This window comes from Phragmites australis, chromosome 24 (genome assembly GCF_958298935.1).
Source record: "Phragmites australis chromosome 24, lpPhrAust1.1, whole genome shotgun sequence".
NCBI lineage: Eukaryota > Viridiplantae > Streptophyta > Magnoliopsida > Poales > Poaceae > Phragmites > Phragmites australis.
Genome location: NC_084944.1, coordinates 7,764,705 through 7,904,370, shown reverse-complemented (window position 1 = coordinate 7,904,370; position 139,666 = coordinate 7,764,705). Strand labels below are relative to the sequence as shown.

At 46.4% G+C, this 139,666-nt stretch overlaps 13 protein-coding genes, 1 non-coding gene and 1 pseudogene across 21 annotated transcripts; 9 read left to right on the top strand and 6 right to left on the bottom strand.

Annotated features, from left to right (window-relative positions):
• Positions 1–7,209: 7,209 nt before the first annotated feature.
• LOC133907730 (beta-glucuronosyltransferase GlcAT14A-like) lies at positions 7,210–10,144 on the top strand. The gene is made up of 4 exons (XM_062349809.1): positions 7,210–7,998; positions 8,085–8,160; positions 8,306–8,433; positions 9,399–10,144. Exons 1-4 carry the CDS (start codon positions 7,440–7,442, stop codon positions 9,914–9,916), a joined length of 1,281 nt encoding a protein of 426 aa, XP_062205793.1. The 5' UTR covers positions 7,210–7,439; the 3' UTR covers positions 9,917–10,144.
• A 12,860-nt stretch (positions 10,145–23,004) lies between these two features.
• LOC133907037 (soluble starch synthase 2-1, chloroplastic/amyloplastic-like) lies at positions 23,005–42,509 on the top strand. 5 transcript variants are annotated; one of them, XM_062349026.1, is made up of 10 exons: positions 23,005–23,290; positions 23,380–23,489; positions 28,822–29,052; positions 31,402–31,873; positions 33,610–33,674; positions 34,628–34,705; positions 36,535–36,645; positions 36,778–36,822; positions 37,179–37,352; positions 41,086–42,509. In XM_062349026.1, the coding sequence occupies exons 1-10, from the start codon at positions 23,122–23,124 to the stop codon at positions 42,040–42,042; spliced, it is 2,412 nt and encodes an 803-aa protein (XP_062205010.1). In that variant the 5' UTR covers positions 23,005–23,121; the 3' UTR covers positions 42,043–42,509. The 5 variants fall into 5 exon arrangements, with proteins under 5 accessions (XP_062205010.1, XP_062205009.1, XP_062205013.1 ...); XM_062349025.1 differs by having other exon boundaries at positions 36,760–36,822; XM_062349029.1 differs by having other exon boundaries at positions 23,147–23,280; positions 36,760–36,822.
• Positions 42,510–42,724: 215 nt separating this feature from the next.
• On the bottom strand, positions 42,725–44,055 carry LOC133907153 (uncharacterized; annotated as a pseudogene).
• A 14,665-nt stretch (positions 44,056–58,720) lies between these two features.
• On the top strand, positions 58,721–59,989 carry LOC133907926 (inactive protein RESTRICTED TEV MOVEMENT 2-like). The gene is made up of 2 exons (XM_062350051.1): positions 58,721–59,178; positions 59,282–59,989. The coding sequence occupies exons 1-2, from the start codon at positions 59,079–59,081 to the stop codon at positions 59,839–59,841; spliced, it is 660 nt and encodes a 219-aa protein (XP_062206035.1). The 5' UTR covers positions 58,721–59,078; the 3' UTR covers positions 59,842–59,989.
• Positions 59,990–65,829: 5,840 nt separating this feature from the next.
• On the bottom strand, positions 65,830–65,968 carry LOC133908110 (small nucleolar RNA Z247). The gene has a single exon (XR_009908082.1). It is a non-coding gene; the product is annotated as a small nucleolar RNA Z247 (small nucleolar RNA).
• Positions 65,969–69,454: 3,486 nt separating this feature from the next.
• On the top strand, positions 69,455–70,213 carry LOC133908063 (18.5 kDa class I heat shock protein-like). Its single transcript, XM_062350187.1, has 2 exons — positions 69,455–69,583; positions 69,687–70,213. Exons 1-2 carry the CDS (start codon positions 69,484–69,486, stop codon positions 70,142–70,144), a joined length of 558 nt encoding a protein of 185 aa, XP_062206171.1. The 5' UTR covers positions 69,455–69,483; the 3' UTR covers positions 70,145–70,213.
• A 1,788-nt stretch (positions 70,214–72,001) lies between these two features.
• Positions 72,002–73,223, top strand: LOC133907577 (SKP1-like protein 5). The gene is made up of 2 exons (XM_062349644.1): positions 72,002–72,621; positions 72,775–73,223. The coding sequence occupies exons 1-2, from the start codon at positions 72,064–72,066 to the stop codon at positions 72,949–72,951; spliced, it is 735 nt and encodes a 244-aa protein (XP_062205628.1). The 5' UTR covers positions 72,002–72,063; the 3' UTR covers positions 72,952–73,223.
• A 413-nt stretch (positions 73,224–73,636) lies between these two features.
• Positions 73,637–76,290, bottom strand: LOC133907674 (uncharacterized). Of its 2 annotated transcripts, none has more exons than XM_062349743.1 (3): positions 75,834–76,290; positions 74,695–75,162; positions 73,637–74,597 (listed from the first exon to the last, which is right to left on the bottom strand). In XM_062349743.1, exons 1-3 carry the CDS (start codon positions 76,110–76,112, stop codon positions 73,893–73,895), a joined length of 1,452 nt encoding a protein of 483 aa, XP_062205727.1. In that variant the 5' UTR covers positions 76,113–76,290; the 3' UTR covers positions 73,637–73,892. The 2 variants fall into 2 exon arrangements, with proteins under 2 accessions (XP_062205727.1, XP_062205728.1); XM_062349744.1 differs by having other exon boundaries at positions 73,637–74,588.
• Positions 76,291–79,880: 3,590 nt separating this feature from the next.
• LOC133906937 (F-box protein At4g35930-like) lies at positions 79,881–83,477 on the top strand. Of its 3 annotated transcripts, none has more exons than XM_062348903.1 (5): positions 79,881–80,188; positions 81,591–82,006; positions 82,087–82,161; positions 82,730–82,839; positions 82,923–83,477. In XM_062348903.1, exons 2-5 carry the CDS (start codon positions 81,668–81,670, stop codon positions 83,194–83,196), a joined length of 798 nt encoding a protein of 265 aa, XP_062204887.1. In that variant the 5' UTR covers positions 79,881–80,188; positions 81,591–81,667; the 3' UTR covers positions 83,197–83,477. The 3 variants fall into 3 exon arrangements, with proteins under 3 accessions (XP_062204887.1, XP_062204884.1, XP_062204885.1); XM_062348900.1 differs by having other exon boundaries at positions 79,883–80,188; positions 82,920–83,475; XM_062348901.1 differs by lacking the exon at positions 79,881–80,188 and adding an exon at positions 80,348–80,479 and having other exon boundaries at positions 82,920–83,477.
• Positions 83,478–88,032: 4,555 nt separating this feature from the next.
• LOC133907552 (uncharacterized) lies at positions 88,033–89,307 on the top strand. Its single transcript, XM_062349614.1, has 3 exons — positions 88,033–88,239; positions 88,367–88,421; positions 89,032–89,307. The coding sequence occupies exons 1-3, from the start codon at positions 88,130–88,132 to the stop codon at positions 89,134–89,136; spliced, it is 270 nt and encodes an 89-aa protein (XP_062205598.1). The 5' UTR covers positions 88,033–88,129; the 3' UTR covers positions 89,137–89,307.
• A 1,337-nt stretch (positions 89,308–90,644) lies between these two features.
• On the top strand, positions 90,645–91,469 carry LOC133907948 (E3 ubiquitin-protein ligase RHA2A-like). Its single transcript, XM_062350080.1, has one exon. It carries the CDS (start codon positions 90,722–90,724, stop codon positions 91,109–91,111), a length of 390 nt encoding a protein of 129 aa, XP_062206064.1. The 5' UTR covers positions 90,645–90,721; the 3' UTR covers positions 91,112–91,469.
• Positions 91,470–93,253: 1,784 nt separating this feature from the next.
• On the bottom strand, positions 93,254–95,389 carry LOC133907152 (la-related protein 1B-like). The gene is made up of 5 exons (XM_062349191.1): positions 94,558–95,389; positions 94,236–94,467; positions 94,021–94,111; positions 93,831–93,902; positions 93,254–93,370 (listed from the first exon to the last, which is right to left on the bottom strand). The coding sequence occupies exons 1-5, from the start codon at positions 95,387–95,389 to the stop codon at positions 93,254–93,256; spliced, it is 1,344 nt and encodes a 447-aa protein (XP_062205175.1).
• A 4,622-nt stretch (positions 95,390–100,011) lies between these two features.
• Positions 100,012–101,085, bottom strand: LOC133907495 (expansin-A31-like). The gene has a single exon (XM_062349547.1). The coding sequence runs from the start codon at positions 101,020–101,022 to the stop codon at positions 100,273–100,275; it is 750 nt and encodes a 249-aa protein (XP_062205531.1). The 5' UTR covers positions 101,023–101,085; the 3' UTR covers positions 100,012–100,272.
• Positions 101,086–127,782: 26,697 nt separating this feature from the next.
• Positions 127,783–130,020, top strand: LOC133907482 (expansin-A31-like). Its single transcript, XM_062349533.1, has 2 exons — positions 127,783–128,039; positions 128,166–130,020. Exons 1-2 carry the CDS (start codon positions 127,793–127,795, stop codon positions 128,792–128,794), a joined length of 876 nt encoding a protein of 291 aa, XP_062205517.1. The 5' UTR covers positions 127,783–127,792; the 3' UTR covers positions 128,795–130,020.
• Positions 130,021–130,965: 945 nt separating this feature from the next.
• Positions 130,966–132,262, bottom strand: LOC133907471 (expansin-A28-like). The gene is made up of 3 exons (XM_062349525.1): positions 132,023–132,262; positions 131,578–131,896; positions 130,966–131,405 (listed from the first exon to the last, which is right to left on the bottom strand). The coding sequence occupies exons 1-3, from the start codon at positions 132,141–132,143 to the stop codon at positions 131,093–131,095; spliced, it is 753 nt and encodes a 250-aa protein (XP_062205509.1). The 5' UTR covers positions 132,144–132,262; the 3' UTR covers positions 130,966–131,092.
• Between the last annotated feature and the right edge of the window lie 7,404 nt (positions 132,263–139,666).

Sequence of the window (139,666 nt, the reverse complement as noted above, 5' to 3'; positions counted from 1 at the left end):
CTAGTCTTGCAAAATTCATGACAACCATGTATTACGCTTATCAGTGCATGAAAATCTTGGAACTCATCATCATCCGGGGTTGTCCCAAAGAAAATTCTCTGTCGATACCACGATCATAACACCTCAAGGCGCAAACCTAGAAACTCGGGGGCTCGGCTTCACGACTAGTATAGAGCCCATGAAACAGCGCCTACTCTATGCCCGAAATAATAAGAGTCACTACTTATCGGCTTAATCTAGTCTGTGTTATTTAGGTTTAAGATAATAGGTCTACATAGTTCTTGGGTCATCAGGAGTTTTGTGTAAGTTCTAAATGTAAGTCTAAGAATGCTTTCTTGTAATAATAAAGATCATATTGCCTATGAAGTCGATCAATTTTCTTTCTTTCTTTTTTTGCCTTACTTGTCTTTTCACGCATCTTCATCTTCGACAAACGAGGTAAGTCGCTACTCGGGTCTTTCATACCAAACACGCACCTAGGGCGGTGAAAAGCTTGTCTCGACCCAAGGGTAATATAAGTTCCTTTTGCTTCAAATATGTTTTTTTTACTATTTGGACTACCTACCCATAATCTCTACTTTTGAGTACATAGTCGAAGGCTTAATAAGTATTAGGCGCTGAAAATCAAAAACAACATATTTTGTACCTTTTGAAAGAAGATTACCACGAGAAGAGAAGAGTCGTTGCATTATGAACTCGGGGTTACGAAAAGGCTGCCAATCGGGTTCCACAAGTGACTAGGGGCTACGACGCCTCCCAATCAAGCGAACTGAAGGACAGTCATAATAAGCACTCTGACTTGTGATCAACGTGTCCTGAACTAATCAAAGGAAAAGGCCATTAAGAAACCCGCAATATGCTATCAAAAGAGTCCGGCACGAAGTACTCCCATCAAGCATGAAAAATGTTTGAGTTCCCAACTAAAACTAACAAAATCTACCAAGTGTTTTTACAAACTACATGGTAAAAATAAAGAACTACAAAGAGGGTAAAAAGTCCATCGCGTCCATGAAGGCCTTGGCTATCTCGGTTGCCTCCTCAACCTTGTCGGCCAACGACTCTTCCGACTCATTCCCGAAACCTTCCAGGAGGACATTTGTGTTGAGCTCCGGTTCGTGGCTCTTCAGGACGGCTAGTGCATAGGCGAGTGCTAGTTCCACACTCTGTCGGGGCTAGCTTGAAAGGTATTCAGTGACCACCCCTTGGAACCCACCGAATGGGCAAGCTTGGTGGCCCGTAGAGTGAGCTCTGGAGCATCCTCTCCACCGGGAGCCTCTGTCTGGATCCCAATCCCGGCAAGCACTTCCTGGAAGATGTTGAGCACGACAACAAGCTATTGGCGGACAGCTGACATATGGGCCTCTTCCTGGGTGATGGCTTCTTGGGCCGTGGAGAGTTTTGCAAGGCGACATGTTAGGAAGACAAAATGGATGAGCAACATGTTAGGATACTAGAAGCTCACCCTTGATTTGGTCCTCCAGCACAGCGTCCTCCTTCTATTTAGCGGGTATCACTTGAGAGAGCTGGTGGTGTAGCTCGATAGCCTCCTTCTCGAGCTTAGCCACTTGGATGGTGGCCTTCTCAATATTGCAACGGGTCTTGTTCAAGCGATGCATGACAAACTTCAAAAAATGATAAGGTCAGGATCAGTCATTTCACAAATTAGATTAATAACCTGCAGGAAAGATGAATTCAAACCACGCATTCCATCAAACATAAGAAATTAATCCTTAGTATACCTGAGTCATTTCTTGATTAGCGAAGGCTTCACCAGGACCAGGAGGGGCATTAGTCTCTTGCTCCCCGACACTAGCGGAGCTAAGGGAACATCACCTGATGAGCTCACTAGAACTACCGCCTTCTCGTATTCCTAGGACAAAGGCTAAAGCATGCCCAAAAAAATTAAGAACAAGAACGACTACAAGGGATGTGGGTAAATATTCAGCTTACAAAGGTCGGGGCCGATGTAGAAGACATTGGGTTGGCGGAAGCAGAAGGAGCAGGAACAGTTTGCATCAGTGGCCTAACACCGCCCGATGCCGAATCTACTCCCGCGAAGTCATCACCCTCCAACACCATGTCGCTGCTGAAGGAGGTGATCTGTAGCATGCTGCTGCCACTCTCACTCGGACCCCTGCTCCCCGTGATAAGAACATCATTTGGGTCTGTAGCCGGTGCCCCTGCATTCTCGGCCTCCGAATCAGGTCCTCCACGTACAGGAAGTTGTCCAAGCCCGTGATAGCTGTCACTACAAGTATGACTACTCGAAAAAAAACAAGAATTGAGAAGGGTTGTGGCACTTACCAATATGATTCTTGCCCAAGCTTCAGAGTCCATTTCCACGATAGGAGTCAGGACGTTCTTGCAGCTAGAAGAGGGGATGTCCTCAAGAAGAACCTTGAACCTCTTGTCGGTAGCCTCCAGTAAATACACTATGAGAAGAAGCAACATACAATGAGAATAGATCTTGCAGATCCTTTACATCTGACTAGTCGGGATCAGGAAGTACCTATCTTACCATTTCGGGCCAGATCCAATCCAACTAGAAATTGCCAAGCCCTGGTAATCCTTGACTTCAGATGACTAAGGCGGCGCTTGATGAAGTCCCTGGCAATATCATAGCCATCAGATTCCTCTCCTTCAAGTACAGGACCTGCCCGATAAGGTTCCAACAAATGGTGGTCATCACTGGCCCCTCTAACCAGGCGAGCCTCGACGGCGATGATAAGCCCCAGTAAGGAAGCCCCTTCAGGCCAGGTTGGCAATAGAACCATTTCTTGTGCCAACCCGACCAGGAGGACTTGGCGGCAAAGTTAATTTACTCCGTCGACTTGCCTTCTTGGAGCCAAAATCCGCATCGCCAACGACCTTGTTCTGGAGCCTCTACAAGGCATAGAAGTACTGAAAGAGGTCGAGGGATGGGTGGAAGCCAAGAAACACCTCGCTTAGATGCAGGAAGACGCTAAGCGTGATAATGGAGTTGGGATTGCGGTGGTTCAGTAGAAAGAAAGCACCTCGAGGAAGAAATTGGAAGGAGGGAAGCTGAAGCCAGAATGTAAGAAGTCAAGGAAGACCACCGAGCTGTGAGTGTTCGGTCTCGAGATTGTCTACCCCACCGTCGGCGTGTAGGGGATCAGAACCCAGGGAGGAATCACCTCATTGCTCTCGGCCTTCTCCAGAACCTCCTCTGTGATCTCGGATTCCTGCCACTCCGGGATCACACTCGCCATCTCGTTGGCGAAGGAGCTCTATTTCCCGATCTTCTTGTTGCCCATGGCGGCAGAGAGATTGAGGGAAGAGGGTTTTCGGGGGTTTTTGGAGCAAGGGCACAAGAAGAACGATGAGTGTGATGGAAAGCAATCGATGACGGAAGAATGGACGTTGAAGTAGGTTCTCCCTTTGCCTTTATGCAGGGCGGGGCTCCTGAAAACGGTGGTTCAGCTGACAACGTGACACGACTCAAGGCCATCATCTCCCTCTTTATCGTCACATCGAATTTAATACCTGGTGCACGCATGGCAGTTGGCGCCATACCTCGAGCAGTTTCGCTCCTCGTGCTGCTACAGTAATCATAGTACTATGTCAGGAAAAGATTCTCACCACTACCCGAAATCTCCATTGCGACATTTTAATTTTCAAAATTCACCAGCGATGAACTTTTTTCCTTTCAAATGGCAAAGCTAATAGAAAACCTACTCGAATGAAAACACCTTATCAAGAACTCTCTCGACAACTTGGAGGCGTTCAGGATCCCGAGTAGAAAATAAAAGAAAAATCGGTGAGGTCCTAATCGATGACATGGTCAGACAAAATTTTTATCTTTGTTGGCTATATACTTAATCCGCCAAGACTCATTTCACGTACTGATGGGGGCTTGACGTTGAATAATAGATAATTACCATATCCAAGCACCCTAGAGTTTACCGTAACTAGGAAGGTTTATCTCCAAGAATAGAAGGCGGAGTCCAGATGACGTACGACACCTCATATATATACGAAGCCAAAGGGCCTTGCGGAGGACGAGCCCAAACAAGTTGGGGACAAGCGATACGAAGTCATTAGAAGCTAATATAAGCCAACAGAAGCCGGTGAGGAAGTCATCGACTAGATTTAGATCTATTTAGGCTAACTACATACCCTTGTAACAGGATCAGGTTAATATAAAATAAACAGAACGTAAAGTTAGGTACGAACCTATCTAAAAACCCATATGTGTTACTTTGTGATTCGTCTATTTTGAATATCACTTATTTTTTCGATAAGCTCGTTAGATCGACAGTTCACCAATTATGGATAAACCTTCTTAATTCGTAGGGAAAAAAGAGAACCTATGTATTCCCCTTGCATTATATTCTTAAGTGAAGCGAAAAAAAAGCCAGACCAACACACGTACTCTCATCGACAAGGCAAAAGGTTTTGCACTAGATCAACTGCAATGGACAGCTTGAGGAGTGCAGTGTGCAGCTTTCAGGTCCGACCATATCATTCAGATCGGATGTTGTCCAGTGAGATCTCGGTTAGCCCCCACGCCCTTATCAGATGTTGTCGCTCCACACGTCCACTTCGTTTCGGCTCCCATTCTCTCCAAAAAAACCTGCTTCCGAACGACCACCGTTCAGTCCCATGTCCACATCGATGTATATGCACATGTACACGAGCCCCTTCTTGTTGAAACTACTATTGTCTCGAGATGAAGCTAAGATCCTGTTTGTTTCAGCTTCGGATTCTGGTTTTCAGCTTTTATAATCCGAAGCTGAAACAAACAGGCAGCTTTTGGTTATAGCTTTTTAAAATCTGTTGGTTGGATTGTGAGAATCTGAGAAGCTGGTTTTCCTCAACTTTTGATAGATTATGAAAGTCCATTTTACTAAACTGTCCATTAAATTTTTTTTAGAATCTACAATCTAAAAGCTTTTTACAATCCAGCTTTTCACAATCCAGCTTTTAACAATCCAGCTTTTATAAGTTGCTTTTCAGAATCTCTAGCTGAAACAAACAGGCCCTAAGACAAAAGCTCACCTGACCCAACTGCAGTGCAAGAGTGCACGGCACACCATATGACGAAATCAGATTGGCACGTCACATGAATTTCGTTGGTGCTTAAAAAAGAGCTGGTTGTGTGTGGATTTCTGCTAGGTCCCGTTTTGAGGCACTTGAATTTCGTACTAGTTCTCAAGTAAATACTAGTTCTACTCTCAAGAGATAGCATTGCATCTATTCCGGTCCATTTCGACAGTACCAAAGCCGCAGGCCTCCTTTGTAACAAAGGAAAATCAAAGGAATTTTGTAGGATTAGGATCCTATAGGAAAAGCCCCAACGTGCTCATTTGGAACAAAGGAATGCACCTTATAAAATTCCTATGGAATGCCTCAATTCATATGAATTTTGGAGGAAATCTAACATGAGGTCCAACCTAATGGAAACTTTACTTTGTGTATTGTTCTCTTCAAATTCTTGTGTTTTTCATGTGTTACATCCAAATAGTTCATTGCAAAATTTACTGCACTATGAATTCCTATAGGATTGCGAGTGTCAAACAACTTTAATCCTACGTTTTACCTATTTTTACATTTTGATAATCCTTCATTCCAAGAGTCCCTTAGCGTTCATATGGTCGGCAGCTAGGGACGGGTCTCCTTGGAGGTATTATCTCCGTTTACAAATAACTGTCACTTTTGATTTTACTATTCAACATTTGAATTCATTTTTTCCGCAAATATTTGTTCAAGTAGATAAAAATAAGCTTAAATCTTTGTTTATAACAAATCTAATGATACTTTTCCCGCTTTACTGAGCTAATTTTTTAACAAAAATGACAATTATCTATAAATGGAGGGAGTAAAAAGTTAAAAAAAAAAAACAAGCGAAGCAGACAGCATCCTGTGCGAAACGTCATCGGCAACAGACTCGCGCACTGGAACCTCACCATTGTCCAATGATCACGAGTGCTGAATAAAATAGCAAGGAGAAAAGTCAGTTCAGACATCTCTCACCTTATCATCATGCATGTGAAAAAGTGAAGCCCGATCCAGCCCATCAGATCAAAGTAGCCAGCCACACATGTGGATACGCACACGTTCTTTTCACAGTTTCACTCCACCCCTCCTCCGTTCCTATCCTACTTGTAGTTGTACACATGCATAGATCCTTTTTTTTAAAAATCATTTTAAGTACACTTAACATATATCTATTCACGCTTTCTAAATTTTAGAGGCTGAAATTTAAGTAGCGAGGATAAAACGGTGACGACCACTATGTATACCATGACTGATGAGGTTTAAGACTCGAAGAGAGGATTTTTGAGGTCACCGTTATGCTTCTTAAGTTTAGAGGGATGCTAATAAAATAGACGGGTCCCATAGAGTAGGCGGTTGTGGGTGACGAAAGATGATCAGTGGGCCAGTGTTGGGCTAGGGAAGACGAGGATGTCAGGCTAGGTCGATGATGGCAGAGACAAATACAGGTGAGCGACGCAAGGGAGCTAAATGCCAAGGCGGATGTTATAGAAAAAAGATCCACCATTATATTCGAATCTGACGGTACGAGAATGTTGATAAAAAAATTCAAAAACAAACATCTGATCATTAGCATCCATCATATTCATTAGGTTAGCTCCAATGGATTCCCTTCGGGGACCAAAATCCTGTCGTGAAGGGATTTTCGTTCCCTTCAGCGTTCCAACGATTTCCCTTTACGGTTCTCTTCACGACGGGATTCTCAGGGTTATTTCCTTCAGGACGGGATTCTCTCTTCTTTCCCTTCGCGATTCTTCTTTCCCTTCCGATTCTCCTCGAAGTGAAGTTATTGGAGATGAGAGAAAATAAAGGGAATAGAAATAGGAAAGAGAATTAGAAAAGGAATGAAATGCAGAGAATATAGTTGAGAATGGTCTTAATTGTTGTACACGATAACGGTGTTGTTACTCTTAAATGAAAGAGCAGTGCTCAAGTTCATGTCAAAAAAATATAAAACAGTTGTTGGGGAAAAAAAGTACGATACGGTGGACATGAACATAACAGTGAAAGGAGGAGCAGAGCTTACACCGACGAGGACAAGATTGTGTCTCCAATTTTTCCCGGCTCTCGTTTTGCTGCCATCCTCCTCCCCATTTCACCTCCGGGCCCACCCGTCACTCACCCACCACCGTCCCGACAGCGACCTCACTCCCACTCCCCCAGCGGCCTAGCCTTTACTTATCCCGAATGCTCCAACCAATCACAGGCCACTGAGCTCTCTCTCTCTCCATCCCTCTTCCAGCTCCAGAATCCGGCGTTCACAGGCAGATCTCACGATAGCAGTCGCCGTTGATTGATTCAAGCTAGACTGCAAGATTAAGATAGATCGACAGGTGCAGAGAGAGAGAGAGAGAGAGAGAGAGAGAGAGAGAGAGAGGGTTGCTCAGCTTGATTGGTAGGTGGAGAGAGAGGTTGATGCGTGCATGGTGATGAGGGTGCGGGTTATGGGGATGAGCAGCAGCCGGGAGCTAGTGGTCTCGGCAGTCTTCACGGCGCTCCTCGTCGCCTCCATCCTCCTCCTCCCGTCCCTCCTCCTCACGGGCGGCAGGCTGTCTCCCGGGTCCAAGAACTGGCCCTTCTTGGCTGCATCCTCGGGCGGTGCTGCAGGCGCCGGCGAGGAGCAGTCCCCGCGGTACCCTGTCTCCTTCGCGTACCTCATCTCGGCCTCCTCGGGCGACGCGTACCGCGCCGCACGGCTGCTGGCGGCGCTGTACCACCCGGCGAACAGCTACCTGCTGCACCTGGACCGGGAGGCCCCGGCCGAGGAGCACCGGCGGCTGGCGGAGCTGGTGTCCGGGCGCGGCGTGTACGCGCGGGCCGGGAACGTGTGGATCGTCGGCAGGCCCAACCTGGTGACCTACCGCGGCGCCACGATGCTGTCCACCACGCTGCACGCCGTGGCCGTGCTGCTCCGGCTGCGCCGCCGCTGGGACTGGTTCGTCAACCTCAGCGCCTCCGACTACCCCCTCGTCACCCAGGACGGTAATGTTAATCTTTTTTAAAAATGTGATTATTAGGTGATTATGCTTGCTGTTAATGTAGAAATCTTTTGGGATTTTCGCTTGCAGACTTGATGGAGGCGTTCTCCGGTCTGCCCAGGGATCTCAACTTCATACAGCACACCAGCCACCTGGGCTGGAAGATGTAAGAACTCGGCTGCTCTGTTAGGATTGCAATGATCATCAATTCATCAATTCGATCGGAAAGTTCACGTGCTTAGCTATTTTCTACAAATTTCTTGCGAAATGGAAGCGTTTAACAGAGTATTAAAATCATGCTAGCTCTGCAGAAAGAAGCGGGCGCGGCCGGTGATCCTGGACACGGCGCTGTACGAGGCCGGCGCGTCGGAGCTCATCCGGCCGGCGAACGTCACCACCAACCTGAGGAGACTTCCCACGGCCTTCAAACTCTTCACAGGTGCGTGCCAACTTCCACACTGTTCCAAAAACCAATTCAGCTCGATTTGCCGTAAAACTCCTGCAATTGGCGAGCCCCCTGCTCCTGCGAGAATCGAACTGTTTTCTGCAAAATTCCTGCGTTCCAAACTGGCCTTAAAACTGCTGCCAGGTACAATACTAAGCGTGCTAGCGACCGATTAGGACAGCGATTTTTTAGTCAAACGTCTGTTGATCGGACGGTACGGCTCCGTACTCTCCGCCGCCTCTGTGTGTCACACGGATGGTGCCGCTGCCGCTGCCGTTGCCGGTGCACTAGCTGGTGGTTGGTCTGAGAGACTTCACTTGCCGTCGAAGTCACAGGAGACGTCACGTATACGGAGAGGCCGACCAGTACATGTGGGCGTGAACCTCTGTGATCAGTACCGACGAACTTTTCCAAAATAAAATAAAATAATCTCATCTAAATGGCATCTTGTCAATGGAGCAGGTGGCGTTGCACCATTCGCGTACGAACCTTGGCTTAATCGCGGTTAATAAGTCTCCCAGATCTGAACCAGTGGTGATCATGGTTAGTTTATGCTTTCGTACTCGCAAAGCCAGTCAGACCATGAGACCAACCGATGTGCTGAGGCATCGGCAATGGAAAAGCCAAGCTGCTTCGATCTTGGTTTCTTTTGCCAGCGCTTGCTTCCAAGAAACGGCAGGAATGCCGACATCCAATCTTGCCTGACCTGTTTTTTCAGTAGGAATTTCAGATAAGTTGCACTGGTCCTCGCAGAATTCATACTAAAACTTTACAGAGAAAAGTTGCCGGAATTTAGAATTTTTCGCGTAAGTCTAATGCGAAGATGCGCATATTTCCATGTATTCTCGGGAAAGAAAAAACAGTTATTTGCATACGTGTATGTATGATTCCGATTTCCATGAACTTGAGATGGACTTGCCTGCAAAGCTGATGTGGAATGGATGGATGGCTGAACGCAGGGTCGGCATGGACAATGCTGTCGCGCTCCTTCGCCGAGTACGTGACCATGGGCTGGGACAACCTGCCCCGGACGCTGCTGCTCTACCACGCCAACATCATCTCCTCGCCGGAGTTCTACTTCCAGACGGTGGCCTGCAACTCGCGGCGGTTCCGCAACGCCACCGTGAACCACGACCTGCACTTCATCAAGTGGGACAACCCGCCCAAGCAGCACCCGCTGTACTTGACCTCCAGGGACCTCCGGCGGATGGTGCTGAGCGGGGCGCCCTTCGCCAGGAAGTTCAGGGAGGGCGACCCAGTCCTGGACCGGATCGACCGGGAGATCCTGCGGCGGCGAGAGCCGGGCCAGTTCAGCTACGGCGGGTGGTGCTCCGAAGGGGAGGTGGCGCTGTGCTCCAACCCGCAGGAGCCCAGCAGGAAGGTGTTGATCAAGGCCGGCGCCGGGTCGAGGAGGCTCAAGGCGTTGCTGAGCAAGATGCTGTCTGCAAGAAATTTCAAGAAACAGCAGTGTAGGTGAGGGTATAGTCTAATTCTGATCAAACATGTCATGTACAGAAAGAACAGACATGAAGTCAAGGCAATTTTGGTTGAGAGGAGTCTGAAATAGAGAGACAGTGCAATCTTACAGAATAAGGATTTATACCAATTATGGGCTAATCAGGTCATTTATAATTATGTTTGACAGAATCAACATTCAGCTTGTGTACTAATCCCTCATGTTATAAATACATGTCGTTTTGGATAAGACATAGTTTCTAATGTATATTTTTCATCACTATTTTCTATTATAATATTTTTATAAAATCCATGGAATTTATAATATTATGAAAATATTTTTCGACAAATCTACATATATGATTTTAAGATTTTCAAACTAAATACTTTTAAGCTATTATTAGTTAAAGTTTTAAAAGTTTAACTAAATATTTTTTTAAACGACATGTATTTATGACCGAAGAGAGTATACTCCTTTTTCTCATCTTTTTATAGCTCTATTACTGGTATCGACAAATTAGCTTCATGACAGTATCCACAAGTAAAATTGAACTGGTTGATGGAATTCTGGGTGCCCACTTGTCTATACAAGTCAGAAAACATGGAAACTGGTTGATGGAAACTCTTGGTCTCTTGCAATAACACTTACAGTTGTACTTTATGATGAAAATAATACATCAATTTGTATTATTTTTTTCTGGTTAGTGCTTCTATCCTCTTCCAACGACTAAATTTCGAGCCACAAGAAACAAGACATTTGGAAGGAGCAATCTGAGAATAAGAAATCTATTCTGCAAAACTACAATAATTGCGGATTTGTATGGTCAAAAGCTTTGGCCTTTGGGCAGGTACATCACATCAGTTGATATGACAACCTTGCTACACCCAATCTTTGTTGTGCAGAAGTTATTAACCTCGGCTTTTAACCTCTTATTCTGTATAAATTCTTTCATCCAAATTGGGTTGGCGCATACGGTACAACTACCAAAGAAATAGTATCAAGAATTATAGTAATACAGAGCATGAATTTCGTTTTCGTTACCATGAAGCAATCATTGAGAAGCATAAACACAACATGATGTCAACATCTACAGCGCATCGATGATGCGCCAAAAAAAGCTCGCTAATGACAAGCAACGAAGAAAACGCGTGTCGTAGTTGATTTGGCACAGGTAAATCTCTTTTCCAATCTCTGCCTTTGGAGCAAAAGGGACGGACCACCTAGCTACCGACAATTTTCTTCCGAAAGAGAGAACCTCATCGATCGAGAAACCATTAGCTGCTAAGAAATGAAGTGCAATCCATTCTGATGTTCATGTTCTCACTAGTGCGTGGAATTCGCTGTGCCACTAAACCCATTCTTGTACTGAACGCGTAAATCCTTCTGGAGTGCGGTTAACTACGATGGATCGCCTCCTAAATTTGTTTGGGGAAATTTATTTGGACGCGAGGAAGCCGCACGGGAATGGGGAGCACGACGCCAGGAGGGGGAGCGTGGGAGGATGGAGGCGGCGCAGAAGTCGCGGGGCGCGGAGGACGGAAGCGTGCCTGATCTAGCGGCGGCGGCGGAGTGAGAGAGAAACGGGAGTGGAAAAAAAGTTATGGAGATCTAGAGAGCGATGCGAATGGTGACAGCCTTATCCTCACGTCGCTTTCGTTAATTTTGCATCTACGGTTATAGATGGCGTGCGTGGCAGAGCGCAAGATTCGAAATTTTGATTTTATTATTTATTTATTATTAAATACTCTATCTGTCTTAAAATATACGACACATTAAGATTTTAAAAAATCTTTAAAAATATACTTTAATCATTAATTTATTTTACAATATATTATCAATTGCTACAAAATTAATATAATATTAAAAGATATATAGAATACGGATATATTGATATAACTTTTATACATTAAAATATGTGTTTTATTTGATTAATTGTTAGTTAAAATTTACAAAGTTTAATTTTTCTAAATACTAATATGTCTTATATTTTGAGACGGAGGGAGTAATGTAGCTAGACTCACTATAATATTTAATTAAAAATTATGAATTTAGCTACTTATTAATCGTATTTGATATGTATTTTTTATTTAATCTAGATTGTTAGACATACCTAACAATAGATGGCTTATATTTTTCAATTAGCGTGATAATTTTATGATATTTAGAAAGAACCGAGCTCTTTTTAACCTTAAATAATAATATAATATAGATCACATAAAAGTCAGCCGCTACTATTCCTCACCGGCGACGTGGTTGGCAGGATCCAACCCGACCAATATCTTCCCAGCTCGAATCTCGCCGCCGATAGATCTCTTGTAGCCCTAATCGGGAGCGTCACCGGAGCAAACGGGCGCCGTCGTCAGCCGACCAAACGGCGGCGCCGCTCGCTGGAGCGCCGTCTGGCGACTGGAGGGGCACGCCATGACGCAGCCGCGCTTCGTCCCCCGCGCGCTTCGGCCGAGTTATCTCAGTGTTCGAGTCTCCCAAACGGACGAGCTCGTCGTCGCCGCCGCCATCCGGCGCTACGCCGCTACGGGTCAAGTCTCGCGGAAGCGGTTGAACGGCTCGACAATGCCGGGGCGCCTATATGGCAAATACGACGCAACCGAAGGCCTCCGATGCAAATGTACACCTCCCGAGCTGTCTGTTGAAATAACCACATCCGTAAGAACCAAATCCAACGGCGAATGTTCGTTCAAAGAAATATTTTTGTTCGTTCAAATCCAACGGCGAAATAACAGTACCAGACATGTTGTTTGTAATTTAATTTTCCTCATACCAAATGAATCAGAATTCAGAAACGTATGGTAACAATTTCTGCAACAGATAGTGAAACTATCAAATCTCAGAAGAGACTGTAAGCAAAAAGAAAGGAAAACTGAGGTTCTTGCCATCGCTTTAATTATCGTTTTAGTTTTTTTCATCGCTTTTGTAATTAATTCGGTTCGTACCATGTCACCGATTCAGTCCAACTAGTGTTATGAACCTAATATGTTTTGAAACTAGTGGCATGATTCTAAATATTACAGAAGTGATGGTAAATATCGAAACTGCAATTGATGCAATGGCAAAACCCCAAATTTTCCAAAAAGAAACGACATCCTATGCAATTGCAAACTGCACTGCTATCTTTGTGCTTACACTGTTATACATGTGTCTATCTATCTTCAGACTTCAGACTCTTCTGTTCCTCGTTCAGACCTGTTGGGATCAGGCACCCCCAACCATCTATAACAGGTGCTCAGTCACAATGCGGTGTCGTTTCACTGAGATCCGAGGCCTCAAACGTTCTGACATACAATGGAAGTGTAAGATTTGTGAAAGGTAGTTTGCCAGAGGCAGCACCAATTGATCGAAAATCAAGACAGCTCCGCCGAATGTTGATCTACGCAGGCGATATGCTTCCGGCCATAGAAGAAATATATGAGCGCACCAGCGGGAGAGTTATAAATGGCGTATGCTACGCTGCCTAAACCTGAGAGTAAATTCAGTGAAAACACGGCAACCCTCTCAAGAGTCAGAGAGGCTAAGTTCACTGAAACTCTGAACCCAAGAGGCCAAGAACCTCGAGGCTGGTGATCTTGCCTTTCAGTACAGCTGTGGCCTAAGTTATTTGTAAGTGGGATATCAAGTATTTGATCCAGTAGTACAAAATGATGTGATTACAAATTCTCACGTTGTTCACAAAGGAATAGCAAGATCTGTACCAGGAATTGCCAATTTGATATCAATGCAATTATGCAACACTTTACGAGGCCCTCAATTGCAAGAGATGCAGCAGCAGTCAGTTAACCACTAGATTATTTTTTAAGGGGGGAAACAAAAGTAGTATTTCAACAGCGAGTAAAATGAAACGAAATGCAATTGCATTGGCAACTCTACTACTAGCCCAGGTTAGAATGGAGCGAGTACCGATCGCGATGAGGTGGGGAACGGACAGCGTCTTCGCGAGGCGCTGGCCGCCGCCGGCTTCCGCCGCACCAGGCACTGCAAATCCGGCCAAGAGGGGCCTCCCATGCCTGGTCGTCCAAGCACAACGAGCGGAGCTGAATCCAAGTGAATCGGAGCGGTGGGAAGAAGCGAGATGGAGAAAAGTTTTTTTTTAATTAAACAGTAGGATCGTCTCTGCTGGTTATATATTAAAATTAAGAAAAAAAAAGTTCAAAGAAAAATTACAAGCCAAAGATAAAAATAAAAAAAAAATTCTAAACATGTTATTCTAAATATGCAAATCCTTGAGACATTAAATCAGCTTTGGTGCCCTTTGTCCTATAGGTAACCATAGCAAATTCTTTTTTTTATAAAAAAGCAGATTTATATATTAAGTACCATAGGCAGCTACAGTACAATAGCAGGATAAGGTCCCAGCGGACAAATAAATACATGGTGTGAACACAACCATTGAAGACAGTCGAAAAGTAAGAGAAGAACATATAGCCGATGTTGTCGATAGGGGCGCTGGATCTTGACGTCGAAAGGTGGTGGAGGATGAGATGCTCTAACTTCATCGCTTGTCACTGAAGTATGGGGTTAAACTTACACGTCAGTGACGAAGTTACGATAACATTGAAATCAGAGGATCCCGATACAATAGAAAAAGCCCATAACAAAAATATCACATAGAGTCTTCTTCATGCCCTCTGATAGTACAGCTGGCGCTCCCCCACAGCTCTCTGATCAGCCTAGACATTCGAGGATTAGTAGCGATGAGCCGTAGATATTGATTCCGCTTCACGGGCTCATGCTCGTGGCCACATGCCTGCCTTCATCAGATCTGGGGATCGACAAATTAGCGAAGACATTGCCACTACTGTGCGTACTGTCTCTCAGGAAATCGACAGCTTGAAGCACCTTGCATTCATACCAATATTGGAAACGAAGCTTTGCCATCAACCTTGCCCTGACCAAGCTTGGGGATCGGACAGCAACATCACAGAACTTGAATCGACAAACAAACACATGGATGTGTCAACCCCTGTAGAGCTTGTGTTCGTTCTCTCTCTCATGAAATACAAGCCACCGCAGGCAGCAGTGGGAAGAAAATTTTGTGAGGTCGGATCTTTCACGTAGACCTCATCCGCGCCGCGACACATACCCGACGCGTGCGCACCGTGCAATCGAGCGTGCACGGCGCGAATGGAGGTCTCACCGAGGTCCTTCCGGACCTCGCAGAAGTTTCTTCCGCAGCAGTGGGCTTGTACAAACAAACACTCGTGTTCGTCTCCAACCGTGCTCGCCTCTGCTGTCTCGTGCACGCGTCGAGTCGTCTGCATTTTCGGCATATTGTCGTCAAGTCGGGCCATCACGCTAATATGTGTCGCCGCCATCGCGCTGGCGTGTGTCGCCGCCGTCGCGCTAGTGTGCGCGCGCTGCCGTTGTGCGGATGCACGTGCGCTGCTGGCGTGCGGGTGTGCGTCACCGCCGGCGTGCGACGTCACCTGTGATGATGTGTCGCCGCCACGTTGATTTGTGCACGCGTGCCTGTGTGCCGTCGGGTGAGTTGGCTAGCCGGTGTGCGTGTGTGCTGTCGTATGTCTTGACCGGCGCGCATGTGCGCCGGTTTGGTGTTCCGACCAGCTGTACGTGTGTTATCTCTTTGTGCCGCCGTGAAGTTACTTGATCGATGACCGCATGTGTGTCTGTTTCTGGTCTTCGATCTACGGTTGCTCCCTGTCTCTGTGGTTGAGCGCTAGTTGTTGAGTGATGCTGCCTATTATGCCAGTTAAGACTGTCTGATTGATGCTAGGTATCTCAGGGGCTTGTTGTTGTTTTGCCATATTGCCCGGTTCGTGGTTCTGGTATTGACACTGTAAGAATGTTGAGTTCTCATTGTTACTGGTTGGTAATGTGTTCCTTCTCGGCGGTGATATACTATTGCTGGATGATAGCCCGGTTACTTATGCCTATGTTGTCTGTCGGGTAATAGTGGCATTGCAATGTTATGTGAGGTGGCTCTTCTATGATTGAGCTTTCCAGGTGCCTGTTGAGTGGCCGGTTTAATTCTCTTTGAGTTGTGGTATGTGGGAGACCATCAGTACCTCGACTATCACAGCGTGCTTAATCTGAGGTCGTGCTTAATCTGAGGTCGTGTGTGGGAGTCAGACGTAATTAATCGGCGAGCTTCGCAAAATCTCGGGAACCAGAAGACATGATTGCCATGATTAGTTAGTTACACGTGTGCGTGTGTGGCACATGTGATGTGATGTAACGAAGCTGTTAGCGCTCGGACGTCCGATCCATCCGACGCTCCAACGGTCCGTTGCAACATTAAAAAAAAACGACTGCAACATCAAAAGTCAATATTTGCATATTGAAAAGTATGCACCAAAATAGCTCGTTGTATGCATCCGATTTCAAAGAAAATTCTCACCGTAACATCACTTCATATTGCACGTAATATTTTCATACAAAACCTATGTGGTGTAAAATTAGGTGTAACATACGAAAATAACTATGGCAATATATTTCTATAACATCAGAAATATTAAATTTGAACGTCTGAAACACTGGAGATACGAAAATATAGGAATTAGCTCGAATGGATAATTTTTTCGAGTCCAGATCTGTACGCAAGAGATTCTAGGATATAATATACAAAAATAACTATGGTAATAAATTTACATAATGTCTAAAACATTAAATTTAAATGTTTCAAACATTGAAGATGCGAAAATATAGGAATTAACTTGAATGAATAATTTTTCGGATCCAAGTATATGGGCCGGCCCCATCAAAGTTTCTGATGCATCCGGATGGCTGGGCCACAGCATTACCGATCATGTAATCATGAAAACTTGTACTTTATGAATTCGAAAGAATGAATAAAGATCAATATTGTTGTAAGATGTAATCATTTGGACTTATTTAGTTGTAATATCTATATTTTTGATTTTGTGTTTTAACCATACGAACTATATTTATGTAGTAATCTTATGCAAATAGTGGTTCTTACAATATAAAGTCATAGTTTATTAGTGTAACAAAAAAAACATGACAAGAAATAATTTCTTGTACAAATCAGGAGTCGACTAGGGGTAAAAAGGATAATTCTAACGTAATATTCTCTATCAGGAATCAGAAGTCAGTCACCTTAACAAACAATTTTACAGACATAATCAATTTCACAAGGAAATCAGGTTGAGGAGCTCTACCAAAGAGGCCTTAGTTTCTTAAAATTTCGTCGTAATTTTGGTCGTGAGTTTCAAATATTTTGAAGGTGAACGAAATATCTAATTCTGAAATTTTCTTCTATTGGTATGTGAGACCCACATAGCATATGACAAAAAATAATAGAAATTTTGCGAATTTTGATCTTTTCGTCGATGAACGAAAAAATTTATAAAAAGACATTCAAATTCTTGGTTGTGAGTGAATGGAGCGATTTTTTAACTTGGTTTTTGCCTTTTGGGGTTTTCTCTTTTTTTTATTGTTGTTTTTATTTGAACTGCCGTGAAGTTTGTTTTCTGCCATGCTTTGGTTGTCTTACATGATCTAACGCTAGGTCATGCAAATGTGGATCACAATCACAAAGCGCACATGTTCAAATTCAAATCGAGTGATGAGATTAGTTGCAATAGTTTTTTCAGGTAGTTGGAAATTCTATTGATCAATTAGCGACGGAATTACGGTCATGGTTATGTACCCATAGCCCAAAAAGATCGTCGTGCTATGTGTTTGGCTGATTCATCCTCCATTCTATTTTGGTCACTTTTCACCTAGATTGCTCAGACTTTTTTTGTAAGAGCTTGCATGAATTCTTTTGAATCATAGACGGTTATCGTGTGTATGGATCGGCTGACGGAACTTTGGAGCGCAGAAATGAAGTTTGCGCACTCAAATTCTAGCACGACCAGCCCTCCTGAAATTAGTTGTAATGATAGCAGTAGCATGTGGAAGAATATGTATACGTTTTAGTTTTTTTTTTTTTTTGAGCCATGTATACGTTTTAGATTGTTCGGTTGAGCGATTGCATGATTGGTGGTTTCGTACAACTACCTTCTTTTGGCTTTGAAGGTAGTATAGGGTAATAAGGTCCGTTTGTTTTTATTATAATTTTAATTTTAAAATTAAAATCGAAACTAAACAAATTGATTCTACAATCTAGATTTTACAATCTAAAGATAGATTATGTCATAATTCATAATCCAGTAAAAGACTGTTTATCCACCTTTGTCATTACAAACATAATATTTCGCTTTTTTTTTTCTCCATTCGCTCTTTCCCTGCTTCTCCGCGTGTACGACTCGGCCCGAGGCAGCAACTACATGAGCTTCTCCGTTGGTGCTGATGCGCGCCATTGGATCTTGCCATCGATGCCGACGCTGGGCTACCGGCACTGCGTAGACCGACGCAGAGGGGTGGTGGTGCGTGTGGTCCTGTGTTGGGCTCCAATCAGTTGACACCAGAGGCTACGAGGTATGAGGCGAGGCGGGAGCCATTGGTGGCCACTGCTCTATTTCTCCTCCTTCCCTCTCTCTCTCTTGCTTTGCTCCGTTCTTAGAATCATCTCATCTCGCAAGGGAGGAGGAAGAGGAAGAGGAGATCGATGCCGCCATGATGCAGCAGTAGGAGTGGGTTTAATCGGATTTTGGATTTGTTATGCAGTTATGCAGCTGGTGGACAAGGATCCGAAGAAGGCGATGTTCTAAGTGGCCATCAACGCCAATGACCACGATCAAGTTGAACCGTGCCGAGGACATGGCCATCGTGATGAAGCAGTAGTACTGTGCCGAGGAGACCTGTTGCGCAGGAGTCGATGGCGAAAGCAGAGAGACTCTAGAAGGGGAGGGAGAGTCCATAGGGGTGGGGGAGAGGGGAGAGATTCTAATAATCCGGTGTTGTTTGTTTTAGATTATATAATCCAGATTCTAACAATCCAGATTCTAAATTATGAGAATCAAAATATAGATGACTGAAATCACAATAAAAAACAAATATGCCTAAAAAAGAAGGTAGTTATCGAAGACTAGAAATTCGACAATGCAATATTTGTATGGGGTAGGGATCATATGGCTGTTAATATTGTGAGGAACTATACAAATTGTATTCAGATTAATTATTAGGATGATCATTAATAATCACGGCTAACAAAGATTAACTAGAATCCAATTCCACTAGCCTCAGTATGTGTTTTATATTTAAGATCAGAACACACACTTTTGAACAAGCTTCATCACATCAAGGTATAATAAAGAGCGAGTAATATAAATATATTACAAGTCCTTAAGTTATTATAAGTCCAAAAATTTACAGAACAACGAACGCTAAAAGAACAAAATACAACAGTTTCATCTTCTAACTGATTAAAGTTAATACGCAGCATAATAAAGTTTATAAAAAGTAAAAGATAGGTGACGCTATTTACCCTGGGGCACCACCCAACACAATATGAGTAGCCCAGACTACTCTTGCGCGTCAACAACATCGGTGGGTATGAAATAACCGCACACTACTTCTTTCTCACATATAAAACTCAATAAAAATAAGATGAGTACGAAGGTACTCGCATGACTTATTTTATATTGGGTACATATAATAACCCGACTTCACTGATTATGTATTTAGAGATGCATAGTAAGGAATCAGGCACAAGTTTAAATGCATTTATTCGCAAAAACCATTTGTTGACTCAAGAGTATGAGCATTTACACATCTTAACAACTCATACCCTCCTATTATGAGATCATAACCATAACATATCTATCACCAGATCATACTCCTCTCAACATAACCAACAAAAATCACTTCTCAACATACCACATATATCCTAAACATCAGAACTCTACGATTGATGCAGATAAACATAGCATATTTATAACCGAAAGCACGGTAATTTAATTAATTTTACAACCTGAACTACCTACTTGCGCAAGCCTCTATGGCACCGGGGTTACAATGAGTGTGTCCTGGACACCTCCGGCTCCCCACTACCTTGCTTCTTCCTATTCTTTTTCTCTTACATTTCATAAGGCCACAAGTCAAACGTTAGCATGGCGTATGATAATCGGCTCATTCGTACATTTATTGAATATATGAAAGTACAAAAAATACTTAAGCCAATGGCAAACAATGGTCTGTGCTCACTCGATCTCAACGGTCTATGACATTCGGGTTTCTCTGCCGACCTACCCCTAGCACCACGCACATTTCATCTTATCCTCACCAACTCATTCATCCCAACATCGTTTGCATTGAGAACTATATTTAAGTCATATAGCTCGTGAACGATGATCGAATTCTACCAATGACAAATGCATTGTTAAGCATCTCAGATAAGTTTTAAGTCAGACATCAATATTATTATACCCGGGTTATAAAAATAGGGATCATCAATAATTGAAGGTATGAGCAATGCATCAATATATGTTCTACCCATAAATCCCAACATTGACACGCTAACATGCACAACATACATAAACCCATAATTTATCAAATTAGATACCATAAGATCTAGAGTAAAAGTTAAAATATGCTTAGATGCTTGTCTGGTTGCTCTGGCACTTTGCTCACGTACAGTTTCAGTTCATTGTCGACGTCAACCACTTGAACCATCAACACATCACTTTCTAAACAACTTTAGAATGCATCGAATGAACATACGAACGAACAGAAATATACACTTATGATGCATGATCGTGAATGAGATGAAACTAGTTTGATTGGTGCGCCACGACGCGCCTGTTTTTATTTTGCTGTATAGAGCACGATAAAAAAAGACTAAAAAAATTAGGTTCACAAATTTTGTACATTTCAATATTTATTTATGAAATTATTAATGTTAAACACATTCAATTAATTATAGAGAAAACAATAGTATTTTTATGCATGCACATAGTTTTAACATGTAGGTGAAAGTAGTACTAACCTAAAAAAAATTATTTCATATTTTTTTGAGTTTTAGATATTTTTCTTTGCATTTTAGATTTTTTTAGCCGATTTATTAATGTAACTAATATTCATTTCGATATTTTTCTAGAATTTCTGAAAAAGGAAATTACATATGTATATGTATATATATACACATATATATACGTATACATATATACATATACGTATATATATACATATACATACCCAGGGCCCACTGCTACAGTGGATACATTAGCCAGGGCCCTGAGAGCTCGCGGATTCCGCCACGTTAGTAGATAGTATTGATGCGCCATGTTATAAAGGTATTTGCAAAAGAACGTGTAAGCGATTGGGTTAACAAAAGTTTGAACTTCACATGGGACAACATAAGATCACGGGGTACTAAGTAACTGGCGATTAGAATGTGGGGATTGAACAGAGAAAAAATGGTAATAAGTAGGCCTGACGATTAGACATGACTCATGGCGATTAGATCGTGGGTCTGGCGGTCAGACCGCCCAAGTGGCAGCCTGACTCCTGAATATGGAGGCTGACTTGAGTCTAACCGGCCAAGTCTCATCCTAGCAGTCAGGACTGGCCTTAGCGGCGGTCAGACCATTGGGCCTAGCCAATGACACCTCAACGAGATTGACGGAGAAGGCTCTGGCAATGCCTTTGATCATGAAGGGTACCAAAACACTCTACAAAATTAGAAAATTATTTATTAGATGATTTGTGCAACATGTACAGGGCCAAACTCGAGGACCTCATAGATGAAGTCTATGGCTAGGGTAGATCTTGGGTCTAAGCAAAATAGGGACCGGTTGGAGCTCGAGAATGATGAGAAAATGATAGGGGAAATCTCATCTCGGCGTGGGGAAGCTTTCTAGGGGTTTGGCCAACTACGAGAAAGCTTTGATTCGAAGATCGGGCTCTAAGGTGGTGATTGGCCTCGATGTGGAAGAAGTTGTGTGAAAGCATATCCGACGAAGAAGATGACGGGAAGGAGCTTAAGGAAGCCTTTGGTGAGCTCGGGGAAGTCCTCTTCGTTGATCTTCGGTCGTCGAGGTTGTCGAGGTGGTCTCCTATCTGCCTCGTGTTTCTACATTATGGTGGTTAGATCGCGGGCAAGGCTCACATGCTAAAAGCCTTCGTTTTTTCCCTGTTTCTTTCTTTTCTTTTTCTTCTCCTTCCTAAATGGCTTTAGGGTCTTTCTGACTATTTCTAACAATTTGCACACATAAATATAGATGGTAGAAATACGTAGGACCGATTATGTAATGTTTTTGAAACGTGTTTAAATACTTAAAACAAAACCAATAACATGAAGCATAATGTCATGATGCGTATGCATGCTTAATGACTAGATTAGGGTTTTGAGATATGACAGCTATCATCTGTTAGATCAAAAGAGAAAGACATACAATATAGATATGTTCAGACCTCTCAGAGGATAATAACTCTATATATTATTTGTTAATATATGATGTCTAAATCTAAACCCTATCAAGCCTGGGGAGTTTGTGTGACAAGGTTAGCCAACAAATCACTTCAAAATACATGAATTCAAACTCTCGTTTTGTTGTTCACGGTGGTTATAACTTGTATGACTGATTTGAGATTATAAGCTGTGATAGGGAAGGTTTGCATGCTATAGGGATGTAATGAGTAGTCATAGGTCACTATTTAATTTTTTTTCCCAGTTTGAGTAGGTGTAACTACATCTTTAGTTTAAATGAGTGAGTTTTTAGTTGAAAAAAAAATATAAAACTTGCATCTGTAACAGAATGGCATCTTCGGATTGAGTTGTAGTTCATATGTAATCGAGTACCATTTTAGCAAGTCGCCGTAAGATTGAAAATGAAGCGTGAAAGTATCAATACCACGGAAGTTGGTGATAGTAAGATACAACCGAATCCATATTTCACAGAAAATTTGCTAGAAATATGAAAAAAAAAATCAAGTTCAGCCAAGACGAATTTATTCTTTATATGGGCACCGGTGCCGGCAAATCGGTGCAGAAGTAACGTGACAGTGAACAGGACACAGTGCCAGTACGGCAGTGCCGCTGTCAGCTGCGTATTGGAGTTGAGGTCGTGCGAGGCGCAGGCAAAACCGCGTGCCGTGGCGTCTCGGCGCTCGCGAAACCGGGGCGGTTCGCCCCTGCATGGCCGCCACGCGCGCACACGTCCCCGTCCCCGGCCCCCTCCGTTCTCATCCAAACCCATCCACCTCCACCACGCGCAGCTCCATCCACTTCACAGGCCAGGCACACTATAAAGCGCGCCGACGGCGGCCGGAAATCTTCCGAACCAGCCAGGCTAGGCGAAAAGCATTGGCCCAGTAAAAGGAAGTGACCGACCGGGGGAGCCGGAACGATGAAGGTGTTGGTGGCGGTGGACGACAGCGACGGCAGCCGCCACGCTCTGGCCTGGGTGCTCGACCACCTCTTCCCGGCAGCCGGTCAGCAGGAGCAGCCTCGGCCCGCGCTGGTGCTGGTCCACGCCCAGGAGCCGCTCCGGCACATCATGTACCCGGTCGGGCCAGGTGATCGAGCTGATCAGCTCGCCACGCGGCATAACTGTGTTCGTGTTTCTTTGACGTGTGCGTCTAAACTTGTCCGTGCGGCGGCGCAGGGTCGGCGGTGTACGGCGCGCCGTCGATGATGGAGTCGGTGCGGGCGGCGCAGGTGGAGAACGCGCGCAACCTGCTCGACAGGGCCAAGCGGATCTGCCAACAACGACGGGTAATCGACAATTATTACTACTTCTAAGCACGAGTTCAGCAAGCGTTGGCCATGCCCTGCACCTTTTTTTTTGCGCGGGAGAGGTGATGGAGCACCAGCCGTGGCTGCATTTTTGCATCGTGTGCAGGTGAGCGCGGAGGGGGTGGTGGTGGAGGGGGAGCCGAGGGAGGCGCTGTGCCGCGCCGCCGCGGACATGGGCGCTGGGCTGCTCGTCGTTGGCAGCCGCGGCCTCGGCGCCATCAAAAGGTGCGTGTCGGTGTCTACACTACACAGTGAACGTGTCGCTTTTATCCACACAAGTACTGAAGTACAGGAGCACGTACGGTCGCTTATTTGTGTTCGCAGGGCGTTCCTGGGGAGCGTGAGCGATTACTGCATCCACCACGCGAGCTGCCCGATCATGGTGGTCAAGCCTCCTTGCGGTGGCGGCGGCGACGACGACCGTGCCCACCGGACGACGAGCAGCTGATCGCTGGTCCTGCAAAGAAGGGGGGAGGGGACAGTGGAGTGTCGTGTAGTGCTCCATCTGCTACTTGTTCAGTTCGTCGTTCTGTCGACCGTGTCTGCTCTTTGCAGAATTGTGTTTCGCCCTGTTGATGCTTGATCGATGGATCGAGGGATCAAAATCCTACTAGTACGTGAGCAGCGAACCTCCGTCTGACTAAAGTTGCCGCATTCATTTCCGTGGGTGTTGATCATCGGATATTCGGATCCCTACTACTGGTATTGGGAGAGAGCATTTCCCCCTGTCTAGTCATTTTTTAAATTCACCTGTGTATATAAATTGACAAATGTTTTCCTAAAATAAAGAAACTGAAATATTTCGAAAGATGCAGCAAGACGTGACTGCTCGAAACAGGGGGTTGCCCTGCCCTAAGGCCAACTCCAGCTGATCTCAAAATGTACCGACAGAAAAGAGGATCATAGCTGCTTCAGCAGCTACCACATGTAGTAGTACAGTGATGCTACTTACTCCATATTTGAGGGATGATACTCTATTTTTAGACGAAATCCAAAATTAGACAATATACGCGACCGTATTTATCGAAATAGACAACATGTTAGCGTATTTACAATTTTAGCATCCGTATTCGGCACACCGTGTGTCGAATATGGCACTGTAGCTCATATTCGGCACACGGTGTGCCGAAAATGACACTGTAGCACAATTTTCGGCACACCGTGTGCCGAAAATGAACTGTAGCACAGTATTTCGGCACACGGTGTGCCGAATATGGACTGTAGCACCGTATTTTGGCACACCGTGTGCCGAAATAAGGTGCTACAGTCCATTTTCGGCACACCACACTCCGAAAATGAACAGTACCGCGCGTGAACAGTAACAGCAGTGCGTTTGAATTTCGCTTTTCCTCTTTTTCAAAACGGTGGTCTTCTGTTACTCCAAAAATGTTAAAACTTTTTTACATATTCCATAATCTATGTGCAACCCATTTTAGTTGGATTCACCGAAAAATCCTTTGTATATTCAAAACTAAAATTCTTCAAAAAATACTACTTTTATAACTTGTAATAATTTTTAGTGTCTCAAATAAATTCCCAAAAATTTAGAAAAATTTACTAATATTCTTATTATGTGATGGACTAATTTCCAAAATTATTTTTAGCCCTATTTTATATGATGAAAAAGTGAGTTCTTTTGTAATGCTTCATTTATATGTATTTTTATCATTTCATGTAAATAAAGCATTACAAAGTAACTCATTTTTTCATCATATAAACTAGAGCTGAAAATAATTTTAGAAATTAGATCATCACATAATAAGAATATTAGTGAATTTTTCTAGATTTTTGGGAGTTTATTTGAGACACTAAAAATTATTACAAGTTATAAAAGTAGTCTTTTTTGAATAATTTTAGTTTTAAATATACAAAGGATTTTTCGGTGAATCCAATTAAAATGGGTTGCACATGGATTATGGAATATGTAAAAAAAGTTTTAACATTTTTGGAGTAACAGAAGACCACCGTTTTGAAAAAGAGGAAAAACGAAATTCAAACGCACTGTTGTTACTGTTCACGCACGGTACTGTTCATTTTCGGAGTATGGTGGGCCGAAAATGTACTGTAGCACAGTATTTCGGCACACCGTGTGCCGAAATACTGTGCTACAGTCCATTTTCGGCACACCGTATACCGAAATACTGTGCTACAGTCCATTTTCCGCACACGGAGTGCCGAAAATTGTGCTACAGTGCCATTTTCGGCACACTGTGTGCCGAATATGAGCTACAGTGCCATATTCGACACACGGTGTGCCGAATACAGATGCTAAAATTGTAAATACGCTAACATGTTGTCTATTTCGGTAAATACGGTCACGTATATTGTCTAATTTTGGATTTTTGCCTCTATTTTTGAGTTACCTCTCTCCTCCTCTTATCACTGTTTATAGAGACCTGACATGTAGACTCAGAGGAGTATAAGAGTAATAAAAGATAAAAAAATAAGTAGCTGTTAGAGATGTAAAAAATAGGAGATACTATAATAATGTTAAATGATGCTGTAATAGTATTATAAGGAATAAATTTTTAGAGTGTTCGTTGGAGATAACCTAAGACACGGATGATTTAGCCGTGTCATATCTTTCAGCTTCAATCGTATTTTGAATTTGTAAGTTAAAATAAAATGATTTAAGTTTTATTTTAATCTAAAATAAAAATAAGATTGTTTATCTAAATAATTTAGTGTATCCATATCTCCACCTTTATGCTTACAAATTTTTAAAGTTAGAAACACATAACTCTAAGATTTCTTAAACCGAAACTTTACTAAACCACTATTATAGAATAACAATTTACTGTTTATTCTAAACTATTAGAATCGATAGTAGATAACCAACAGTGATAGTTGAATTACTATTACTGTTAACTGTTGTCCATAGAAATATTAATATTTTTTAAAAATAAAAAATAAATAAATGAGTCGGCTCGAAATCAAACCGACTTAGCTGCTGCCACCGCGTGCCGGCGTGCTCCGCCGCCGCTGCTTGGTCTTGTTCCGTCCTGCAAAAAAACATTCCCTCTTGGTGGTCCTGTCTCGGCGTGGCGGCAGAAGGTCAGACACGCCTTCTTGTACTGCGCCCGTGGGAGAGCACTCTGCTCGGAGAAGGCACACCCGAAAGGAACAAGGCAGAGATGTACAGATCAAGCACAATGCAGCACGAATCTACACAACGAAAAATTGCAAGCTAAGTGGTTGCTTCATAGCTGATGGCCTGAGGTTGCCTCCCATGACCTCATGCCATACAGAAACACCAAGGGAGAAGAGGAGATCGTTTAGTAGATTGAACATCTCACATATGCGAATGGCTGAAACACCTGAAAGCCTGTAGGTGAAGTGAGGAGCTTACCACAGGGAAGGCGACGGAGAGAGGCCCCGTCTCGGCGGTCCTGTCTCGGCCACCACGCTGCTCACCGCCGTGGACCTCGCCGCACACACTGCCCCGCACGAACCCGCTGCGTAGATGTCTGGCAACGAACTTGCCGACAGGGAAGTCATGGTCGAGCATGATGGTCTGTAGGTACTCGTCAAAGATCTTGGCCACCTTCTCCATGACGGCACTCATCCGTCGCAACTCATCAGATGAACTCCTAGAGTGGCGATAGCGGCGACGCACACTTGGGCGGGGCGGAGACGACCTTGGAGGTGGTCGAGCAGCAGGGCGACTTGTACCGGAGGTCACCGGCCTTGTAAGCTTCGCTCAATTTGGGGGGAGGGTAAAGATGCCCAATTAGGCCGGTCCGAGGCACGGTACTATAGACACGATCCAGGCACGAGGGTAGATGGGTCAGGCCGGCATGACACGGTTAGCCAGGTCGAACCTGGGCTGACACCTTGGCATGACACGACCTGGTTTAGGTGGGCCAGCACGGGCACGACCCAGGCACGGGCATGTCCCACCCCGCCCCGCATCGGCTGCCCGCACCTGCGCCGCCTCGCCCCACACCGGCTCGTCGCGCCGCTCACCTCCGCCCCCGCCGCCCGCCCCCGCGCTGCCTCGTCTCGGTCGCTCACCGGCCCCGCCTCTCCTTGCTGCCCGCCCTTGCGCTGCCTCATCGCCCCGCCCCGTCGCTCGGCCCCACCGCCCAGCGACCCGGCATGGCCCGTTGTGCCGTAATCGTGCCCGAATTAGCTCGGCACGATACTGTGCTTCATGGGCCATGCCGTGGGCCAAAGACGCTGCACAGCACGGCCTGTTACAGTATCTGAGCCTATCGGGCCGTGCCTAGCCAAGTCCGTGCCGGACCGACATGAATGGTCAGCGAAGGTAAGTATATTCCTACCTTGATCAAAACTCAGAAGTGTTTCTTGTATATCTTACTACTGTAAAATTTTCTTAATTAGTATGTGATTATATATATATATTGATTTTGTCGATATTCAAATTTCGTATCTTCGATCTTTAAAAAATATTATTTAAGTGTGTTTATATGGTATGGGTGTAAACGTATATACACGTGTTGAACTAGAAGTTTTTAAAAAACGATAACAACCCAAGAATTATGCGTCCTAAGATAAGATGATTATACATGTATAATCGCCACTCGTGTTTGCTTTGGAAAGTGTGAGTAGTTCCCGTCCACAGCATAGTCTAAGAAAGCGAATCGAAATGGCTCGCGGAAAAGGGGAGGACGCAGGCCACACGGTGGCGGTTGTCTTCCACCTCGGCCTCAGCACCTGCCACACGGAAGAAAAAGACGCTCCAGAAAAAGGGTGAGGGGGCGACGGCCGCCTTCTCCTTCCTCCGCGTCCCCCGCCCGCCCACCTCACGCCCAGACTTCCGGATCAGCAGCGGCAGTGGCAGCAGCACACTAGTGTCTAGTGCTATAGTAGCAGTGGAGCGAAAGGAAGCGACCGACCGAGCGCGCGCCCTCCAATGGCGGCCGCCCCCTCCTCCCTCCTCGCCCCGCCTCCCGCCGCGGCGCCGGGGACCGCGGCGGCCTCCTGCTGCCGCTGCCGGCGCAGGGGCGTCGCCCTCCTCCGCCCGGTGGCTCGCGCCTCCCGCCGTCGCAGCAGGCCGGCGACCCGCCCGGTGAGCCTCCCCCCCGGAATCGGCTTTCTGCTTCGCTTGAAATGCGCGGCGGTTCAGTGATCTGGTCTCTCGAGTCAGCAGCGAAGTCGCTCCCAGCCTCCCAACCGGCGCCCCCGCGCCGCGGCCTGGGTGAATCTGTTCGCTGTGTGGGGACTTCGGACTTGGTGTGGTGGCAAATCAGCGGCGCATAGCGGATTTTGAGTGAACTCTTGGGTGCATATGTCTCCGTGTTGTTTTGATGCGAATGCGCTGATATGGTGACTCCTTTTGTGTTTCAAGGTGAGGTTCTGCGTGAATGTTGGTTCTGGGTGGCCCGTGGTGCTCATGGGATCGATCCACAGGGGGTCGGCCAGGGGTATAAGCGCCGCTGGGGTGGGTGCCGACGCTGCGGGTCAAGTCGGTCAGGATGACGACGACGAGGATGTAGCTCGTATCACCAATGAGGCGCTTCGTGCCACCATCCGGAAGAGCAAAGAAGTGCTGGCAAGGCACAGGAGTATACTCAAGCAGGTATGGTTTCCGTGCTTTGTTCCTGGAATCAAATGCATGCTCGATGCATATAGTTTTCGAGGATACGTGTTTGTTTGAATCTCAGTCTTGTCGCGCTGATAACGACTGAAAGTACAAAGTTGTAATATACATTTTGTCAATCGAAAAGTCTAATGCATCACATGGCCTGTGGGCTGTATTCTCCCTTTTTATATAGATGGTTTTAGGTATGGGTACTGTCGGAGGGTTAATTCCTGTCGTCGGGATCCTGAGTGACCACTTTTTAAAGATTCGGCTGGGGGATGATCCTGAAAAAGTTTGCTGGAGAAATAAATGGATATGAATGCGATGGCTGACGGGGTGGAATGATCTAGTGCGGAGCGAAGTAAATGCACTGGGGTTTAGACAGGTTCGGGCCGCACGGAGGCATAACACCCTACTCCTGTGTGGATGCTATAAATGTCCTGAGAATGTCTCTCAGGAATGTGCTAGTTACAAGAATGTCTGTCTATCCTAGAGCCTGGGGCTCCTTGTTCTTCGGTTTCTATGCTCGTACGAAGGTGTTCTTCGATCTGTGTGTATCTGTTAGCTTTGGGTGCTCTTGGACTTCTCGATCTTCTCTACTTCCTTAACTTCTTCAACCGTGCAGAGCTTGCTGGGCTTTTTCAGTTTGAGTGCTTCAACTTGTCTTTGTCCGTGCTGCCGGCCGCTTTAAATACCCGCCGGCAGTAGCGTGCCCCGAATGGGAGGGCACGAGTTCCAAGGCACCATAAATGGAAAGGACGTCATCATAGCCTCTGTGCGAAGTGACGGGAGTTGAAAACGTGCCCCGCGCCAGGTCATCAGTCGTCATGATGGCGCTGGCAACAAGCGCCTTGGAGGGGGCCCACCGGGCAGCCACAGAGCGGCCCGGCGTGCCCGCTCTGTCTTGTTCGCCTGCCATAGCAGCGCGGCAGATGGAACGCCTCGGGCCTTGCGACGTTATCCCAAGGCGCGCCGGATGGCACGGGATGGGACCCGTGCATTTAATGTCCCCACGCCCTTTTGCCAGAATATGGCAGGAACTGACACCAAGCGTGACGGGAGCAGTTGGAGGTGACAGGCCACACGCGCTCTTAAATGCGGCCTCAGGCCTTTCACCGGCTGACACCTCATCGCTGGACCCCTGTGGGGGCCACTGACGGAGGGGCTTCCTGGCTCGTCGGGGAACCGAGTGCTCGGGGATCACCTCCCCGAGCATTCTCTCCCGAGAACCCCCTTCCTTGGTCCTGGGGGAACTGAGTGCTCGGGGGCCACTGTTCACCTCCCCGAGCACTCTCTCCCGAGCATGCTTGTACGGATCCTCGGGGAACCGAGTGCTCGGGGGCCGCGGCTCGCAGTCCCGAGCACTCTCTCCCGGAACTTCCTTCAGTGGGTCCTCGGGGTACTCGGGTGCCCGGGAGGCCATTGCTCGCGGCCCCAGGCAAACCCCTTCCGGTACTTGGTTCTCCTGGTCGTCGGGGGACTTGTGTGCTCGGGGGTCACCGTTTACCTCCCCGAGCACTTTCTTCCCGGAACTTTAATCTTCGCAGATCATCGGGGAACCCGGGTACTCGGGCCCCGAGCGTCCTCTCCCGGGACTTAGTCTTTTTTACCTTGCAGGTGACCCCGCAGGATGGCGCCACGTAGCGGATTGCTGACCTGGCCTCGGGATTCGGGGACCCCTGGTTCCTGATTCACCGACAAATACGGACCCAAATTATTTAAGGGTGGTTTCCTGTTAGCCAGTAGCCATCGGGTCAACTATGAGGCTTCTCGTTTTTACAGAAGAATGATAGACATCCAAGCTGTGTCAGACTATTAGACCTTGCAGTTTTGAACTAATAACCTTTTCATGTTCTACATCACATTTTAAGCCTCAGCACATTTGCGTTGTGTGTTTATGCCGGTAAAAGGTTTGTGCACAGGTTTGAGGTTTCTATTCTGAGGAACAAGGTGGTGTTGTTGGTAATGGGGGCTCTGTTACCAATGGTGTGCTTTGTGCCCCCCTTACATAGAAGCAAATAAATATTGATGAGGGTCTAGTGCAGAGGGCTCCCCTTTTAATATGTTGTTGCCCAAATCTTGCAAGTTTCTTAATACATATTGATTACGCTCAAACAATTTTGGAATGGACTTACACTGCAATTCCTTTGCCATGTTGGCCCATTAGTTATTCCTATTGAATTAGTTGTTTATTTTGAAATATGTTTGCTGGAACAATATGCAATTCACCTTTACAATTTATGCATTTTACTGGATTACTATTTGGAATGGTGCAGCTTATGCTTCAGTTGTATTGCTTATTGAGCTATGATGGTTTGAATTATGATATGTGGGTAACTTATTCAGATATCGGAAAAGAAGAAGCTCATCTCCGCTATAGCGGACAGTTCCATTCATAATGAGCAAGAGCCACTCAGTGGTCAGAGTGATAGTACCTTTACACACCTGAATGCAGTTTCAGAGGGTGAAGAGATTGGCTATGGCCGTCAGACTTTCCTTGATAGGCATGCTCAGCAATCTAAATTTGACACAGTTTATGGAGAATCCATCTATGATCAGAATGAATACTATGAAAGTTTAGATGGCGATGATGCTGAATTCAGTGAATCATTTGGCGAGGTCAACTATGAGCATTATCAGTATCAGTATGACAGTTTTCCTAGAGCTGCTCACAGTGTATATGAACCAGAAGATGCTCACAGCGAAAAGGAGCAGCCAGTTAATGAGGGAGCAAATAACAATTCATCTGCTTCAGGCGGCGTCGATGTTATGAATGTCATATTGGTAGCTGCAGAGTGTGCACCTTGGTCCAAAACAGGCAAGAACCAAATGATTTTTTTTTTGGGGGGGTGGGGGGGGGGGGTGGGGGGTGGTTTGGATTCCTCGCGCGTGTGTTTTGATACATCTCATTGACACAGAACTGTAGTGATAGCTAAGAAAAGAAAGTGCAGTACAGCCTCACAAGCTGACACTTTTTAAAAGGGATAATTAGGTCAATAATGTTGCAATTAGTCAAAATAAAAATAAATAACATGGCAATGAACCTTAGCTGCTGAATAACTTCTCAAAGGTTGGCAATTTGGGAAAATAACGATCTCAAGGAATATCACATTTATCAAAATGGCACAATTGCCCTTCCTTCTCTAGCTTAGGCTAGACTAGTAGGGCAGTGGAATCCATCTATAATCTTCTACTGACCAGACGGAACTAGGCACCTTTTGCCTGTTTCTGCTAATTTTCTCAAGAAATTTTCCTTCACATTTGGCTTATTGAGTTAGCTTGAAGAAGCAACACATGCTACAACTTACACGTTGGATCTTTGCGCAGCCTATAAAGTGTGATACCCATATTGCCAGCACTTCAATACAAAGGCATTGCTTATTTTTCATACACAATATCTATTGCATGTTGAATTATTTATCCACAACTTGATGCATGTACACCAACAAGTTGTCAGAGCTGACCCTACTATGTATGATTTTAACTTTCTGTAAATTTAGCACCCAATATCCATTTTGTTTGTATTTTTGCACCACTTGCAGTATGAATTAGTGAAAACCTAGTAAAATTTGGTGCTATGAGTTTACAAAGGAGGTTTGCTACCCTCTCTGTCGTTTAATATAAGTCGTTTTGAAATTTTTACAGTTCTGAATTCTAATGCATGCCTTTTACAATTGTTTTAAGGAACATATGCTGGTAAAAAAACATCATGAAAAAGTATATTTCCGAGAAATAGCATCACTTTCATGTGGCCAACCTATATAATCTTACACATGTTAGAGGTCAATGTTTCAAAATTGTGCCCACATGGATCCCATGCAACCTATATTTAGTGACGGAAGGGGTATTAGTTTACGAACCCAAATGTAGTATGTTATAAAACACGTTATGGAAAACCATTACACTCCTAGTATTGCCTCATTCTTGAGTTATGTTCCATCCCGGGCCATAACTAGGTCACGTACTTCCGCTGCTGAGTGCTTATGCATGCTTACTGCTGCTATCGTTCAAAATTCAGAAGTGAATCACAAGTTAAATGGTTTACATCATTGCCATTTCATGATTGAATCTTGCATTTGATGTGTCAGGGATGATTGCACTTTGCACGTTCCACTGAAAAATTTGGGTGATCTATTCAGTTTAAGAAAGGTGGGATTGCTTGTCAGCGGGTTGCAGAATCTATGTTCTGACTTGTGGGGTCGAATACAACTGAACTGACTGATCTTTTAATATTTGTCTACTTAATGTGCTTGGAACTAAAGGCTTTGCTGTTGCTGTACCTGTCTACTTTAATGACGTCATCTTGTCCCTGATGTTTTAATGTAAATATCTACAAGTAAAGAACCTTTTTTTTTGCAAAAGGGTGTGGGTTTAGTGACCCCCTAGTGCCCACTGATTTTAGTGATGTATAACTTGTCAACCATGATCCACCAAATTATAGATATCATGAGTTGGTTGTTATTTTTATTGTACACATTATTTTTACCCCGAATGCACATCATTTTCATCCCTTGCTTACTCAGGGCATAATAGCCTTGTTCTAATTTCCTGCAGGTGGGCTCGGAGATGTTGCTGGAGCTTTGCCCAAGGCTTTGGCCAGGAGAGGTCATCGTGTCATGGTGTGCTTTCTATGGGCTATCTTATCTCAGTGTTTTTGGATAGCGATTTAACTAAGTTCCTAATAGTTGGAAGTGCTGCAAGTCAACATGGGAGATAAACATATGGCAGTAAACTCCATAAAATCACTTATTCATCCAGTAGGTGACCGTAAAATTGTAAGGTTACATAGTTCAATTGAATGGGACTGACAATAGAGCTTGCGGGTACCATGACATATGTGGCCACTATAAAACCTGAGTGAATGGGTAAATCATAAGTAACCACTTGTGGCAGTTATTTGCTCTATAGCCTCCTGATATAGGGTGGGTCTCTACAAAAGACTAAGATGTATTAAAGATATGTTCAGCATAACTCATATGCTATTGGACTGGAATATTTCAGCTAGGTGCACAGCACAACTTTTTGGAAAATGACTGCAGCTCAAGTGACCTGCATGTTCTGGCCCTTCAGTATAGGGCCAGTTCGCGGCTGTTGTACTCTGCTGCCTGCACTGTGCAACCTAGTTAGTTACGGGAGTCTCTAACTAATTCTATTAACTTTTCGCTGTATTGACCCTGTAAAAAGATACTTTCACTTAACTGTTATATCCAAGAGTAGAAAGAAGTGCTTTTGAAAAGTCACTGCAATGCAAATAGGGATCATAGTAAATTGTCTCAAAAGAGAATATGCAATGTAAATCTTGATTAGTGCCTGGTATGGAAATAACTCATGTAGTACATTCCAAAGCAAACTCGTGCCCTTATTTTGAGAGAACTCAAGCACTCTTCATTTGGGAAATAAGTGTGCGATAGCTGAAATTGAGAAAGGCATGATACGAGCATTTCTTAGGTAGTATGGGATAATAGGTTATGTTTCTGAGTCTTTAGTTCACAATATAAACTAAATTTTCAATGGCCACATTTGCGGAAGTAATTGAATACTAAATATATCATTGTTTCTTATATTTTTGCAGGTAGTAGTTCCAAAATATGGTGACTATGCAGAACCACAAGAGATAGGAGAACCAAGGAGGTACCAAGTTGCAGGGCAGGTATTTTTCCTCTGTTATGTTATATTGGCCTATATGGGAGGAGCCTATAAAGAGAGACTTAAAGGAATGAAATATCCCCAAAGAACTATCCACGGATAGAAATGTGTGGAAGTTGTTGTAATATGTGCGATATAATGAGCATATATATACATATTCCAATAAACAAATAACACAAGCAAAAGGAAACACATGACAAATACATGAATATGAGAGATATGACTGTCATACCATGAGCACAGAAAATATTAATCATGTATTCAAAACTGAACTGAACTTGATGTGGTATTAAAATGGCTCTCAGAGGATTCTTGTCAGCTGGCTTCAGATCATTAAAGATCTGCTCCCACACTGACCTATTAACCATATCACAAATTAAACTAGAATATGAGATCACACCTAGATAACAATCTTGATATGCAATTCTCTGAATTCTACAAACTCCTAGACAGAATTACAAAAAGTATTATAACTGAAAACCAGAATTCAGCACTTAGGCAACTCTCTGTTCTGACAAGACAGAAGTTCAGAACACTAGCACCTCCCTGCGCAAGTGACAGAATGGAGTACACAAGCAGCTCCAAGCAACAAATTGCAAAGCAATCTTCACAAACGTGCTGAACACAGAGACAGTTACCACTCAAGTCCAGGTGTACAAGCAAATAGGCAGTGACAGACAACTTAAATCAGAATCGGCTAACAGGAGATCAATGTTCACATAAGCAAACTGAAAATCCTATCACTGCCTATGCCAATTGCAAACAGAGAACCAAGGTTGTATCTATTGTACTCAACATCCTAGTTCAATTTCAATGAAATTAATCATCACTGAGCAAGTATACCAGGCATCCAACAGTTCAGATCAGAGGGAGAAGAAAAGCTCACAGTGAGATATGTTGGAACGAGCTGGTGAGTGAGGCAAGGCACGGCTCAGTTGCCGCAGTCCCAGAAATCCAACCACCCGCCGTTGCCGTCGGAGGGAGGGATGACGGAGATACAATACCTCGACCGCACGGCCACTGCAGTGCGGGCGAGCCTCGGCAGCGCAGCTCCGGCTACCAACAAGTCACCTTCCCAGTGCCGCAAGAGCTCCGGCCGAATCACAGTTGGAGCCCGAGCTCCAAACCGCCAAAGCTCAAATCACAGAGGGAAGAGAGGGGAATGAGAAAATGTGAGATGCCCAAGTTTTTCTCTGTACCGAATCAACTCACAGCTGGAGTAGAAAAAAGGGAAGGCCAGCAGCACCCTCACGGCGCAGAGGGGCCATGCCCTCTGAACCCTACGTGCTCACCTTCCCATCGGGCTGCTCCATGTGCATCAAACGGCCAGCACACGCTTGGTCGACGCCCAGCTCAGCCCTGAGCTGCGAGATGCCCGGAGAGGTAGTTGCTGCCGCCGCCATGCCCTCTCCCTTGAAGGGGATTTTTCTACTTTGCTTCACCCTGTCAGCCGGCACCCCTTAGGGCACACCAGACAAGGGCCTGAGCCCAAATCAATAAGAAGGCCCAACTGCTAATGAAATTCAGCCCAGAGAAGCAATTATCACATTAAAAATTTCTAGAGAATATACAACAGAAGTTAGCAATGCATGTATCAGAACCATAACTCATGCTTCAGTCTCCTTGTATCGTTATTATTTTTATTTTTTACTATTACTAGTACCTTTATTATCATTATTGTTTTCTTATCATCTTTTTACTTGGATCTTGTGGGTTTCATCTCTAGCCTACCTCAACTTGCTTGGGACAAAGATTTTGTTGTTGTTGTTGTTGTATGTTATATTGGCCCAACATATGAGCTATAGCTCTTGAGAAAATGCTTTGTTTGGACAGGATATGGAGGTCAAGTATTATCATGCATACATAGATGGTGTGGATTTTGTTTTCATTGACAATCCGATCTTCGACCATGTTGAGAGTGAAATTTATGGTGGAAACCGCACAGTAAGTAATTAACTATCTTCATTTGCTGATACGAAAAGCTGAGATGAGATTTATATTATCTAGCAGTCAGTTTCTTGCCTTTTTGGGTTGTTTATTATTATTAACACTAAGCAGATTAACTTTTATCTGCAGGATATATTGAAACGAATGGTTTTGTTGTGCAAAGCGGCTGTAGAGGTAATCTCTCTTAGTTATTACATTTATAATTCCAAATCAACATCTAAGATGTCTAGTTCCACAGTCAACAGTCTGCTGCAATAGAATAGGAACTATATAGTTGGTACTTGGGAGTTTATAAGTTGATCGTCCTCTTTCTGATTTAATTTATCTTTTCACTAGCCCTTCAGATGTATCCAATTTTTTATGTCTAAAACAAGATATGTTACCTTTATCATTTGACCTGTCTGAATGCCCTTTTTAGAGATACAGATTTTTTTCAGTTGAATTATTGCTTACATAGCTGGCCTTTATTTAACCTTGTTATTTCTCTATCATTGTCTTCTGCAATATGCTTATAGCAAACATCGTTTTAGGTTCAATGGTACGTTCCATGTGGTGGTTTCTGCTATGGTGATGGAAATCTTGTGTTCATTGCAAATGATTGGCATACTGCACTGCTTCCTGTTTATTTGAAGGCATACTACCGCGACAATGGTTTTATGACATATGCCCGTTCTGTTCTTGTGATACACAATATAGCACATCAGGTAAGATTGTTTTTCATTAATATTACCTTTCGTGCTCTATATATTTTTTTGCCTGACTTATTACTGATTTGATGTTTTTTAATACATGGATTTTCCTTCTAGCAGTTAATGGAAAATTATTACTATTACTAGTACCTTTTTTCCCCTATTTATTGATGGATCTTGTTGGGTTTCATCTCTAGCTTGCCCGACTTGATTGGGACTAAAAAGTTTTGTTGTTGTTGTAGTTAATGGAAAATTATATAATCCATTCTAGGGATGACACAGGTAGTAGTGACCCATGCCTGTACCTGCCAGGCAATTTTGGCCCATGTGCACGCCTGTGATCTACTACCGGCGGATACCTTTGCCCATGCCCTTACCTGTGGGCATGCCCTTTCGACTGTCAAATATTCTCTTAAAAGAGCGCACATTCAGAAGGAAGAAATTTAACAGTTTTACATTTGCACACATGACAACTATGATGTAAAGCACCCAGTTTAGTCAGTTACATGAGCACAGATAGTAAAGTATCAATAAATAGAAGTGGCCAGAATCATATTAAACAAGAATCCAAGTTACGAACAAGAAGTTACAAAGAGAAGGCCAACAAGATCTAGAAAATTAAGTACCCGGAAAATTATTCTAAAATCTGAACCTACAAACAGCACTAATTATGTATCAACGCCCCTACCAGCTGCCATTCCTTGTGACAACTACACATTTGATGCACTCTCAGGTTGGAAAGAAGAAATCTAGAATATGGCAGGCATCTTTGATCTGGGGCTTCGCTGATCGAGAGGCCTCAAAGTGTAGGAGCTTCTTTGATCGGTATGGCTTCTTTGATTTTGGCCTGGAGCCCAGAGGGTAGCATTGAGTGGCCGGAAGGCAGCAGGTAGAGGCAACCAATGAAGACGCCAAGGTGAGTGAATGGCTGGAGCCAGGAGGGTGGGTATTCTCCTTTCATGGATGTGTGTGTAGTAAGGTCGAGAGAGGGAAAATGGGGAACAATGCGTGAGCAATGAGTTTTGTTGCCTACTGGATTAGGGTTTGTGTATATTGGGTTGGCTCCACATGTCAGGGTAATACATGGGTGAATGGGTGAGGGGCATTAGTGAGGGTGGAACTCCCATGTTTGCCTGTCAGGCGGGACTTTCTGGTCATGAATGTGCCCACGGGTAGAAAAACAAGAACATACCTGTTAAGATTGTATGGATTGACAAATGAAGCCGAAGGAAGAATAGAGATATCACTGCTGCAAGACGACAAGCAGTGAGACAATATTGTGATGACGATGAAAGGGGCCATTGGTCATGATGTGTAGCAAAACGGCCACGAAAGGACTAAGAAGGCCAGATCGCATCAACGATAACGATGATGGGATTAGCTAAATCGACGGGACTCAGCTAACCACAAAACAAAAGAAACAATTGGCCGACTGACAGAATTTGTGTACACGCACGGCTAAGACGAACGGGAAGATTATATGTGTGGACTTGAATGGACAGACACGACGAAAAACATGCAATCTGAACATGGTGGAAGACACAACTCTAATATGAGACCTTGAAATTAACGGGCAGTAGTAGATGGAATCACCAACAGCAACATGCAACCTCTAAGCAACAAGCAAGGCACCAAAAGTAGCATATTTGGATGGATAGACACAACGGAAGATCCTTCATGCAGAGCCTAGCCGACCTTGAAGTTGAGGTTGAAGAGCGGAGAAGATGGGCGATGATGTGCAGCAAAGAGCCAATGGAAAGCGGTGAGGGACGGGGTGCTCCTGGCAGCATGGAGGGACGGGTCGCTCCGCTCTTCCTCCACTATCGACGCGAGATAGGCCAGCGGTGGTAGGGAGCTGGTGAAGATCCGGAAGGCTGTTGCACGACGACCAGATGTTTGGTGGTATGGAGGCGTGTGAAGATGGGCGGACGACAGATGCGACGAGCCGTGGCGGCGCGATGGGACCACTACAGCGGGGCCATGATGGCTGCTGGACGGAAGAGGCGAAGGGTGGAGACGGATCTCGCCAGATCCTCCCTGAAGTTGGGGTCGCGCACGCGGGGGCATCAACAGAGGAGCGTCAATGACGACGTGAGGAGGGCCGCCTAGCGGCGCGACGGGGACGAGGCGGCCGCAATAGTTGTGACAGGGACGGGGCAGCCGCAGCAGTCGCGATAGGGACGGGGCGGCAGGAGATCTGCCACCACGATGGCTGGAGATCCGACGGGTGCGACAGATAGCGGGCGCGTTTGCGGACACAATGGAGATTCGCGACGGGAACGAATAGGCAGGTGCGGCCACAATGGCGAAAGCGATCGTGACGGTGAAGAGAGCGGACGAGCGTAGATCCTCTGCAGCAAGTGGACAAACCGTGCGAATCTTCCACGACGGGCGGACGGCGGGTCGCAGGTCCTCCATCTCCTCCGCGACGGGCAGACGAGAAGATGAATCCGGAGGGAGAAGATGAATTAGCGGTGCAGCAAGCTGGATCCACAACAGGCGGACACGAAGGCGACCGATGACGGCCCGCGATGGTGACCAGATTCTGTCGCAGAGGCGACAAGGAAGAAGGGCACAAACACGTAGATCTGGTCGCGAGGTGCTTCCGTGCCCGATCGAAAGGGAAGGGAGATGGATGCATGGCAACCATGGATGGATCTTGCAACTGCTGGACGTGGACCAAAGCATGACAAAGGACGGATCAGGTTAATGAAGAAGTTGGAGGGTGACCACGGACGGCGGAAGAACAACAACTAATGGTGACAGGGTGATGGAGAATAGGATGGATCGTGGGTGGATTAGATCGAGATATAACCTAACCTAACCCTAACCAGGCTCTGATGCCATGTTAATAAAATTGTATAGATTGACAAATGAAGGATGGATACAATGAGGCCCAATGGACACTATATATAGAGGTGTAGGAGGGAAATCCTAGACTAGGAGATGACTCTTAACTATTATACCCTTAACAATACCCACCTCCAGTATTTACCCACGGGCAATCGGGTAAATGGGCAAAACTTGATATCCCTAGATTCCATTCTACATAATGAATCTAGTGAGGTAAACAATCACATGGTGCACCTTTGTCCTCAAGGGAATACATCATGAGTGTTGTAACATACTTCTAGGGCTTCATATGAAATGTTTAAGTGGACTTTATTTGTACATAGGTAAACCGTATGAGTTGATCATTAAGAGCCTCTTGATGCATCATAACCCATTCAACATCATGGTATATATTAGTATGCAAACAATGGACATGAAGATTAACACGGTCTCAGATAGGAATGCTAGGAAATAGGTAGTGCCTTGCATATTCGCAGTTTTTCACTAAAAAATAATGGAATATACTAGAATGCTTGACTGAAATATGGTTACAGCTACAGAAAAATGTGCACAACAAACCTTCTAGGGATCCAGAAAAAATGTAGTTTTGACAGAAGAATTCAAAAGTATTGGCTGGTTCATGTTGTTGCCATTAAGATATTATTCCAAACAAGTTCTATTTTGGGGCCCTCTGTAGTACTATAATCCCATATCTGGATACTGACTCAACGATCTACACAGTAGTTCATATATTGAGATCCCATTGCATTTGTGTTGACGTTATTATTCTCTAAATATTTTATCCATCCAGATAATACATTTTCCATTCAGATTATTTTGGTTATATTATCTATTCAGATTACTTCTCTCGATATACTATCCATTCAGATGAGTTAATTTCAATTTCTCTTTCCAGGGTCGTGGCCCGATAGATGACTTCGGTTACCTGGATTTGCCAGGTCATTGCATGGATCAGTTCAAACTTTATGACCCATTTGGAGGTGATCATCTAAACATTTTTGCAGCTGGTATTAAAGCTGCTGACCGTTTGCTTACAGTTAGCCATGGTTATGCATGGGAGGTCAAAACACCTGAAGGTGGTTGGGGCCTTCATAGTATCATTTATGAAAGCGATTGGAAATTCCAGGGTATTGTAAATGGTATTGACACAACTGATTGGAATCCTTGGCATGATGTCCACCTACAGTCTGATGGATACACCAATTATTCTCTAGAAACCGTTCAAACAGGTAAAGCACAATGTAAGGAAGCATTGCAGAAAGAGCTTGGCCTCCCAGTTCGTGGTGATGTTCCTGTCATTGCTTTTATTGGACGGTTAGACCATCAGAAAGGTGTTGACCTGATAGCAGAAGCTATGCCATGGATTGCTGGCCAAGATGTACAATTAATTATGCTGGGTACCGGAAGGCAAGACCTTGAAGATACATTGAGGAGGCTTGAGAGCCAGCACTATGACAGGGTTAGGGGCTGGGTCGGGTTTTCTGTCAGGCTGGCACATCGTATGACTGCAGGGGCTGATATACTATTGATGCCATCAAGGTTTGAGCCATGCGGGTTGAACCAGCTATATGCCATGATGTATGGGACTGTCCCAGTTGTTCATGCGGTTGGAGGTCTCCGAGACACGGTCGAACAGTATAATCCCTATGAGGAGGTTGGACTTGGTTGGACTTTTGAAAAGGCAGAGGCAAACAAAATGATCGATGCACTAGGGCACTGCTTGAACACGTACAGAAATTACAGGAGCAGTTGGGAGGGCATCCAAAGGAGAGGGATGATGCAAGATCTAAGTTGGGACAATGCTGCCAAACTCTATGAGGAAGTTCTTGTTGCTGCCAAGTACCAGTGGTGACTGCTGAGCAGTCAAAGAAACTGTTCATGGTTGTCGTTCACTGAGAAAGAAAAGCTTTCCTCTCTTATGAGTCACTGCTTTAAATCTCTTGGTGTGTCACGCAGCTGTCTGCTTGCCTCAAATCCCAAAATTTTCACCTTGGTGAAAACTGGATGACCACAATGTTCATGTCAGATCCTAGATCGCGGCCAACATGGCAAATTCTGAGCTTGCATCCTAGACAAACACAATGGAAGTGATTTTTCCTGGAAAGAGGTAAACGGCAGAGAGAAGATTCAGTGGCAGCATCATGCATTTTTGAAGTGGCTTCTAGTTCATTTGTTTTACTGGGTGAGCTCAGTTAAATGCTTTAGTACAGCAGAATAGTAGATGGCAGAGAAAAATGTTGCTTCATTTCCTGAATAGTTTTGTTGTATTTCTAATTAGGTTATTGAATAGCAGATAGTAGAGAAAATGCTTTACTATTACTCGATCCTTTGATTTTTCGTGCATATCCTGTAGATGATTAGTGTTTCCCCAAGTTGTCCAGATGAGATGAAACAAAACATCTGCAGGTTCTGGAGAATAAGTGTAAGAGAACTTCTGAAATCCATGAACTTGTCATTGAAGCTGAGGGCTTACAATACAATAATATGTTTTCGAAGCGAGGACTTTTGTGAGGCAGTGATACAATTCAAACTTCAAAGTTAAGGTCCTTTCTAATTTTTGCTGGTTCACATCCAGGCGGATCTTCTTGCTATAGCCGTACAAGGTGGTCGAGAACTCGAGATTAGACAAGGTTTGGTAGCTAGGTATCAGAAAGGTGTAGATTTGTATCAGAATGATAGAGGTCCCCATCTTATCCTCTCGGCTGGTTATGCATATAATCTTTCCTCGGAGAGATCAGCCTCGCCGGCGAGGTAACAGAGCGGCCTGACGAACCACGTCGTCATCAGCTTCTTCGCCATGTGCTGGGTCAGGTCTATGCGGTAGTCCAGCGACCACGCGCCGGAGTTGGAGTCGTCGAGCCTCCAGATCTCGAACGTGCTGTCCACGTCGTCACGGTGACGGAGGTTACGCACCATGCAGCGGCACCCGTCGACCTCGGCGGCGAGGACGGGCCTCTCGGCGTGGTGCACCTTATGGTGGGGAAATTTTCACATATACATGCCTATATATATATGATTTGTCAAAATTGTTTATTTGCGTTGGTGAAAAAATCATAATATAGATAAGAAAAATAAAAAATGAATGAGTATATTAAATAAGAGGGATGTGCACAAAGCCATACGGTTTTGCATTTCCCTGAACCACATGTAGCCTGGCTTCCGAGGATTCACGGTGAACGGGTTGGAGTCATCGAGGTAGCATCTGCGGACGTCGTCCCTCGCGAACGGCGGGAATGGCGGAAGGATTTGCTGGCGAGCGAGAAGGAGAGGACGCCGTGATGCTTTGAGAAGGGGTAGCTGCCGAGTGCCCAGTGAAGGCAAGCCGTTCACTATGACCGGGTCCATGTTTTGTACGCGGAAGGAGTTGGGCATGCTCGAGCTTTCCTCGCCGGCCGGCGCCCTCTAGCCGGCGGGGTCGCCGACGGTGAGCACCTCGCAACGTATCGTCCGTTGCTCCGTGGGTGTGGCGATCACGACCACCTTGTATTCACCGTTGGGCTCGTGGAAACCGATCCCCGCGCTGCTCCGGAAGTAGGGGCACCCTGTGAGGCACGGCGGGAGGTGCAGGAGGCCGCTGGTGGAAGGGTTGCACATGGAGTAGGTGGGCGTGCACTGCCAGCCAAAGAGGACGAGGCCGCGACAGGGCTTGGGGCCGATGATCCTCGGGCACTCGTTGAAGGGCACGTCGCAGCCTGCAAACAGGATCCAGCTGTGCGGCGGCGCCATCGGGGCGAAGGCGAACTCGGTGGGCCGCTTCGCCGCCGCTAGCCCGTGGTGGATTTGAACAAAGCCGGGCGAGGAGATGAGGCGGTCCTACGAGCGGCAGACGCAGCGGAATTTCGGGAGAGAATTGGATGGCAGGTGCAGCAGCGTTGTCTGGCAAGACTCGATCGGACTAAATTGACCGGAGAGATCCCATTGACAATATATATCAGCCATGCGTGTTGCATACGTAGTGTAGTCTACCTCTTGATGGCAGAGCAACTTGCTCCTGCTTTGGCGTCGCGCACACCATTGGAACTTCCACACCCTCTGGTGCGTTGCCTGCTGCGCCCACCACCGTTCTTACCGCCTTGCTCGTGCTTCTTCATACGCGCAAGCCACTCTTCTTCGGTGAGAAAAAGTCGCTCGCCCCCCTCATCGCTGCTCCCGGGCCACTATCGCTGCTTGACGGCCCTCAGACGCCTAGTGACTTCCTCCACTGAAAGTGTGTTGAGAGCCAACAGGGTCTCAATGGAGATAGCTACTTGCGATAATCTATCCGGGACCACATGCAAAAGCTTCCTGACAATCTCACCATCAATGATGTCATCATCAAGAACACGAAGATTGTTGGTGAGGCTGGTGATGTGCATGGAGAAATCACCGACTGACTCGCCTTCCTTGAAAGCGATCTTGCCAAATTCTCGATGGAGCTTCTGTGCATTGGCTTCTTGCACGCGCTGCATGCCAACACACATGGTCTTCACTGCCTCCCAAGTCACTTTTGTTGTATCTTTGATTGCCAGCATCGACAGCATCTCTTGAGGCACCGCCCAAAGAATGGCAGATAGTGCTAGCCAATCTTCGCGAAAATAACCGTTGTTGGGCTCAATCACTTACTAGAACCCTTGTGCATGGAGATTCACCCATATCACTAAGGACCACTCTTGATAGTTGGTACTAGTGAGCATCGGGTACACAATGGTGTCAAATGCCTCCCTCACGACCCGCAACACCACCAAGTCATGACCACCTTCATCGCAATGTAACGGACGACACAGAGGAGATGATGACACACGGCAGCTGCGGTGTGGAGGTGTCTGGGATTACACACCTGTTGGAGGCCACCGTGACATTGCAATGTTCCTTAGATTGGCAATCTGGCTTCGATACTAATTGTTGGGGATCACTCAATTGGATCGCCGGATCACTCAGCTCTCAGCGCTAAAATCGCTCACAGAAGTCTAAAGAAAGTCTGGCTATTGTCAGCAACACGAGCTACAATACTACTCTGTTTAGACTTGGTGCTGCAATGTTGCAGCGTTTTCCTTGGATCTTTATTGCTTAAATAGGAATTAAAATACAGGACCACGACCTCCTGATTGACCACTTTGTGCACCATGATACCGTTTTTCAGTCGTGCCATCCCACAACCTGGAATCGTGCTGCACTAACTCTAACAACCTAACTGGAGGGGAGCAAGTGGTGCAGAAAGCTAGGACATAGGCCAGTAGTAGGCCAGAGGTGGAGGCAGGTACTGCGGAGGGAGCTATGGATATGGTGCTGGGGAAGTGGCCATCATCTGGACTGACCCTCGGGGAGCATTAGTGGAAGGAACTGAGCCTTGAGGAGAGCTAGCAGCTGAAGATCCCATTGAGGAAGAACTAGACCACTACCACTTGATGATAGAATCTGGGTTCCTCTTACAAACAGCTCATGTGCCCCTCCTTGCCGCACATACGGCACGTCCCAGAAAAATCACACTCTGAGGAATGATGGGGTTTCAACACTTGAAGCAAATCAGACCCTGTCTTGGAACCAGATGCATAAATGAGTTTCCTACAGGGCGTTGGGTCAGGAAAGATTGAGTTCCCGGCTGCTTGGGCTTGATTGAGATTGTTGGGATTGCTAATTTGGCCTAAACTTCTTAAAAGGAGGTCGCTGAGAAGACTCTCCTCCCTCATGGGGACCCCTTTTGTAGTCGCCACTTGGGGTGCTCATACTCCCAGTATGTCTTCCTACTCTGCAGTAAGCTGAATTTCTAGCTATATTCCTCTAGCCTCCTCAACTGTAGTCAGATAAGTATTGGACGAATTTCTTCCCATCACCTCTCGATAGCGTGCATTAAGTCCTCTAAATAACTTCCTTGTCTTTTCACGCTCATCACATGCCACACTGGGCACGAAACGAACAATATTGCCGAATTCCCGCTCATATTCATCCACTATCTTGCTCCCTTGCTGGATGTGATTCAACGCATCATTCATCCTATCTCGGAAAGTGAATGGATAGTACTTGGCCATAAACTACTGTAAAAAGATCTCCCAAGTGATGTCACCCCAAGCAAGTATCCATGCCGTAAGTACTCCATCCCACCATATGTCTATCTAACTAGACAGCTAGTGTGGTATGAACTCAACCTTCTCCTCGGCATTATCTGACACCCATTCATAACCTTCTCCATCTTGCGCAGCTGTCGGAGGATTAACTTCTGTCGCAGGGATCCCGAGAGACCCCTTTTTAGAGATTGGCCGAGGGGATGATTCTGAATAAGTTCGTCGGAGGAATAAATGGGAATGAATGCAACGGCCGGTGGTGGGGGATGTCGACCTAGTGCAAGAAGGAGTAAATGCACCGGAATTTAGACAGGTTCGGGCCGCACGGGGGCGTAATACCCTACTCCTGTATGAATGCAATAATTGTCCTGAGGAAGTCCCTCAAGGATGTTGGCCTAACTAAGAGCTTGAGGCTCCTTGTTCTTCGGTTGGAACTATGCTCAACCTAGCTCACAGTGTCTCTTGTTCTTCCTTGTTGTGCCTTGTGCGTGGTGTTGTTCTACGTATCCTCTGGCTCTGGATCTCTTTTTTCGATCGCTTCCATTGGTTCGTCCCCTCCTCTGTGCGGCCGGCTGTTTTAAGTACCTGCCGGCCGAGACATGCCCCGAACGGGAAGGAGGGGGCACAAGTTTCAAGACGCCATGACTGGGAAATACGTCATCATTTCTTCTGGGTGAAGTGACCGGGGGTGGAAAATGCGTCGCACGCCCGGTCACCTGTCACCATTAACGCCCTGGCAACTGGCGCCGTGGAGAGGGCCCACTAGGCAGCCGCAGAGCAACCCGGCGTGCCCGCCCTGTCTTGTTCCTCTGCCACAGCAGGGCGGCAGACGGGACGCCTTGATCCTCGCGATGTTATCCCAAGGCAAGCCGGATGATGCGGGACGGGACCCGTGCAATTAATGACCCACGCCTCTCTGCCAAAGCATGGCAGGAACTGACACTGCGGCGGGAGCAGTTGGATGTGTCAGGCCTCGCACGCTCATTAAATATGGCCTCGGACCTCTGACTGGTGGACACCTCATCGACAGGCCCCTCGGGGGCCTTTCTGAGTCATCGGGGTACCGAGTGCTCGGGGGTACTATTCATGTCCCCGAGCACTTTCTCCCGAGAATGTCTATCCTTGTTCTCGGGGTGTCGGGTGCTCAGGGATACTGTTCACCTCCCCTAGCACTCTTTCCCGAGCACTCTTGCATGGACCTTCGAGGAACCGGGTGCTCGGGGGCTGCCACGTGCAGCCCCGAGCACTCTCTCCCGAGCACTCTTTGTACGAATCCTCGGGGAACCGAGTGCTCGAGGGCCGTCACTCGCATCCCCGAGCACTCCCTCCCGAAACTCAACTCTTCTGATCATCGGGGGACTAGGGTGCTCGGGGGTGACTAGACGCCTCCCCGAGCACTTTCTTCCCGGTACTTAGACTCCGTGGATCATCGGGGAACTGGGATGCCCGGGAACCACTGACTATGGCCCCAAGCACCTTCTCCTGGGACTTGAGCTTTTCTCATCCTTCAGGAGAGACCTCGCGGGATGGTGCCATGTGGCGGATGGCTGGCTCGGCCTTGGGATTCGGGGACCCCCGGTTCCTGATACACCGACAGCAGCCAATTGGCAGCATCAGTCGGCGTTCCCGACCCATAAACGATGTCCAATCACATGGAGATCCATCTTGGGTACGTCATCCTCTAAACTGCAGGGAGCACTAGGGTAGCGCCAACAACTGCAGCTCCAGCAACGGAGTGATCTGCAAGAACCTCTCTTCCCTGATTTCCTTCCACCACCTGTTCCGGTTCCCTAACTTGGCATGTACGATGGCCAGTGCGACCCCAACCATAGCTAGCATTGCGGCCACCACGAGCACCTCCACGGCATCTCATTCTCGGAGGCATAGCTCTAATCAACCTAATGTTAACAAGATCCCAATCAACATAAAGTTATCTTATCCTAAAGGAACACACAAGAGAAACGTAGGATTCCGAACAGAAACGTAGATGCAAAGCATGCCCATGCAAACCCATCCTACTATGCACAGTGTGTCAAGTTTTAACTTGGTTGAGCCTATATCAAGTTTTAATAATAATTTGCCTAAGCTAACCAGTAACAACTTCCAAAGATCTATTATCGACTCTGATACCAACTGTAACGCCCCAGATTTCTACAAACCCAGATTGCTACTAACTCCCATCTAAAAACCTAACAACTCGGAAAATTAATAGAAATTTCGGCAAAGTTTCCCCTGAAACTCCTGCTTCTCAGCACAAGCAAAAACTACACAAACATCACCGCCATGATATTCATAAACGGAAACTAAGCATAACAATCTAAAACTAGGATTCAATACAACTCAAGGACACGATACATATACCAAAACAACCACAAGCTGCCTAACTGACCAAGTTAAACAATTATAGTGCTAAAGTGTTATGGAGACAACTATGAAGTAACTTAAGTGTGATCACTTGCCACCACGTGGTGCTAATTCCCCTTCTGAGCATGCCGCGATCAGTGGGTACCTAAAAACCAAATGAACCACAAGAGTGAGGAAAAACACTCAGCAAATACAGTGTGGAACCAGAAGAATAGACACATCAACAGCGTCAATGAAGAATAAGAAATAGTAAAATTTTCCTTTTCCTGAAAACAGTAATAAGACAATGGTCCCGTTGGAGAAGGATCGATATGAATTTCCTTTTTTCTTGAAAATCAACAATAAGACTTTAGTTCCATCTAAGTGAAGGTTTATCTAGCTCCTAAATGTGGTTTTGGTAATAATAACAATATCTATGGACTAACAATTGTGTTGATAATTGTTAGTAGGTTGTTTCATAGGTGATGTATGAAAGAATTGACATGGATTCGTTGAGAAATGCCATGTAACCAAGATAGATGTATCAAGATGAATGAGCTCTAAGTGATGCTCATGAGATGAAGGAGAAGCTCAAGAAGATTAACGATAAGCGTTAAGGCTAAGTCACTTGTGAAGATTAAGTGACTAAAGGTATGATATTATCAATTGAGTTTTATGGACTAACACATGTGCCATGTGCTTGAGAGTGGGTGGGGTTAGGTTCCATATGAAGATTGACAATAAAGAATGAAGGCCAAGTCACTTGTGGAGATTAAGTGACTTAAGGTATAAAGTTGTCAATTTGGTTTTATGGACTAACACATGTGCTTTGTGTTTGAGAGAGAGAGTTGGGGTTAGGTTCCATGATAAGACATGAGTTGAATTGAGATATTCAATATGCCAAGTTGGTAGAGTAAGATCAAGAAAAGCTTAGTGGATAACTTATACGGTTGATGCTTGTGGTTCATGTGTTGGTGGTGAGCCAAATGAAGATGATATAAAAAGAGAAGTCCTCCACACTTGGTGCATGGGAAACAACCAAGTGAACTTCATTAAGCTTCCGAAGATCGAGTGAAGATCAAGATGGAAGCGAGGATGATCGTCGTCATCAAAAGAAGAGGAGTTGATGATGAGCCTTGAAGAGTTATGAGAAGCGTCGGAGCTTGGATGATGTGTTCGTCAAGTCCGATTGGATTGCTCAAGGCAAAGGTATAACAAGAATTGGTTTTCTAGTTTTGCTGGTCTCAAGGAGTTTGGTGGGAGACCGGATTACAGGATCGATAACCGTACTATCAAGAGGGGCTACCGAAAGCGTTGCTCGATTGTTGTATCGAGTGCTCAAACCATGTGCTTAGTACAAGATGGATTTGTGTTGAGGGTTCGCTTTACAAGTCTGGGGTATCTAAATGGTGTTTTAGATTTAACCATTTTTGTTGTCGGCCTTAGTGGCTAAAAGTGGTTGTAGCCAATCCTTAATGGTGCTTGTCATGTTTCATGTGGTACATAGTTTAATCTTGGGGAATTAAGCTTTGTACAGTGGGTGGAAGTGTTTGAATCGGCTTTTGGAGTGTTCCTTGTTTTTATCTAATATGGTTGAGATCATGAATTCAGTTGGGATATGTATCCCTCTGAATAAGCTTTCCATAGAGTCTAAAATCACCGAAATTGGTCATTGGAGTTAAAAGTTATCGTCATTTTTCTAAGTGTGAGCTGTCAGCTGTGCTGATCAGACGTTCCAATCCCAAAATCGGAAGTTCCGATCTATCGGAAAGTATGATTTCCAGAAACTTGGTGTTCTCGGGTTTGGATGGTTTTTTAATCGGAAGTTCCGATCTGGGTATCGGAAGTTCTGATGTCAGTCGGAAAGTCCAAATTTTTAGAAATCTGGTACTCTCGGGTTCTTATGGTTTTTAATCGAAAGTTTTGATCTAGTGATTGGAAGTTTTGATGTGTGGTTTTTAGTAGATCTGGGAGTGAGTTTTGCCTGGATTCAACCGTTGGGATACTTGGGATCGGATGTTCTGATCGGGGTATCGGAATATTCGATCTATGCAGTTTGAGTCCAACAGCTAGTTTTTTAGAGTGGGGTATAAATACTCTTTGCCTCCTTGCGTTGTGGCAGAGCTTTGGAAGTGGTTTTGCTGTCTTTGTGGTGCTTGTGAGAGGTGTTAGAACTTGGTGTTCCACCTTTGAGTGCTCCCTTCTCCTCTATCAAGAATTTATGAAAATCAAGCTTTTGTGGCTTAATGAGGATAGAGTGAGGTGTGTGGAGCTTGGGTTGGTCGCATGTGTCATATTAGTTGTGTGTGTTTGAGCACATGGTATTGATCGTACGTGAGTTCGGGAGTTTGTTACTCTTGGAGACCATCGTCTCTTAGATAACTCGGTGGTGGATTGCTCGTGATCTCCTCAAGTGAAGATTGTGAGGAGGCCCAGAAATGGTTACGAAACTCACCATCTTCGGAGTGGGGAAAGAGTTGGCCATAGTGGAGGTGAATAGTGCATGTGTGCAACCTCATGAGGAAAATAATTCAGAAGACCCGGCTCAAGTGTGATCGAGCTTCCTCAACAAAGACATAGGATATCGGTGAATATCCGAACTTCGGTAACAAATCATTTGTCTCCATATTTACTTACTCTTATGCATTATATTGATATCTATGCTTGTATGCTTATTTGTATGTGCATTGAGTTAATTTCATGATATTCAAATCTGTTATTTTGCATTCATTGGAAATTTTGATGAATAGTATTAGAACATACGATGACCAGCAAAATCGGAACATTCGATGAACAGGATCGGAACATTTGATGAACAGTAATTTCAAAATTTTCAATTAAAGTTTTGTTGCATATCTTGCTAGATTTGAATAATCTTTGCCATACCCTATGATTGTAACATTCACATTTATTTAGCGTGATTGTGAATTAATTGAGCCTAGCATATTTAGGTTTTCACTTGTGAAAAATCTGTTAGTTTATTTCCGCTGCAAGTTTAGGCTAAATTACAAAATGGGGCCAACTTTTATAAAATCACCTATTCACCCCCTCTAGGCGACATCATTGTCCTTTCACTAATACGGACATATGTGAATTTCCTTTGCATTCACCGGTAAAACCGAGTAAGTGGAGCCATTACTCACTTACAGGAATTGAACATAAGATCCAAATTGCACAGCTGGTATCACTGGGACATAAATGATATGTAAAGGAACAACAGAAAACTTGAAACTAGAATCTTGACATAAACATAATTCATGAAACTAGAATCGAAGGAACTCAGAAAAATACAAACATTAGATAAGCACAACTAAAAGAAATCAATAAAACATCCAACGAGCAAATTGTGCCAAAGCACGGGTTCGTCATACACTTGCTTTAATCGTGATGAGAAGCCGGCTTCACACCGTTAGCACTGGCACTTTCAAAACTTGAGGAACAATATCGTACTCAGAGGTTGTCCCAAAGTGATCACGTGACTAAACATTGGATGTCTGGTCTAAACTACTCTCTCTAGCCGAACCCTAAAATCCCCCATTCCGACTTTTTTTGAGAACTCGACCAAGGTTCTGAGTTGCTCGTTGTTTGAGTCATAACTTTTATTCTACCTAACCGATGATGACGACGGCACAAAGAAGGTCACGATATTAGGGTTAGGGTTAGGGCGGCCTGGGCCTAGGGGTTGGATGAGTCAGGCCCGAGGCTCTTTTTAGTTGGTTCCTTTTTTTTACTAAACTGACGGTCTAGATTTATTAGGCTCGCTACGGATTCAAGGGCATCCAAACGGGATGTTTGAATAGTAAAATAGATTCATTTCGACGAGATCTACGCATCCGCGGTCTCTGATCGTCCATCCAAGCTATGTATAAAAATCCACTTTTGCGCCCATTTAGTATATCACGGGATCAACGACTTTTCTTTCATAATTTTCGTATTACACTCTTCACATTACATTTCCTAAAAACTCAGGGGTATTACACGATCTTCCTTGCCAGAGCGACATAATGGTTTGGAATCTCTGGCGTCACGACTGCGCTCACCTTTGCGCAAGATTCAGGGCAGTCTAACGAGGCCTCCGCCTTCTGAACCTCCTGCACGGAGAAGCCTGCTTCTAGCGCATTGCGCAAGAAACTGCCCGAGGACAGAGATTGGGCTCCGCCATCAGAGCTGTCATCATCTGAATCAGTGTCGCCGAAAAGGGCCCAGAACCGAGAACCAGAGGTACCGCTACGGTGACCATGCAGAGGGTCAGGATTTGTAGATTGCGCTGTCAGCAAGCCAAGTTCAACAACGGCTAAGTCTCCAACGGAACTGCGTCAACAACTGCCGCGTGCTTCTCGCGCGCCCGCCGCGCACGCCCGTCGCGCCCCCGCAATGCGCGCTCGCCCGCACACTCGCTCGCCTGCGCGTGCGCGCTCCGTGCGTCCACGATCCGCATAGTGCGCCCAGCGCATGGCCTAATGGCCTTGTAATCTATATATGTAGAACACCATTGATCAATACAATTGATCGGTTGTTCTATTCTCATGTTCCACTCTTACATGGTATCAGAGTCCAAGTTCATCAATCCTTTCTCCTCTGCTTCCGCTCCCATGGCGCACTCTCCCGACGCCTCCTCTGACGATGGAAGCCCCATCGAGCCTGCCTCCTCTGCTGTGCTCCAGGGCGTCTCCATCCGCTCGCACGTCCCCGTCACCCTCGACGACGGCGAGGCCAACTACGGCCAATGGCGCAGCTTCTTCAACTCTGCGCTGGTTCTCTTCGGCGTGGAGGCGCACGTTCGCTCGCCGACGCCATCCGATGAGCGCGACGGCGAATGGTGCAAAGTCGACGCCTGCGTCGTCAACTGGATCTCCACCACCGTCACCAAGGCCGTGTTCGACATGGTGCGACGGCCCAGCCCCACGGCGTACTCTCTTTGGCGAGCTATCGAGGACTACTTCCTCGACAACGAACTGCAGCGTGCAGTCTATCTCGAGGCCGAGCTCCGGTCGACGCAGCAGGGCGATCTCACCGTCAACGAGTACTGCACCAAACTCAAGCGCCTCGCCGACCAGCTCGCTGACATCGGACATCCCGTCTCCGAGACGAGCCACGTGCTCAACCTCCTCCGTGGGCTCAATCCCAAGTACCGCTACGCCAAGCCCGTCATCACCTCCAAGTTCCCGCCGCACACGTTCATGAGTGCGCGCTCCTTCCTCCTTCTGGAAGAATTGAGCCTGCAGCACGACAGCAACGTCGAGGCTGGGCAGGCCCTCGCCGCGTCCCATGGTGCTCGGTCGTCCGGCTCCAGCGCCCCCAACCCCTCCTCGGCTTCCTCCGACGGCTCCTCCTCCAACGCACCGCGCCAGAACCGGAACACCAACAACCGCTCCAACAAACGGCGCGGCCGCGGCGGCGGCGGCGGCGGCAACAACGGTGGCCAGCAACTGCGCGCTCCTACTCCCTGGGCGGCGGGGTACAACCCCTGGCAGGGTATGGTCCAGGCGTGGACCATGCCCTTCCATGCCCCGGGCGCCGGCGTGCTCGGTCCACGGCCCCCGTTCCAGGCACAGCAGGCGATGAACGCCAACCATCTCTCTTCGACAGGCACCTCGGCGTCGCCCTTCAACAACAACGCCGCGCTCTACGCCGCCCTGCAAGGCGCTGGCGTCCCATCTCCTCCGAGCGCGTCCGACTGGTTCCTTGATACCGGGGCTACATCCCACATGTCGTCCTCACCTGGTAACATGCCTGCCTCCTCCCTTCATCCTTCTTCCTCCATCATCACCATCGGCAACGGCACCCGTATGCCTGTCACGCACCGTGCCGACACCTCCCTCCCCACCTCCACATCTCCCCTTTATTTGAACGGCGTCCTGATTTCCCCCTCACTGATTAAAAATTTAATCTCCGTTCGCCGTCTTACACGCGATAACAATGTCTCTGTCGAATTTGACCCGGCTGGTTTTTCCATTAAGGATCTTCGAACCAAGGAGGAGAGGCTCCGATGTGAGAGCAGCGACGATCTCTACCCTCTGCGGCTCCCTCATCATCAAGCCTTCGCCGCCACTTCTGAAGTCTCCTTATGGCATCAACGGCTCGGGCATCCCGGACATCCTGTGCTTTCCCAAATTTTACAGAATTTTTCCTTTCAATGTAATCAGGCAGATGCTCATTCTTGCTCCTCATGTCGTTTGGGCAAGCATACGCGTCTCCCCTTTGGTCAGTCACAAACTCTTAGCTTTTTCCCTTTTCAATTGGTTCATTCGGATGTCTGGACTGCTCCTGTGTTTAGCAATTCTGGCTACAAATACTATGTCGTCTTTCTTGATGATTTTACTCATTATCTATGGACCTTCCCTCTACGAAATAAGTCTGATGTGCTTGCCACCATTCGTGACTTCCTCGCTTACATTCAGACGCAATTTCATTTACCTATGCTCGCTTTGCAAACGGATAATGGCCGCGAGTATGACTCTGCCGCCCTCCGTCTCCTCTTCGCCACACATGGCATCCAGCTTCACCTCTCCTGCCCATATACCTCACAGCAAAACGGCAACGCTGAGCGAGTCCTTCGGACTCTTAACGATTGTCTTCGTACTTTGCTAATTCACAGTGCAGCACCCTTGGCGTTCTGGGCGGAGGCGCTCGCCACGGCGACCTATCTCGTCAACAGACGGCCGTGTCGTGCCACTGGTACCACGACGCCGTTCGAGCTACTGTTCGGGGTCGCGCCGTCGTACACCGAGCTTCGCGTCTTCGGCAGCCGGTGCTACCCCAACATCACCGCCACGGCCAGCCACAAGCTCGCGCCGCGGTCGACGCCGTGCATCTTCCTCGGCTACCCCAGCGACCACCGCGGCTACCGGTGCTTCGACGCCACGACGCGGTGAGTCATCACGTCGCGGCACGTCCTCTTCGACGAGGCCTACTTCCCGTTCCGCGACGGCGTCCCCACGTCTACTGCACCCCGTGCACCTGCGGCGCCGCCCGACGTCTTCCCTTCAACCACGCTCCGTCACCGCACCCCACTCACCGCGCCACGACAAGACTCACCGTCGACACCGCGACTCGCCTCCGATCTACCTCCGCATCCGAAACGTGCGCGCACCGTGCGCCACGCTGGACCGGAGCCTCCTCCGACCCATCTACACGATGCGGTGGGTGTGCCGGATCCCTCGGCAGGTGTGGTCTCCCAGCCGCACGACGGGGCCCGAGCCTCGACGCACGACGCGCCCACTGGCTCCACGTCTGCGGCATCCTCGACCGGCCCCGTGAACCACCCCATGGTCACACGAGCCAAGGCGGGTGTGCACAAGCCGAACCCCAGGTATGCTTTGGCGGCTGCAGCTGTCTCACCGGTTCCTCGCAGCGTTCGTGCCGCCCTCGCCGATCCACACTGGCACGACGCCATGCGCAAGGAGTACGACGCTCTGCTCGCGAACAGAACGTGGACTCTCGTTCCACGGCCGCCGGGCGCCTCGGTCATCTCCGGCAAGTGGGTGTTCAAGCACAAACTCAACCCTGATGGCACGCTCGAGCGCTACAAGGCTCGGTGGGTCGTCCGCGGCTTCCATCAGCGTCCGGGCATCGACTTCGGCGAGACGTTTTCGCCGGTGGTCAAGCCGGCAACGATCCAGACTGTGCTGACACTTGTGGCGACACATGGCTGGCCTGCTCATCAGCTCGACGTCTCCAATGCCTTCCTTCACGGCGATATCAAGGAGCGCGTCTACTGTCAGCAACCCACCGGCTTCGTCGACGCCGACAACCCGGACGCCGTCTGCCTCCTGTCTCGCTCGCTCTACGGCCTCCGGCAAGCACCACGTGCGTGGTTCGAGCGATTCGTCAGCCACGCCAAGTCCCTGGGCTTCAAGCAATCCCAGGCGGACTCCTCGCTATTTGTCTTCAACAGTGATGGTGCTACGGCGTACCTCCTCCTCTACGTCGACGACATGATCCTGTCCGCGTCCTCGACGAAGCTGCTGCACCACTTCATCGGCCGCCTCCGCGACGCCTTTGCTGTCAAGGACATGGGGCCACTCGCGTACTTCCTCGGCATTGATGTTCGGCGCAATCGCGGTGGTTTCTTCCTGTCCCAGACGCAGTACGTCGACGAGTTGCTGGAACCCGCCGGGATGGCGCAGTGCAATCCAGTGGCTACCCCGGCCGACACCAAGCCGAAGGCTTCAGCCACCGAGGGCCAGCTCATCAGCGACGCCACCACCTACAGAAGTCTAGCCAGCGTGCTCCAATACCTGGCGATCACGCGCCCCGACATCGCCTACGCCGTGCAGCAGGTCTGCTTGCACATGCACGCGCCGCGCGACATCCACCTCTCGATGCTGAAGCGCATACTACGGTATGTCAAGGGGACTCGACATCTTGGCCTTCAGCTCCGCGCCGTGGACTCGCCAGTCATCACGGCGTACAGCGACGCCGATTGGGCCGGGTGTCCGGACACCAGGCGGTCCACCTCCGGTTTCTGCGTCTTCTTCGGCGGATCGTTGGTCTCTTGGTCCTCCAAAAGGCAAACGACGGTGTTGCGCTCGAGCGCGGAGGCTGAGTACCGGGCCATTGCAAATGCTGTGGCCGAATGCTCCTGGCTTCGTCATCTCCTCGGCGAGCTTCACTGCAAGGTACCGACGGCCACGGTTGCTTTCTGCGACAACATCTCATCCGTGTACATGTCGCGCAATCCCGTTCATCACCGCCGCACCAAGCACATAGAGCTGGATATTCATTTCGTCCGGGAGAAGGTGGCCATTGGAGAGCTGCGTGTCACTCATGTGCCAAGCGCGCGACAGCTCACCGACGTCTTCACCAAGGGCTTGCCGTCGGCGTTGTTCTTCAACTTTCGGGACAGTCTCTCCGTCATGGCACCCGACGTCGTGACTGCGGGGGGGTGTCAGCAAGCCAAGTTCAACAACGGCTAAGTCTCCAACGGAACTGCGTCAACAACTGCCGCGCGCCCGCCGCGCACTCCCGTCGCGCCCCCGCAATGCGCGCTCGCCCGCACACTCGCTCGCCTGCGCGTGCGCGCTCCGTGCGTCCACGATCCGCATAGTGCGCCCAGCGCATGGCCTAATGGCCTTGTAATCTATATATGTAGAACACCATTGATCAATACAATTGATCGGTTGTTCTATTCTCATGTTCCACTCTTACATGCGCAAAGCCAGTAAGCACTGGAGTCCAACCTTCGTCCGCCTCTCTGGCCGCAGGATCCCTTGCCAACTCTCTCGACCTATCGCCGCCACTCGGGGAGCCATGTTCAAGCATCAACGCCGGCGTCCATCCATCGTCCTCTCCTACCACCCCGGACCCCTGGTTACTGATCAGCTGCCTCTGCAAGTCCGGCGAGACAGCCGGTTTCGAATTGGCGAACAGGATCTCAGTCTCAGACACCTTCCGCAGACACCTTCCAGATCACTACTCCTTTCCACCTCCGGCAATCGTAATGGCTTTCTCCGGCGAGGTACCGGCGCTAGGGTGAACCGCCGTCCTCTCATCGCCCCAAGGCCTCCATGGAGGTTTTCCCCTACGGGCTATCTGACAACGGTTGCTGTCGTGAGGGTGACGACGGTCGCCGACGGCGGAGTACTCAACTACTATAGATCACCATATATACGCTAGTCTATCAGTACCGGTTTAATAGTAACCGATACTATTGACGTATCAGTGCCGGTGCTATAGATAAACTCTTCGGATATCTTCCGGTGGAAGTGGTCGCCGCGGAGTACTCCCTCACAGCTCAATCAGCGTACCAATCCTTCTTCATCGGTCAGTCGTCGATCCTGGAGCCAAGAAACTTTGGATGGTGCGCGCCGAACAAATGTCATTTTTACGCTTGGCTTGTTCTCATGGGTCGCTGCTGGACATCGGAACGCCTTCAGCCCAAATCATGGCAATTGTGCCGGCCCTCTATTCCCAATTACCATAGGCGCTGCACCATCTACTTCTGGGACGTTTCTATGGTCGTGAGAGGTTCCTTGGTCGTCTTTGGTGGTCATCCTGGTGGCATGGCGCGTCCGGAACGCTCGGATCTTCAGAGCCACCCAACTTTATCCGATGGCGTTGGTTCTGAAGATATGTGAGGAGGCAGAACTCTTTGCGAGCGGGCTTACTCGTGTTGCCAGTCGATCAACAGTAGCGAGGAGGCAGAACTGTGGAAACATGCAGGGAAGCGCATGATCCTGGGGAAGACGTGTTCCAGGTCGAGGGACAAGGTATCCACTATTCGCCCATCGGAGTCACCAAACTCCACCTGCAAAATTACCTCGGCGTCAAGGGATTCCTCCTCTCGGCCAGCACTGCTCCTGATCATCTCCTAGCGTGCAGATTGTATATATGATATCTAGTCCTCGATCTGGTATACCACCCAATCAATCGATTTTACCGTGCATTCTCGTTGATCAGGCTCCCTGCCAAGCTGAGCTCCAGTCAAATTTCGTTGATCCGTTCGTTTGTTCGTGGATATATCCATTTGAACTCTGAATCGGGAAGCAGCGGCGGCGGCTGATCCATGGATCGCAACGACCGTGTGTACGAGGACTTCCTACCTCCGCACAGCATGGTCCGTGAGCCGGCGGCGCACACCCTCTCCGTCGACCTCTGCGCCGGAGGCAAGCACGCATACATGATTTCATATCCTTGCTCGCGGTTACTTGCACTGATTCTTGTGAAATTTCTGCCAATTTTCTTCCTTCCGTTGTCCTATGGGTGCAGGGTACAAGAAGGAGCACATCAGGGTGCAGGTGGTCCGCAGCCACAGGCGGTTGATCGTGCGCGGGGAGCGCCCCGTCGCAGGCAACCGCTGGAGTCGCTTCTGCCACGAGGTCCGGCTCCCCAACGGCTGCGACACCAAGGGCATCCAAGCGCGGTTCGAGAACGGCGTCGTCCGCGTCACCATTCCTCGCCTGGCGCCGGTACCGGTCGCGGTCAACGCCGGCGCCCAGCAGGAGCCGACGGCCGCTGCCGTTGCCTCCGGCGTTGAAGACTGGAAAGACGGAGCGGCGCAGCAAGACGGCGATCGTGCTGCACGTGCTGGAGGAGGGGAGGAAAAGGAGGAGACGGTGCAGAGGCAAGACGCGGGGCAGCGCGCGAGCTACACGAAAGATGGCGGCCGCGAGAGCGCCGGCGTCGGAGGAGAGGTCACGGCTGCCTCGCCGTCGCACCGTGGCTACGGCTTCGTCCAGGACCGGAGGCAGATGGCCACCACCATGCTCGGCGTGGTGCTCGTCTTGATCAGCCTTGGCATCTACGTTAAGTACAGCCTCTGGCCATGAACTGAGCATGCATGGCATGTAAAAGTATCAGATATATTTTGTAGAAGCGTTGTCACCTCATCTCGAGGCCGCGTATGTTTATTAATAGAGCCAGCTAAATCACCGGAAGATTACAAGGAATCATGTAAGCCATGCGTAACTGGTTGTTGCCAAAAACATCGGATTACAAGAATCCTATTCTATCTCTAATTGTTCAAACAAACCAATACTTTCTATACATAAAAAAACAACTGAGATACGCATGATGCACATGATTAGTACAATCCCCATGATCTAAACTTCCTTGTTGACAGCTCCCCTCAATCACAACTTCCTCAAGTTGAGATTGTGTCTGAATTCTTCAAGTTGTCTTACTGAGAGAGGTTTGGTGAATCCATCTGCAACCTGATCACCTATAGGTACATATCTGATGTCCAATAATTTTGACTTACTTTTTCTCTGATAAACTGATAATCTACTTCAATATGTTTAGTTCGCGCATGAAAGATATCAAATCCCTAATTTCTTCCCCCTTCTCTCCCTCCTCTCTCTCTCTCTCCTTCTCTCTTCTCTCTCTCCCCGTGACCCGCCGTCCCATCGCCGCGCGCAGCGCCGCTCGCCGTCCCGTCGCCACCGGCAGACCTCGCGCCCCGTGCCCGAGCCTCGCGCCCCGCGCCGTGCCTCGCGCCCCGCGCCGCTCCGAGCCCCGAGCCTCCTCGACCCGCGCGCTGCTCCCGCCCCGCCGGCCACTATATATAGCGGTGAACAGTGTCTTCTTCCCCATCTCTTGCTCACTCTCTCACGCCATCTCTCTCTCTCTCTCTCCCGAGCTCCCCGTGCCGCCGCCGCCCTCGCTCCGAGAGCCCCGCCGCCGGTGAGCTCCCCTCCCTTCCTCTCTCTCTCTCTCTTTTCCCTTCCCCGAAGCGTACCTGGTCGCCGTTTCCCGGTCGCCGGCCTCCGCTGTCCGTCGTCCGGCCGCCGCTGCCTCTCCGGCCGAAGCCGCCCTCTCTCCGGCCGCCCCCGCCCCCGGCAGGTGCCCTGCCGCCGCCCTCCGCCGGCACGGCCGCCGCCGCCGGCGCCCCGTCGCCGGCCTCCGCCGGCCCCCGCGCCAGCTCCGCCGTCGCCCCTCTCTCTCCCTCCCTTCCGTTCTCTCTCTGTCAGCCGAGCCAGCCGCCCCTCTCTCTCTCTGCTCAGCTCTCTCTCTTTTATACCCTCTCTCCCTATGCAGCTGACAGGTGGGCCCGGTTCCCTGAGCCAAGCCGAGCCGGCTGTTGAGCCCACCGACACCGAGCCGAGCCGCGAGCCGAAAACCCGAGCCGAGCCGAGCCGAGCCGAAAACCCGAGCCGAGCCGATCCCCGAGCCGAGCCGCGAGCCTGAGCCGAGTCCAGTCCGAGCCGACTCAGCCGAATATTCCGAGAATATTCTCCCCTTTTCTTTTTCTGAATTTTTCTCCCGGCAAACCTTCCGAAGCCCGTTTCTCCTCCGTCCTAACTCCGTTTTCATCGATTCTTCCACCGATATTCATCTAAATTCGAGATCTATCCAATCATGTCAATTTCATAATTTTTTGTAAGTTGTTTGGTCATTATTTTAATTGATTGTTTGTTTATGCCTTTGTCGTTGTTGCGGCTATTAGAGGAAGGAGCATTCGAGGACGACCCCGAGGACCCGGAATTTGAAGGAGCAGGCGAGGACTTCAACGAAGGCAAGTCCTACAACCGTTGACCATGTTGATCCTATGTTTTTAAACACAACCCGTAGAGCCATTGATTCAAATAATAGGAGTATGCATGTTTAGATTAATAGCTATGATTCTTAAAGAAATGCTAGAATAGTTATAACCCAGCTTGTTTATCCCATGCCTTGTCATTGTTACCATTACTTCGTTGAAACCCTAGAAGATTCCCAACATCAACTATAATGATTGTTTGGAAGATTGCTTGTTTACTAGTATGCTTAGGATTGCCTTGCTCAAAAGAAAGAACTAGATTATTTACATATGATGATCATGCTTTACAAAATGAATGGTGTGAGCTTGGTGCTTTGTGCGTGTAAAACTTGTGTTCTTGGGAAAACTTTAGAGTAGTGTTGACGAGGGTGAGTAAGGTGCCCCACAAAGGTGGTAGCCACCTTGGAGCAAGGTTCGCCTTTGTGGTGTTCTTGCTGGGAGACTCTTACCTCGGTCATATAAGGACCGGTTCGCTGTGACATCTCACCTAGTATCCTCTCGTACAACCACATGGCCTGTATGGGCAGGACTTGACCTAACCCCTCTAACTTAGTGCGGTACCCACCCGGAGGCCGGTAGTGGCAATGGGGACCAGGAGAAGACTTGGGTAGTGTGTAGCCCAAGGTCCGGCTGGTGATATTGTTGAGGCTAAGTCAAGCCTTGGGATTGCTAAGTGATCTTTCCCGTAATTCTTCTAAAGCCCCTGGTATCTTAGTGCCCCATGGGTGGATATTGTGGCTTCGTTGAGAGGTCGTTATGTCTCGTTATGACGGCTTCACCAGTTGCTAAGGTGGGAGCCCGTGCATATCTTGTGGGTAAAGTGTACAACCTCTGCAGAGTGTTAAACCTATCCGGATAGCCGTGTTCTCGGTCAAGGACATGCTATGGTTTGGTCACAATGATTAGCTTTTTGGCGTGAGTAACTCCTTGGCGTGTGAGTGGGCTGTGTGCCCGTGTTTTCTAAAAGAATGGTTTTGGGCTTTGTGCCCTAAGCCTCCTGGACTGTGTGTCCGCTGGCAAAGTCTTGTGGGAACTGGCGGGACGGGTGTATCTCCCCCAGGGCCGTCAACCCCCATAAGCCCAACTTATGTATTTCTCTTGAAAGTGTTTTTATTAAAAGTTAGTCCTTGCAAAAGGAACCCTGCATCAATAAAAACTAGCTTTCCGCAAAAACTAAAAGACTCTACAGCCTTATCCTTGAACTACCCTTAAGCATCTAACTTCTCCCCTTGAGGTAGGACTTGCTGAGTACCTTATGTACTCATACTTGCTAATTGTGGATCCAGATGATCCAGAGCCCGACTTCGCCGAAGAAGGAGCTGAAGACTAGAGAAGCCGGTTTCGTCCGCACTCAAGCTGCCTGTAGGGCTTGGGTCGCTTTTGTGTATTTCCGCTGTGTTCTGAGAGTTTGTAAGATTATGCCTTCGGGCTTCTTTTGTAATGAACTCTGTATTGTGCTTTATTATCATATTTATCCGATGTATGACTATGATGTCTACTTCTGTTGGAGTTCGTGCGTACCAGCTACTGATCCAGGGACTGGTATGAGCTACACGAGGTGACCCCAAAGGAGGGGTCCGACAAAAGACCGGATTTGCTGAGAGATAGGTAGCACTGATATTATCACACCATAACTTGGCAGCAGGAGGACTTTTGACGCCTAGCTCATTGAGCAAGGTTTGTATCCACATCACTTCAGCTGTGGCATTGGCTACTGCTTTATACTCTGCTTCAGTGCTGGATCTTAAAAGTGTTGCTTGTTTTTGTGCACTCCAAGATACTAGATTTGTTTCTAAGAACACAACAAAACCTCCAGTTGACCTTCTATCATCAGAATAGCTTGCCCAATCTGCATCAGAGAAAGCACTGACAAGCATAGATGACGATTTATAGATGTGTAAACCGATACCCAAGGTGTGTTTTAAATATTTCAAAATTCTCTTAGCAGTTGTCCAGTGTAACATGGTTGGAGAATGCAAATATTGACATACCATGTTAACCGGGAATGAAATATCAAGTCTCGTCAAAGTTAAATATTGTAAAGCACCAACAATACTTCTATAACTTGTAGAATCTTCAGGACCAAACATAATCTCTCCTTGTGTGGAAAGTTTTTCAGATGTCGACATAGGTGTATTCACTGGTTTGCAATTCAACATATTTGCTCTTTTAAGTATATCAGTAGCATATTTCTCCCGTGTCAAGAGAATACCTTCTTGTGTCCTTTGGACCTCAATACCCAGAAAATAGTGGAGATCGCCTAAGTCCTTGAGGGCAAACTCCATCTTAAGATTTTGAAGAAGAGCTGCAGTTGCATCTGTAGAGGATCTTGTAACAATTATACCATCAACATAGATAAGCATGAATATAGTGATGTTTTCTTTACTATAATAAAACAAAGAAGTGTCTGCCTAGGACGAAAGCCAAGGTCTTGTAATTTTTCATTGAGTCTAGAATAACAGGCTCTTGATGCTTGCTTCAACCCATATAGAGATTTATCCAGCTTGCATACATAATCCAACTTTGTCTTGCTTTCATACCCTGGTGGTTGCCTCATGAACACATTTTCCTCTAGAACACCATGTAAAAACGCGTTCTTCGCATTCAACTGATGAAAATTCCATGCTCTGAAGAGAGAAATAGATAAAACAAGTCTGATAGTGGCTATTTTCACTACATGATTAAAGGTATCTTCATAGTCAATGCATATCTTTGTTTAAAGCCCTTTGCAATCAATCCAGCTTTATATCCATCTATTGTTCCATCAGCTCTTTTTTTAATTTTATAAACCCATTTACAATCAATTAAATTCATGCCTGGTTTGGGAGGTACTAAGTGCCAGGTTTTGTTTTTCATGAGTGCTAAATATTCAACATCCATTGCATTCTTCCAATTTTCATTGTCCAAGGCTTCTTGTAAATTATGTGGTTCACCAGATGAGGTAATAAATTCATACATAATCCTACCATTAGTGAATACCTTGGGTTTGATAATTCCTCGTTGCAACCTGGTCACCAGTCGGTGTTGCACATCAGATGTTAGAGAATCACCAGTCGCATATGATCCGATGGAGTCAGGTGTTGCTAGGTGTACCACAAGATGCATTTCGATGCCTGGAGACATGTGGCTGAGCACATTTTGTAGAGATGCTGGCGCAGGCGAGTTCTCCTCGGTAGAGGCGCTTTCAGACGGAGCCTGGGCAGGAGATTCTACCTCAAACTCCTGCACAGCAGAGCTGTCGGCTAGACTGACCGGAACAACGCCATGCATGAAGTCAATAGCACCATGCATAGTCACGTCTTTAGTGCTAGCGCTAGCTTCTTGCAATGAATTTTCTTCTGCAAAATTTTCCATCTGTAGTTGTCAATGAAATTAACATAATATTTATTTCTCCTTATAGACTCGGGTGCAGGATCCCATACATCAGAAAAGACTAGTTCCAAAGGAAAATGTGAAACACTAGTTGATTTGGAATAAGGTAACTGATAACTCTTTGGCTGTTGGCATGCATCACAAACTGTTTTTTTATTGGACTTGAAGGAACAAGGGAGATTATTCATATTGACGACTTGTTGAACGACTAGAAGAGCTAGATGACCTAGTCGGCTATGCCACTCCGATAGGGATGGCTTGGTGACACACCATGCTTGTTTATTTGAGCCAACAAGAGAGGATGAGAGCGGGTATAGGCCACCCTCACATCTTCCTCGATGAAGAACCTTCTTCATTACCTGGTCCTTAATAAGAAATAATTTGGATGAAATTCAAGAAAGGCTTGATTATCGGTGGCAAGGTGATGAACTGAAACAAGATTCTTTTGGGCTTTTGGAATGTGTAAGACATTGTTAAGATAAAGATCATGATGTGGAGTATGAACAATAGTGTGACTAATGTGTTAAATGCCCATATCTGCACCGCTAGCAGTGTGGATCTAATCACCACCGTTGAACTTATCATGAACGGCAAGCTTCTCTAGATCACTGGTAATATGATCAGTGGCGCCCGTATCGGTATACCAATTTGTGTTCACTCCATAGGTTGTGATGGCAGTAGCAGCAATCCTCTTCTCCGGGACATAATCTTCGTCAAAACGGTGCTAACAGTCAACAGCTATGTGGCCCGGTTTGTCACACAACTGACAATGTGGGTGATTGTCGCCCTTCCCTAAATTGCCACCGCCACGGCCGCCGCGACCACGGTAGAAACCTCCATGACCTCGTGCAGCTAAATTGGCCGAGCTTTGGGAGTGCATGCCCCCCTTGAAGGAGATCCATTCTATTTTCAAACGTTAGCAACTGAGCATATAGTTCACTAACCGAGATGGGTTCCACTCGTCCCAAGATGGTTGACACGAGTGGATTGTAGTCAATGTCGAGACCGTTAAGGATGTAGGAGACGAGTTCTTCATCGTCGAGTGGCTTTCCTGATGCAGCCATCTCATCAGTGTAGCCTTTAATCTTGCCGAAGTACTCAGGAACAGTCATTGTACCCTTCTGAGAAGTAGCGAGAGCCATGCGGGTATTGACCCCTCGTGCACAAATCTGTGAGGCAAACATATCTTCTATTGCCTTCCAGACTTGAGATGCCTTCGTCATCGAGGCAACGTGAGTGAGCACCTCTCGCGATAGAGAGGAGAAAAGATAGCCAAGAACTTGTTGGTCCAAGGCTACCCACTTGATGTACTCAGGATTAGCTTCTTATACATTCTTGTTGCCAGATTTGGTGACCACCATCTCAGGAGGAACAATGGCGATTCCATCCAAGAACCCAATCAGCTGTGCACCACCCAGAGCCGGAAGCACCTTGGCCTTCCAGAGCATGTAATTGGTTAACCTCTCCGTCACCGGATGACCAAGAGACAAACTCAATGTCAGCGCAGCGGAGGAGGAGGAGGACGCGTTGTTCACCATAGATGCATTTTTTTTAGAGGTTGGATCTTGATACCATGTGAAAGTATTAGATGTATTTTGTAGAAGCATTGTCACCTCGTCTCGAGGCCGCATATGTTTATTAATAGAGCCGACTAAACCATCGGAAGATTACAGGGAATCACGTACGCCATGCATATCTGGTTGTTGCCAAAACATCGGATTGCAAGAATCATATTCTTTCTCTAATTGTTAAAACAAACCAATACATTCTATACATAGTATATGGCAACAACCGAGATACGCATGATGTACATGATTGAGTACAATCTCCATGATCTAAATTTCCTTGTTAACATGGCATTGATTCCTCATCAGGTTAGTGATGACTGTAAAGCCTCATGAATGCTAGGTATGTATCTAAGAATCTACCAACCACATGCATGGAGGATTTGATGTAATGATATGTGTGAAATATTGAGTGGAGAAAATGATTTCCTTTGTGATTTCCTCCTTAAATCAAACTTGCCAACATGAACTTGACAAAGCTTTTATAAATCAGAATGTCTAATCTTCAGTCCACTAAGATCACTAAAGATCTCATCGACGGCTTTCACTCACTGTGAGAGGCCTTCAAGGCTAGGGTTACGGGGTTAGCTTTGGGTGGTTTCCTCATGCCCATGGGCATATAGGGAGGTCGGGGAGGCAAAGGACCAGCGGTGGGCGATGGTATGGCAGTGTGGTGAGATGGCGACGCCGTCAGAGCAACCGATGGCAGGAGGGCGTGGGTGGGGTAGGCAGCGGTGGGCACCTGTGAATTCGGTGGTGCGAGCCGCTGGAGACATGGGAGGTGAGGCGGTGCGGGGAGGCAATCTGATGAGCTGTGTCAATGAGAGAGAAAGTTAGACCGAGAGTTCAAGGTGGAAGATGATGTGCTGGCCGTTGATTGTTGATCCGATGGCTAAAAGTGATCGATTGAGTTTCCTTTTAATTTCAGTCGCCTGATGTCCAACCATTCCCTTTTGCATTCTCTAGTTCAGATTTCTAAGGGGTTCAGACATCACCCCCTCAAAAGGATCAAGGGTGATGTCAGAGTTTTTTCACGATTGCTTAATTTGGCACAAAATGTTCAAAGGCTCAAAGTTGTTTCCATAGTTCTCCTATCAATCAATATGTACTAGCTAAGTGTTCATGCATTGCAACAAAAATACAAATATTAGATGTGATAGCATCAAGCACAAATTTAAGGTATGTAGATGTAGATACGCTATGTGAGCATCGCCGAATGAATACGTCAAGAGCAATGTCGTAGTTTGATTTCAGATGGTATCCGAAAAATAAGGACAAGATTATCCGCTCGTTTCCCTCCTACTTTATTTATTTATTTTAGTAAAATGAGTCTCATATCTATAACCTGGATAGCAAAAGTGGGTAAATTATTCAAATTTATTTATTTATTTTAGTAAAATGAGTCTCGTATCTATAACCAGTAATGAGGCGGAAAGACTGACGAGGATGGATAGCAAAAGTAGGTAAATTATTCGAATTTAGGAGTTTTTATTAGATAGAAGTAGAGTAAGACAAGAGGTTTCACGAGAACTAGCTCGTATTTTATATAGTAGAGATTATAACCCCAAGTTTTCTTCAAGAACACAAAAAGAGAGTTACATATCTTTGCATTATATTACGAGGTCCGCTAGGCATAACTTCTTGCCGTCGTTGCTGCCTCACCTTCTAGACCACGCCCTTTCAACATCAGCTTACCCTCTTCCCTATCTCTGGCTGAATTTGACACCCCATTGCCTTCAACTACCTCCTATGATCTGGATTTGTGTCTTCTTCCTCGAAGCCATTGTTGCCATCCACCTTTTCATTGCCAATGGCCTTGCTACTTCTCGCGGATGAGGTTGCGCCACCTCCATTGCATGTCGCCAACTATATGGATGGGGTAGTCTATTTATCAATTGCTTGAAGTGCTAGATAAGTTCAAGATTCGTGCCAGTTACTAACCCTGAGTGTTATTCTCTTTCATATCAGTCACACCATTCATTTTCCCAAAGTAATCCTAACCGCCTACTCCTCTAGCGCCGGCCAAGCAGAATGAACCTCCAAATGCAATTGCCACCTCTATCGTGGTTGCCAGCGCCATACCTTCCCCCGCTTACCTTTTTCCTGGTCTCTATGGTTGATCATCTTTGTTGGATCTGCCATTCTATTGTTTATGACTACCTTCCTCCAATTCAAATATATGCCTTGTTTCTCAAACCACTGAGCAAGTACCACTCAAGCCTAAGGTGACACCATTGTCACCATCGTGGCCACTGCTTCCTTCATTGCCATGCACTCTCGGCCTTCGGCCCCACCCTCTAAGGTTAAGGATTCATTTGACAAGATGATCATGACCATGACCGGCGCATGAGTGTCAACGCAAGGTCCAAAGGTGGAAATCGACTTCATGTAGTAAAATTTTAGGTGATGAAGCTCTAGTAAACCTATACAACAATTTTGTATTTACATTCTCATCATCTTCTCCACTATAAATTGATACTAATTAATGTTTCCCCACAAAAATTTACATGTGTAAGTAATAACTGTTGGGCTTTCTTGGGTTTCAGACTGTTCATGATCCGGCCTAGGTCAGGCCCGGCCCAAAGCCCACCTTGGTCCGAGTTTAACCTAAGCATGTCTTATAGCATCCTTTTAGAATCTTTTGTCCCCTACTCCCAAACTTCTCTTTTCATCGATAAACAACTGAACATTGTAACAGCGAAGGCATGCATCAACGCATCAGCTTCCAGGTCAAGCAAAATCCGAGTGCACAGAAGACAGAAGCAAGGCAAGACCCCTAGCTACCAGCAGGCCACATCGATCAGCATGCTGGCTGGGTCAGGAATCCTTTGCCTTGCTTCATCTTCTTCCCTGGTAGGCCGCAGGCAAATCTTACATCTCACGTCCCATTTTTTTACTAGCCCCAAGCCCGGCTACTACATAACCGAGCTGCCCTGCACGGCTCGTTTCTCATCCAAGCGAGCGAGCTGGAGCACAGAGAAATCGAGCAGGGAGGAATGGACGCGGCGCGCCGGCCTCGCTTCCTGGCGGAGATCGACCCGCACAGCGAGTGGGTGCGCGGGCGCGAGTTCGACGCGCTCATCGTCGACGTCGCAGGTACGGGCACGAGCCATTCTGGCTGTAAAATGGCGTGCGTTTTTTTTTTACTAGCTGAGCCGTTGGTTCACGGGTGGCGAACGTCCGTGCGCCATCGACGCAGGGTTCAGCAAGGAGCAGCTGAAGGTGCTGGTGGAGCGGTCGGGGAGACTCAAGGTCAGCGGCGAGCGCGCTGTCGACGAGAGCGGCAGGCAGTGGTGCCACTTCCTCAAGAGCTTCGACCTCCCCGCCGGCTGCGACGCGGCCGCGGTCAGGGTCCAGCTCGACAAGGGCACGCTCTACGTCCAGGTGCCGCGCCCCGGAGCCACCGGCGGTGGGGGAAGCGAGCAGCACCCGGCGGAGATGTACGACGACGCGTTGCGGGGAGAAGAGATCGGCGACGGCGGCTGGACCGGCCGCGGGGCGGCGGCACGGCGAGACGAGCACCCGGTGGGGCGTCTCGCCAGGGGCCTGAGCAGGCACCGGCAGGTCGTACTGAACGTCGTACTCGCCGTCGTCCTCCTCTGGCTCGTCGCGTTCGCCAACAACACGCCCAGCGGCGGGCACGCCAAGAACGACTGAGCCACACAAACGCCTGCGCATACACGGGTATACATGAGAGTACAGAACAAAAAGTCTATCAATAAAATGTCACAGGAATCCACAGCAATATAAGCTACTGATGTGTAGGTTCAAAAAGAAAAAGATAGGAACAAGACGTTGCATGCTGCAGATTTCATCAGTGAATGCAATCTACTATCTCCCAGATGGACGGTGATATGTTCTCCTGTTACGCTATCTTTTCTTTTACACGCCTGAAATTTAGAAGATGTGATCAAACGACAGGTTGGCGGCAGTCACTACTGTAAATGATGTGTATACCGAGTGCCTACGTGTATGCCGAGTGTATTATATTGGGCACTCGACAAACAACCACCTACGTCGAGTGCCCGACTAACGCACTCGGGAAACAACTAAGCACTCGGTAAATACCTCAAAAAACACTCGGCAAACAATAGCACTCGGCAAAATAGAGAAAAAACACTCGGCAAATTCGGGCACTCGGCAAACAACGCGCCACGTGTCCCTCCGTTCGGCGGCTGACGGCGAGTCGCCCCTTTGCCGAGTGTCGTCTAACGGACACTCGGCAAACATAAATGTTTGCCGAGTGCCCGATATGAAGCACTCGGCAAAAGATTTTTTTTCTTTGTTTTCTTTTTGGTTTCCTTTTGTTCTCTTTTACACTCGGTAAACCGGACACGTGTCGCAAGGTTGTTCAATCTGGTATTTTGGATGCCAGTTTGCCGAGTGTGCTCCAATACACTCGGCAAAGAGTGGCACGTGTCGTCAAACTGTGCTATTTGGGCGCTATTCTGTGCTCACTTTGCCGAGTACCCTCCAATACACTCGGCAAACGTGACGTGATTTGCCGAGTATATTCCACGGACACTCGGCAAAGTGTCCTCGTGTTTGCCGAGTGTATTCCTGAGACACTCGGCAAAGAGGCCGTTAAGGCCTTGGCACCGTTAGGTCACTTTTTTTTACCGAGTTTCGTATTTGGCTCTCGGCAAATATGTTTGCCGAGTGCGCGATATAAAACACTCAGCAAACAGTGGTTTGCCGGCACTGTGTATGCCGACAGTGGTATGCCGAGTGTTACACTCGGCAAACACGTTGCCGAAAGTCTCGAAATCCGGTAGTGAGTAGGGTTAGGGCTATAGGGTTAGCGACGACAACTTTTCGGTGGGTGGTAAACTTAGAGGGAGGTCGGTGGGCGGCAGGTCAGCCCGACGAAGGAGGTAGACGCGGACACAGTCGGAGGAGCGAGACGGCGAAGGACCATCGGATGGGCCAGTGCTAGGGTAGGGAGCCAAGTTAACGGTCCCAACGGAGCCGAGTTAGTGTGGCGGGGCGGCGAGTGCGAATTCAGAGGGGACACCACCGGGGATGAAAGGAGGCAAGCGGGGCAAGGGAGCGTGTCGTGGAGAGAGAAGGGAGGTGGGGTAATGGCATGAGGAACGTGAGGAAGATAAAGCACAACAGATGATATGAGGAGAAAGAAATAGGACCCACTATTTGATGAAAATGGAATAGCTCAACTAGCCTACTGTAAAAAAAAATTCTCATTATCAAGCGTCTGAAAAATAACATCGATCTTTTTATATACAAAATCATAAAATTTAATACAAATGCATGTTTGCACACTAGTTCTGACGTGGTTGTACCACTTTGTTAAATTACATGTTAATTGCTGTTTACGAAAGGAATTGGTAGTTTGGAGCACAATCTAAAAGCAAACAGAGCCCGAGCCACACCGGTCAATCAAAAACCTGCTCGGTCACCACCCGCGCGCACCCGACCCGATCCGACCGGACCGAGTCGGAACCGAACTGTCTCAAACCGCCCGAGCCATAAACCCCTCCCGTTCCCCTTCTTCCTCCCACGAATCGCCGTCACGACGAAACCCCCCAAATCACACGCCGAAAACCCCACCCCAATACATGGCTTCCGCCGCCGCCGACGACGACAAGCGTCCCATGTCCCCGGAGGAAGAGCCCACGGATGCCACCGCTGCCGCGGAGACGAAGCCGTCGTCCGCTTCAGAGCCTGAGGTCGGGGATGAGGAGAAGAAGCGGGAGCAGGCCCAAGGGGGGGAAGGTGCCGAGGGCGACGGCGACGGCGACGGGGAGCTGGTGCTGGTGACCGAGTGCGGCACGGAGCTGCGCCTCTCGCGGTGCGCGGCTCGGATGTCGTCTATGCTGCTCGGCATGATGGAGGGCGGCTGCGCGGGGGGCCGCATCGCCATCCCGGGCGTCCACGCCGGCATCCTCCGGATGGTGGCGGCGTACTGCGAGAAGCACGCGCCGCACTACGACCCCGTAGCCGCCGATGCAAGGGACCGCGACCCTTTCCCGCCCTTCACTATCGACCTGACGCCGGCCACCCACCGCATCAAGCCCGTCACCGAGCCCGACCCCGACCCGCACGGCCTCAAGGCGTGGGATCAGGAGTTCATCAGCGCCGGCGTCGACAACTCCACCCTCTTCGCGATCATCATCGTAAGCAACCGAACCGATGCTTTCTTGCCTGCTTCTTTTTCTTCCTCCTCCTGGAGGAAGAGCGTTCGTCGATCGGGGTAGCACTACTCGAGAAACTCGAAATCGATATGCGTGGCTTGTGGATTCTGAATCTGCGCACTTATGCGTGTGCAGGCTGCAAACTACATGGGCATCGAGGACCTGATCGACCTGGGCTGCACGGTCGTGGCGGACAAGATGAGGGGGAAGACACCCGAGGAGATCCGCGACGCCTTCGAGATCGAGAACGACTACACGCCGGAGCAGGAGGCTGAGGTCAGGAAGGCGAACGCCTGGGCATTCGAGGATTGAATCGCCCGTCCTATCGCTTACCTCGGTTCACTCCGCTGTTCTTGGTGGGCGGGTCTCAGTACAAATTGTCACCCTCAGTTCGGCGTCAAGTAGGCAGATCGTTTGTTAGATATATGAGTTGGTGAAAAGGCCGAATAACACTGCAAATTTTGGTGTGAATTGTGGATGGTTGCCTGGATGATTTATTGGTTTTTCAACCGGTTCTTATCTGCAGGAACTGGTATGGTACATTACATGTTCAAATCGGGAGCACTGACCATGTTAACTGCAAATCGTGTTCATTTACATTTTTTTGTTTGTGTTTGTGTGCTAGCTTATCCTTGCCTTCGCCTGCCTCTTTGCTGTGAACTGCGAGTCGTGAATCTGCCATGTCATGTTGCTTGATCAGTGTTTGATACAATTTCTTTGCCCACGGCCTACCTCGTTTGTTCAGGGGCCTGCCTTTTGAGTATTTGGACGAGGGAGATTTTTCAGTTTTAGTTGCAAATAATACATGACGGTTTGCTGATTGGGCTGCGGCTGCTGTGATTCTGTGTTTGGCGCCAAAAAGAAAGATGATTTCTTGCCATGTAGAACAAGTAACATCTGGATTCAGGGGGTTTTGTGCGACAATGTTTAGATTTTAATTATCTTCTGCCTTATCAGTTTGCAGAAATTTTTTGGTGTTCTTGATGTTTACCTGCAAGCTGGTTTCACCAGCAGTTGCTGTTCCGCGGATTTATCTGAACCTAGTTATTGGCTTTGAATAAAATCCCGGTAACCGTTTATACATAAAAAAGGACAAGCACCATTAACCTTAGACAAAATCACACAAAAGCAATGAAGTTACATGAAACAGCTCGACACAATTTGCTAAATGCAATGAAAGCTATCAAGGCTGTCAGTCAAAATGCTTATTCCAAGCAACAAACCCAGAAACCACACCGCTGCAAGGATGAAGATCACATGAACCAGGACGACCGCAGAAGCAGCGCCGGCGTCCACTTGCCTCCCTCCATGGCATACACGAGGCCCGGCTGCAGCCTCGCGCCCTTGCCAAGATCAAAGTTGAGGAACCCTTCCAGGTGCTGGCTGTGCCCCTCTCCTTCCGCCGTGCCGCCCATCCTCACACCCCACCCGAGCTTGCTCTCCGGGGTGTCGGACAAGGAGAAGCCGCAGCGCACCGGTCTATTTCTGGACCTCTCCATCTGAAACCAGCCTTCCGCCTTGATAGTTTCATACAGCTCGCAGTCCACCATCACCGCGATCGAAGGGGCTGAAGCACCACCCTGCCCCGACCCCGTCGGTTGGCGAGGAGCACTCGGGTCCGAATGTGCTCCTGGACCCGGTGCAGCGGGTTTTACTGGAATCATGCTTCCAATTGGAAGAGAAAGGATTCCAAGATAGTTGAACCGGGACGACGACGTGCAGGCCTGCCAAAGCCCTGATACGCGGAGCTTCACATCCTTGGCTGGTTCGCAGGACACTTTACCAAATGTTGTCGTGCGGGTAGCACCCCCATGCTCACCGTCTTGTGCTCCTGAACCGAAGAGTAGCTGGGCGAAGGAGGCGGTGAATTTGGATCCTTTGATTCTCAAACCAGCAGCGCAGTTGTGATGTTCAGAAAACAAAGGTGGCCCGTCGAAAGAGGCTTGGCTCTGCAGATTCTGACAACAATTTCACCAGTAAGTTACATGGTTATTCTTTGTCCAATCAATGGAACAGCGGTACCAATACTTCCAACTAAAGTCATCGACACATTACCCGAATCATTCTTGAATCATGCAAGAAGTTGTTGCATTGGGCTCCCAACGGAACTAGGATCATTGATAGCCGTTTGTTGATCCGGGCGCAGTACTGCAATCTAGTCAGCTCAACTGGTCTCCCAGTTGCCTCTCCGAGATGACCACCTGCTTCAAGCCTGGTTGAGAGCTCTGCTGCAATGGTGTCCTTGCCCCTGGTCTTCGACTCGAAGATGAACCTTGAGCTGAGGCCCGTCCGGTACCCTGCCTTGTCGAGGACCACTTTCGCTTCCTTGAATTTGTCGCCATCGACAAGAAACATTGCCCCGACCGCATCAAGTGCTATTTTCACCTGGATAGGGAAATCTGGGAACTGAAATCCCTTGCCATTTTTGTATAAAGAAACGATGCGTTCGATTTGTTCATGTTTATCCTTAAGCTTCATGACATCAGAAAACGTTTCACGTTGCAAGCGCTTCATGATATCAGCCTGCGGTCAAGAATATTAGTGAGCCAATTCTGTACAAAGAAACACAGATCACAGTGATCAAACGGACAATACATGGTTCCAATTCGACGCAAGAAACAATCATTATCCATGGTTCCAATTCCATGCAAAAAGATACATAGGTTCTTAAACAAAACTCTAAAATTATCTTGTTCTTAAACCGTCAAGAAAAGAATTAAGGACAAACCAATGTGCAAAACTGAGATAACTTTAGAATTTGATAGTGTTGGCATGAAGAGCCGAATTTCGATAACTATGTAGAGCCAATTAGCAAAGAGTAGCAAAACATGCAAACTTTCCGTTGCACCAGTTCTCTCTAAAAGCAAGAGCTTGATAAAATTCAATTTGACATGCCTAGTGTTGCGGAAATTTTGTAGCGCAAATCGGTTCTGCTTGACAAAAGTTTTACCTTGACAGTTTTATGGATTGCGATAGTGAACGGAGAAGGGGCTATTTTGCATCTGAAATGCGCACAAACCAAAAGCACAACCACGGATGCCGAAATGCAGACATATGAAGCAATTAGGGGGATGAGCATCTGAGGGAGTAGTGCTAATCATTCATTAATCACCAAGATTAATTTCTCATGTCATGATTCTGGTATCTGGACAACCGGGGCATTGATTCCTAAGGAAAGGGGGTCGAGAGCTTACAGGGCGGTGATGCTGCTGCTGCTGCTGCTGCTGCTGCTGGTGAGGGTGAAGTTGATGGTGCTGTAGAGGAGGGCGCCGGTGGCCGTTGTTACCCCGGAACGCGGCACGGATGAGCGCCTCGCCGGACTTGAGCAGGCCGCGGACGTTGTCGGCGAGAGTGGGGCTCGGCCTGGGCCTGGCCTCCGGCATCGACGGAGGCGCGGGCGCCGGCTCCGGCGGCGGAAGCAGCAGAGGCGGCTGCGACGCAGGGTTGGAGGACGAGGACGACGAAGAGGCCATGGCGCGCACAGCGGTGGCTCGCTTGCCGTCGCCGCTGCCGTGAAAAAAAAAAGGTGACAAGTGGAGAGCCGCTCCAGGAGAAGAAACCAAGCGGCGCGTCAGGGCGTGCTTTGCTCCTTGCTAATTCGAGCAAGGCGCGAAGCTAAGCTTGTGGAAGCTGGCGCAGCTGCTTCCCGCCCTTTTCCCTTTCCTTCACGGGCCCTTATTCCCGTCTGCCTTTCCCTTTTTGTGCCTTTTCCTTTTCCTTTTTCCTTTACCTATTTGGTTCCTTCCCCTCACCTTGCGACCGTCTGGCTCCAACCGACAGACAATGGGCCGCGGAATAAAAGCAAGTTCTTTTTTCTTCGAGCTACGGAGAAGGAAACAAAAATTCCAGTAGTACCTGCGAAACGTCTTATCACGATATCGTTGAGATTTATATTAAAATAAATAAGTTAAAAAATTATAAAATATATGAGAGAATAAATAAGTATTAGATAAAAGGAATGGAAAGTCTGATAGATTGTGTATGTACACCCATGCGAATTTACCATTCTCCCGAGGAAAATCACGTTCAGCCTTGTGTTCATAGCATCCATTGTTTTTTCGCCTACCTGCTAATATGTACGCACACCTTCGCGTTCCTGGAGAAACAGAACAGAACAATCCCAGCTGCGCAGAGCAAGAGCAAACAGTCTTATGAACGAAGTGCCTTGTCCAACATCCGTGGCAATAAAATGATCGACTACGCTTCCAAGGCGTGGCTCCCGTTCCGAGCTTCCAACTGGTCATGTTTGAGCTGCTTGAGTTCGGCGGCCGGCGACGACGAGGTAGGTGATGCACGCGGAACTGCAGCTAGATTTCACGGCCGAGCTGGGGTTTGGGAGAAGGGTCGTCGCTCGCGAAGCTCTCTCGATCGCGTCGTCGATCTCGGGCGATCCGACGCCTTCGCCGACCGGCGGCTGCCCGGACTGGTGATCTGGTCGGCTCTCAGCCGACGGGCCGAAGGAGAAAGCGGAGATGCACCGTTACAAGTGTAGGGCGGGAAGCTGGTCGATAGCCATGTGTACGCAACATGCATGCGTATGTAGCAACGTTAGTGTGATGTATGTTGTGCGTATCTACCTTGTATATTTTTAAAAGGAATCTACATAGGCATCAATATAGTAGAAGAGATTTGGCAGGGTTAGCCCCGTGATTTTTACTCTGATTTGAGGGTTTTCCACAGAAAATCAGGTGTCCGTTTGGTTGACATGGTTGCTACTGCTTATACCCTATATACACGTGATGCATATGTTTCCATTAATGAATAAGTGATGTTCTTGGGCTGATTTCAGATTGTGCTAAAATTGTGGTTGCGTCTACTGAACTAACAAGCAAGCTTTGTTAGTGTGGTAATCCCAACAATATTTGAACTAGTCACTAAAAGACCTGCAACTATTGCTTTCTGTAAAAAAAGAACAAAAACTGCTATTAATAAGTCAAGTAAGAAAGCCTTGTAAGAAGCATCTGCACATTCTCATCACGTGGCATGATCAATAGCACCTTCGATTAAAGGGCTAAAGCCACAACTTCACCTTTAATTAAAGCTTGCGAGTACTCCATATTTCCACAACTGCATTATCAAATTGAGCCGTACAAATGCCAATGCAATCTGATTAGTATTGTCAAATTTTGGTGTTTTCCCTAAATTTCGAATTTGTAAATTGGAGACAAATTTGAAGGGAAATTGGAAAAGGGAAAAAAAGAAAAAAAAAAGGAAGGCCTTGGGGCCTGCCAGCTAGCTGGGCCACTTCGAGTCCCATATGGACCGAGCAGCCCAGCCAGCTCGGCTTGGCTTCTTCCTCTTGACTGTTGTCGTCCTGACGAAGAGGACAGACGAGCAGCGGGGTGAGGGGGCAATGGCGGCCGAACGGCCCTTGAAGCTCCGGCCGATTGCCGACTCCTCTGCTCGTCGGCTGTTGGCGCAGGCCTCCCTGGTTTGTGCCCGGCTTCGGGTGGGGCTCGGGCATCTGTGCGCCGGTTCTGGCCTTGCCTTGGCTGCTCCGCTTGATTGGTGGTGCTGCTCGGTGGCCCCTTGTTCTTGTGCTACCGCGAGGGCCTCTGTGGTACTTGCAGGTGGCTCTGCTCGTCTCTGAGCGTGTGGCGACCGCGGTGACTGCGTTCTTGTTCCAGTGCGCATCTTTGTGTGCGTACTGGTGTTCGGCGACATCAACTCGAGTTCTTTGCTTTTTGGGTGTGATTCTATGCTTTTTGGGATAGGTGTTTGCTCGATGATGATGATAAGGCAGGCGAAAGTGCGACAATCTAGATCACTTCTAGCGTGGTAGCTTTGCTTTATTGCTGTTGCGATCAGTTAATTGCCCTGATTATTGCTCTCTACTTGTGATTAGCATATCACCCTGTTTAGGCTTGAAGGATTTTGCTGGTAATCTAGGCTTTAACTGTAGTGCTAAATCCCTAAAATTTGATACAATGAATGTCACACTCTAGTCCAGGACTTTTAGAGCCAGATGACGCTGGAAGGACCTTGATTCGGTAACCCGCACTGAGGGCATTATATTTGTAATAAACATCTTGAGCAATGTTGTTAACTTCATTCCACTTATGTTGTCGATTACCCTATGTAGATTTGTTCTGGATATGAGCAGCTTAATCAATTTAATTATTGCAATTGAAATGCTTATGTCCATGCATGTGCTAATGGTAATTATATTTATCTCATGAGTTATGATTGTGAAATTATTATAATCGGGAAACTGCTCAATATGCATTTCAACACAGTAATTAGCTCAACGCGAACATAAGCTTCCTATGACCCGTTCGAAGTTGTTCCACGTTTCCGGAAAAGCGTCCAGCACTCAAGGATTAACATTTTGTCAAAAGTTTAGGAAATTTAGAAATTTTGGAGAGGAATTAAATATCTAATTCCAGAATTTTTCTTTCACTGGCATGTTGATCTCACGGAGCATAAAACGAAAAATGGTTGAAATTTCAATAAAAATTCACCAATTTCGGTTTTTTTTGCCGTGAAAAAAAATTATAAAACAAAATTGAAATCCCTACAACGAAAATTCGCGAATTTTGATTTTTTCACCGATGAACGAAAAATTATAAAATAAAATTAAAATTCCTGTAACGAAATTTCATAAATTTTGACTTTTTACCGATGAATGATAAAATTGTAAAACAAAATTGAAATGCTGCTAACACCTATCGCTCAGGTCCTCGGCACATTGGCTCGCAGCTGGCCCGACGCGTCGTTCCAAGTACGCAGTGGGGGGACGCAGCAGGCAGGGCCTAGCCCGGCTTCCTCCCGTGCACGATCCGCTTGAACCCAACTGAACAGCCAACCGACCGCCGGAGCGACGACCGCGCGGAGGGCACCTCGCCACGCCAGGAGGCGCCTGGCCCCCACCACGCGCCGCGCCCGGCGCAACCGTAGCGTCACCTGGCCGCGCCCACGCGCCCACCCTGCCAGATCCACCCCCGAGGAGCCACACGCGGGCCCCGCTCCCCCGCAGTACCGCGGGGCCCCCACCCCCAGCAGACGCCGTCGTGGCGGGCCACGGCCGTCAGGGAGCGACGACACCTCGACACGCAGCGGGCCAGGCCAGCCACCGGACTCGGCGGGCGCCGTCATCGCGATTCGGATCCTCCGCAGCGACACGCGCACGTACGGGGCGGGCCCACGCCCCGGCGGAGAGCCACGGTCAGGTGGGCCCCGCGCGGGCTAAACAAAAACGAAAAGCGGTGGGCCCATTCTGCTCCGATCCTCCTTTTCCCGCGCGCCACTCGCCGAGGCGCGTTTTGGCGCCAACCCCCGCCGAAAAATTTCGGTTTCCCTCCTCCTCGCCCCCTCCGCGCCCTCATTCAAGACCCACCTCTCTCTCTTTCTCTTTCTCTTTCTCTCTCTCCCATTGCGAGATAGGAGAACACCGGGAGAAAATTTAATGCTGCGGGTGCGCGGTTGCGGCGGCGCCCATTGATTCCACCCCGACTGGCCGCCGGTGGGAGTCGTTAGCTCGCGCCCTCTTGCCCGGATCCTTCTCGCGGTATGGGAGTCGCTGGCTCCTGAGCCGCGCCGCGTGTCTCCGGTAAACCGTCCCTCGTCTCACCCTCCTCTCGTCCCAAAGACTCCGTCTTTGGCTGCCCTCTTGCGTGTCTTCTCGCGCCAATAGCCCCTGCCGTGGGATTAGGTGGGGGGGGGGGGGGACCGGCCTCCGCGAGTAGTGAGTTTGGTCGCCCGTGGGGATGGGGGTTTAGCAGGTTTCGCAGAGATTTCCTGATCCGTGCCTCGTTTGCGAGCGGGCCGGATGCGTGTGCGATGCGATGCCGCGTCATGGTTTCTCATCCTTCGGGATCGGATCTGCTGCCGCCCGATGAGGGTGAGGCCGTTTTCACCGATTCTGTGGTGCTGCGGAGATGCTGGGGGTGTGGATTTCATGGATTGCGTTGGATCCCTGGTGGATTTGGGATTTTCTTATTACGTGTCCTTTTAATCTTCTTTTGCAAATCCTCCCCATAATTGTTCTCCTGTGCTGTTAATGTCGTACTTGCTGTACATGGTAGTAAGTCATAGCAACTGCGTAACTTTTCAATTACTAGTTAAGGAGCTCCTTCAAAACAACTACTGCTACTAGTTAGCGATTCCACATTTAATTATTGCTATAATAAGGATTGTACTTCGCTATTTTTTTGCACTATCCAGCCAGACATGTTTTCTCACATTTGCATTTGCATGCTTATATCCGCCTCCTATGTGCATGTGCCGCTATCCCTCTCTCTAAGATATTTACCATTAAATATCAGCACACTAGTTCTGTTCAGTCTTCGGCGGATTAAAACGGAAGGTGTTCATCTTTTCTTTTCTTGATCTATAATATATCCTCGTGCTGTTTGAGGCTGTTATCAATTATGTCCTTGTTTCTCCAGAAAAAAATTTGTCCTCGTATGATTCGCTTAAAGGAGATAAAGAGTCATGTCGTGCCATTTAACTACTACACAAGACTCTTCATTTGTAGAACCCTACTCTGTCATGTAAATTTCCCAAAATGACCTTTATTGTTGGTAAATTCCAATTTGTTGCATGATGTTGCGTGTTGACAATTCGTTCACATGTTTACTAGTATGTACTTTATTTTGCCGACATGTTATGTTTAGTTATTTCACGTTAAATCGGTAATTCGTATTCAATTCCAAATAATGATTTCCTTTGGAGCGCTTCACTTGGTGTCTGGCATTCCGGGTGAACATTTCGAGTGTATGTAATATTTCTTTTTTCCAGAAAAGTGGTTGCTTGTTTTTTTCCAATGCATTTGTGATTACAGAGCATTTGCCTTCTTTTTTGATGTTAACATAGCATTTGTATTCTGTGTAGCTTAGACAATTGTAAGGTGGAATTGTAGTTTAAAGTGACTGATTGCTTAAAAAGCATTGTTATGGTGATTTCTTTTGTTGTTATCCTCATCACTTAATTTCTCTTTCCTTGTACTGCAGCTGAGAGATGAAACTGCAAGAGAATCAAATTTCAGCAACACCTACCACTTCTAATTTAATTGTGAATAGCAGTCACCATGGGGTCTGGATCAGTGACTCTGAAGCAAAAGAAACGAGTGAAACATGCAAAGAACAAGTACTTGAAACCTGGTGCCCTCGCTCAGATTCGTTACAGTAGGAGTTCAAGCAGGGATATCGGGAAGAAAAGGATTCTGTTGAATGTGAAGGATGAGCTGGAGATATCGCCACAGGTTGAGGGTGTCTTAGAAAGCACTCCAATTTTGTCCCCTGCGAGACTCAATTTCGAGCCATTTGGTGGCATTAAGGGGCAGATACTGCCAAAGACTCCGAGGACTCCTGATGCAGCACAGTTTGAGGGTGATTCGAGACTGGAATCACTTCCACTTGATTTGCTGGTATGGAACTGAAACAACCACCTGTTTGTTAACTTCAGGGCGTTTGTAGTAAACCTGATTGCCATCATTTTGTTGTAAAGATCAAGATCATGTGTTGCTTGCACCATGACCAGCTGAAGGCTGTTTTCCATGTTTCAAGAAGGATTCGAAAAGCAGTAAGTATCATCCTTTTAGTTGTTGCGTCCTTTGTTTGTCAAGTAGATAAAAGTCCTGGAACTTCTGTTTGTCCTTATTTCCTAGTCTCCTTTTCAATTTTAGTCCTCATTAAAAACTACGACATAGATGATGTTTTATATTTTTGAAGCACAGTAACTGCTGTCAGCTGATGAAAACAGGTAGTTACATTGCTGACGGATACTCATCTCATTCGCACCTAACTAACAATGGTCCATGGTGGTATCTGATCGTGCAAGATGCAAAAAATATTGCTAAAAAATATTGCTTGCTCTTCTATTATGAAATGACATAGTTCTACTTGACCTACTTGTGTCTTCCATTGGTAGCTTCTAATCTTTGTTTTAGAGGTAGTTTCTTATCTTGAGATAGTGTACTTCTGAATTATTTACATTCCTATCAAGTGTATCACTATTTTTTCACGCTCAACATTCTATTTGTTGAGTTAATTTGCATGCTCAACATTTTTTCGTTTAGTTTGCATTCTCAACATGTGCTATACTCTCTTTTTCCATTGCCGAATTCACTTATAAGGGTAATGTGAACTAGGTTGAACTGGCCAGGCAGTACCATTTCAACTATACCACTCCAGATCGAAGCAGACAGGAACTACTCCTAAACAAGACTCCTCTTCCGACAGAGCATTGGCCTTTCATGAGGTTAGCCACATTTCATTTGCTTTACCGATGGTGCTGATTTACATACACTCTAATCTGTTCCTATAACACTGCATGTTCAGTAGAATCGACGGCAAGGATGTTAGAGTTTCCACCCCGAGGACCCCAAAGGCCCCAAAACTTGCGAAACATGCTTCTCGGCTTGCACGCCTCAAGCTGCTTGATGTGAAGCCAATTACAGCTGTCCTTTTTCAGGAGTCTTCTTTGCCTTCAAAGCGTCTCCGCCGCTCAGTGCCACCAGGATTGCCAAGGCCTGTATCCAAAGCTGCACCCTCGCCTAGAGTTTTAAGATATGAGGAGGAGCTCTGCGAAGCGGTGGCGCAGAATAAGCTTCTTTGAAGCTCCAGGGAGTGTTTATTGCTTTCATCTTATAGTGTATAGGTTTATCTATGTCCAGTCTCTTGGTATGAATTTTGTCTGGAAGCACCTTAGCTGCCATCTTAGATTATCGTGGTCAGGTTAGGTTTAGACTAGTATTAGACTGTCATATACTCCTATATCATAAGTATCCAGTTTGGTTTACTCCCTGGTTTTGTATATATCACTTAATAAAATACTGTTTAAGTATTATTCCTAAAACTTATTTGCCTGTGAAAATGGTGTACTTTTCCTATTTTTTCATCTATCAGGATTCGGGAGGCAAATTTTATGCATGTTCGCCTTTCGTCAATTGAAATCAGGTTGGATCCTTCGTGAAGTCTGGTGAACTTAATTTGTGTGTTTTTTTTTCAAATTGATTGTGAACTTGAGTGAAACATAGCCTTGTCATTCTGACTCTAACCCCTTTAATACCGTGAATTCGACTGGCGTTTACATTAGGATTAGCATCACTGTAAGAGTTATTTGATTGAAGAGAACATTGTAAATATGTAAGAGTTCTGTTAAGTAACTCCACATTATAGTTTTCCTTGAGGCACATATTTCAGTATTGGAATTCTCATTCCCCGTCGATGTCGATATCGGTGGCTGTCATACCCATGATATAATCAGAATTCAGAATACACGTTGCAGCAGTGATATTGGACTGCCGATTGTAGTAGCTGTACTTGAGCTACAAAATTAAGACACTCAACTTCATTAGAACACCAAAGGTTCAGCAGAAACCGCACCACCTTACCGCTAAAATCTGCAGTACTGTGATCACCTCATTTCAGAGCCCGTATCGATTGATAACCTGTGCGAGGAGGTAGTAGCCCCTCTCCCATGAGGGATGTGATGTAACTGCAAGGGGACGTCGCTATTGAACAGAAACTTGTTGGGGGTCTCTGCCAGGTTAAAAAACTGTCGGTAACCGCCCAAAAATCGCGGTTACCGACCTTCCCGGTTCGGTCCGGTTTCAGAAACCGAACGGTAACCGAAATTTGAAGTCAAAAAATTTGAAAAAATAAAAAAATTCAAAAAAAATCTTAAAAAAACTAGACACAATTCTAAGACCTTCTGTGAAATTTTTTTTTTCAAAAATAATGTCGTTTGCATCATATTCTATAGGGAGAAAGTTTGAAAAAAAATGAAAAAAATTGAAGCGTGCGGCTCAATTATTAACTCACGTTAAGGAAAAGTGTAACATGCAAACACATATTTTTTTTTATAAAACGTATTTTAAGAGAATCTTTAAAATTTATTTCACTTTATTTAGAGTTTTATTAAATTCTCTATGATTCTTACAAAGTTCACAAGCATAAAAAGTGAATATGTTAATAAACAGCACTGTAATTAACTTTTTCATGTCTACTATTATTTTTTCTACGTAAATCATAATATAAATAAGCTAATGAAAGTGGTTTCACTAATTTTTGAGGTGTGATGGGTCAGTTATGAATTAATCTAGTCGCAACATATTTACAGAATCATGCATGTTACAATAACTAATTCATGAGTTCATATATTTTTAAAAGATATAGGATCATGTAAGAAGACTAGCAAAATTAGTTTAATGATTTTTGGATTAGCAAAGAGTAAACTATGCATTTAACTTGGTTTAACAAATAAAATTTCTCACAGAAAATTTTGAACTTTTTTATGAGTATAAATACTTTTATCATGTAGATCATGTTACAAGGAAGCCAACAAAATTTGTTTCACTTGATTTGAAGCTCAGATGAATTAGTTATTGATTTTACAAGATTGAACCCTTTTTTAGTTTTTTTGTTGAACTGCGCTGAAATTCGATAAAACCGCTCGATAAATCGAGAAAACCGAGCGGTTACCGACCCAAACCGCTCGGTAACCGACCAAAACCGAGCGGTTACCGAGAGGGCAAAAACACGATTTTTTCGCAAAAATTCAAAATTTGCCGAATTAATTTTCTCCGAATTTTTTGAAATTTTGACGGGTAATCGCGGTTACCGCGGTTTTTCGGTTACCGCTGGAGGTCGGTAACCGACCTCCGGTCGGTAACGTGAACCCTGGTCTCTGCAGGGGTGCATCGTGTACCGGTTGCGCATCAACGTGACCTCGAACACCCCCTTGCCGCAGCACCCTCGATTCGTCACGTTGAATCCTGAAACACGAAATCGAAAGAAGCGATGGAAGAACGTTGACGGTTGCGTGCGCCTTCCAGCGTTTCGATGCGAAAAACGGCACATTTGTGGACTGAATTTGTGTTCGTGCGTTCAGAGCTGTGGGCTCACCGTAGATGTTAGGACACAGGATCATGCGGAGCAGCGGCGTGTTGAAGTCGATGCGCTTGAGCCCGGGATCCTTATCGATCCGGTTGGAGACCAAGTAAAAGTTGTGAACCTTGGTTAGCTCCTGTAGTCGATTAGTGGGATGATGCTCTGATGAATAATGATTTTATTGAGTCGTACCGCCACGACGATATTTTGTTACCAAACTTAGCTTATGGGTAAAGTGTATCATTCTACAGAGATAAAACTATTCGAATAGCCGTGTCCACAGTCATGGATAAACTATGGTTCGATCACAACAACTAGCATGTATTTTCTTAGAGTGTAAGTGGGCAAGATGTGCCCGTCTTTGAGAAATAGGTTCGGCAGTGTGCTGTGAGTTGTTGCGGACGGAGTATCCGATAACATTAAAACTTAGACCCTGGTGACTTTTCACCACGACAGAAACCCCCTTCATTTAATATTAATGATATGATGTTTTCACAAAAACCTGCCTTACGAAGATTAACTCTTACATGTGTAAACTTGGCATTTCGCAAAAGTTAACCTTACATCTTTATTCTTATTATACCATGTGCATATATTTATACCCCTTGAAATAGAGTAAGGGTTGGGACTTACTAAATACTTTTGTACTTACCCTTGTTTATGTTTTCAGAGGAAGATATGGATTTCACCGACGTCGGCAGTGAGGCTGACGAGTATGTCTCGGTCGCGTCCGCACCCGAGTTGTCTGTGGAGTGGCGTGTTCATCATGCTAGCCCTGCTGTGCACTCTGATATCGTAGACTGTGTTTCTTGCAAGCTTTAGTATAATCTTTTATGTATTATTAGTTTGATGGAGTTATTTCATCATACACTTTGTTGTATGATTATGATATCACATGTTATAAGACTTGAATTTACCAACGACTGATTCAGGGACTGATAAAATTTTTTTTTTAAGTACCGGGGATGACTCGTGGCTGTCGGTGACATGGGAACCAGGGGTCCCCGAGTCCCGAGGCCAGGACAGCAGAGTGCCACGTGGTGCCTTCCCTCGGGGACTTTTCCCTGAGGTCCGAGAAGACCAAGTTCCGGGAGAAGGTGCTCGGGGTCATGAATAGTGGTCCCTGAGTACCCGAGTTTCCCGAGGACCTGAGAAGTACAAGTTTCGGAAGAGGGCGCTCGGGGCTATAAACAGTGGTCCCCGAGTTCCCCGATAACCCGAGCAGACACAGTTTCGGGAGATGGCTCTCGGGGCCATAAACAGTGGTCCCCGAGTGCCCGAGTTCCCCGAGGACCAAGAAAAGGCATATCCGGGAGAAAGTGCTTGGGGCTATGAACAATAGTCCTCGAGCACCCAGAGTTCCCCAAGGACTTGAGAAGCCCTTTGCCGGTGGACCTCACAAGGGTCCAGCGGTGAGGTGTCAATTGGTGAGAGGCCCGATGCTGCATTTAAGAGGGAGCATGGCTTGTTACTTCCAACCACTCCCCCTATGCCTGTTGTCAGTCCCTGTTACTGCCTGGCAGGGAGGCGTGTGAATATTTAATGCGGTGGGTCCCATCGCGCGTCATCCGGCGCGCCTCGAGATATCGACGCAAGGCTCGAGGCATATCGCCTGCCGCCCTGCTGTGTCAGGCTGGCTCTGGCCGGACGGGCACGCAGGGTTGCTCAGTGGTTGCCCGGTGGGCCCTCCCTGCTGCACCAGCTGAAAAGCGGGATGATGACGACAGGATCGGACGGGGGCGCGTTTTCAACCCCCCGTAACATCAAGCTGCAGCCCATGATGGTAGCTTTCCATTTATGACGTTTTGGAACTCGCGCCCTCCTTTCTGGACACGCTAGGGCGCCTCGACGGGGTATAAGAAGGGGCGGGCTCCCCGGAGAAGAACAGGTCTGAGAAGTGCTTGAGAACACAAGCCTTACAGGGACACGGAAGCTTGGAAGGTTGGAGAATACCGAGACAAGCTAACGAAGAATAAGACACACGAAACTCTAGACTTAGACAGAAATCCTTGTAACACAAGAGATCCTCAAAAAGGTATTTTTAGAGCATTTATATCATATACATAGGAGTAGGGTATTACGCTCCGTGCGGTCTGAACCTGTCAAAAATCCCCTGAACATTTATTTCCTCTAGCATCCGATCATCCACCCAGCCTGCATCTCATTTACTTCCATTTAATTCACGTACGAGGTAGATTCAAAATCATCCCCGATCGAATCTCAAAAAGGTCCCTTCGGATCCTCGCTTGTAGAGTTCATCTTCCGACAGTAGCGCTTCAACATATTTGCGTGAACGTATTTTAATATACGTCTAAATAAGATTTGAGTATAATCTTATGTAAGATAGGTACACACTTTAACCACTTAATATATTAATATGTGTATGTACTACTCCTTCTCGAGATTTCGAGAAAATACGAGAACCCGTGCCGACTCAAAATTGGGTGGATATGTTACACTATAGGGATACTAACGAAGAGGCAAAAACAGACTTTTTCCATGCCAATTCTATTGTAACAAAAAGGCTGTATGTGCAAACCCGGGCCGGACTTCACGAGCAGCCTAGTTACGGCCCGTCTCACACTGCGATCCATGCCTGCGCAGCTGCGCTTTGAGTGGCGAGGCCGAAGCCGAACCACCCTTGTCCAACAAGAGCTATGAGGCGGACGACGGCGTTGCTGTCGCGCCACGGCGGCGCTGGCGGCCGATGCATCCCGCAGGCACTCGCCGACGTGCTCGTCTGCCCCCTGTCCAAGAAGCCTCTCAGGTAGGCAACTCAAAAGCAGGCCCCAAGAAAAAGGGGTGCCCGTGTCCTCTTTCGCCGCCGCGCGCGCCGCGGTTGCCCTCGATTCCGCACCGCTTACGTTACCTGTGCGCGTCGCCTTGCCGAGCAGGTACTGCGAGGCCAGCGGGTCCCTGGTCAGCGATGCCGTCGGCGTGTCCTTCCCGGTGAGTCCCGGTCGCCCCGGCTCTAGTCGTATGTCCATCTGTGCCGGCCACCTGTTTGTTGTATTGCCTGAGCAAAATTTCTTCCAAGAAAGGGGGAAGAAACATGGTCTCTTAGTAATTAGGCATAATGTGGAAGTTCGTATGCTGATTTGCTGCAACCCAAACGTACGGATCAATGGAGGTTTAGGACCCTGTATGAGTCATATTTAAGTGCATTTCAGTAGGATCAGGGCTTGCAAAATTTCTCGGCGAAGTTTTAGGATCAGCTGAGAATGATGTTTTTGGAACTCGTTGGTGCTAATATTTTGCGGATCATGGTGTGCGTGTTGTGGCAGGAATAATCTAGATAGTATAAAGGTGGGAGAAGAAAATGATATTTGAATTGACTTTGATTGTCTTTTGGATGCATAGAATGAAAACCTTGAACTTATGAAACTACAGGCATATATGAATCTCCGGTTTGGTCTAACATTTCATTCGTTTATTCTTTGCGTGAATCGTCTAGCTGTTTAACTTGCATTCTGTTTGCGGGCAATTGTTCATGTCTCCGACAATCCTATTTATTATTAGTTTTCTCTTAACTCTTGTTTTGTGTCTATGTTAACTCTAGGTTGTTGATGGGATTCCGTCTCTTGTACCAAAAGATGGAAAGTTGCTCGAGGGCCACCAGGAGAGATCAGAACAAGAGTCCAGCTCTAGGAACTCTTCTGGTTGAATTTGCATCGTCGCAACAGTGATAAAATCACTCTGTAGTATGAAGAAATCGTCGATAATAAAATCAGAGCTATTCTCTCTTCAAATTGGTGCTTGTTGTAGCAAATAATTGCCCTGTTGATGTGCACCGTCTTTCTTTTTCCTTATCCAATGGAATGAGGTGGTTGCATCATGTTTCCGCTGGAATAACTATATACCGAGCCTGATATACAAAATTAATAGATCCATGTTCCAGCTGCCTTAGGAAAAGTGATCACTTTGGCCTGCTTTTTGTGATAAGCAATTATCTGGACAGACTGCATCTGAATACGAAAACATATTTTGTTTCTGCTCTCAATCGACCAGCCGATTTGGGAGCGGATTCCCTGGAACCAGCCACTGATATTCTATAAAGTTAGGAAAAAAGAAAACAGCTAAAACTAGCTTTTTCTGAGCGAAAAGACCTAAAGCTGGAGTACGGATTACCATCTATACAAAAGCTGGTACCAGAAAACACAAAAGAAATCGAGCATATGTCCGGATGTTCTTCCAGAAAGGAACAATGAATATCGTATGCCATGCACATCCAACGACCGTTGCATGCCAAGTCATATGCCACTTGACAAAAATGAACATCATATAGACTTATGACTGGTATCTCAACATGCTATCTGCTATCTAAGCTCGGCAAATGATACGGTAAAGAACGCACGGGACGCAATAATTTTACGAGAAACGGTTTTCTCATAGGAATCTCGAATAATCCACATGATCCAAACGGGGCATAAGATGGGAATTACGTTTACGCAGAGATGGATCAATGAGGTGACATGCCACGGGCAGGGCTATGATCGGCGACGGCTCACCTCCACCAGCATTCTGCAGCGAGAATGGCTAGCTCCGGCCGGTCAGTGTACCTAACCACGCTGTGGCGCTCACTCATTCCTCCGGTTCCTTGCTGGTCACTGAAGTTGAGTAGGCACGGGAAAGGGCCCCCGGCTTTTGTGCAGATGAAGCAACAGGCTTACAGGCCAAGTCAACCGACACATCTGCTTGTCTCTGCAGCCGACATGACCGGCTGATGCATTGCAGATGCAGTGCAAAACCCAGTCAGGCTGTATATTGCTGCCTTGCTGGTAGTTGACTACGCTTAAAGGTGCGAAAAGATATCGCCTTTTCGCATCCAAAGATTCGACGGATTTCGTCCTTCCCTTTGATATATTTGCATCGAATTTGAATACGCTAACTCGAAGGGATTGGATAGTTGGATCCAATCTTTGCATATCCAAACCGGATGGTCCAGGTCGACTGGATCCAGTCCCTTGATTCCGTTGGGTCAGGTCACGGCTCATGCAGTCCGGCATCAAAGACGCTTTGTATCTAAGGAAGATTAGTTTAGATAATAGAGAGGTTTAGGTGCACCTTCTCTATCCCCTGTGCCACTAGCCAGCCGATATGATCGATCCAGCACATACACAGGCTCGCTTTATAAGCCATCGCAATCCAGCCAGAAATGCTGGTCCACTCTCTCACTCGCTCACTCACTCACTGATCACTCGTTGCAAGGCAAGCAAATCTTTGGACTTCTCTGCTGCGCTGTGTGAGAGATGGTGCTGACAATGAGCCAGGTGGTGGCGCTGCTCTCCTCGGCTCTCTCCGGCAGCGGCGGCGGCGGAGGCGTGGCGATTGGGAAGGTGCCGGCGACCGACGGCGAGCGGTGGCGACGTTGCGGCGGGGGAGGGCACGACCGGTCGGCAGGGCCGCCAGGGTACTGCTGCGTGTGCATATCGACGTGCCGCGACGGGGAGGAGATACGGAAGCTGCCGTGCGGGCACGCGTTCCACCGGGACTGCGTCGACCGGTGGCTGGCGCAGTGCCGGCGGACGTGCCCGCTCTGCCGCCTGCACGTCGGCGGCGTGGGGCTGCAGGACGAGCAGCACCAGCTCAGCGAGGACCTCGTCATCTGGTTCTCCTCCCTCTTCGTCGCCGGCTTGTAGGATCGGTCGTAGGTTGCAATGCAGCTGCCTCTGCCTGCCCCTGCCCTCGTACAAATATACGTCCACGGCGTAGAGTAGAATCGGTCTAGGTCGCTTTTTGCTTTGCCGGCTTCCTCGATTCTTAAATAGCTTTGTTGTGACAAATGCTGATTCGAAGGATAAATTTCTTCGATCTTTTATGAAAAAATGTTGTATCAACGCCCGTCAAAACCATCCGTATTAGTGTTGCGCCCAGTTCTCCTTTCCAAAGTCATGCCAATGCCACCAACGCTAGCGAGCCAGGCTTAGACCTTGTTTCGATCAGCTCAAGTCCTGGTCCATCCACGTGGATGGGCTGGGTTTCGGCTTAGATAAAGAGAGAGAGAGTATGAGTGTGGGGAGCAAATTTTATAAAATTCTCTTAAGAAAAACCCCTGCGAGACTTCCATCAACGCCATTTACTCTTGATTCAACAGCCTGCATGTGTATGTAACAGCATGTTGGAGGACACGTGTCGATATCTCACGGAGTCTACACGTGAGACCAGATCTTATAAAATCTGCTTCCAGAAGTATAGGTGCCGCACGGCCTTGTGTGAGGGCCACTGATCTAGAAAAAAGATGTCACCGACACTCTCGACACTTCGGCCTTTTGTCCCTGATTGACATGCATGGCTCCACCTCAAAGCTTGTTGCCGTTCTCCTTTGCTGCAATGTACACCAGCTCCATGCTCATGATGCCATTTGATCCGTTCGCCAGACACCTACTGAACTCTTCATCTACGACTTAGACTCAACTCTTGTCAGACATGCACAAGTGGTAAGTGAAAGGAACGGCTTGGATGGATTCGAAAAGAAGTAAGACAACATAGTTCCAAAATGCCTTCTTCAAATACACCATATCTGCTGCTAATCACGCCACTTTGTGGTAAGATAATGTGAAAAGTGGCCAGGGCCCATAGTAACCTAAGGGCTGACCTGCCGTAAACGTTAACACCCTTACTGAGCCTACTCAAATAATCTTCCACCCACGTCAATAATTGCACTGCTGAACCCCAAGCATACTGCTAAAGCTGGCTTTATTCTTTATTTATTTCATTTCGATTTGTCCCTCTTCCTCTATCCCTATCCTTTAGGTACAGAGTTTGCATCAGTAGAGAATTTTTTCTCTTAATGAATCGATATTATTTCAATTTCTTCCCGAAACTTCCCAAGACTCCTGTGGAATTCCATTAACAAGCTTAAAAGAAAGCATTTTATTTTGTTTTTTGAGATACTAGTTATTTATAGGTTAAGTTCGATATTTCATTCTGTGGGTCGGCTAATTAATGAAAGTAATTCCTGAACCGAAGGGGAATCAATCGAAGAGATTGCCAGCCCATGCTACAATTCTGTTGTAGAACATCTTCTTTTGCTAGCTGGAAGATACCGCTGGATGGCTCCCATGGGGAGACCATCCTGCAAAAGTGATCGACGCGACGCTACACCAGAAGGCCCCTTCTCAAGCGTACAATCAATCGGTGTATGGAAGTTTGGTGAAGCTATATTATTAAAACAGAAGATTGAGGGCACAAGTTCCCTGGCTGAGACCCGCTATTGTTAGGGTTGAAACGCTGCATATTCCTGGAAATACTACGGAATTGGACAAGCAATTGCTGTTTGTTTATTTGATCTTATCCGGTTGTGAGTGAAGTCAACCAAGTACATGTGTGTTCATAGTGTCCCTACCTATCTTTTAAAGTCCTATCAGACTTGTGATCCATCCCTTGTTTGCCTATTGAAGAAAGCCCTATATGGTCTCAAACAAGTAGCCAGAGCTGCATTCATCTGGGATAACTTGGCGTGGTCTAGGTGCAAGTACTATTGTTGAAAAGGCCAAACTGGATCGAACATAAGCTACTCTTCAAACCAAATCATAGCTACGAGCCCAGCTATTTACACGATGTTTACAAACAAATCACTCGATCAAGACTATCAAACCACTGATAAAAAAAATATGCTTAAGAAGAAACTTGAAAACAGTGAAACAAAAATTAAGTACACAAAAGGAGCCTCGTCGTCTATCTAATGAATTCCAGTTCCCCTTGTAATACGGTATACATTATTTATTTTCTAGTTCGTGCCAGTTTCTGTCCCTCAAAAATCATAAACGGGCGTATTTCCCTCAAAGGAACTTCTCATTGGCGGTTGCTTCTGGGAAGCGGGTATTTCTCCCAACCTGTGCGCTTTCTAATCTTGCCATCCTATAAAACATGGAAGTGGAAGATATATCAGGCATATTCTAACATGTTAAATCAGAATTTAGAAGCATTGAGAATGATTCGACATCGCTCATAAATACAAATGAAATGTTAAATCAGTGTTTAGAGGAAGTATTGAAGATAATTTGGCATCTCTTATATACAAATAGTGCCAATAGAGCAATTGATACTAGGCTCTATCAAAATCTCATGGACTCAAACAAATGCACCAGTCACTAAAACATCAAATGAAGAGAAAGTATGTGGACAAAGCGTACTCAAGATTTGCACTTAGAAGGTTACACCATGTTTGTCCAATATACTTGTTTGTTGTAAACTTGTAATTGCAATTGATTCTTGGTAAAAAAAAAATTATAATTGGATGATGACAATATCTCAAGCTAACCCCTTGATTAAATGAATTAACATCTAAATTAAACTACGTCTAAAGAAAAATTACCTTGACCTAAGAAAATGAAATAACTGACGTAAAAATGTTACCTGTACTTCAACCTCAGTCGAGGCGGAGATAGCATCCAATATCAACTCCATATTTTTAGTTTTGACACGGATCTGAATAGACATAAATGAAATTTAGAGAGATTCAGAATGTTAACCAGAGCAGAAAGACAAAGATCATGTGTTGATGATTAACCCATCAAACGAGGGGAAGTAGAACATGCAAACTTACTAGCGGAAAGCTGGCGACGAGGGTCAAGGGAACCCAACCCTCCTCATCCATGTGTTCCCTCAGGTGTGTGTCCTTGATCAGATTGTTTACACTGCCGAAATGGGTAAGGTATTAATCATTGTTTTCTCTATCTGAGAACAAAAAAATTGATCAAAATGGCCTACACAACATTTGTCAACAGAAATATATATTTCCCATAAATTTGCAGGAATTACCTAAAGTAGTACTCTATCTGCTTGCATATTTCTTGCTTTTTCTCTAGAGAAAGTGGAGCTTCTTGCTCCTCCTCCTCCAAAGGTTGCTGTGGAGCTTGTTGCTGGTGCTCCAGGTATGGAGCGACTGCTGCTTCCTGATCCAAATGTGGAGGGATCATATAAGTAGGCAGTGCCGGGTACGTCACAAACTGTGCTTCAGGTGGAGGCAGAAAGCAGTAAGCATGTCCAAATTCTGCCAATAAGATGAAAACAAATCGAGATAACATTGCAATTTTTTCACGACAACATCCAATTCATGCAAAAAAAAACAGGTGTAACGTACCTGCTGGATATCCATACGGACCATATCCGACTGGCGGCACCAAGTACGGTTCATAGTAGGGCATTGGCAGAGCGACCATGCCCATGAACAACGGCGATGGTAGCAGCTGTGGCGACGGATGCAAAGGGTAAGGATGTGGTGGCTCGACGTAGCCCATCTGGGGACCCAGCGGCCTGTGCCATGGTCCATGCCCGTGATGTTGATCCCTTCCGCGGCGTTGCCCGTTGAAGCCCCGTCGATGCTCTTGCCCGTGCCAGCCACCGCGTTCACTGCCGTTGCCGTAGCCATTGCCGTTCACATGGACATGCACATTGACGTTGCTGCCGTTGCCACGGCCATTGGCACCACCTACTGGCCTCCTGCTTCCTCCTCCGTTGTACCCTCCACCACCACGGCCATGGGCGTGCGGCGGCGCGTAGCGGCCGTTCTGGTGGCCCAGGGCGCCCGCATTACTCCTGTGGTTCGGCGCGTGCATAGTCGTTGGCTCTGGGGCAGTGGCACCCCTATCCTCGGTGCTCCTGTTTGGCGCGTGCATGGGCGACTGATGCGGGGCGGCACGATCACCTTGGCTGCTGTTGGAGGCGCCGGGGTTTCCTCTAGAGATTGCTGCTCTCTGATAGATCGAGACGTCGAAAAGTTTGAAAGCTGTGGACGAAAAGAAACGGGACGACGAAGTTTGATCGAAAAGAAAGGGAAATAGGAAACTCGCCTTGGGTTTGGGAGACGCGGGAGAAGCGGGCGCGTTCCCTTTGGCGGCGGGGACCGTCGCGCCGCCGCCGAGCGCCGGCCAGAGTTCCGCCCTACCCAGGACGGGCGCACAGACGCCGTCCATGGCCGGAGAGCGCCTCCATGCGGCGGGAGCGGAAGTTGCCGCATTCGTCTCGGGCGAAGACGCGGAGTTGCTGCAACCGGAGGCCATCGAGGGCTACGGCAGCAAACTTTTGCGACGACGCGCGATGACGGTGACGGCTGGACGATGCTGTCACGGGAGAGGTGTGGCGCGTGGTTGGGTCTTATCGTAGTTGTGTCATCGGGGATTCATGGCCGGACTCGGAGTCATGATCGGAGTCCGCGACTTGCTGGAATTGCAGTCGAACTCCTTTTGCGGCCGCCGGCCGACCCTCCACGCCCCTCTCCTGCCCTGCCAGATTTGGTTGGTTAGTTTGTTATGTAGATAGCGCGCTGTTTCGGAGAGGACCGGCCGTTGGTGGACCGCCTGCTGCTTGGATGCATTGACCTAAATCTGGGACGATTAGTGAGATGCACCATAACAACCTCTGCTGTAACATTTAACTAATTTGTCTGCTGGGCACTTATAATCCATATCTCAAAATAAAATTACAAAATACTCTATTTATTCAAAATTACAAGGCATATTTTGTTTTGCTCACACCACCGTACGTAGATATTTACATAACTCTACTGAAAACTAGAGATATAGAGTTGTGCCTTGCTGACGATGAGTATTGAAAAAATCCCATATTAGTGAGACACACCAAGAACAAATTTAAAGTTTAATCTCTAATGAGTATGAGATATAACAACCTCCATTAATCATTCAAGCCAAGGGTTGGTTCTCTCTGAGTGTTGAATAACTAGAAATATGTAAATCGGGTCAGAAGACGAGGGGAAGGGGTGGGTATGCTTTAAGATTAGTGCATTGCCACTCGGTAATTAAGCAACTAAGCATACAGATGGCAAAAGGATCGGGTGTATACTTCATGAATATTCGGATAGTTGGGGCTTGCTTGGTTCGAAGTTATGGCCTATTCTTTAGTTTCTAGCCATGTGGCGCATCACAAAATTTTCAGTTATGTTCTAATCCACCTGCCGTAACACAAATTCTTGACAATGTTTGTTTATGGGAGGACGATCAAGCTAGGGCCATATACGTACATATGTACACTTAAAAGTTTATTTAAAATACTCAATGTTTAATATGTATATTAAGCTTATAGTAATAGTATGGCAAAATAATTCGTGTTTGTATCTCAAATTATTATGGCAAAATAATTCGTGTTTGTACGTCCATGGGCATACGGTGTCATCTAGGTCCTGAGGATATGATATATACTAAAATTATTAATAAAAAAATAGTGTACATTTGTATATCCATGACTCAATGTAAGCCTGCCCCTGCCTTGTTGCAGCTTTCTCTCTCTCTCTCTCTGCACGACAGCAGGCCCATGACACACTGTGTCTCCTGCAGCTCCGGCTACAACTGCCCTCCTTTCTGTCTCTGAGATTTAGTGGGGCTGGGCTGTGGTGAGGGAAGGAGGTGTGAGATTGGATAGATGGAAGAGCAGGACACTAAGGTAGTGGTACAGGGAGATAGGAGTAGGAAGAGGGAGAGCGGGTTCTGTGTGAGGGAATGGGAGATTTGGGAGGACGAGGCTTGAGGTGGAAAAAGGGGTGTACAATGTATTGGGGCGATGAAGTTACTTTTCTTCTTAAATAAAAGGAAGTGATCCCCCGCCGCCTTTCGCTTCAGTCATCCTCGGCCAGCCTCAAATAGAAATTGGCAGTGATAACGTGTCATCTAAAGTTGTCTTATAGAGACAGAGCCGGAAGGACAACCGACGCCAAGTGAAAAGACCGAAGGCCGAACCCGAAGGTTAGGTCTTCAGTCCTGAAGGTAAGGAGTTCGTCAAAGCCATTAGTGATGGCAGAAGAGCCATTTGGTGAGGAGAGAAGGTCCTGAAGGTCCACATACCTCGACCGAAAGGACGAGGACTGTCGGAGATGCTGACAGGGAGCGAAGGATCACCTGATGAGAGACAAATAACCCAAAGCGAATGGGGACAAAGGAAGCTCGAGGGTGGTCAACTTTGCCAACAAAGGGTTGGCTAACATGTGTATCGGCATACACATGTCACATCCTGACATGACACAATTTGTGTTATATAGTGGTTGTAATGCCTCTAAGATATTATGAGAATATTCTAGAAAGCAGGGGCACTACTGTAATATGAATTAGAGTGGTTAGGGTATGGCTATAAATACTTCTAACCTGTTGATGTAATAGCATGAGCAATTATTGCACAAAATATTAGTCCACCACTGTGTGATTGTGTATTATTTGGTTACAGTTCATCATGTTGTGATTGAGATCTCAACATTATCGTTAGATGTAAATTCTAAGCATATGCGCCTAGTTTAGTAAGATGCTTTTTGCATAACCAACGCATGTAACATATTTTAAACACAAAATGTTACTTTTTGTGTTTGTATGTTTATATAAATGTAACTGGATTGTTTGCAGACTTAACTTTTATGCTTGGTGATGCAATTTTTTATGCGTGTTTAGTATGTGGGATGGGTGATAGAGCACAGGTTGAAGAGACGGTAGATTGATTCTTCTTCTTTTTTTAATATGGGTGGGCTCTCCTGACTAAAGTTTTATTTGTTTTTTATTTTGATTATAGATTCAAGCTTTAAAAGTATAAGTAAAAATAAACAGTTATAATATAAAGTTTAATTCTTACAATCCACAAGTTATATTGTACTATAAAATCTTATAATTAATCCACAATCTGGTGAAAATAAGTTTCATCGAATTCTACAAAATTAACTAGATTCTTACATGTGAATCTAAAACAAATAGACGCTAAATAGAGAAGCCTCTCTGCCTAGTCCCATCCTATACTTAATCTTGTACTCCTCTTTGCATCACATCGTCACCCCTTGTCACGACGAGAAAGAAGCACTCGTAGAACTGATCCATACTGCATTTTCTATAAAATTCCCAACAAATCAGATTCTTTGCATGGCAGGAATAGAAATAGGAAATGCATCTTATCTCTGGCTCGGTTTTCTCCTTTATCTCCAAGTTTTTTTCTATATCTCTATGCATGCAAATCCTGAAATCGTGGACACCAACAATAGATGGAGTTGGAATCCTATTTAATTGCTGAACGTCTCATTTGCATACCTGCATGCATGCTTAATTATGCTCTCAGCACACAAAAAAAATTCTTGATTTTTTATTTTTTAAATCCAAAGAATGCAAATATATACATCCGTTTTAAAATTTTACATTCTATATTCCTCTCGCCCGTTAGAACCTCTTATTTTTATGGGCAGTCGGTGGTTCAATTAAATTGAGGACAATTTGAATGGTTCTCACAAAAAAGAGAATTCTCGAAAAGTTTGTAGCGGAGTTTATAATCAAAATTTAAAATAAACATTCTAGACCACTGGATCATTTTCATATGGCTAAGATGATGTGTGATGCTCTCTAGTGCTCCCTTTTGGACTCAGTTTTAATCCACATTAAGATTTAGGACAAATTACGAGATGTAGTAGCGAATTTTTCCTAACTTGCTTGGGGATCAGAGTTGAGTACATAGTTAAGACAAATACGAAGTGGACATAGGGTTCTCAATTGCAAATAACAAAGGTACATAGTTACACCTTCTCCTTGTTGTTTCGAGTAAACCACTAATATGTCATGTGTTGGCTCTCAACTTTTTATGATTACTCAATTGCTAACAATGTATGATGCGACCAAGACTGCTACAACTCTTAATGAAATGATTTCATTTTATCATCAATTTTACACGAATCAAAAGCCATTGTCCCCGAGCCAGTTATTGATGAGTTTGAGCCAATATTTCGCATAAGGTATTTTTATGTTCCCTGTTATTTTCAGTTTGTGGGAACTATTGAAAGGGAACTAGAAGTAAGGGAGGAGGAATGGGTCGCTGCACATATTAGCCTGCATGGAGAATTCAGTTTATTTCGTAGAATTCATGAAAACTTATGCCTATCAGATTGTAGATTAAAGAATTTTGTAGTATAATTTGGCTTATGGATTGTGAGGTCGTTTTGATTTTTTTTTCAACTCTATACTCCTGTCATCTGTTGGAAGAGCGAAAAAAATAAAAATACAACGTTCCAGCTATCATAAAAATCAAAACACTATTAAAATAGTCATAATTTTTTTTAAAAAAATGTGTAAAGAATGTTATCATCTAGCTCTTCAAAAATATTTAACCAAAAATATGACATATAAAATGAGAAACAAAAAAGACAGTAATTATTCAATGTTCAATGGGCTACAAAGTATATAATTGTAAAAATTCAAAACAAACATATATATTTGTAAAATTTTTATTTAAAAATATATAAAAATAAGAAAATCAAAGTTGATGGGGGCGGTTTTCAAATTCAACCCAATGAAGTTCGCATCCTGTCTTCGGCTCGGTCCGTTTCATTTTGGGTTTAACATTTCTTCAGTTTTAGTTAAAGGGCCTCCTATTGGACCGGTTACGGCAGTTTGGCCCACCATCGTTCTACCCCTCCCTTCTTCCTCACGCAATTCGCGGCTAGACAGAGGTTCTAGTCTGTGACATCCCAATTCGTTCTGTTGAGGACAATATACCATATTTACACGATTTAAGCAAGACAGGCTTAGTGAGAACAATGGAGGAACAGATGATTAATGTACTTTGCAATTCTTGATTCAATAAGATTTACAATGTTACATACATGTATATGTGTGATGCCAATTGCCAATAGGAAGAAAAATGCAAATGCAAACAATGAGTTATGGACAGCAAGCAAAGCATGCGACGGCCACAGCTCTTTGGCGCTGAAACTCGGCCAAAACCACGAGGTAGCACGTCTGCACTCGGCATTGGGACGTTGCGATGAATGTCACGAGAAACAGAGCACAAACTCCGATCCGTTTCGTTCGATCGATTGATAAGTAGTTCAGTAGCTGAACTGCAGATTGCTGGTGAAGGTCTGGCCGAACTGCCACCACGCCGGCACGACGTCCGGGAAATGCACGTACTGCCCGCCGGTGCTGGTCACGGCGAAGCTGAGCGCCTGGCCGACGAGCCCGGACAGCGCCTGCCAGTTGGCGCCCCAGTTCCTGGACATCTGGATCCACCCCGTCTTGGTGCCCTTGACCCAGGCGGCTCCCACGGAGCCGCTGCCGCCGATGTTCTGGATGTTGACGAGCAAGAAGTATTTGGAGCCGGCCAAGCTGAAGCGCACGCCGCCGCTGCGCGAGCATTGGACCCGCTGGTAGACGACGGGGATGACTCCGGCCTGGTAGATGCCGATGTTCTCCCACGCCGGCTGCGACATGTCGAAGTGGGGCCGCCCCGGGCCGCACCAGCCGCCGTTTGTCAGCGCGTAGTTGGCCGGGCACAGGTTGGTGGCGGTGACCGTGATGGTGTTGCCGGGTTTGCAACTCGTCGACTTGCTGGTGTCGCACATGATGAGGTAGCACTGCCCGCACGACGCGCCGTCGTTGAACAGCGTCTGGCTCAGCGCCGCGTTGTTGACGCCGTACCCGGCGCTGTACAGGTTCCCGTAACCGCACGCTCCGTCCATCGTCCCGGACCCATCGGCGCCTCCGTAGAACGTCGCCGTGCCCGGCGACCAGTCACCCGCGCCGGCCGCGACGCACGCCGCCAGGACACCCCACAGAACCAGGCGCCTCGCCATGGCCATGGCCACAGAACCAGGTGCCACGTAACTGAGAAAGGGAATGGATTGTCTTGCTGGTTAATCTGCTGCGAGTTGCGGCTGTGGCGAGCCATGTGCCGGGCTGAGTGCTTAAATAGGAGTTTAGTTGGACCAGGAACTAATGATCATCGATCTGGGGAGGATTAGAGGCGACAATGTCGGCGTCAGAGCCACCTCATGTCAGGGCATACGTAATGCACCGCGTGCATGCGAACCGGAAGAATATGCATGCATGCATGCATGCAACCTGCAGGTAATTACTCGGCCTTGACTTGATCGCGCGTTAATCACGACGGCTGATCGACCGGTGCACAGCATGGGAGCTGATGATTTGTTTTGGCAACTAACACATTCCTTCCACACGTAGGCTCTGCGTTTAATTTCGGTGATTAGTTTAGGCGGTCGATCCAACCAGGCAGGGGTTGTGGACGAATGATGCGTTTGTGGGTGGATTCCGGCTGAGATTAGGGGCGTCGCGTCATGGTTATGCCCCAATCAGCATCTCGGTCGTTGGAACGAACGATCCAGCATGTGAGTTTCTATGATTGGATTGGAGGAGCAATGCAGGTTGGAATTTAATTGGGTGTGGACTTCCTTAAATTATTAAGAAAATGTTTTTTTAACGTACAGCACAAGACCAAACCAGTGCCAATTCCATTAAATATAGCAGGAGTAAATACAATTAAGTAATCCTGGAAGGTTACATACCGGAGAAAAAAAGGACAAAACAACTACATCGATATCACTAATAGCACTATAAACGACGACCAAAACGACTCTAAGAATCAATCAAAAGAAGAACCACAACAACACGGCTCCCAATCAGCACGCGGGATCAACCACTCATTGCCCTGAGCGACTTAAATTATTAACAAAATGGTGCTTATTCCGTCGTAGACCTGAGCAAAAGGCAGGCAGGGCTGGCCAAATGCCCGGATTCTTTCGGGCCACATATCCCTACTCACACTTGGCACATCGCAAGGGGATGAACCTGTTCTTTTAGGGCTAGGTAGAGCTGCCCATAGGAATTTATATTGTGAAATGTTAAAAATAATTAGCTAGGGTTCGTACGTTACAACGAAAATATAAATATTGAACACGGTAATATCACGTATAAACTCAAGGTATAAAGATGTGAATCTGTGATAGAAGCGCCGTTGAACAAATACGTTAGGAGTGATACCGTGGTTTAATTTCATATAGGATCCAGAAAAGGGAGATTATCTGCTAATTTCTTTATTAATTTCTTAATTTATTTTTATTAATAAAATAAATTTTATATCTATAGCCAGTAACGAGACGGAGAGCCGGGATAAGGGTGAATGAAAAAAATAGATAAACTATTTAAAATTTAGAAGAGTTTATTAGATGAGATAAGAGTAAGAGAAAAAGTGGCACGGGAGCGTGTTTTATATATGAGATCAAGCTGGGCTCGGGTACGATCGTTTTATATATTGGGTCAATGACTTTGCTCAGGCTCGAATCGAAATAACAGTCATCAGATTTGCAGGACCGAGCCTAATTCTTCTGGGCTTAGGTTGGGCCGGAACTATTTTGCTCAAGCCTGTTATGTTGGTTGTACAAAATGTGCAGTGTAGAATAATGGAGCGTTCGCACAATTTTTTCGCGGCTAGACTTGTTATATTTTATTTAATTTTATATCTTTATTTCTCCTTGACTAAACTTTGTTATTCATTACTTTTTTCTAATTTAGATTAACACATTGTTTTCAACAGAACTCTTTCTCTGTAGCTAGTTTGGCATACAAGTTATCTTGCCATAGGGTGCTTCTCCGAGCTCCTACCCACCAGCTCTCCATGGTTGCTTCTCCTAGCTCCCTGCCATGGTCGCTTGAGGGTGGGCATCCTCGTTTGTCGAGGCGGTGTCCGACGGCCTGGATCCATGAAGGTCGGATGACTCGAATCTATGCTACTGTGCGGTTGACGCTCCTCCTGTATACCATAGAAAAAAGAAGGAAGTTTAAGAAGCATACATACATATGTAATTAGCTCATGCTATATCGATTTCTCTTTTTATTATAGATATGCATGGGAGAATAGCCTCTGTACTAATTTACCCATTTTAATATTACCTTGATCACCTGGACTTGTTTGCTTGTTGTTCAAACGGATGTGTGTGAACACATAGTAGAAAAGTTGTTGCTGGCCTGGAGCAACCATTCAACAGTGAGCTAGCAAAGCACTAGAGCCCGAGGCAGCTGTGAACCAATGGATAATACCGATGGATATTTACAGCAGCAAGGAAACTGACTGATGGATAATACTGACCTCCACTCGACGTGGCCTTTTACCACTGACTTACGGTAAAAATACGAATTTGTATGATATATCAAAACATATTTATTAAAATAGATAATATATTACTGTATTAACAAATCTAGCATATGTATTTGACATATGATGTGCCAAAAATGTTCAGATATATTATACAAATTTGTATTTTTGCACGTATGTCACCCTCCCAAAACCCACTAGAATGTACGTTCGGGGATTCGCCTACCCGAGAGGCCTGCCCGAGCCCACTGCCCAGTTCTGCAGATAGCGCCTTCCAGCTACTATAAATAGGCATGGTCTCCATTTGTGCAGTGCATACGCGCGAGTAACAGCGAGCAAAGTTCTCGCATATTGTCCTATATACATTCCGTGGCTGCTTATTTTTCACGTACATTTTATATTTACAGTTTTGGTGTTGACTATATTTTTGTGAGCACTTTATATTTAAAGCTACATTCTGCATGTATTTCTATTTTTAGGTTATATTGTCTTCGTATTACTTGTCAAATTGGTGTTACATCGGTCACGGTTCAGTTACGGAGATGTCAAAGTTCTCTATCAAGGATGGCTCTTGTTCTGAATAGGGTACTAGGTGATAAATCTGTAGAAACAACTAGTACTCCCTCCGATTGTAAATGTAAGTCGTTTTAGACTTGTGCACCAGGATTAAGAAAGTAGATCAAATGACTTTGTTGGCAGGCATTTATTCTGCATTGGGAAAGATAACTCATTCATTTGTGTGAGTGGTATCATTTATTAAACAAGGGCAAGACGGGAACAAAAGAGAAAAAAAACGCATAGAAATTCGAGAATAACTTATATTTAGAGAATAGTTGAGGAGACTAAAACGATCTACATTTGTAACTAGAGGGAGTACTTAGTAAGTCAAGAGATGTATTCGTCACAGGGTGTTAGGGCTCTACTTTTCTAGAACGTGACATTCTAGTTGAGACCGTGATATCAGAATACCCCCTCTATGGAGTGTGAAAGTGTGAAATTTCACTCTTGTGACTCCTGTGGAAAAGCTTGTGGTCATGTGTGACACCAGTTAAATATTTGTTTTACTAATATCATATACGGTTTGCTGAGTATGATTTATCACACTCATCCTTGTTGTATCTTTTTTTCAGCTTGAAAATATGGACTAAGCTAGGCGGGAAGGGAAACGACTAGTGTAACAAAAGCCTTAATTTATATATTTGTTTTTTACTCGCATGTAAAAATATTACTCGAATATAAATAAAGATGAAAAAAATGATTGTGATCTACTTCTTGTCCATGTTTAATTTTAGGCTGACACATTTATAAGTTAACTTTTATAACTGTGTGGCGGCTATCGCGTCTAGACCCTGGTCGAGAGCGTGACACCTCCCCTCTACGTGGCCGATAGTTGGCACTCACCGCACCACCGTTGTTCTTCGATGCTCTGTCCACTACCACAGGAATAGCGAAAGCAGACGTTATGCCACAGATGATTTTTTAGGAGCCGTCACAGACTAAATATCCCAAGATAGTTGTTAAGATAGACGTGTCTATAACAAATTAGACACCTAGGTGTAAATGAAATCATAGACAATTTTTATAAATCCATCTATTTCTATCATACATATACATACAACTTATAGAAAAATCCGTCCGTAACATTGTCACAAACGGTTTCTTATAAGATCTATTTATACCTAGTCGGTAGACACCCGTATGTATTTAAAGATGCGTGAACATTTTTCAATTTGACCGTTCGTCTTCTCTGACTCTTTTGGCTTCTAACACATACAAAGTGTTCGTCTCCTAAGGCTCTTTTAGCTTCACACACACAACCTTTCATCTCTCCTCAATATAAAACGATGATGAGTGTTCTTCTTCCTGACTCATCATATCCAAGTGTTCCAGTGTTCCATCGCATTGAGAAGCGATGAGTATTCTGCGTCCCCACTCGTCATTTGCGTTGGAGAAGCTAGATCTCGCTGGGTCGACATCTCTTTCAATGCACCGAGATGAGTCTCATGAGGCTCCTTTCACTGCGCCGAGATTTTCATTGCTTTGATCTGTACAACTAATAGCACAAACTTGTTTCCATCGTAGATCTACAGTGGCGCAATTCACAACAATTAGGAGGTGGTAGGATGGGGTTGCCCCTATAGCTGCTTTGACGACATCAATTAGGAGTTTGTCTTCTTCACTGCTGTGAAGGCTCCCTCTGTTGACCCTGTGTACGTCGTCAACCATATTCTCCATTCGGTTACACCGGATGAAAAATTCTCTATTGTTGTTCGTCAGAATGGAGACATTTTCGTCAACTACAAGATAGGCTTGAATGCTCATTTCTTGCTAAACAATGGCTGATGGTTTGGTAACAACGCAATCTGGTTCTGGCTGATGCGTGAGATCACCGAGGTGCAGCCAAATTTGGAGGACTGCAATATGCTAATTGAAGATGATTCTTCGGTTGATATTGTACTGAAACGTAGGAGACTGAGATGATGTCTATCATCTCATCTTTTTAAAAGATAACATCGATCGACCCAAGTTTGTCGATCACTTTTTATCTTTTTGGTACACGACGTCACCATGATGTCAATCATTTCATACTTTTGGAATACGGCCTCAATCAACCAATAATGATGTATAATTAGCTAGGTTTATGTGTTATGAACAATGTGTGATGTTCTTAATCTTTGTGATATATAAATGCTTATATTTAATTTTCTGAATAATGTATGATCGATGTTGTGAATAATGTGTCAATATATTTAATTTGTGCATTATAGTGTGTATTTGTGTGATCCTTCCCCACTATAAGCAAATTTGCTTTTTGGCTATACAGTCAGGAAGAAAATTTGCTTCTAGGGGAAAAGTGAGACATAGACGGTTTTTTTTGTAAAAAATCGTTTGTGATAATTAACAGAGACGGGTTTAAAAAAACGTCTGTGACTCTTAATAGTTACAGACATGTTTAAACAAACACCGTATGTGACTCTTAGTACTCACTAACAGGTTTAAACAAACACCATCTGTGACTATTACTACACACAGATAGGTATCTAAAAACTCTGGCTATATATAAGTGTATTGCATACAGTTCTGAAACCATATGTAACAATATCGATATCGAAATCTATAACTTTCGGAGATAATGGTCCATGCCACCTTCAATTCGTTAGTTTAATTCTCTTGGCTTCTTGGCATCTGAATGTACAGATTATTAGACTATGCATCACCAGTTTCTTCAACTTTTTAATTTGATTCACCGGGCACTGAATTTCTCTTGATTTCACAGAAAAAAGCAACAATTTGATTCCCTTAGCTTCCTGACATATGAATGCACATATTAGCCTATGGATGCATAGGTACCAGAACAAATCAAACTGAAAAAATGAGGAAATTTGAGGATGTAAGAGCAGACCTACCACTGAGCGGTGGTCTCCAGATTGACATGCAATTGATGTAGGTAGCACGACGCACCCGGGCATCCGGCGAAATCTGGCTGCCGCCGCCGGCGATGTCCAATGGCCCCTGGACGTCACGATGTGGGGCCGCTTTTGACCAAGCGTTGTGACATGTATTTCTGGAAGTGAATCCTCTAGGTCAACGAGACTCATGAGTCGTGAGGATTCCTTGCCTCGTTGCGTATGGACACACTGCTTGCAAAAACGGATCTGAGGTCTAGGGTGAGGATATTTTGCATCTATAATCTGGCTGGATTCGACACGTTGGTCCTCAAAAGAAATTTATACAGTTATAACTTAGGCCTAGTAAATAGATAGTGTAGATCTTCCTTTTTTAACGATTAACGTGATAACTTTTACTCTTACGGGTTAATGTTGATGGCTTTTTTTTTTGCCAATTACTAAGATAAACATAGATAATTTTTAATAATGATAGAGGTGGGTAATCGAGAAGTAGGTATATGTGTATTTTGGGATTAATTTTTCATTATAGTAGTGGTGGATAATTTATAAACACGAACATGGATACTTTGCTTATTTTTTTCTATGATTAACCTTGTAATTTTTAGATTTTAAGAACGAAGGAGACTTCTTTTGATCAAATATTAATATAATAGATGTGAAATTAGATCCATGCCACTTTAAATGCGGGGATTTGCAGAACTGCCACTATAGAAAATGTAATCAGGAAATGTTACTCTGCATGTCAATTGCTTGGACTTAGAGCATCTCTAATCGAATCATCTTCTCACTCTCTATCCTATATTTGAGGGAAAAATGATAAAAATCGGTCTCCAACCGATCCCTTATCCGGTCCTCTTGAGGAGCTCTCAAATCCCCTCCCTCACCCCCTACATCTAAGGGCTCTTCATCCTGCCTCTCATCCGGCCCCTCACCCGCGCCGCCGCGCCACCGCACTGCCCGCACCTGCCCACCCGTGCTTCCTCGCACCCACTCGCCCGCCCACGCTACGCCGTCGCCCCCTTATCCACTCGCCCGTGCCGTGGAGGCATGGAGAGAGGGAGCTCGAGGAGAGGGAGGTCGGAGAGAAAGAAGGAGCGGGGATAGAGAGGGAGCTCTGGCCGGCGTCGGGAGAGAGGCTCTGGAGAGAGGGGGAGAGGGGAGAGAGAGAGTTACCAGATATTAATAAAATAGAGGTGATTCGAATATGAGAGATCAAATATAAGGGGTCGGTTGGAACGCACTGAGAAGTAGGGGATGAAATCTGGACGAGTAGCCTCTAAATAAGAGAAATAGAATGTCAAATATGAGTAGTCGGTTAGAGATGCTCTTATACCACTCCAATTTTCTTTGCACAATGCGGAGCTCTATTTCTCTCCTCCTTCCTAACAACCACATGCTCCAAAGACAGATGATGCCTGCGGAAACTATTTGCGACGACCGGCTGCTTCTTACCTGTGTGTTAAGGAAGAAGGATGACGGGTGCAGCAGAGGCGGTGGCGGCGGCTTAGCTTGTTTCTGCACATGGTTCATTGCCGCAATGGTCAATAGATCATTCTGAAGCCCTTGGAAACAACGGTAATGGTGTGGTGCGGTTGGAACTAGCCAGAGCGAGTTGCAGAAAAAGGGATGCCGCGCCTTTTCCGAAGAATGCGGATATTACACATTGTGCTTCTGTTCTTAATTAAGCATCTCACGGGTATACTAAATTATAAATTTTGTTCGACAATATCATTGGCTTCAATATTTGGGTGGTGCTATATAGTAAGGTGAGTTGCCCAACTAAACATTGGAGCTACATGCCTGGTTTCATAAGTGCCCGGCTCCATAGGAGCCCAATTTGCACTAAAAAAAGTAAGAAAATGGCTTCAATGTCAAAGCGAATAATTTCGGTATTACATAAAGAGAACGTGGGTGAGGGTTCAAATAGTAATGTTGCTGTGCTCCGCCCGCCTCCCCCCCACCCCCACCACACACGCAAAAAAATGTGCTTTACTCAAGAGAAGCTAAGAATACGGCTAAACAACGCGGTCCAACTGTAGTGAAAATGGCCTAAAAGTTGAAAATATTGTAAATTCATTAGTCACCATATGTAAAAGTTTTTTTTTACAAAGAATGTAAAATTCATGGGTGGTAGGTGAGATTATGTTTTACATCCATGCAGAATTTCAAGTGCAAACTCAATTGCTTTTGTGAGATAAAAAAAATGACAAGTTTTCAGGGGCAATAGCACCGCATGACAAAAGTTGTCATGTGTGTTGAATATGTGTATAGGTTTGGTTACAAATAGATTTAAGTTGTTGAGAGAAGGTTATCATGCAGTAAGCTTGATTGATTTGATTGATCACAGGATTACAAATATATATCCCAGCCGATACCTCTCTCCATGCATGATTTATGGAAGCAGTTATCAGAGGAAGGAAGTATCGGCAGGCATATCCTAAAGATCAGGAAACAATCGAACTAAACAGGCAAGCGCTGGATAGGCTCGGATGCGTGATATGCGGGCGCTGATGCATGCAGAACAGCCGATAGAGTCCAAGAGGCCACGCGTGGCATGCATGCGTCGGTCGATGAAGACAACGCACCGGCCGCGTGTGGCACGGACGCGGTAGGCGATGACGTAGCCGCGCGTGGTAGAAACGCGCGGGGCACAGGGGATGCCGAAGGGGCCGCACGTGGAGCGAGCGTGGCTGGCGGTGGAGACACCGTGGCAGTGCTGGAGCCGGGCACATTGTCGCCGTGCACATGGGAGGCAACACCTGCAGAAGAGATCAACCGCGGTGGACCGATGGGGACGGCAGCGGTTTCATTGTCAAGTAAAAAATCAAAGTCGTTAGTGGTAGCTGGTTTATTCAACTCGGCAAAAGGGAACGATGCCTCGTCAAAAATGACATGCTGGGAAATAATGACCCGGTTGGAGTTGAGATCAAGACACCGGTAACCTTTGTGGTTGGAGGAATAACCCAGGAAAACACACAAGGTGGAACGGGGGGAAAGTTTATGAGGTGCAGTGGCTGAAAGGTTGGGATAACACTTAGAGCCAAAAACACGAAGATGAGTATAGGTGGGGTGACGGCCATGAAGGGCGAAGAAAGGAGTGGAGGAATTAAGTTTCTTTGTGGGAAGACGATTAAGGAGGTATGTGGCGGTGTGGAGGGCCTCGACCCAATAGGACGGGGGGAGGCTGGCCTGGAACGAATAATGCGCTCGGCCTTGCCGTTCTGGGGGGGAGGTGTAAGGGCAAGACATGCGAAGGTGGACGCCATGAGTGAGGAAGAAAGTGCGAGTGCTGGAGTTGTCAAACTCACGACCGTTGTCACATTGGACGTTCTTTATCGTGGCGCCGAACTGGGTAGCCACATAAGAGAAAAAAATGAGAAATAGTGGAAAAAGTGTCGGACTTAAGGCGAAGGGGAAACGTCCAAAGAAAATGCGAGCAATCATCAAGAATGACCAGGTAATATTTATAACCAGACACACTGACGATAGGTGATGTCCAAAGGTCACAATGAACTAAATCAACATTCTTGAGAGCTCTAGATTGAGAAGTGGCAAAAGGTAAGCGAGCATGACGACCAAGTTGGCAAGCATGACAAATGGCGTCAATAGCATGTTTATTACAGGAGATGGCGGACATAGTAGCTAATGTTGAGAGGGCGTCGTGACCGGGATGGCCGAGACGACGATGCCATAGGGAAGATGGAGCTCCTGCGACAAAGGCGCAGGGTGTGGGGAGGGACGCTGGTAAATGTAAAGGGTAGAGCGGCCCGGAGCTATTGCACCTGACGATCTCGTTCTTGGACCGAAGATCCTTCACAGAAAAGCCAGCAGGGTCAAACTCGATGGAACAATTGTTATCGGTAGTGAACTGACGAACAGAAATAAGATTTTTGATAATGTGTGGGGCAACTAGCACATTATGAAGATGAAAAGGACCGGGAAAAACTGTAGAGCCAGTCGAGCTAATGGGAAACAAAGACCCGTTACCGACAACAATCGACGAAGGAGTAGAAGACTGTGGATGGTGAGGCAAGGAGAGATTACCGGCGTCCGGGGTCATGTGCGATGAAGCACCAGAGTCCATATACCACTCATTGGTGGCGGACAGAGTCAGCACCATGGTACTGAAGGCGTTGGCCAACGCATGCTGATCCCAAGAAGGGAGGCTAGACATCGGCGACCACCCAGGTGTTGGAGCCGTGTGTGGGCCAGGAGCCAGCACAGGAGCAACTTGGGGCTGCGGGAGGTGCCCCGGTGCAGAGCCGTAGGGTGCAACCATATTATATGGTGCGGTAGGCACGCCATGCATGCCATGCACACCGTAGGGCCCGCCACCATGCACGGCTGCCAGCATGGCCTGCTGGGGAGGCATGCCACCGTGGGGACGTTGTTGTTGTCCGCCTAGAACGCGAGGGTGACCACCGGGAGTAGTCACTGGACCCGGCCACATCTGAATAGTGCCAGTCCAGGGATTGTAAAAAGAGGGCCAGGGCCCGGTGTTGGTGTTGGAGGAACCCGTGGTGCCGGAGGCCTTGGCACCGCCATTGCCGCAACGTCAACGACAGTTGGAGTTGCCGGAGCCGCCGGAGGGGTGGCCCTGTGGAGCACCGGCGTGGGGAGGACCGGGAGGGCGGGTCCCGGATGCGCCGCCGATGGATCCGGACGGCGCGCCCTGCTGCGCGCGCCCGGTTTGAGCGCCTCCACGAGGCACAGACGGGTTGGTGGCGATGAATGCGGTGGCGGAGGAAGGCCGATTTGCCATTGTCAGTTCCTCGAGGAGGAGGTCGGAGCGAACCTCGAGGAACGACGGGGACAGGCGTTGATGCTTGAGCAAGGCGGCCATGTAGGCAAACTTGTCATTCAGGGCTCGAAGGACGGCGAGGACCAGAGTTCGATCTTGCACGGGCTCGCCGAGGGCTCCAAGAGCGTCAGCCATACTCTTCAGCTTCCGGCAATAGTCGGACACGGGAAGGTCACCTTGGGCGAACTGGCGGAACTCGGCGTCAAGGAATAAGGCGCGAGTTTCACGGTTCCCGAGGAATTGTTCTTCGAGGCCGAGCCAGACGAGTCAGGCGGTGGTGTTGGGTGCCATGAGAATCTCCACGAGCTCGGTGGAGATCATGCCATACAACCACGAACGGACGACACAATCCATCCGGTACCAATCAGGGAGCTCGGGGTGGGCGTCGTCGGCGAGGACGTGGTCGGTGAGGGAGTATTTGCCGAGCGTGAGGAGGAGGTACTCGCGCCATTTGTTGTAGTGCGGCGAGGAAAGATCCAGAACAATGGGCACGAGAGCCTTGATGTTCTGAACCGCTACGGCTTGAGCGTGGAGGTTGGAGAGGGTGGCCGCCTCGTGGAGAATGAGCGCCTGCTGGACTTGGCTGGCGTGGGCAGCCTCGTGCTCCCGAGCGGCAGTCGCGTCATGCTCCAGAGCAGTGTCGGCGTCGCGCGCACGAGCAGTGGCGGCCGCGCGCTCACGGGCTGTGGCGTCCTCGCGCTCACGAGCAGCGGTGGCCTCGCGCTCAGCAGCTGCGGCGGCAGCACGCTCGGCTGCAGCGATGACATCTGCCATGGCGGTGGCGGCAACGTTAGGTGTGGGCGGAAGCGTGCGGTCGTGGAAACGACCGGCCTGATACCATGAGAGAAGGTTATCACGCAGTAAGCTTGATTGATTTGATTGATCACATGATTACAAATATATATATCCCAGCCGATACCTCTCTCCATGCATGATTTATGCAAGTAGTTATTAGAGGAAGGAAGTATCGACGGGCAGATCCTAAAGATCAGGAAACAATCGAACTAAATAGGCAAGCGCTGGATAGGCTCGAATGCGTGATATGCGGGCGCTGATGCATGCAGAACAGCCGATAGAGTCCAAGAGAATCACGTTGTCTAACAGTTGTAATTAGGTAGGGCCACAAATAGAGTTGTAGTTGAACTTCTATTTTCGGATCTTTAAATAGAAGGTACCATTGTTGTAACCGCAAATCGAGGGGAAACAGAATATGAGGATGAATGCTTATAGTCATGCCTCAAAGATATAGGTAAGATGGCAGAACCTCATTAAAAATATTGTGTCTCGTGTATTGATCTTGGGCTTGGTTTGTCGATCTTGGTGATGCTTCTGCTAAAACCCTAACAAGTGATACCAGAGCTATGGAGAAAGATCAAAGTAGTGCTCGAGGAGATGCTCCACACCGTGCAATGCCTGCTCTATCCGGGGAAGGACATAGAGTAAGGTGGAGCATGGTGGCGGTCAATGACTCGATCGGTGAATTCGGACACTTTGAGAACAACATCTTGAACCGTCCGATGAGCTGTGTTGGGGCAAGAAAACGTGTCCCAAACAAAATACGGCGAGAACCTCTTCTAACGAGGAGGCTCAAGCTTAGGGATTAATTGAGAGTTGGAAAGAGAGAGTGAGAGAACAAAGTTGGTGTAATGGGTGGAGAACTTAGAGTTCTCCTCCCCTGCTCTTTAAGGGCTTATTTTCTAGAGAGAATGGGCAGTGGAAATTACAATCATGTGGATAGGAGTGTATTTTGGGTATTTTATCTCTTTATATATAACGTGGTAACTAGGATACTACAATCGCTATAGTAATAACACAATGCATCGTCTAAATATCTCAGGACTAGAGCGTTTTCCCCAACAGCACTCCCTCATCCGCCAGTTCCAAGGTCCTAAGAGGCGAGCGGATGTATAGAGAACTAACTCCAACCTTTTTTGAAGTTAGGCTACCCCGGAGCATTCCTTGTCGTTGTAGCGCGGACGTCTTTGGCAAGGAGCGAAGGTCGCAAAGCTCGCGTAAGTCATGCACCGAGGGTCTATGTCAGAGGTTACGATGATGAGGTCCGGACCCCCTCAGCGGGTAGCCATGGTGAGGCTCGACAGAGGGTGGGCTGTCCGGAGCACCGTGACGATGGTCGGAGGCAAAGTTGATGGCGAGGCTGAGAGAGGAGGTTGGCGACCCCCTTAGCACGTAGTCTCGACGAGGCTCGATGGAGGCAAGGCCGTCCAGAGCCCCATGATGGCTGGGGGCGAAGGTGATGATGAATATTGAGGGAGGCAGTCTGCAACCCCTCAATGGTAAACACGACAAGGCTCGATGGAGGCAAGGCCGTTCAGAGCCTCGCGGCAGTGGCCAAAGGAGAAGGCGATGGCGAAGGCTGAGCGAGGAAGTCCGCTACCCCCTCAGCGGTAGACATGATGAGGCTCGACAGAGGTAGGGTTGTCCAAAGCCTCACTGCGGAGGCCAAAGGCGAAGACGATAGCAAAGACTGAGGGAGATAGTATGCGACCCCCTCAGCGGTTAGCCGTGGTGATGCTCGACAGAGGCAAGGCTGTCCGGAGCCCCATGGCAGTGGTAGGAGGAAAAGTCGATGGCTATCCTGAGGGATGCATTTCACGACCCCCTCAGTAATAGACGCAGTGAGGCTCGATGGAGGCAGGGCTATCCAGAGCCTCGCGGCAGAGGACGAAGGCGAAGCTGATAGCGAAGGTTGAGGGAGGCAATCCGCTACGCCCTCAGCGGCAGACGCGGTGAGGCTCGACAGAGGTAGGGTCGTCTGAAGCTTCACTGCGGAGGCCAGAGGTGAAGGCGATGGTGAAGACTAAGGGATACGGTCCGTGACCCCCTTAGCGGTAGATGCGGTGAGGCACGACAAAGGCAGGGTTGTCCAGAGCCTCACGGCGAAGGCTAGAGGTGAAGGCGACAGGGAAGGCTAAGGGAGACAGTCTGCTACCCCCTCAGCGGTAGGCACGACGAGGTTCGATGGAGGTAGGGTCGTCCGGAGCCTCGCGATAGAGGCCAAAGGCAAAGTCGACGATAAGGCTGAGGGAGGGAGTCTATGACCCCCTCAATGGTAGATGCGACGAGGCTTGACAGAGGCATGGACGTCCGGAGCCTCGCGAAAGAGGCTGGAGGTGGAGTCAATGGAAAGGCTGAGGGAGGAAGTCTATGACTCTCACAGTGGGTAGCTACGGAGAGGCCCGACAGAGGCAACACCGTCCGAAGCCCCGTGAAGGTGGCCGAAGGCAAAGTCGACGACGAGGCTGAGGGGGGCAGTCGATAACCTCCTTAGTGGTTATCCACTGTGAGGCTCGATGGAGTCAGCACCGTCTGGAGCCATGCGATGGTGGCCGGAGCCTAAGTTGACGGTGAGGCTGAGGGAGGAAGTTCGTGACCCCCTTAGCACGTAGTTGCGGCGAGGCTGACGGAGGCAGGGCCATCCAGAGCCCCACGGTGGTGACTGGAGGTGGAGTCAATGGTAAGGCTGAGGGAAATAGTCCGCTACACCCTTAGTGGCAGACGAGGTGAGGCTCAATGGAGGCAGGACCGTTCGGAGCTTCACAGCGGAGGATGAAGGCGGTGTCGATGGTGAGGATGGGGGAGGCAGTTTGCGACCCCCTCAGCAGTAGACATGACAAAGCACGACGGAAATAGGGTCGTCTAGAGCCTCAAGGCCGAGGCCACAGGCGGAGTCGATGGCATGATTAAGGGAGGCAGTCCGCGACCCACGCAGCAAGTAGCCACTGTGAGGCTCGATGAAGGAAGGGTTGTTCAGAGCCTTGCGGCGGTGGTCAAAGGCAAAGGCAACGACAACACTGGACGTGACGGAGGCATACATCTTGCAAGGTGGCAAAGGATTTGACGCTCGATGCGACGGAGGCATACAACCTGCTAGGTGTTGCTGGCACGATGGTGGGCTTTTATTTTTACACCGAGGCTGGAACCATCGAGGTGTCTGCTGAGGCCTAGGGCTGCGAGGCATTATTGCCACAATGGCGCCTGTTATTTTTACACCGAGGCTGGAATTGTTGAGGTGTCTGCCGAGGCCAAGGGTCGTCGAGGCATTATTGCCATGTTGGTTGCCTTTTGCCAAGGCACGAGGCCATCGAGACAGTGCGTCATGTGACCGAGGCTTACAAACTATGAGGTGCAGAGCAAGTGCCATTGTGATAGGCTTTTGCCATCGTCGTGGACTTTTGCTGAGGCACGAGACTGTCAAGGTGGTACGTCATGTGACCGAGGCTTATAGCCTAGAATGTGTGGAGCAATTGTCACTGTGATAGGCTTTTATCATCATTGTGGGCTTTTATCGAGGCACGAGGCCGTCGAGGTGGTACGTTACGCGACTGAGGCTTATAGCCAACGAGGTGCGGAGAAAGTGCCACTGTAATGGGCTTTTGTCTTTGTCATGGGATTTTTTCGAGGCACGGGCCGTTGAGTGGTATTGTTTTATTTCATGCATGCAATAAAAAACAAGCACGCACCTGACCTCGTGTCGCCGCATGCATGCAACAAAAAACAAGCATGCACCTGACCTCATGTCGCCGCATGCATGCAACAAAAAACAAGCATGCACCTGACTACTTATTTCATTCTCCACAGCCGCTCCACTCAACCACCTGTTTGAAGTCGGCTCCCACATGTGAGCCCATGAACCACCGGCCTGCTGGTCTGCCGGCGCCTCCTACTGACTGTTGGCCATGTAGCACATTGGCTCCACCTGAAGCTACACTAGGCTACAAGCCACCAAGCCCTCAGCTGCCTCGGCTGCACCTAGCGAGCACACCAGCGAGCCAGGCACATGGACGGGGTAGAGAACCACACTCGTAGTTTCTCACGTGGGGCAGTAGGTGTTGGTTGCACTTGGTGGGGAAGGTTCACGGGCAGATCCGCTTGGGGCCATGTCTCCGTATCCATGGAGCCGTCGAAGGTGGCGGGTTCAGAGCCTGGTGCTCCAACGAGGCCAAGTATGTTGCCACACCATCAAGCCTAGCCTGGATGTGCCATCGTAGCCAATGTTCCAGCCACACTGCACGCTCATTCTTTTTCTCTATAAGATGTCTGGCCATCGTGCTGCCATGCTCTCTATCTGAGCCCAGCCTTCGCGCTGCTACGCTGATCATCCCCCATGCTGATCCTTCATATTGGCATATTTTGCTAGTAGTATGCGGCGGATATATATACACCAAGACCTAGGGCAGTTCATGTATCTTCTAATCCTAGGTTGTTACTCCTTACCCAGGAAAAAACACCTATTGCTTGCATATGAGAATGCTATGAGCTGAGACAGACCAAAGCCCACAAAAATGGCACTAGTAAGCCCATCACAGTAGCACTGGCTCCGCGCCTCGTAGGTCATAGGCCTCGGTTGCACAACACGCTATCTCGATGGCCTCGTACCTTGGCAAAAGCCCACAAAGATAGCACTAGTAAGCACATCACAGTGGCACTATCTTCGCACCTCGTAGGCCATAGACCCCAATCACGCGAGGCACTGCCTCGATGGCCTTGTGTCTTGGCAAAAGCCCACAAAGATGGCACTAGTAAACCCATCACAATTACACTAGCCACATACCTCATAGGTCATAGGCTTCGATCGCATGATGCACTGCCTCAATGGCCCAATGCCTCGGTAAAGGCCCACAAAGATGGCATTGGTAAGCCCATCATTGTGGTCACCCCTCTGTGACTCGAAGGCCCCAAACCTCGACTGCGTTGAGATGAGACTTTGAAAGGTCACATGCCTCGGTCCTACCCCTCCGCACCTCGATGGCTACGAAGCCCCGACCGCATCGAGATGAGACCACCTCGAAGGCTATAGGCCTCGATCACATCGAGATGAGACCTCAGAGACCATAGGACTCGGTTCTACCCCTCTGCACCTCGACGGCTACGAAACCTCAACTGCATAGAGATGAGACCTCAGAGACAATGGGCCTCGGTTCTACCCCTCCACGCCTTGACAGCTATGAAGCCTCGGCTGCATCAAGATGAGACCTCGAAGACCACATGCCTCGGTCCTACCCCTCCGCACATCGCAGTCTCTAAGCCTCAGTTGCATGATATATTGCCTTGACAGCTCCACACCTCGACAGCAGCCCACCGCCATGACGCAACTTCACATCTCGCAGGCTCCCCGCCTCGATCACATAAATGTATTGCCTCGACGGCTCTGGCCTTGGTGTAAAAGTTTAAAACCCACAACGCTGGCATAAATAAACCCACAACCATAGTAATAGCATGCCGCACAAGGCATACAAGATGAGAGACGTGGGGTGCTCCCTCACCTCAGTCAAGCATCCTCGCCAATATCTCCTCACCCAGCCTTGCCACTACTGTCTAGGCTACTGTATGTGGGTTCTGTCATCCAGCTAACAACATGTGACCTCGGTGAACCTTACGGCTCTCTCTCCTGGCCAAAGGGGTCTGCGCTTCGACGATGGAAGACCACACAGGATATCCTGACTTCGAGAGGGTTAGAGCTATTTCTCTATGCATCCGCTTGTCCCTCATAACCTCAACACCAGCGAATGAGGGGTGTTATTGGGGAAAATGCCCAACCCACGAGTACCCTGACGATACATGGTAAAATACAATGGCGACCATAATTCTCAAATTGACATAACCCATGCAAAAGAGGCAAATAGCCACCAATATCCTCATATGTTCATGCTTGTAACATAACTTTGGGGGCATGATGGTAATTCCCACTACTCTTTCTCTCGAAAATGAGATCCCAAGGGGTAGGCAGGGGGTTTCCTGGCTTTCATTCTTCAGGATGCTCTCTCCTTCTCTTACTCCACCAAGCATGATTCACATCTCAAAGCTTGAGCCCCCTCTGATGAGGGGGGCTCTTGCCATATTTTGTTCAGAGCACTTTTTTGTGCCCCAACAAGCTGCATCTATGGGGATCCATCCATACATGGAGATCAGGTTGATGGTTACTAGAGGCTGTTGTTCGATAGGGGTCGGTCAGATGTGATAGCCAGGATCAACGGTGCGACTGGAAGACATCACAGATGAGACAATGGCTTTGACTCATTATCTAATTGATGGGTGATCAATTCAGATCGGAGCGGCTATTGCATGCTTAAGGTGGAGCAGCGACGGTGATGGTGAATATCATGGTGGACTGCGAAGGTTGATGGAGGCGTCGGACGGTTTGGTGGCGGCACATGGGTACGGATGGCATACGGATCTAGGCAGGCGTCCCTCTTAGGTACGATTTGGTGTTGGACACGGTCGTGGATCCATTCTGGACTCTCGAGCGTGAGGCCCAGGAGCTTTGGCGGCTCAGATGGATCGGGTCAGGTGCGCGCGTGGAGCTAGCCTGGTGAGTCGATTGTAGCGGAGCTGTGGCTAAGCGCGCCTAGGATCGGGTCGTGTGGGCCCATGCACTGGGGCGATCGGGCATGTCGTGCTATTGGAGGCTGGTGGTGGTGTGGAGCTGATGGCCCAGTCTGGCCAGGTGAAGGCGCAAGGCTCAAAGGGGTTGCAACATGCTTGAGGCTAGAGTGGCCTTACGGGTTGGCTGGCAGCACCTGAGCGTGGGCAGCAGGGAGGTCAACCCTGGTGACTGGAGGCTAGAGCACCAGTATGTGGGCTGGTCAGTTCAGTAGGAGATTAGCACCGGCCCAAGTGGCTTTAGCTGGCGCCGAGTTTGATAGACCAACGTGTTTGATTCAAATATTGTGTCGATTGACTGAGTATTTACATATGTGATCAATCTGTAATCGTGCAACAGATGAACAAAACACAGAGGCAACTAACAGAGAGTCCATGGGGATTGTAGAAATTGCAATTGGGTTGTTCGTGAACCAATGCTCGTGACGGTTGATGGCTAATGACAAATAATGGGCGGTGATCGAGCAGGTCAACTTTGTCGTGTGCAAGCGACGTGGTTGTCGATGATGCTCGAGAGCGGTGGATCATGCATAGGTGCTGCGCAAAGTGGCGTGCGCGCATTTTGGTGTGTGTGTGACGGTGCATCCAGGCGGGGCATGGGGATGAGTATGTAGAGGCATGTTCAACACACGTGAGGTACGCATGAGCGAAGAGATAGGATGATCCTGACAACAGGAACATGATGTTGATGTGTCCAAATTTGAGATGATGAGATTTGACGGGACTGGCAACTTCGGGCTTTGGCAAATGAGGGTTAAGGACATGCTGTTACAGCAGGGTATCCTGAAGGCTTTTGTAGGTGATTAAGTCGACCACGGTAGATAATGACAAGTGGGAGAAGATGCAAGCACAAGCGACAATGACAATCAAGTTGTGTCTCTCTGATCAGATTATGTATCATGTCATGGGTGAATCATCACCTAAGCAAACTTGGGATAAATTGGCCGATCAATTCATATCCAAATTATTAACTCAGAAGCTGTATCCAATGAAGAAACTATACAGGCTGAAGACACAGGAGGGGTCAGATCTTGCTGAGCACATAAACGTCTTCAATCAAGTTGTAGCTGACCTTGTAAATGTGGAGGTGATGATTGATGATGAAGATAAGACAATTATTCTTCTGTATTTCTTGCCAAGATCTTGTGAGCACTTGGTCACTACATTGATGTATGGCAAAGAGACCGTCAAAGTGGATGATATTCTTGCAACGTTGTTTGCTCATTAACAAAGGACGGAGAACAAAATTGGAGAGGGTTTATCTGAAGATGCTTTTTTGGTCAGGGGTGGTCGAGGCAGGGAGACTAACAAGAAAAAGAAGAAAGGGCCATAATACTATAAATGCAAGGATTAGGGACATGTGAAAAGAGATTGTCCGGAACTTAAGAAGGGAGTGGCAAATGTTATGGTTTTCAAGAAAGATGACTTAGAGAGCGATATTAATATGAACAAGGGTTCCCGATCTTCCGAAAGGTTCTGGTAACTCTCGATTTGGTGGAAACGAGACACAAGTCGATCCGGCTTCCGAACAACACGATCCGAAACCCCGCAATCGCAGCACCACGTCTCCTCTGGTTATCAACCGGCGTTGCACGGTTGACCTCGTCAAGAAGGCTAAAATCCTTGCCTGCGAATCGAAGAACACAAGCAAGAACAAGGAAGAATGCAACCAAATTGCAGATGAATGATTAATCTCACGAGTTGGGGTCTCACAAACCGACGAAACGGCGAAACTGTTCTTGACAGAATAATCTAAGCAAAACCCAACCCTAATTAGGGCGGCGGCTACTGTATATAAAGGATTAGGGTCGGCCAAGGACCCCTGGACGTGTCCCTAATGGACTCCAACACGATACATGGCCCAACGGACCAAAAACGGTGACGCAGCACCGGGACAGATTCTGGACGCTGACTTGTTTCGACGTTTTCCGTTGACTCAGAAGGAATTTGGACCTCAAACCAACGCCATTGGTTTCCTTATGAAATTATCTTTCCAACCATATGTGAATCGTCGAAAACGGAGTCCGGATGCGTCCTGGACGTCCGTTTTACTGCTCGCTGGTCCTGGAGGTCGAGGCTGATTCGGACTCGAGTTGGACTGGACCTCCTGCTGTTGTTGGACGTCCTAGCTGCTCCTCCACGCCTCCAAGCCTTCCTCTATGTGTCTCCTTGTCCTCTCCATGATTCCTAACCAACACATAATCATTAGGTAGTAATCTATTCTCAAAATTATATAAAGAGTTGCTTAGGAACGAGCTCACCTCTAAATTTAATTGTCGTGCGCGAGCTCTTGTGATTGGACCTTGAAAGTTCAATGGAGGATCATTGTATGTATCCGAGGGAGTGATGTCCTCATCATCCTCCCCCTCTTGAATTGGAGTCGTCCTCGACTCAAGCTCATCATCGGCTCCCAAGTAAGGTTTCAAATCTGCAATGTTAAAAGAAGGACTAACCCCAAACTCGGGTGGCAACTCAAGTTTATATGTATTATCATTTATTTTCTCAATTATCTTATAAGGACCAGCAGCTCTTGGCATTAATTTAGACTTACGCAGCTCTGGAAACCTATCTTTTCTTAAATGTAACCACACTAAATCACCTGGTTCAAGTTTGACTTCTTTCCTACCTTCACTACCAGCAATTCTATACTTTTCATTCATCTTTTCGATATTTATTTTAGTTGTTTCATGCAACTTACGAATAAAATCAGCACGTGCACTAGCATCACTATGTGTTCTTTCAGTGGTAGGTAAAGGCAAAAGATCAATAGGAGCGCGAAGGGTAAAACCATACACTACCTGAAAAGGACTTACCTTGGTGGTAGAATGTGTTGCCCGATTATAAGCAAACTCCACGTGGGGCAAACATTCTTCCCACATCTTCAAATTTTTCTTCAAAATAGCTCTCAACATGGTACCCAAAGTGTGGTTCACTACCTCCGTTTGGCCATCAGTTTGTAGGTGGCAAGTAGTAGAAAACAATAGTTTTGTACCCAACTTATTCCATAGAGTGCGCCAAAAGTGACTCAAAAATTTAGCGTCGCGATCTGAAACAATAGTAGAAGGCATACCATGCAAGCGAACAATCTCTTTGAAAAAGAGGTCAGCAATATAAACGGCATCATCACTTTTATGACAAGGTATAAAATGTGCCATCTTAGAAAAACGATCCACAACAACAAAAATGCTATCCCTCCCTCTCTTAGTCCTAGGCAATCCCAAAACAAAGTCCATCGAAATATCTGCCCAAGGAATAGAAGGAACAGGAAGAGGCATATACAAACCATGTGGATTCAAGCGAGACTTAGCCTTTTGACATGTGGTACAGCGTGCCACGAACCGCTCAACATCTCTCCTCATCTTTGGCCAAAAGAAATGTGTGGCCAACATAGCCTCCGTCTTCTTAGCACCAAAATGTCCCATCAATCCTCCTCCATGTGCTTCCTGCAACAACAAAAGACGAACGGAACCAACTGGAATGCATAGACGGTTAGCTCTAAACACAAATCCATCATTGATCACAAACTTGTTCCATGTACGTCCCTCTTTACAGTTCAGCAATACATCTTTAAAATCAGGATCAAGCACATATTGTTCTTTTATTGAGTCAAGTCCAAAAATTCTATAACCAAGTTGGGACAACAAAGCATATCGTCTAGACAAAGCATCAGCAATTATATTATCCTTCCCTTTCTTGTGTTTGATAACATAAGGAAAAGATTCAATAAATTCAACCCACTTAGCATGTCTACGATTCAGATTATTTTGAGAACGAAGATACTTAAACGATTCATGATCTGAATGTATAACAAATTCTTTAGGCCACAAATAATGACGCCACGTCTCTAAAGAACGTACAAGTGCATACAATTCCTTATCATACGTAGAGTAATTAAGAACAGGGCCATGCAATTTTTCGCTAAAGTATGCAACGGGCTTACCTTCTTGCATCAAAACACCTCCAATGCCAACTTCACTAGCATCACATTCTAGCTCAAAGGTCTTACCAAAATTTGGAAGTTGCAGCAATGGCGCGTGCGTAAGCTTGTCCTTCAAAGTGTCAAAGGATTCCTCTTGTGCCTTACCCCAATGGAACACCACACCTTTCTTTGTCAACTCGTGTAAGGGGGCAGCAATGGCGCTGAAATCCTTCACGAAACGACGATAAAAACCTGCAAGTCCAAGAAAACTTCTCACCTGTTTGATGTTTTGGGGCACCGGCCAACTCTTTATGGCTTCAATTTTCATCTCATCCACCTCAATTCCCTGTGGAGTAATAACATAGCCAAGAAAAGAGACTCGATCCGTGCAAAAGATGCACTTCTCAAGGTTACCAAATAAACGTGCATCACGTAAAGCATTAAAAACAGCACGTAAGTGATCCATATGTTCATCCAAAGACTTGCTATAAATCAATATGTCATCAAAGTAAACCACCACAAATCGTCCAATAAAAGTTCTTAAAACCTCATTCATCAAACGCATGAAAGTGCTAGGTGCATTAGTTAAACCAAAAGGCATTACTAACCACTCATATAATCCGAATTTAGTTTTGAAAGCTGTTTTCCATTCATCTCCAAGTTTCATTCTAATTTGGTGGTAACCACTACGCAAGTCGATCTTTGTAAAAATTACAGAGCCACACAACTCATCAAGCATATCATCAAGGAAGAATGCAACCAAATTGCAGATGAATGATTAATCTCACGAGTTGGGGTCTCACAAACCGACGAAACGGCGAAACTGTTCTTGACAGAATAATCTAAGCAAAACCCAACCCTAATTAGGGCGGCGGCTACTGTATATAAAGGATTAGGGTCGGCCAAGGACCCCTGGACGTGTCCCTAATGGACTCCAACACGATACATGGCCCAACGGACCAAAAACGGTGACGCAGCACCGGGACAGATTCTGGACGCTGACTTGTTTCGACGTTTCCCGTTGACTCAGAAGGAATTTGGACCTCAAACCAACGCCATTGGTTTCCTTATGAAATTATCTTTCCAACCATATGTGAATCGTCGAAAACGGAGTCCGGATGCGTCCTGGACGTCCGTTTTACTGCTCGCTGGTCCTGGAGGTCGAGGCTGATTCGGACTCGAGTTGGACTGGACCTCCTGCTGTTGTTGGACGTCCTAGCTGCTCCTCCACGCCTCCAAGCCTTCCTCTATGTGTCTCCTTGTCCTCTCCATGATTCCTAACCAACACATAATCATTAGGTAGTAATCTATTCTCAAAATTATATAAAGAGTTGCTTAGGAACGAGCTCACCTCTAAATTTAATTGTCGTGCGCGAGCTCTTGTGATTGGACCTTGAAAGTTCAATGGAGGATCATTGTATGTATCCGAGGGAGTGATGTCCTCATCAGATATTGATCTTCTCATACTATCGAGTAAAAAAATCTTGTGGTGAAGCATGGTTGTTAGATTCTATAAGTTTCTATCATGCAACATCTAAGAAGGAGTGGTTCTCTTCATATTCTGAAAGTGACTTTGGTACTTCTTACTTGGGAGATGACATAAGTTACCGTGTTATAAGAGTTGGCAACATCAAGCTGAAGATGTATGATGGACATGAATTAGTACTTAAGAGTGTATGGTATGTGCCGAGACTTAGGAGGAATCTGATCTCTCTTAGAATTTACATAAAGAAGGTTGGTTTTATCAGACGATATTAGATAAAAAGACCTTGAAGGTGATATAGGATGACAAGACTATAATGATAGGCAAAAGGACAGGTGCTCTTCAGTACAAGCTGAAAGGTGGAGTCATGGAGGAGGAAGCTGCAAACATTGTGGGATTCATTCTTGGCGGTGAGGCATCCTCATCAAGTTATTCGAGGTGAATAGCGGAGATGGACAACTCAAGTCGGGTACACGGAAGTTCACAGATGACAACTTCAAGTTGGCGTGCATATTCACCCAAGGTGGAATTTGTTAGGATATGTGTCGAATATGTGTGCATGATCGGTTACAGATAGACTTGAGTTAAATTGGGTGGGACTATGAATAGAGTTGTAGTCGGACTCATATTTCTAGGCCTTTAAATAGAAGGCATCATCGTTGTAACCGCAGATCGACAGGAAATAGAATATGGGAAGGATCGTTCGTAGTCATGGTCCGATCATGTAGGTAAGATGGCTGAACCTTGTTAAAAAATATCGTGTCTTGTGTATTGATATTGTGCTTAGCTTGACGATTCTGATGATGCTTCCATTAAAACCCTAACATTGTCATTTTTTATCTCACAAACGAGATTGAATTGGAACTTGAAATTTGCACGAATGTAGAACATAATGTCACCAATGGTTGGCAAATTTTTCAGAACTTTTAAAAACTTTTCACATATGGTTTCTAACGAATCTGCACTATTTCCAACATTTAAGTCATTTTCACTTTCAGATGTACCTGCTAAACAATCCCGTGTTCTCAGGCTCAATAGAGCCAGCTACTCCTGAAAACAGGATTTACCGCTCTAGAGCCCGAGTTCGGCTATATCGATTTGGTTAGGAAATTAGTCAAAAGTAACGAATTAATCTATTAAGATGATACACGTGAGATCACAGACGATACTAGAGGCACGATGCTAGTTAATAAGGTTCAAACGAAGCCTACATCCCCAAACATGATTACGAACACTTCTCCCCGCCTTGCAACATCAGTCGCTTCCGGGGTTACGACAGAACTACTGTCACCCCTATGAACTTGTCGCTATATCATCATGGTTACAATAGCGGTGCTCCTCTCATATTTATAAGAAGTTTGGGTTACAGGAGTCATATTTTAACTCACCATGCACTGCTAATATAACTCCAAATCGTATACGTAATCAATTCTATATAATTATTTAACACATATCCAACATATCTAAGTTGAAAAAAACAACATTGCTAACCATTACCAAGCGTTCTATAACTTTGAATTTGAATATAAGTGTTCAGTTAAGTGGATGTTGTTGCTGCCTGCCGTGGAAATGTGTCATAGATATACCTGTTGTAACGATCTGACGCGCATCAGCACATGCCCGTAACTTGCAGGACTTGACTTGCCCGTGGGAATCAAATGCAACTCGTTGCCCTCGGCCTCTCCCCCATAGAAATTGTTAAATCAATCCAGTAAACACAATAATCCCAGCAACGAATATCGTTCCACAATGCTTAATAGTTACTACCTTCCGGTTGGTTAGTTAGATGTGCAAATTTGATTTTTTTTTTGTTTTGCAACTAAAATGTACCTAACCGCGTAATTTGGATGACTTGTACTAGTATAATCCACCATTGCTTGACGATTTCAGCTAGCTAGCTTAGATTGGGTGGAGATGATGAGTTGGTTGAGCATTATTGCATTTGCATGATCATTCTCTGATATGAATAAATTAACGAGTAGAATTAGGTTGGTGATCGATCGAATCGATCATTGCAACGCGCAAGTCAATGCCTGGATGTCTCAATGATCATGTGTTTGTACGTGATCGTTCGATCAAACACGGATCTCGTATTGCATTACACCACAAAGATTATCTAGAGAACACGTAGTCGGGGTGCTAAAAGCAGATCATGGAATGAGTCCATTGTAGCCAACGTACATCATTACACAACCAAAAAGCGCATTTTTGGAACTAATAGGGGGGGGGGGGGTTGGAGTTTTCTGCGATGTAGCTTTTTAATTACTTCAGTTATCTAGCGTTGGACCAATCATGTGTTGTCCAAGTTTTATTTTGGACTATAATTGATAAGTGATAAGATCATGTGCTTTTATTTCGAATGTATGTTCTGCTTGACCACAGAAAGTTTCTAGGAATTTTATTGGAATTTTTGCAAGAAAGAATACGATTTCCACATAAATCAGGTGAAATTCTGGCCTTCCAAAGGGGCCCTTTGTAGCCCAAGAGGAGATGAAAAATCAAATGCAACATGTTATACTAGTCGAGTGTGATATATTTCCACGCCTCAAATAAAAAGGAATTGTGCTAATGAGTATAGAGTTTTTCTTTCCTCTCACGGGTGTATTTTAGTAGAGAAAGTTACAGTCTTTATCTAAAAAAGAGGAAGTTATAGTGTTTGAAATTTATTTACCCTGTTTTTATTTTCTCGATGACGATGGCCGAGTTCGTCGAAACTGGGATAGTCCTTCCAATATTTCATTAGTCATAAAGTCTTACTCACTTAAAGAAAAAAATTTATATCTCGTCTTGTACTTTTAAATTCCCCACCGAACGACATGGAATTACAACTGGCACGTTGGCACCGGCAGCTTAGTTCTGAAATTAGTGAATTGTACCACCTTTCTCCACTATTGCAATCCGGCAGACGATACGATAATTACTTATGGTTTTTTCATAAAATAACTTAGTTTCGAACACTTCCAAACTTGTTGTTTAATCTCACGCCAAATGAACGAACCAATACACGTCTCTGATAGATCGGTTGCTTTATGGACCCTCAAAATCACAGAACATGCCCCGAACAGGGTTTCAACTAATGTGGAAGGAATCTCCCAGTTAGTTGAGTTCGTTGCCGCGCGAATCTTTCAACGGAGAGGCACCTAACTTGACTAAACAACATCGGAAAATGGTTGATCAAGGCCTTCGTCCAAGATTAGCCGACGCCAAAGTCAATGGCCTTGGGGCTGATCGGCTAGCCTGCAGTCCGTGACGCATATATGGCGATGCATCTGTATGCATGTGCTCCGATCGGACACAGATTGCGTGCGTTCTGACTTCAGACACAAGGCACGACCATTACTCCCCTAATCCCATCCCACACCAATCGTGATTGGTTTACTCTCTCTCCTATACCTTGAGTCGGTCTCCACACATCGTCTCTATTTAAGCAATGGTAGCCCTAGAGCCATGCATCTCATCCCACAAGCTCAAACCAAACAGTTAGCCTCTCTCCTTCGGCAACCTCGTCCTCACGAAAACACCTTCACTTCCATTTCGTTTTCTGCAGTTAGCTCTGCATTGACGCCCATGGAAATGGCGGCTAAGTCCCTGGTTTTGTGCACAGTGCTTGCGGTGTGCCTTGCGGTCGCCGCGGCTGGCTGGTCTCCGGGCACCGCCACGTTCTACGGCGGATCCGACGGCTCCGGCACGATGGGTAAGCTTGCATGCGATGAATCGCATTTCGGTACAAGAGCTAGCTCGATCTGCACAATTTTGCTACCTGCGTACATGCTACTACGTCGCTAATGCAACATGCATGTGTACGATATATACTACGCAGATGGCGCGTGCGGGTACGGCAACCTGTACAGCGCCGGGTACGGCGTCAACAACGCGGCGCTCAGCGAGACGCTGTTCAACGACGGCGCGTCGTGCGGGCAGTGCTACCTCATCATGTGCGACACCGGCAAGTCGACGAGTTGCAAACCCGGCAACACCATCACGGTCACCGCCACCAACCTGTGCCCGGCCAACTACGCGCTGCCAAACGGCGGCTGGTGCGGCCCGGGGCGGCCCCACTTCGACATGTCGCAGCCGGCGTGGGAGAACATCGGCATCTACAAGGCCGGCGCCATCCCCGTCCTCTACCAGCGGGTCCAATGCTCGCGCAGCGGCGGCGTGCGCTTCAGCTTGGCCGGCTCCAAATACTTCTTGCTCGTCAACATCCAGAACATCGGCGGCAGCGGCTCCGTGGGAGCCGCCTGGGTCAAGGGCACCGAGACGGGGTGGATCCAGATGTCCAGGAACTGGGGCGCCAACTGGCAGGCTCTGTCCGGGCTCGTCGGCCAGGCGCTCAGCTTCGCCGTGACCAGCACCGGCGGGCAGTACCTGCAGTTCCCGGACGTTGTGCCGGCGTGGTGGCAGTTCGGCCAGACCTTCACCGCCACCAAACAGCAGTTCACTTACTAAAACGTGCAAGCGGCCGGAGTGACCGATCTCCTTCGCCATTTCTTGCGGTTCGGTGGAATGGCGAGTGCGTGCTCGTGATTTTGACGGAGCTAGCTGCACTTGCCATTGCATCCTTGGTGGCCGGCATTTCCCCTATGTGATGCTCCGACTGCGGGAGGTGCGCCCGGTGACGTGTAATTTCGTATTTCGTCCCACTTTTGTTATGTCCAACAATTGTTTTTCTTAATTTTCTTATCTATCTTGTTATTTGAGTCTTACATATATGTAAGAAATATTTTAAATGAATTATGGAAATTGTTATTTGAGGGGACAACAAATCATTATCACTATTTGAAAATCCCATCAATCGTCAACAAATAAGTAACATACTCCTAAAAAAGAAACAAAATAATAATTAAGTGACATTTTGGGTGTTGATACATAATTCTTTCATCATTGATTTCTATTTTATTAAGTCTACAATTCCTGGTATATTAAAAATAGTTACAGTATAAATCTATGAAAAATGATTTTATATGTCAAAGGTAAACATACGTAAATATATCGGTAGAGAAAATACACAAAAATTCGGTTGCATCCCAAAAGCATCACTTACTTTTTACTAGAGGAAGTAAGATGTCCAACCTCAGATGGTACCGAGATTAAGGCGCAGTGTGCTATGTTGAACCTGGATTTACCCAAGATATTCAACGTCCGCTTCTCAATGATTTTGTGCGGTACTTGCGTTTTTTTACAACTTAACCAGTGCATTTGTCTATTTTTCTAAATATTTCTACTAACTATATACAAATTTATAATTATACGAAAGTATATACTTTATGGTTATATTTACGTGTTATTATATCTATATATTATTGAACCAATTGTTCATAATTTTTTGTAAAACTTTGACTTACGTTAAATGTGGAGCCTTGCCTCATTACATGTAGGGAGATATAATACTTGTCCCTGTAGTCATGAGGAAAACTGATAATGCACAATCATTTTAGCTTTCACTAATATTAACGTGGTTTTCTGGATTGGGTATATGGCAATTTTAGGTAGCATATATATGTTGAGTTTTTAAAAGTATTTTAATCTCATATTACAGAGGACATAGCTGAAGAAAGTTGTATCGATTTTTGGAGAAAGTGCTGATGCCCAAATCAAAACTCCTTTATTGTTTCGTTTTCTTGCATAGTTGCTCATCCCTTGGGCTGATAAACTTCTAGCATGTACTTTAGCTGACTGTAAGTCAGCCTTTTTCTTTTTGTTGTTCCACTCTAGAATCCAGAAAATGCTATTATTTGTACCCAATTTTTATCCTTCAACATCACTAGTACATTTAGTGTAAGATCAAACAAATCAACAACTAATTCCACTAAACACATAATCATTCTTCTATCTCTATCTCTACTACTTAAAAAATACATAGTAATTCTCGCGACAGGCAGGATGTCCTGCCTCGAATCTTGCAGACTATCTCTAAACTTTACAGAAATTATCCACCTCATACCACTCAATCTCTACTACTTTATTCCGCTCCTGAAAACCCCGCTCCCGCGTTTCACCTCTGGCTCATGCGCCCGCCTGTCCAGCTCGTTGCGTGCTATGCACATCGGCCGCCTCTCGCAGCTCCTGACTGACATCTGCATATGAGCGAGCCCAATAACTAGTAGAGATTAACACTCGCGATGCTGATATTGGCACACCTGACAAAAAGATTGCACGAGGAATTTAAGATTATTGTCGCAAGATTAAATTTTGAGTTATAACTTTTTTCATCTAGCTCCGTATATCGTGACATTCAAAATAATCACCCATGCCCCCCCCCCCCCATATTTCCCTTAAAAAACTTGCTCTGTTGTAGTTTTCTTTCCTTTTCTTTTTTTAGATGTGCTCTGTTGGTGCGTTAGGTGAGGCTAATCAGCATATCATGGGGCGATTCTGTTGGAATTATATTGATTAGGTTTCTGACTTGAAAGGCCATACTAGACTTGTACTTGAGTCTTAGCAAAGTAGAAATGCAGAATGAGTGAGTAGTGTAATAAGAAATGGTCGCTGCTATCTGAATAACGACAGGAAGTGCTGAAAAAATTTATCAGGTCCAATTCTAAATGGAAAAATAATTCGATTCATATACTGATCAAAATAACGCAACCGACAACATATCCTTCTACATATACAGATAGTAGAAATTAACTCAAAAAATCCCAATTACAGATCAGCCCACATTGCACACACCATAAAGTCAACCGATGAATTAATTGGTTTATATGAGAGCCAGCCACATGCATATGCGCCGGCACCCTGACTGAACTAATAGTCAAACTGGTAGTTGCTGGTGAAGGTCGTGCCGAAGTCCCACCACGCCGGCACGACGCTGTTCATGTACAGCGTCTGGCCGCCGGTGGAGGTGATCTTGAAGGAGAGCGCCTGGCCGACGAGAGCCGAGTTGCACTGCCAGAGGGCGCCCCAGTTGCGCGTCAGCGTGACCCACCCGGTCTTGCTCCCCTTCACTGACATTGACTGGATGGAGCCGCTGCCGGCGACGTTGGTGATGAGCACCAGCTCGAAGTAGTTGAACCCGGTGATGATGAGCCTCACCCCTCCCTGCCTCCAGCACTTCACCCTGCACAAGCATCATATGATGTCAGTAACACAAACCTTGTTGGCAGAATTATCTCGCAACACGGCTCTCGGTTCGGCCGGCATTCCGACGTTTGCCGTGTCTTGCTGCGCTAGCTGTTGTTGCAAGGAGAGAAATGATGCGTGTATATATGCTGCAAAGGTGGCCTTCTTACCGCTGGTAGAGGATGGGGATGATACCGGCGCGGTAGATGCCGATGTGCTCCCAGGCAGGCTGGGACATGTCGAAGTGCGGGCGGGGCGGGTTGCACCAGCCGCCGTTGTCGCTGGCCAGCGCGTAGTTGGGCGGGCAGAGGTTGGTGGCCGTCACGGTGACCTTGTTCCCGACCTTGCACCACCCAGATATGGCGTCGTCGCACCTGATGGTGTAGCACTGCCCGCACGACGCGCCTTCGTTGAACAGCACCCTGCTCAGCGCCGCGTTGAGCACGCCGTACCCCTGACTGTACAGGTTCCCGTACCCGCACGCGCCGTCTGCAATCAACGACGCATGCAGTTCAAGCCAAGTATATATTTAAGAGGCTGTTACGGCTTACGATCGATTAAGTCGTGAGCTCGATTGTCAGTGGAAGTTGAGGGCGCGACCGCCCAGGTACGTACGCATGGTCCCGGAGCCGTCCTTGCCGCCGTAGAACGTCGCGGTGCCCCTGCTCCAGTCGTCCGCCATCGCCGACGAGACCAAGAGCGCGAGGACGACGGCGAAGGATTTGCTGCTGCTCATCTCGGTCGTACTTGACGGTTCACTAAATCAAAGCGCGGGAAGGATCTAGAAAGGATAGATGTAGAGAATGCTGAGGACAAGAGAAGCTAGCTAGTCGATCGATGGATGGATCAATGGCGGGCTGCACGGCTTAAATAACATGAAGGGAGCGCAACTAACTGCAGGGGACGACGACGACGGGAACGATGGCCGTTGGCAGGGAATATAGGGTGATGATTGCACGGCGCGGTACCATGCATGATCAGTGCTAGCGAAGCTCACATGCGTGCATGCAAATTATTGCGCGCTATGTCAAACCTTGACGATTAATTAGGCGCCATGCATGTATCGAGAGGACTCCGACTTGGACATGACGCATTATTGATCCTATCTCTTCCATCTCAACGCCGGCGCGTTCGGAGCCGGTGAGGATGTCCACGTCGGCACTTTTGTTGGCTACCGTCCGATTCGCTTCGAGGGAAATTAGGACCGTCCAAACTTGGCTGGCTTCTGAGTATTCGACTGGTCTCTTCTTGAGAGTTCCAGCAGCGTCTTTTCAAGCCCGCTAGCGACCTCTTGAGGATTAGACTCCCCAAGCGATCTCGCATCCGCGCCGCCACCGTGATCACCACTGCGTTCGATCCCCGCGCCTCACCGCCATCAATCTTGCGTCTGCGCCGCCACCGCCATAACAGCGTCCGTTCTCCACGCCTCACTGCCACCACCGCCGGCTCCTCTCGACGTGCTCTCGCCACCACAGCCGCCATCGTCGTTTCCGCTCTGCAACCACCACCCCGTCGCCATCCGCGGCGCCCACCCCACTACCCTCCTCCACTCCCACTCCCACACGGCCACGAGCACCACCAGTATAGGCCGCTGGCTGTACCTGCACCGGGCAAGGGAAGCGAGCGAGAAGCATCGCTGCTTGTTCCTTGCTTCCTCCTCACGTACCAATTTATGTGCAAACGAACCACTGTCCTTTTGTTGGTAAGAAACCGTAGCCCTTGTCAAGAGAAATCCAAAATGAAAAATTTTAATTATGTTTGTTAGATCGCTATAGATAAATTGCTGGTAAAATTTGCATATGCTGCCAGTTGTTTTCTTCTCAATTGTGACAACATCTATGCAATTTCAATGTATCAAACTTGGGTTGTTCAAATAGAGACTGTTGAGTGAACTTTATCAGTCTCAAGAACTGCTGTTGAGTGCAGCTTAAAATTCAGTGCAGATGTTTACAAGATCAAGAGATGTCATGTAGTCCCTCTTCTCTGAATATTCAGCAGTGCCCTTGATACTTGCATGTCACAATCAAACAAAAGGCTGTTCATCCAACAACAACATGTTTTTGCATAAAAATCTCCCCCCCCCCCCCTTCCCCATTGATGTATGAATGAATTCGTCCTATGGTAGCAAAAAAAACTAATCCGAACTCTAGAAATTGGAATGATCCTTCAAATTTGATTGTTCACTGACCAAGAAGACATCACATTCTACCATATTCTGCTTGAGCACTCTCTGAATGTGTGTTTTATCAAGAAAGTAGTGGCATTATATTTAAAAAAAGTACAGATCTCTGGAAGAAGATTTTGATGTGCTGTTTAACAAACGGCATGTGTGTTATATGCTCTGTATTAAAACATGAACGTTTGCAAAAGTCAAACCATGACTGTTTCATATCCTCTCCACTCTCCAGATAATATTATTGTACCACTTTACATGTCATTTTACTTAATTAGTATTTTCTTTTTTAATTATAATACAGGGGAAATTAATCTTTACCTTGGAGGCAGTGATACAAAGAGGACAAGGAAGAAAAAGGCTTAAAAACCAAGGTAAACATATACTCTATATATCAAATATTAACTTATTTGATTGTTGAGCAGTGTGTTGCGTCTTACAGCAATATTAACACAGGTTGCTACTATGTGTTCAATTAAAATATCTTTTATTGAATTATTAAACTGTGTCATTCATAAATATAAAATAAACATATTTAGATCTTAGCAATGATACTTATTTGTTTACTCAACTTTATCAGTTCAAGCATGCTTCGATTTGATCCCTTTGGAGGTAATAGTTAACAAAACATTTAGTAAGTTTCAGTCATTTTGGTTTTACTCCATATCAGATTTATCCTTTTACTTCAAATCTATTGCCTTCTAACTACAGATAAGGCAAAAACATTGGTAATGGAAATTTCTTCTTGATAAAAACAAATCTTTTACTTTTTCTATTCAGTGCAAATAATATTTTTGAACAACTGCACATGTCACTATTTAAGCAGGTTTTACTTCTATAATTATAGTGCACAACAAATTATTATATAGCTAGGAGGCAGTGATACAAGTACAAGAACAACAGGAATAAGGGAAAAAAAGGATTGGAAACCAAGGTAAATTCACATACTATTTTATATGACATAATTTATTTTCCATGTACTCAATGTATTATATATTAACTTATTTGATTGTTGGGGTGTGTGTTGCGTCTTACAGCAATAATAACAGAGCTGCTTGCTATGTGTTCAATTAAAATATCTTTATTGGATTATTAAACCATATCATTGATAAATACAAGATAAATTATGCATCATTCATTACTGAATTGATGGAGGATGGTAGTACAATTATAGGTTTAGAGATTGATATTCCAAAAACAGTGCATTATCCTATAGAGCAAACTTATTTTCTATGGTCAATGAATCACCATGCCACACTTTCACCTCATGAACAAGTTACCTTAGAAGCCATATATCTACTACAAAAAATATATGGCTTCGACATTCTTGACTATAGTTACCATCAAATGTTGTCATGTAGAAAAATGAGCCAATCAATCAACCACATCTCAATAGATGCGCTCAATTTCAGTAGGAAATTGATCTCCACCAGCGACAAAGAATGTATGAACAAGTATCAACATTTCCTTTCTGAATTTGCCAATTTCTGTCGATGCTTGTAACATTCAATAGCTAACTGAGCAACTATGTATTAGTTCATTTTTTTTATTTCTCTATTCCTCTATCTACTTTGATCTGCTTCGTAATTTCTCTCGATGGTTGTAACATTCAATAGCTTATCTCATTTGCAGATTGACGATGATAGCATGAAAATTAAGCAGACGCAGTAAGAGCACCTACGACCATATATAACAAAATTAAATTATAAATCTCAGCATTACTAATCTATTCTTTAATATTGTACTTGAATCTACCTATCCTACATACTAACGGCGGTGGAATCCCTAGACGCTCAGGGGCTCTGCTACTGTATATACTGTAGCAGGACCCACCTATCACTGTATACGTATATGTATATACGTATTTGTATATATATAATATGCTTTCTATTTTCGGAAATACTAGAAAATGTGAAAGGAAAATTTGTTATATTGATAAATCGACTGAAACAATCTAAACTGCAAAGAAAAAAAAACTAAAACTCAAAAAAATAAAAAATAAATTTTGTTACATTCTTATTACTGTCCACAAATATATTATGTATATATATATATATAAATCTATATAGATACAAATATATATTTATATTTATATATGTATATTACACACATGAGTTTAGATGAATTCAACATCCCACTTTCAATAACATATACTAACGGTGAAAAAATCAGTGCACTAATACGAAACAAATTTTGTTAGTTCTGTATTACTGACGTAACTACTGCTCAACAATATATTGTGTGTATGTGTGTGTGTATATATACACACATGAGACTAAATGAATCCAATATTCTCCTTCCAATAACATATATTAATGGTGAAAAAATTGGTGCGCTCCATGTACTATTAAAGCTACTACAAATCATACAACATTCAAGTATAACATTTATTCAAAATCGGCGTAGCAAAGCGCGCCAATCTACCTAATGAAATCAAAACGCAAGGTATCCAGCTTCATCAGATACAACAACAAGTAAGAGACCCTATGTATCTACAACAGCAGAGTCACAGGTAATTTTTTTCTCTTTAGTTTTGATGGCACTATAATCATTGGAAACCTAATTGCACAAGAGACTCATCATAAAGACTATACAATTTTCTCATGTAGTACAATTATCATAGATAAGATTGATCTGTATGGTTGTTAGGATCTCATTATTTCATTATCTAACACCATATACAAATTATTAGGATGACCAAAATGAAGATGACTTGGGAAACAAAATCAGCAAGAAGAGCTCTGGTCACAACAAAAAGCCTAAGTAGCAATAAGTTACTATAACTCCAACATCTTCTCTTCTGTAATACAATATTTCTTTTTATCTACATCATAGTTATGGCTCAGTTGATAACTATATACACAATGCTTGAAACTACTAATCTACTCTGCAAATGAATCTTTCTCGGTGTTAATTTGATGTTTTGCTTGGTGCAAATTTCAAAATGAGTGTTTGTGCAATGAAAGTGTACTTGACCAAAGCAATTGCTATAATTTCTGACCTCTAGGAGAAGTGATGTTGTCTCTCTTTTGATCATATTGCAATAGTTTTCAATAAGTATTACAAACATTGCCTCGAATGATGCAACATGATTATCACATCCCAAGGTCAATGCCAACAGCTACCCTTGTTCAACCATAGTGATTTAGTGAAGATAGTGAAATTGGAACTCAATAATATTTCAAAAGCAAATATATTGTTGTTCCCATGCAAATTCTACTTTAACAATTCTCAAAGTTCCTTCATAAAATCCTCCATATCTCCATTTTTCAGATCTCTGTAGATTGATGATTGCGTAGATTAACTTTTTAGTTCATGCCAATTTTCAATTGTAGTTTCTTACAAATGACTAATGTTCTAACTTCATTTCCAGTTTTGTTCAGATTTGGAACAAGCTGTAGAATCATTCGATTCTGACATATTGAAGATGTCTACAATATAACACTTGGTTCTTTTGTGTTAGTTCCACTTAATTATTATGTATACTTTAAGATGTCGATGTCTCTAGTGTTACCTCATTTTGGACCATGGTGGACATACTTCACAGCTAATGTAAAGCTGATAGTTTTGCCTTTTGGTACGGCTAGACAACTTCAATCCTGTGTATATTTTGACACAGCTAATGTAAACCTCTAATAGTTATGGCTCTTGGTATGGCTACATAACCTTGATCCTATGTATATTTTACTGAACTACCTATAAGACTAAAGTTAAAGATGAGTCTGGAACAACTTGTAAGCTACCTACCTCTGTATGTAGTTCTCTCTACCTTCGCGTATGTAATAAAAGTCCTTGTACAATCTGTTAAAAAGTTTGTAAAGGAAACAATATTTGCTCCTCTTACGTCAGCGAGGGCCACCCTGCGCACTGTTGGCACGCTATTTTCTAGTATGACTTCTAGACTCGTACAATCCGTGGGCTAAACGGGCTGGCCAATCCGTGGGCTGATTGGATCGGGTCTTGTTAGGAAAGAGCTGGCAAGGGGCTTAGCTTGTGAGTCGTAAATTATAGTGGAAGGCTAGAAGCCCTCTTTGTCTCGTTGTTTGTCCGATAGAAGTTTTCTCGTTCCTCTCGGAACAAAAAAAGATAAAAGTTCTCATTTCTCTGTGCACTGCGGTGGTGACGGTTCTAAGGCCGTGTTTGTTTGAGCTTCTGCTTTTGAGCTTTTCTGAAAAGCTGTGCTTTTGGCTTGTCTGAAAAGCTGCTTTTGGAAATAGGTTGTTGGCTTCTACAATAAATTTTTGGCTTCTCAGCACATAGCTTCTCAGAGAAGCACATCTCAGCGAGCTTCTCAACTTTAGTTCATTTTCCTCAGAAACAGGCTTCTGACTTCTCCAGAAGCCACTTCTTCAGAACCTCGTTTGTTTTGGCTTCTGGCTTCTGGCTTCTGCCAGTAGCAGAAGCAGTTTCAGAAGCAGCAAACAAACACAGCCTAAGTGCCAAAAATCTTTCGATGAGGTGATGTGTGAGCACCTCTCCCTGTCCTCCCTTCCTCTCCCTCCCTTCAATCAGATATATTGCTTGGGTTGGACCTACTTTGGAGCCGTAGGGGATGGAGGTGATGAGGGTGCTACACCGGCACCGTCCTGTACTCCAATTGCATCGTGAAGGTCCAAGAACTCCACCCTCCAGAGGGAGCAGCGCATCTCGCCGGTCTCCAAACATAATCGTGGGCACTCCTGGTGGGATGGTGACATCTTTTCTGAGTCGAACTCGAGGCGCTCCTGCTGGCCGCTTGGCATCTCCTACCCTCACGTCATGCCGGTGTGTGGCCGAGTTTGCCTCCCAGTCGCGTCTCCCCTCGCACCGAGTTTTTTTTATATATTTTCTAATATTAATATTTAAACAAATATTTTTTATATAAAAATTTGTACAAATAGATGTCTACCGTCGTATAAAAGGACTACATTATTTTCAAAGGACGGTTAGTATATCACGGTGGTACAGGTACCTCTTACCGCTCTCTCAGATGGCGGTTAGGCCTCACACTCCCCTTACAGCCCTTTGAAAGAGCGGTTAGCGCCCGTGCCAAGCCCCCTTGAGCGTCCCTATGAGGAACGGTAATGTCCTAAGAGAGGATGATTTATGATACTTAGAAACCTAAAATAAAATTGGCTCCAAAAACTTCACAAGATAAAAATACCTCAATTTGTATCTAAATGTGTTCTAGGTTTATCTAGTGTGTCTACTCTACCGCTCAATAGAATTGCAACATACTCTAGCAAGGTAAATTACAAGTATGTAAATGCAGAAATATAAATAAGGTAGAGAGATAAACTCGGCATAAGAGATTTTTTATCCTGTAGTATCGATTGTATTAATGTCACCTCTAGTCTACGTTAGAGCTCCACAAAAGATATGCTTCTGGTCAACACGATTCTTCTAGTCACGGCTCTTGAGCTAACAAGTCACCAAGACAAGATCTCAAGCACGCTGAGCCACGAAGCCACCAAGACAAGGTCTCACCACTAGCCTCTATTCCAGTCACTTGCTGCCGTAATCACTTCGGAGCTTGAGCCACCAAGGCAAGAGTCTGCACATCTCCGTACACGTGTCTTGCCGCTGCTCCACACCAAATCGGAGAGTCAACAAGCTTAAGCCATAAAAGCCCAATATGCTAGCAAGTCACCAAGACTCTAAGGCATCGACGTACCACTCGATACAAACTAGAATCACTCATTGATCCATTCTTCAAGCTGCAACATCTATCTACAACTCACTCTAGGCCTATAAGCACTAAACACTCTCTAATCTTGTGCTTAATTGCCTTGGATAATCACTTTAAGCACTTTGGTAGCTTGGATATCTTCTCAAGTGTGTATGAGCTTCCTTTAAACTCCAGCAGCATGTCATACCTTCAAATGACTGAGTAGATGGGTATTTATAGCCTCAAACCCGACAACTAACCGTGTTCTTAATGGCTCAGAAAAGCTGTTAATATCGGATGATTCAGTAAGAATAGTAGTACTAACACTGTATCATCCAGTAAGTACAACCTTAGAAACTAGCCATTGGAGTTCCACTTAAAGTCTCTGTGAACACCGGACACTCTGATATGCCTTCAAATCCATCACCGGACCTTCTGG

Excerpts from the sequence above, each read along its gene's own strand:
- LOC133906937 (XM_062348901.1), top strand. The coding sequence starts at position 81,668 with ATGGGGTCTGGATCAGTGACTCTGAAGCAAAAGAAACGAGTGAAACAT. Across the intron at positions 82,007-82,086 it reads CACTTCCACTTGATTTGCTG|ATCAAGATCATGTGTTGCTT; the intron begins GTATGGAACTGA and ends TTTGTTGTAAAG. Across the intron at positions 82,840-82,919 it reads GAGCATTGGCCTTTCATGAG|TAGAATCGACGGCAAGGATG; the intron begins GTTAGCCACATT and ends CTGCATGTTCAG.
- LOC133907577 (XM_062349644.1), top strand. The coding sequence starts at position 72,064 with ATGGCTTCCGCCGCCGCCGACGACGACAAGCGTCCCATGTCCCCGGAG. Across the intron at positions 72,622-72,774 it reads CCCTCTTCGCGATCATCATC|GCTGCAAACTACATGGGCAT; the intron begins GTAAGCAACCGA and ends ATGCGTGTGCAG.
- LOC133907482 (XM_062349533.1), top strand. The coding sequence starts at position 127,793 with ATGCATCTCATCCCACAAGCTCAAACCAAACAGTTAGCCTCTCTCCTT. Across the intron at positions 128,040-128,165 it reads CGACGGCTCCGGCACGATGG|ATGGCGCGTGCGGGTACGGC; the intron begins GTAAGCTTGCAT and ends TATACTACGCAG.
- LOC133907495 (XM_062349547.1), bottom strand. The coding sequence starts at position 101,022 with ATGGCCATGGCGAGGCGCCTGGTTCTGTGGGGTGTCCTGGCGGCGTGC.
- LOC133907152 (XM_062349191.1), bottom strand. The coding sequence starts at position 95,389 with ATGGACGGCGTCTGTGCGCCCGTCCTGGGTAGGGCGGAACTCTGGCCG. Across the intron at positions 94,112-94,235 it reads CAGATAGAGTACTACTTTAG|TGTAAACAATCTGATCAAGG; the intron begins GTAATTCCTGCA and ends CCATTTCGGCAG. Across the intron at positions 93,371-93,830 it reads CGACTGAGGTTGAAGTACAG|AATATGCCTGATATATCTTC; the intron begins GTAACATTTTTA and ends TTAACATGTTAG.
- LOC133907552 (XM_062349614.1), top strand. The coding sequence starts at position 88,130 with ATGAGGCGGACGACGGCGTTGCTGTCGCGCCACGGCGGCGCTGGCGGC. Across the intron at positions 88,240-88,366 it reads CTGTCCAAGAAGCCTCTCAG|GTACTGCGAGGCCAGCGGGT; the intron begins GTAGGCAACTCA and ends CTTGCCGAGCAG. Across the intron at positions 88,422-89,031 it reads CCGTCGGCGTGTCCTTCCCG|GTTGTTGATGGGATTCCGTC; the intron begins GTGAGTCCCGGT and ends TGTTAACTCTAG.
- LOC133907674 (XM_062349743.1), bottom strand. The coding sequence starts at position 76,112 with ATGGCCTCTTCGTCGTCCTCGTCCTCCAACCCTGCGTCGCAGCCGCCT. Across the intron at positions 75,163-75,833 it reads AGCAGCAGCATCACCGCCCT|GCTGATATCATGAAGCGCTT; the intron begins GTAAGCTCTCGA and ends TCTTGACCGCAG. Across the intron at positions 74,598-74,694 it reads ATGATTCAAGAATGATTCGG|AATCTGCAGAGCCAAGCCTC; the intron begins GTAATGTGTCGA and ends AATTGTTGTCAG.
- LOC133907471 (XM_062349525.1), bottom strand. The coding sequence starts at position 132,143 with ATGAGCAGCAGCAAATCCTTCGCCGTCGTCCTCGCGCTCTTGGTCTCG. Across the intron at positions 131,897-132,022 it reads GGACGGCTCCGGGACCATGC|ACGGCGCGTGCGGGTACGGG; the intron begins GTACGTACCTGG and ends CGTTGATTGCAG. Across the intron at positions 131,406-131,577 it reads ATCCCCATCCTCTACCAGCG|GGTGAAGTGCTGGAGGCAGG; the intron begins GTAAGAAGGCCA and ends ATGCTTGTGCAG.
- LOC133907730 (XM_062349809.1), top strand. The coding sequence starts at position 7,440 with ATGGTGATGAGGGTGCGGGTTATGGGGATGAGCAGCAGCCGGGAGCTA. Across the intron at positions 7,999-8,084 it reads CCCCCTCGTCACCCAGGACG|ACTTGATGGAGGCGTTCTCC; the intron begins GTAATGTTAATC and ends TTTCGCTTGCAG. Across the intron at positions 8,161-8,305 it reads AGCCACCTGGGCTGGAAGAT|AAAGAAGCGGGCGCGGCCGG; the intron begins GTAAGAACTCGG and ends CTAGCTCTGCAG.
- LOC133907037 (XM_062349025.1), top strand. The coding sequence starts at position 23,122 with ATGAAGGTGTTGGTGGCGGTGGACGACAGCGACGGCAGCCGCCACGCT. Across the intron at positions 34,706-36,534 it reads GGTACCAAGTTGCAGGGCAG|GATATGGAGGTCAAGTATTA; the intron begins GTATTTTTCCTC and ends TTGTTTGGACAG. Across the intron at positions 37,353-41,085 it reads TACACAATATAGCACATCAG|GGTCGTGGCCCGATAGATGA; the intron begins GTAAGATTGTTT and ends TTCTCTTTCCAG.
- LOC133907926 (XM_062350051.1), top strand. The coding sequence starts at position 59,079 with ATGGATCGCAACGACCGTGTGTACGAGGACTTCCTACCTCCGCACAGC. Across the intron at positions 59,179-59,281 it reads CGTCGACCTCTGCGCCGGAG|GGTACAAGAAGGAGCACATC; the intron begins GCAAGCACGCAT and ends CTATGGGTGCAG.
- LOC133907948 (XM_062350080.1), top strand. The coding sequence starts at position 90,722 with ATGGTGCTGACAATGAGCCAGGTGGTGGCGCTGCTCTCCTCGGCTCTC.
- LOC133908063 (XM_062350187.1), top strand. The coding sequence starts at position 69,484 with ATGGACGCGGCGCGCCGGCCTCGCTTCCTGGCGGAGATCGACCCGCAC. Across the intron at positions 69,584-69,686 it reads GCTCATCGTCGACGTCGCAG|GGTTCAGCAAGGAGCAGCTG; the intron begins GTACGGGCACGA and ends CCATCGACGCAG.